Source organism: Epinephelus lanceolatus, chromosome 19 (genome assembly GCF_041903045.1).
Source record: "Epinephelus lanceolatus isolate andai-2023 chromosome 19, ASM4190304v1, whole genome shotgun sequence".
Lineage (NCBI taxonomy): Eukaryota > Metazoa > Chordata > Actinopteri > Perciformes > Serranidae > Epinephelus > Epinephelus lanceolatus.
In genome coordinates this window covers 32,909,357-33,031,252 of record NC_135752.1, presented here as the reverse complement: position 1 = coordinate 33,031,252, position 121,896 = coordinate 32,909,357, and the positions used below count along the sequence as shown (strand labels likewise).

At 41.9% G+C, this 121,896-nt stretch overlaps 5 protein-coding genes across 6 annotated transcripts; 4 read left to right on the top strand and 1 right to left on the bottom strand.

Moving 5' to 3' along the window:
* Positions 1–13,206: 13,206 nt before the first annotated feature.
* On the top strand, positions 13,207–61,680 carry phf24 (PHD finger protein 24). 2 transcript variants are annotated; one of them, XM_033646954.2, is made up of 9 exons: positions 13,210–13,585; positions 29,811–30,238; positions 33,575–33,760; positions 40,535–40,613; positions 42,788–42,990; positions 45,665–45,831; positions 54,102–54,134; positions 57,135–57,212; positions 60,137–61,680. In XM_033646954.2, exons 2-9 carry the CDS (start codon positions 29,813–29,815, stop codon positions 60,231–60,233), a joined length of 1,269 nt encoding a protein of 422 aa, XP_033502845.1. In that variant the 5' UTR covers positions 13,210–13,585; positions 29,811–29,812; the 3' UTR covers positions 60,234–61,680. The 2 variants fall into 2 exon arrangements, with proteins under 2 accessions (XP_033502846.1, XP_033502845.1); XM_033646955.2 differs by lacking the exon at positions 54,102–54,134 and having other exon boundaries at positions 13,207–13,585.
* An 18,040-nt stretch (positions 61,681–79,720) lies between these two features.
* On the top strand, positions 79,721–88,157 carry prkab1a (protein kinase, AMP-activated, beta 1 non-catalytic subunit, a). The gene is made up of 8 exons (XM_033647749.2): positions 79,721–79,831; positions 81,550–81,735; positions 81,825–81,994; positions 82,233–82,326; positions 82,505–82,619; positions 82,795–82,928; positions 83,029–83,097; positions 85,896–88,157. Exons 2-8 carry the CDS (start codon positions 81,586–81,588, stop codon positions 85,971–85,973), a joined length of 810 nt encoding a protein of 269 aa, XP_033503640.1. The 5' UTR covers positions 79,721–79,831; positions 81,550–81,585; the 3' UTR covers positions 85,974–88,157.
* Positions 88,158–92,815: 4,658 nt separating this feature from the next.
* LOC117270055 (phospholipase A2-like) lies at positions 92,816–93,954 on the top strand. The gene is made up of 4 exons (XM_033647480.2): positions 92,816–92,920; positions 93,010–93,157; positions 93,244–93,377; positions 93,650–93,954. The coding sequence occupies exons 1-4, from the start codon at positions 92,872–92,874 to the stop codon at positions 93,763–93,765; spliced, it is 447 nt and encodes a 148-aa protein (XP_033503371.1). The 5' UTR covers positions 92,816–92,871; the 3' UTR covers positions 93,766–93,954.
* A 2,032-nt stretch (positions 93,955–95,986) lies between these two features.
* On the top strand, positions 95,987–97,048 carry LOC117270150 (phospholipase A2-like). The gene is made up of 4 exons (XM_033647640.2): positions 95,987–96,084; positions 96,194–96,341; positions 96,431–96,564; positions 96,683–97,048. The coding sequence occupies exons 1-4, from the start codon at positions 96,012–96,014 to the stop codon at positions 96,799–96,801; spliced, it is 474 nt and encodes a 157-aa protein (XP_033503531.2). The 5' UTR covers positions 95,987–96,011; the 3' UTR covers positions 96,802–97,048.
* A 7,558-nt stretch (positions 97,049–104,606) lies between these two features.
* Positions 104,607–106,367, bottom strand: ppp1r3c2a (protein phosphatase 1 regulatory subunit 3C2, duplicate a). Its single transcript, XM_033647425.2, has 3 exons — positions 106,221–106,367; positions 106,025–106,110; positions 104,607–105,876 (listed from the first exon to the last, which is right to left on the bottom strand). Exons 2-3 carry the CDS (start codon positions 106,036–106,038, stop codon positions 104,805–104,807), a joined length of 1,086 nt encoding a protein of 361 aa, XP_033503316.1. The 5' UTR covers positions 106,039–106,110; positions 106,221–106,367; the 3' UTR covers positions 104,607–104,804.
* Positions 106,368–121,896: the final 15,529 nt, after the last annotated feature.

Sequence of the window (121,896 nt, the reverse complement as noted above, 5' to 3'; positions counted from 1 at the left end):
GTGAGGACTCTAAAACTTCACCTGAGCCTCCCTCGGCATATGGGTGAGTAGATAATGGCTTTCATTTTTGGGTGCACTATCCTTTTAAGGTGGCGAAAGTCCGAGTGCCACTCGGGGGCTAAGGAAATCAGGCCTTAAAATCAACGCCAACATATTCTTGCCTTCAAGTTGATATGATGAACTCGTTGGCAAACAGTTGCCTATTTACACGTCCAGCACATTGACTGAATATAAAGATGGAAGGCATGACAGCCAAAACACCTGCATCGCTCCCTGGTGGCTAACTGCTAGTGGATGGGACATGGGTGAAACTCAAAACTGGGACAGGTGGGAGTGGTGTGGATGGGCTCAACAAACCCCAACCTTCACCCGTGACAGAGGTGCTTACGTCCTTAACACATCATTCCAGAATGTCAACAACCAACGCACCCAGTCGTATCTGGACACGGAAAGTCCATGACCAAATGTCGATATGTGACAAGGTCGGAGTGAGAATGTGTTGATTTCACCAGTGCAAGATGGCAGCAACTGTGGCTTTGATATTTTGGCTTCATTTTTGTACAGAGGGAGGAACTGAAGACGCTTCATCCATACTTATACACAGTCTATCGTCCAGCAGATTGGAGCAACATTATCATTCATTTGGAGTTGGTATTTTGCTCACCTGATGAGTCCAAGTTCAGTCTTCACTCTCCTTTCAGCTGTTTTGGTCTCCACCAACTCTAAAGGGAAATATCTGACTCTTCAGCGGCTAAATGCTCCTCTATGTTCACCAACTATTTATTAAGTCTGTCTTTTGGTGTTGGACAGGTAGTGTACAGTATAGTCGGTTAATTCAAAGAGTTTTATTTATTTATTTTCTAGACATCCAGAGTGAATCATCTGTTTAGTTGCTGACTGTAAAAGCAAAACAACAAACAAGCAATATTAAAATATTGATTATTGCCTCTTTAAGGCTTGAGACTACAGTGCAGGAAGACATAGAACATTTTCTAGTGGCAGAAAACTACCATAAATTAAGTAGAACAAAACTAAATGGGCCAGAGAGCAAAGCCCAGTTGCCAAATCCAGCTCAACATCCTTATTGCTTCTATTTATTCCAGACTCTCTGGCTCCGCTATGTGCTTCTTCAACACATCTCGAGGCACAATGCATGCAGCTATTTCAGATTTGCAGTTAGATGCCATATATTGTTCATGATGTGGTGTCTTGACCTGACCTGGCATGACTCAGAAAGTCCCAGCTGGAAGGTTTTAATAACATCCTCAGTGCAGAAACATGACAGCTGCCCAAAGAAATGGATCTTTGGCCAGCTGCACCCCCTTCGTACCACAGATAATATTAATTTCGCCAATTTATGGTAATGCCTGTTTAGCTGGTGGGCACAAATCACCAAGGGTACGTGCCACACTGCATTTTCAGTTTGACTTGTAGCTGTCATTCAATTCCCAGCTTTTGCAGATATCTTTAAAGCATTAGAAAATGCTTCAAAACTTAGCAGGTAGCTAAAACTAAGTCTGCAAAAACTGATAAAACCTGTATCCTTGATCTTGAGGATATGAGCTATAAAGTATGCAAATTTTCCTTGTTGAAGCAGAAGGTGTATAACATTCACGACTCCCTCCCCCTCAGATATTCGAGTACCTGCGCCAACGCTTATTGCTCATGATGACGAGCTGTCTACCTTGAAATGGCTTAGGGTTTGTTTTTTTAAACACGTCTGTGGCACCGCAGCTGGTTCTTATCTTTCTGCTTCCCGCCATTGTCAGCGTGGTGAGAGTTTGATGATGTGCAATTTTCTATTGTGCAAAAAGTTGGTGGTTTGAGGTCAGAATCAGAAGCTGGTAATGTGTGTTTTTTTCCCCACACAAAAAATGGCTTCTACATGTGGAACATTGCCATGGTAACAGAGAATTAAAAAACAAAATTGAGATGTTCGAATTAGCATATCTGGAGTCTTGACAGTTGGAATATGAGATTATCTCTGCTTGCAAATGCATACATTTTCAAAGGGATTTCAGCGTGTAATTGCCCAAGTTCTTTGGTGATAATTTATGATAATTAACAATATATATGAAACTACAGGGAAGTCAGCACACACCAGGCGAAGTTTTCCATGACGAAGTGTGAGGGCAGGCTCGGCTGCGGTGACTCAGTGTTGTTTTCCTGGGACACAAAGCTGTGTAAGACCGGTTGGTATCCGAGGGACTGATTGTGCACCTCCTGCAAAACCTTAAACTCACACTTTAAACTTTGGAAACAGAAAACAGAAAATTGGCTGAATTGTAGTGAATCTAAATCAGTTGCGAGACTGATCAGTTGCTTGGCAACAGTGTTGGTATTGGCATCATCAGGTTTTTCCCAGCCTACAGTCTTTAAAGACATGCTTTGCTCAGGGAGGCTACATGAAGCAACAGTATGTATACAGCTGGAATTTCTGAATGAAAAATAAATATTTCTTTGTGCTGCGAGGTTATTATACACCTGATAATAAAAGTTAGAATGCAGGCTGAAAGTTACAAGACATTCTACAAACGCTGAGCAAAAATAAAGTGTTTAAATTTAGATTTGTATTTACCGTGAAGTCCCAAAACATCCGTCCATCTTCCCTTCCTAATCCACACTGTGTTGAGACACACGGCTGAGTCATCTTCCAGTTAATCTGATCATGCTGGAACATCAAACAAAGCTTCAAGCACAGCCTTCACTCAGGCTGATCCTAAACCCCTGCAGTCGAGATATTTCTGTAAAATGTTGAATAAATGTTTAGATAATGTGACACAAATGATTCCAAAACAAAGAAACTTCACCTTCATTATTTTTGCACTCACAGCTGTTACTGCCTTTGGGCAACGAACATGCTTGACCTCTGTATCTTTGACTTTCCGTCTCTGTTGCCTTTTGTGTGGTTACGTGGGCTGAATAACAAAGAACGCGGTCCAGAATGTCAACTCTCTTGAACCAAAGAGATAAGGACTTCTCGAAATGAGATTCAGTCAAAAACATCACAGGCTGACAATAAATAATTATTTAAAGAGGAGAAAAAGACACATTAGTCATTCAGCTTGTCAAGCTTTCCATTCTCATATAGCACGGAAGCATCTGATAACTAATAATTCTTAAAACAGTGAGTCCTTGTTTTCAGACGGAGGTAGACAAAAGCAGACTTGGCTGAAATGACAACTGTTGCAACCAGGTTTTGTAAGCTGTCACTAGCAAGCTAATTAAGCTAATGGCTTGGTGAGTTGGTTAGAAATGCTGTCTGCACTGTCACTGGTTACATTTTTAATACATCCAGCTGACTCCTTTTAAAAAGGAGAACCATGTAAAGGTGCACTTAAGCACTTGGTGGCTACATACATGATACTGGGCTAAAAAAAAAAGACATGTCTGGGCCTATTTACTAAATATATCACGGTACTGGAGAAAACATTGAGGACTAATTGATGCGTTTGATGAACTATCTCAAGCACCAAGTTTGGGATATACATGCAAACTTCCCAAAATCCAATAGCTTGTTTGCAATCACAAGACTATTATGATGCGCAAAATTCAGATGGAGGGCAGTAAGTGATAAATCCATGTAGTGTAGAACTGGAAATAGAGGAATGTGACTACAGAAGAGTTAGATGAACCTGCAGGCAGCAGATAATGCCAGAAAATAGAAACTAATGTTGGATGTGATCCATACAAAAAGAAAAGTGATATCTCCTATAACTTGATTTGCCCAGTGTGGAAATGATCATCATTACAAAATACCACGTACTCCTGACCTCTTAATGTTACTAATGTTGCACATTTAGCCAATGAAAGTGTACAAGAGTCTTGTGGACTGTAACTTTTTTTGTGTGCAGTTTCAACATTGACTGAAATGATCTTGTTTTTGGCCAGGTAAATGAATGTGCTTCAGTATATCTGTCTTTTATATTTTAACTGTGTAACTTCACAGGGATTTACTACTGTCAGGCCAACGTTAGCAGGTAACGTTAGCTAACTTTAGTTAAAGTTTTCTACCTACTAGGTTAACCATTCCCAGAGGTCTAGTGTAACACTGTAAAAAATGTGTGTGCCATTTGTAAATGCAACTTTCTCTTTTTCTTTTTGGCTGGTAAAATGTACGGAAGCGTATTGCTGCCACATCAGTATTACGTTATAACGTGAAAACTTTATTGTTTTTCATGTTACAATAAAATATTTTCACGTTATTACAATATAGTTTCACGTTAAAATGTGATAACTTATATTGTAAGAACGTGAAACGTTTCATGTTATAACGTGATAATTTATATTGTAAAAACGTGAAAAGTTTCACGTTATAACGCAATAACTTCTATTGTAAGAACGTGAAAAGTTTCATGTTATAACAGGATAGCTTATATTGTAAGAACGTGAAATGTTTCACATTATAACACGATAACTTATATTGTAAGAACGTGAAAAGTTTCACATTATACCACGATAACTTCTATTGTAAAAAACGTGAAAAGTTTCACATTATAACACGATAACTTCTATTGTAAAAATGTGAAAAGTTTCACGTTATAATGCGATAACTTATATTGTAAAAACGTGAAAAGTTTCACGTTATAACGCGATAACTTATATTGTAAAAACATGAAAAGTTTGACGTTATAATGCGATTACTTATATTGTAAAAACGTGAAAAGTTTCACGTTAAAATGCGATAACATATTGTAAAAACGTGAAAAGTTTCACGTTATAATGTGATAACTTATATTGTAAGAACGTGAAAAGTTTCATGTTGTAATGTGATAACTTATATTGTAAAAACGTGAAAAGTTTCACGTTATAACGTTTTTACAATCTAAGTTATCACGTTTTAACATGAAACTATATTGTTATAACGATGTAGCAGCTTTATGAATAGCTGGACATATCTTTTAAGTTATATTTTAGGCTTTATTTGATAGGACAGATGAATGAAAAAAAAATCACATCCTAGCTGCTCCTAGCTCCTTGTTGTCTTAAACTGTATAAATTAATATTAATATGCCTAATGATCCCTGGATATTTATGCAAACACATGCAATGTCTATGCAATGTCTTGTTTGTGTTTTCCACAGAGAACGTGTGAAGAACCACATGAAAAAGACTGGAGTACCTGCCTTATTCTCTTTAAGTGTCCAACCAAAGGAAATAAAACAATGTGTGTCCCTTCAGCGTTCAGTAACATATTCAGGCTCTTTCATGTGCAACTGCATGAACGTGAGCGTGCGAGCGCCAAGCAACACATTACTATCATCAAGAACAATGACTGAGATAATCGGGTCAGCGGTAAGTGAAGGTTTTCCATGAGTTTAAAAGACAAAGACAGCTTCCTGAATGGAACAAGAGAGCGGCAACACTGTGAATAAATAAAACTACAATAAAGGAAGTACATGCTGTATGTACATAAATCCATAGTATTTCATAAATAATTCATAAGGAGAGAGAAACAGTGTTTGGAATGAAATATGAGCGTACAAAAAATCTATATTGGATGAAAACTTTAGCAGACAAAAAGAAACTTGAGGTTAGAGGATGAAACACGACCGGGGAGGAATGAAATATGATAATAAATAGTCTGCAACGCTGAGAGAAAAACTGCAATCGCATCTTGACTCTTGAGTATATTAAAAGAAAAGTATTTTGGTCTTATTATGTGACTTTACAGTGGCGTTGCCTGTGTTTGAAATTTATTACTATTTATATATTCATTAAGATGTTGCTTTGGATTCACAAGTGTCTCCCATGATATGATTTAATCCAAAATAAAGCAAAACTGGATCACAGCGCAGCTCCGTCCCCAGGGGGCTCGCCACCTCCTTGGTTTACTCTTGTAGCGACATTTAGGATTTTAAGTTAATTATTAAACCATGTGCAATTGGAACAATGTTTCTAGAAAGAGGGCAGGGGCAAGCTGGCACCAAAAAGCAGCCCATGAATTTGCATTCATTCAAACTGCCACAACATGTTTATCAATCAGGGAATTATTCATTAAAAAATGTTAATTTGTATTGTTTGTTTAAAGCTAGTATGTAAAACAGCACTAATTTCCCAAGCTATTCCTCCTCATGTTTGTGTGGACGAAACACAAACATTCACAGCTGAATTAATGTAATGACTAATTTGACTTAATAGCCTGCTTTTCTTATTATTTAAGATATCGCACAGTCAATGTTTAAACACAGATCTAAATTAGATCCTCTTTCCACAGGAGCGCAGAATATATTCACACCACATAATCACACAAAGCACACTAAATTTACACTAAGTAATTAACAATTCATTTTTATTGCTGGGCTGGCTATCAAATATCATTTGCCTTATCAGGTTTGGCCATAGTCGCCCACAGGGAGCCAATTAGTCACCCTCAGGGCATGTTGTTTGAATAACTGCGGGACAAAGGACAAACTCACAGCCGCTGGCAAGGATGAATAAAATAAAGAGTTTGTTTTAAAATAATAAAAAGTGGTGAAGGTGTCTGGGTTAGAGTGGTGGGAGAGTGGCACAGAATCTGACTGACAGAAGGGTTGAAATGACTGGATCTTGAGAGGAACAAGAAAACACAAGGGTTGGGTGATGATCACACGACTTGGAAGCAAAGACAAGAGGCTGACAAGAGGCTGTTTGTGGTACCATGAGGAGAACTGAACAACCTGGAAAAGACTGGAGTGTAGTAGATATACTGGAGGGTTGATTGGTGGATGAGATCCAGGTGTGCAGGATGATTACTTGCAGGTGGAGTGAGGCAGCCAGCAGGAACAGGAGGCCTGACGAAGATCACATGTAGCTCAGCAGCATTGGCCTCTAGTGCGACATAAAACATATGCGTCCGCAAAGCCTTCTAAACAATAACAATGGCATGAACATGGCAAAAACAATCATTTACTGTCTCTGTTACATGGTGGCTAGTCTCGTCCTCTGCTCAGAGGGTACGGCAACCCGGTGTCACTCCAAAGTTGTTGAAATCCGATGCTTGGTCTTGCTTGCTTCTGGCTTCAGACGAAAAAAGGCGTCCTTTCATGTTAGCATGATACATAGCCAGTCACTATATTGTTAACCGGTAACCGGCTGCATCATGGGGAAAAGGCTGCGGATGTCCAAGTGGGGTGGGTGAGAGGGGTGGTGGATGGGTCCAACTACTTTGACCTTAACCCTGGAGGCTGTTGGTCGCTACCCATAAAAGTGTAAAGCCAAACCCTGTTCTTTTTTCCCCAGCCATGTGCTTTTGTTGTTTAAACCCAGCCACTTGCATGTGAAATCTCATTTTTTTTCCTAGTATGTGGACATTTGTGGCTGTTCCTTGTTTTTTTTTTTTGAGTTAGCTGCTAACTGCTAACAGCTACTTTGTAAATCCCCCACGGTAGTTTGCATGCATAACACGATGTCAAAGCATCACACCTGTGCAGCTGTCATGCCCAGCTGTCCTGTGTATCCAGACAGGGTTTCGATGCTATTACCACCTCCTGTAAAGTCAATGTAAAGACGCGATTAGACGCAACTTCCCGCCGGGCAGTGCGATGAACGCAATGCGAAATGACCCGATGATGCAAAATATACAAATTAAGTGGTGCGAATGAAACGAGTAGCGCGATTTCGCATTATATGCTTGTTTGCAAGAGTTTAAAAATCCAAACTTGATTGACCAATTTGCATTGCGATAGCCAATTGGATGTATGATGCTGAGGACGTACCAGCTGAAGTTCATTCATCAATTCAGTGATTTCACACGGGTATGACGCAGTTATTTGTGAATATGAAGCAAGACAACACAAAATATTCTAGTGTTCAAACTTGTGTGAGTTACATGACAGCCATTCTCATGACAAGAAGTGGAAATTATGAAATTACTAATATGAATTGTTGTCACCATGTGGCTTGTTTATTGTTTTTAAACTGGGTGATCACATTCTGAACGCCGCGACTTCGTGGTGCTAATTCTGACTTCTGATTTGCTTTTTTGCCAAGATTGACTTGAGAAGATTGATAGCACACAGCCAACATGTGGTTAGGTTAGCTTAGCGCAAAGAATGGAAACAGGGGGAAACAGCTAACCTGTCCAGTGATAACAAGATTTCACCTACTAGCAACTCTAAAACTGACTTATTAACACATTATCTCTCTGTGCAAAAACTACAGGAGTAAAACAACATGCTCTGGGGGTTAGATGTGACAGCCACCTCTTGGCCGGCTGCAGTGACTTCCTAAACCCTTTGCTGAAAGCGACACAATGCCTTAATTAGTGAGCTTTAGATCTGTTGGTGTCTGCAAATTTTTTTTTTAACCCTTGGACTGAGGCAGACTTGTTGTTTTCCCATGCTTCCAGTCTTAATGCTGAGCTAAGCCAATTGTCTCCTGGTTCTTGAGTCTGATAATGTATGAAGCTCTTGTCAATGACCACCTCAACGTAGCATACGGCATTGCTTTCAGGGGCGGCGTCACTGAAGCTACATCAGTGTTTGTCTACATTCCATGTTTGCAATAGACTCTCAAATGGAGCATGTACAAGCAAGTATCATCTACAAAACACCATCCCAATTTGGCGGTCTATTTAAGAAAGTTCCCAGATCTCTCGTGGCATTATCAACGCTGCTGCACTCTAGCATCCTCCTACTCTTTTTAAGGCCCCACTTTAATGTAAACATCTATGGGGAGTGATGTGAGTCTTCGCGATGTTCTGCCATTGTAATAAACACTTCAAACCTGAGTTGTCTGACTGAACTAATGCTTTCTATTGAGGGCCTAATAATAGGGAATGGAAAATGGAAATCACCCCCCCCCCCCCCCCCCCCCCCCCCGCCCCCAAATGTTTTTAATGCCATCAGATATCTCCAAATGCTAATTGAACATGAATTTTCACCCCAGAACATTATAGTTAAACTGACGCACTGATTCTGATAGATGTTGTACCTTCAACTTAAAGGACTGTAAAAAATTAAACCATGGCGGGGGAGACTAATAACGTGACAGTCCCTGAACAAGGAGTTGTTTCTCTAATTGGTGCTCTTGCAGTGAAGCTCCTTCATCACAGGAACAAGTGACAGAATATAAAAAGAAAGGTGCAATTACTGTTCACTTGAACCGACCAATCAGGTACCATCACGTCCATTGTTCTCTGTCCGCAGGGAAAGCCATTCAGCGCTGAAAAGGCGGTGATTGCAGTGTTCCAAAATCCAACTCCAAATCCATGGGAATGCTATTATGGTGAGAATGCAACCGGACTGTGAATGGACTGCTAATAGTGACGCACTGTCCCACTGAGACCATTACAACTATGCTGAAAAGGGGAACTGAGGCCATTGCTATTTGCTTTCCCAGCCTAATTCTTCTTTTAAATACGTTCCAAGCTTGGCTTTGCCTCCGCCACTTGTCTTCATTTAGATCCCATTGCTGTAAAAAGTAGAGTTTAAGATTGAATCATGAGCTTTAACGCTTTTTCTCTCCTCTTAAAGACTTTGCTTTATTTATGTTCACGTCAAAGTTCACAATGGCGTATTCAAAATGTAGAAATAAAATAATTTAGTTGAACTATTTAATGCATTTCTCTATGGTAAATGTTTTTTTTAATTCTTCACTCTCATTAAACAAGAGGTCCACAGCAGCCTAACACAATCTAGCCGGTGTAGAAAGAAAATCTATATCCTATTTGTTTTGTAAAGCGCAGAGGTGACTGCAGGGGAAAAGTGTCACTGTCAGGGAGGTGAGGGGTCAGGTGTCCCTCGTGACATGCCATAGCTGGCCATTCCTTCCTCTTCCCCTCAAGACCAATGGGTCAGTGTGCACTTACGTCTTCATCAATAATGCATGGACTTCCATTTGAACCAGCAGGCTGTGGAACAACGCACTGGGACACGGTGCACACCAGTTGTTCATACATTAACCATATACCCGGCTGTAGACAAGCACTGGGGAACCTGCTTTAATGATACTGACTCAGCTCTTTATGTTTGTGAGCTGTCGCACCACATACACACCTATTTTATCTATGCTTGGGTTTTTATTTATTATGTGCAAGGAGTAACACATTTATATTTTGATATACTGTATGTATAGATGCCATGATTGTAATAAAAAATGCTTACGTGCAGGTGAATTTCAAGTTTTACTAGTCTCCCCATAGATTATTTATTATTCATTATTTTTGCACAAACATGTCACTGTATGTAAATCAATTTCATGTGAAACTGATGCCGGAGGGAACCAAGTGTGTTGCAAAGCACACAGCACCAAGCAGAGGTTATTATAGTACAACTTGCACTGTTCGTGCTCCAGCTATTAAGAGTTTTTAATAATGAAAAAGAGAAGAAAATCTAATTATTGAACATGTTAAGATGAAAAGTTATACTGTCTGCAAAATTAATCCCCCTGTATGTTAATATGACTGAGATAATATATCATTTTGGGGTAAAGTTTTCACTTGGAAGCACAAATGTAGACATTTTTCATATTATAATTTAGCAGCATTTGAGACATACTGAGGGGATTCATATTTAATCATACAGTAGATTGATGGGAAATTTGCTGTTTAAGGCATTAATAAAGCAGAAATGCCAATCATTTACTGATTCCAGCTTCTTCAGTATAAGGATTGGCTGTTTTTGTCTGTTTGGCATGTCTTTGGTTACTGAAACAAACAATTTGAAGACGTCACAATGGCCTTCGGGAAATTGTGTCGGCCATTTTTACTATTTTCTGCCTTTTTTTGACACATATTTTTGTTTTCAAAGAGAAATTATGTTATATTTTGGCCACTGTCCATTAGAAAAGTTCATATTTTACCTTTTAACTACATGGCACTCGATCAAAGCGCCAAAAACTCCCAAAGAACAAACAAACAAAAAAAAACTAAACAGAACTATTTTCTTTCCACTACTACCGAACTACACCTGCAAACCGTATCAAGAAGGAAGAGTGCATCTACTAATGATTGAGAGTGTTGTGCTCATGACAGCCCAAGATGTAAACATGATTGCCGCCCTACTCAATTGAGCTGTAACGTTAGCTAGCTCAGTGGTGCTAGGGGAGCTAGCAGTAGATGCACGCTTCCTTCTGTGTAGTGATACGGTTGGTGGGTGTAGTTATGTAGAGAGAAAATAGTTCCTACATGAAACTGCTCACAACAAGGTCTGTGGATTATCTTGAGTAACCAGGTCTTAATTTCTGGAAAGAGACATTGCTGTTGAGTTTTTCAAATGAGTCAGCTTCCACTGGATGCGTGTCCGTTGTGGAACGGCAGCGCTGGATATCAGCTGCGTGCTCCGCCGTCCGTCAATACCCACCGGCTGCATTTGCCGCGTGGAGCGGTGCAGCTCCGCCGAAAGACATCTCGGTGCACTGCAATGATTAATATCTCCTCGTCCATGGTGTCACCATTTTCAGATGTGTCAATGAAGTCTGAAAACCTCTGACCTGTTGACTTCAGGCCTGCCTCTGCCCATTATGTAGTTTTCAAGGTGTAGTGCAGGGAAATATGATCCGCTGTGAACACTGTGTATTTTATTTTGAAAATTAACCGGATGTTTTATTTTGTTTCTGTGCACGACTTCCTGCCCCGCACGATCTGCTGTGTGCTGAATTGCTGTGTTGTACTCCGGCGTCCGGCAAAAATAGAAGTCCTGCATATCTGTTGCGGAGGGCTCTGGAGCTGAGACGGAGCCGGAATGCAGCACAGCCGCAGCCGCAGCCACAGCCGCAGCCACAGCCGCAGCCACAGCCGCAGCCGGTGGAAACACACACATTGACTAAAATTGAATGCTATCGGCTCTGCTGCCGTGCCGGAGTGGAGGCACAACCAACACGCGTCTGGTGGAAATAGGCCGTCACTCCGATGTCTTCGAATGTCAGTGCCTGGGCAGCGACTTCTGGCGTCAGACACCGACAAAAAGCCGTCCTTTCATGTTGGTACGATGCATCATCCAGCGACATCAGGGGAAAATGCAGCAGGACGACAGCGTGAGTTAAAGGGGGCTTAAAGTCTGTGAGGGGTGGTGGATGGGTCAAACAACCATAGGATTTTCAACCGGGAGGCAAGTGCTCACTTCCTGTAAGATTGTAAAGCCAAATCCTGTTCTTTTTACCCAAACCCAACTACGTGTGTTTGTTGTTGAAGGAAATAAATGACAATTTGCAGTGTTGTACCAAAGTAGTGTGTTTATTTCGAACGAGAATGGATGCAAACTGTACGTTTCCTGTGAAAACTGAAGAGAATTTTGAGAACAGACAATGCATGTAACAGGCAGAACTTGATGCGGTGTCCCAGAACATCAACAACCAAGGCATCTTGGGTACCTTGCACGTCATATGTTGACGTCCACGACCAAGGTTGGAGTGAGAATGTGTTGGCTGAGTGCCATCTAGTTTTATTACATTCTAGGGAAGGCAGACATCTCTACAGTCGATATCTTCAACTCACACTAAAATAATTTGTCTGATGAATAGCTCTACAGATTTTTTGAATTTGGGATGAACTGTCCCTTTAAGATTATATTTTCTGGGACTGTTGCAGTTACCAAATACAAGATTTACACACTAATTATGTGGAAACATTTTAGAGCAACATAAATAGTTGTTTAATCTCCAAATTAAAGTGCTTTAAAATCTGAATTTTAAATCTGTAAAGCAGATTTTTAAAAATCTGTCCCAGGCTCTCCTCTCAGCATCACAGCAGTGTATTTAATCTGTACTGTGCAGATGCAGCCCAGCGTGCATAAAATGCCTGCCTGTCACACTTATGCTAAATTCTGACTCCAGGCTCCCTTTACTGTGAAACATACCCCTTCCTCTCTCTCTCTCTTATGCCAAAAAATGTGACTCAAATGGGGCTTCAACAATCGAAGCAGCACACCCATTCTCCTAATGATCCCCTCTGCTATTACGCTTTAAATGTCTGTGAGAAATAATTGGCTGCTGAGGAAGCATCTTTCCAAACGTCATTATTTTTGGGGTCCTGGTGGTCCCGGCCAATCAACACGCTCCCAGGTCCAAGCTCGGAGGAGCACCACAAGTTGTTAACCTCAAATGATCACGACTGGCTCACAGGGGGGGGGCTCTCGGGTGAGGGAGGGAGGAGGGAGAGGGAGGGGGGGCTGCAAATATGACGGTTATAAATCCGTGATTGAACTTCAGTGGCCGCCCGTGAGTCTGCACCAAGGTCTTCTCTTCCTCTCCTGCCTCTAACTGCCTGCGAGCTGCGTGCGTCTCCTCAGATGCTGAGGGAGTAGCTCAGGAAGGAGGGTGGAGGAAGAGAGAGACTGAGACCAAACAAAAAAAGAAAAAGGAGAAAGATTTCAGCACCGGAGCTGTCCTCAGCTCTTGGAGAAGTCTCTATTCCTGCGAAAAGGGAGGAAGCTGCTTCCGACTGTAAATTTTCTCTGTGGGACTGTGAGGAGAGAGAGGGGGGTGGGAGAGAGGAATAATAAACTGCCGTGCCATCATCTCTCTGCGGGGCTTCGGACAGCCGCGTAACGGCGCACATACTTCATTCGAGCAAAGTCTTGCCATGCTGGACGCCCGGGCGTGAGACAGAAAGGATAAAGTCTCCACATAAAGTCGAGGTGAAAAACAAGCCTTTTTACTCTTCACGGTGAGTCCACACTTCTCATGCGCTCTGCACTGCTTTTTTAAAGGGTTACATAACAAAGTAAAAACTGCCATGCGGGACGCTGTGCAGAGCTAGATTCCTTTTTATTTTCATTGTTGCAACCACAGGCTGTGACGGGACTCGTGTAGGTGCTTGCTGGGAAGCCTCATTACAGATGCTTGCATGGGATGAATATTTAGGTCAGCATCCACATGGGTGTGGATGCGCGTCGCGGTTGTTATCAAACTACAGGAGTTGACACTGCTGCTACCCACAGTGCTCCCTTTGGTGTCACAGCAGTGCAATGCAGGGGAAGTAACAATAATCTGGAGTGATAGGACGCAAATGGAGGAGTTCTTGGAGTCTTGGTGCATGTACGTCATTGGGAGACTCAGTGTTAAAGCACCAGGCTGCTGATGACCTTACACAGGAAGTTGTATCAGTGAGATTCTGCAACTAATGGCATGGCTGGGTAATTCTCTGCAGCAGACATACTGTACTTTGCTCCGTCCCCAGACGCTCTGTCCACTTTTCCACAGCGCTGTCCCACAGGGGAGTGCTGCTGTCCATTAAGCCCTCCATCAGTCTTTGCTTACAAGCCTATTGTTGTTATCTCCCAGCCCACATAGGTCCACAAACAAGCCAATTTCGGTGTTAACCTTGGAGTGAGTCCTGCTCCTCAGTCTGTGACAGATCCCTTCAGTCCGAGCTGCTTCACTGCCGCCTGCTCTGTGGTTATTGTCAGACTCCTCTCAGAGCGTTTTTGGTTGGCACAGCCTCTCCGCCTGGCAGTGCCTGAATGCCAACATGATGTCTCCAGTCTAATGATGCATTGAGATTTAAATTCCTCCTCCATTCAGGCACTTTTTTTTGTCCGAATTTCAACCTCCCCTATGCATTCGTTGAGCTGTGAGTGTGTGATTTTTTGGGGGGAGAAGGTTGTTGTTGTGCTCAGGTACAAGGATGGGAGAGGAGGCAATGACATGCCAGAGGGAGAGTTGTTGTTTCATGCACACAGAAGAGATGAGGACTCTGCGCTGACCAGCTGACCAGCGAGCAGCGAGAGAACCACACTTAAGCTCTTGTATTTGATTTATTTGGCTTTGTGTGTCCAAGTGCACGTCCATCTGCGTGTTTTAAATGGCTGTTAATGATTCCACTCACTCGCTATTACAGGGATCAGGGTGAACTCGTTAGTGTAATTAGTTCCAGGTCTTTGCTTCCCTGGTCTGTGGGTGAGATCCTTGGCTAAAGGGGGGGATTCATTCCCATGAAAAGGCATGCTTTGTGGTGCTTCCATTCAAAAAATCCCCCCCCTCCCATCCTCCCCTGAAACAAGGAATGAAAAGGAGGGCTGGTTGGGATTCTAATCAGCACATAACAGTGACATTCAACAGCTTTGGGAAGGGAATCATACAGTCTGAGGAACACTAACTCACATAACATGGGAGTGATGCCAGATACAGATTAGGATCCTTTACAAGCTTTTTATGATGTAAAACGCATGTTAACGTAACAGTGTGTCAGACAAATGTGGCTTCAGTATGAAGTCTTTTATGATTGTTGTCTGGTGGTGTAATAAAATCTGAAATCTGCAGATTTAAATGATTGTATTTGCTGTATTGTTTGTCACGCAACGCAACCTGTCCACTCAAGGGATCCCAGAGGTAAAATCAATACAGTCAAGGGTGTGAAGTATATTAGGGGGATTTATTGGCAGAAATAGAATATAAGTATGTTTTCTGACGTGTATAATCACCTGAAAATAAGAATTGTCGTTTTTTTTATGTTACCTTATATTGAGCCATTTATATTTAAATAGGGAGGAGGTCCTCATCTGCAGAGTCCGCCATGTTGCACCATCATGTTTCTACAGTAGTCCAGACCATACAAAACGAACACTGACTCTGGATAGGGCCATTTGCATTTTTGCGTTGGCCACTGTAGGTGGCAGCACCTCCAAGACAAGCCAAACACCATTGGAAAAACACAGATTTTTAACATGAAACTTCTTTATTCTGTGTTTTCACGAGGTTAAATCACAGGGTCCTTTTATTCTGAAGGGGAGGAGACCTCTGCTGATAATTCGGCTCCTGGTTAAAACCTCCTGAATGCCTGGATCTTAAGTTATAAGAGACAAAAGGTGAGCACATAAGCAGCAGCTGGGCTTGCAGCCTGTCTGGGAGCAGCTGAACAGCCTTGGGGAAACACTAATTTGTAACATGAAGCTGCTTTATTCAGTGTTTTTACTGGTTTCAATCACAACGTCCATTTGTTTTGGAGAAGAGGAGACCTCTGCTGATAATTTGTCTCCCGGTTAAAACCTCCTGAACGCCTGTTTTTTAAGTTATCAGAGAAAAAAGGCGAGCACACATTAGCAGCTTCTGGGCTAGCAGCCTGTCTGGGAGCAGCCAAACAGCCTTGGGAAAACACTTATTTTTAGCGTTAAACTGCTTTATTCAGTGTTTTTACCAGTTTTAATTGCGTGGTCTGTTGGTTTTGGAGAAGAGGAGACCTCTGGTGATAATTTGGCTCCTGGTAAAAATCTCCTGAACACCTGGATCTTAAGTTATCAGAGAAAAAAGCTGAGCAAACATTAGCAGCTTCTGGGCTAGCAGCCTGTCTGGGAGCAGCCTAACAGCCTTGGAGAAACACTAATTTGTAACATGAAACTGCTTTATTCAGTGTATTTAGCAGTCTAAATCACAAGGTCAATTTGTTTTGGAGAAAAGGAGACCTCTGCTGATAATTCGGCTACCGGTAAAAACCTACTGAAAGCCTGGTTTTTAGGTTATCAGAGAAAAAAAGGCGAGCAAGCGTTAGCAGCTGCTGGGCTAGATGGGCCCGTTTGTAAAGTGAAGCTGCTTTTTGTCAGTTTTAGGCACCTGGTCTGTTTGTTTGGGAGTGAGAGAGACTTCTGTTGATTAATTGGCTCACTGAACTCTGAAGGAATCAGAACCAGGAGTTCACGCTTGGCACATGGGCGAAGTTTCCACTGGTTACAATCTGCAATCCTCACTGCTAGATGCCATGAAATCCTACAAACTGCTCCTTTAAGATCAAAAAGAAAAAAAATTCAATTACAGATTTCTTTTTTGACTTTTCTTCAAGTGCAGCACTGGATACATTTACCTCTCCATGACCCTGAAAATACAACCTGAGAGGGAAAAAACACTCTCTGCTTGAACCGCTAACAACACAAATCCACACTTAACCTGTGATGAATGATTGCAAAATTGCTTGGTTTAAAGGGTTCACAAGTGAAAACGCTGGAAGCCACTGGTGTTACTGAGATGCTGTGTTGATACAGATGATTCAAAAATATATTTTTAGGCTGTTTTGCCAAAAACGTTACAGAGATAACCTCCAGTGCCAGTGTGTGGATATGAGTCTATTGACAACACAATCAGTTTTCTTCATGGAGCATGTACCATTATAAGATCCAATTTCAAAGGTGAAATGACAAAAACTAAATTGTCGAACGTGGCTTTCAGTCACGAAGTCATGGTGAACTTGTGCCACGTCTTACAGCCGTATCCTCTGTGGCAGCCGGCCAGCCAAATGCAACTATGACAACAGGTCTGGTTATATAAACAAGTCTAACTGAGAGAACGATCTATTTCAGCAAAAGAAATGACTGAGTGAGCGAGTGGTGACAGTGACATGTGGTAGTAGTGGTGGACTGTTTTCCGTAGACTAATGAATGGCTGTTATATGAGCTCCTGCAGATCTCAATAACATCCCCATGGTGACACCTGGGCAGCAGAGGACTGAATACTAATATAGACCTTAAGGTGTCCCCATTGGCCTCTAATGCACTGCCTAGAGGAAAAAAGCATTCCAGTTCAAACTAAAGATGAATTTCCTGTTTAAGAATAATATACTCTGACAAAAACAGATCCACTGACATATTTTTTTCTGTCTAAGATGCAAAACATTCACAAAATGACTTCAGGTGAAACGTCACATATGCAGCGACGATGGAGCGTCAGTCCAGTGTGTTGGATGCTGCTGTTGTTGTGAACCGATACAGTCAGAGGAAGTGTGTTTTGCCCGACATGGTCTGGTAGTGTTAAATTAATGAGTGAAGTGTGGATGGGCTACAAAAGGATTACTCAGAGGAGCAGAAAAAAATCACAAGGATTTGAAGAGCACTTTGGTGCCACCTCCCTCTGAAATCATCAATATTTAATTAAACCAAGATGCTCCAGAGAGCTTCATCATCTGAGGGCTCGTCACACTCAATTGCTGACATAAATCAAGAACCTGAACATTAAACCTAAAATGCTTCTTAGAGTCACGTAAATAAAGTGTCAGAGAAAATGAGGAGACAAAATGAAGGATTCACTTTTCTGTGTTTGGAATTTGGATGAATGTTTGGAGATTTTTGAGATCACGTCGCATGAGACATAAAATAAAACAAGTGAATTGCTGCTATACTTCACCATGTCGAGAATATTCCGTCGCAGTGCAGCTTGACAGAATAACATTTCCTCTGCCATATATGTCAGGTTCTGCCCCAAGGAGTGGCCCTGTTTTCCTTCCCTTCGTCCAGATCTTTTTTTATCCAGGGGCATTTAAATCATTCAGAGGGGTCCGGGAAGGAGAGCAGAGCAGCCGAGGCAGCTGCTCCTGCAGGAGTCGACTGAACGTCAAGCCTGAGGGAGTTTTATCCCATCCTCCTCCTCCTCAGCTTGTATTGCCCTCAAATGCAATATGGGGGGTGAATTTGGGTGACTGCTGAGTCTTGGTGGCATCACTTTTTTTGATCTGTGTTTCACTTGAATGAAAATTTTCCATTTATCACAACAGCGATCTAGGAATGTGGCAAGGGGGCAAACAAAATGAAAACACGAGTAGACAGATGATGAAACAGGTTGTAAACAGACTAGAGTTTAGCTACAACATCAAGAGCTTGTGAGAGCACACCAAATGTCTGTAATGATCCCCTATTGCACAGGAAACATGTTTAGGAAGACGGCAATGTTGAGCAGTTTAATTAAAAATTTTATCACTCAGTCCCACTCATTACAAATTATGACCTGAAAAATGAATAGCCTTCTTAAATTACCCATTAGTTTAGTCACTCAGCCTTGTATCCACATGTCACACATTTTGTAGTTAACATTTGCTGGGAAAGAAAAAGATTTGGTCAAACATGCAAGCCAGCCTATGGTGTGGCAGTATAGCCTGTTAAAGGAACCAAGGACAGGCTCTGAAGCTGATTTGACATAGTGGCCAAATGTTGGAATTACAACTTCCAGGTCCGTCATGTGATTTTCGCATAGGCTTGAAAGAGGACTTGGAAAGAGGCGTGAATCAGGGGGTAAGCAAAATGACTCGTTTCACTTTGTGGATTTGATCCATTTGGTCTGATAACATTTCAAAATTTGAGTGGAAAAGTTAGTGGAGGGATGAACCAGTAGTGAGCAGCACAGCTGGTGGAAGTCTTTAGTCCACTTGCTCTATTGGCCCAATAGTATAGAGGATCTTATTGCCTTTATCCCCTCCAGGCAGTTGGTGAGTGTGGACAGAGGTGAAGATGAAGATGGTAGAGCAATTGAAGGGGTTGGGTCAGTCCTGAGATACAGCTGAGTGTCATCGGCGTAGGAGCGGAAAGAAATCCCGCACTGTCTGATGACACGGCCAAGGGGGAGCATGTATATAATGAATAGAAGTGGGCCAAGGACAGATCCTTGAAGGACACCACATGTAACAGGGAGGAGTTAGCACAATGTTAGCTAGGCAGCACTCCAAAGTCCCACCCTAAAGGCCTTTGCACACTGAGTTGGATGCATCATTTGAATCTGTCACCTGGAAAAGGTTGTTATGCACGGAGACCTTGCACACTGATTCTGATGCGTTTTATTGTTCTATTCATGACAAAATGAAAAGACAAATTCCCTCCTTTGCCGCTCTTCTCTGGAGTGACCTATCTGGCTGCCATCACTCCCTCCATGTGTTTTGTGGTCCACATCCTCCTCTTGGTCATCGTCCACCTGAATATTACTATCTGACCTGTTCAAAGTAAGCTATCTGAGTTATGAATTGATTCTGTGCACCCCAGTCCTCTGTCTTGTCATGGCTGTGTCCTGAAGCCACATTTTCTTCAAAGAAAAAAGTGAGAAGAACAAAGTTTAAAAATTTGCCAGACCATGGGTTGAGTAACTGGTATACAAGTCAGAAGGGGGGGTGCTGCCACATTTTCTTCACTAATTCTTGGTCAGACATCTACAAAGGCTTCTGACAGATGCAAAAAAAAAGCAGAAAATTGAACCTGTTTATGAAAGTTTCGGACTCAGTGTGCTAATGTGATTGACACAACGTGAGGTTGTATTTATTTTTAAACGTGCAACAATTGTGGACGAAAGAAAGTGTGCAAAGGTCTTAACAATTTTGAACAAAGAGGAACGGTTATTGTGATACTGTAGGCTTAGCGGGGGCTAACATTAGCAAGCTAGCATGGACTATACAACATTTACAGTTAGCAAGAGAGCTTAGCTTCCTTTGCCAAGCTGACATATGTACCAGCTCTACATTTTCTTTGCTAGGATGGCGAAGGCATGACCTGTCCTACTCCCTTTGATTGGCTAGAACTCATTGCTGTTGCTGGTTGGATTGGTTAGGTTCAGGTGTGAGGAGTGAAATTGGTTAGGGTTTGGGTAAGAACATCATGGTTAGCCACTTAGAAGCAGAGAAAGGCAGAGTAGTGCGGGTCCTATCTTTACTGGATCAGTCTGTCAGCTGAGTCCAAAGCAGACCAGTAGAAACCATCAAACGTCCCATAAAGCAGTGAGCAAACCGAGCCCCAAATTGTCAACATAATGCAGCATTACTGGGACTTGTGACTGTAATTCAACTTAATTACAAACCATAAATGCTACAACTTATTCCTGAAATAGATATTATAAAACATTACAAAGTGTGGCTGTGAATCTGTATATTGTAATGGGTGTTTACAATGGAGAATTAGGATAATAATTTTAGGCTACAGTTTGCAAATTTTCTTTCAAATAACTTTGGGCATGTTTTTAAACCTGAGTGATTGTCTGACTGCTCGTGTTTCCAATCATCTCATACATATTTTTTAAGGTGTTTTCAGATTTAAGCAGTTGACTTGGGGAGTACAATGTTATTAGGCTATTACAGATAAGAAAAAATAGCCCAAATTAAAAAAAATAAGATTGTAATAAACAGCTTGATTGACACAGATATATGTGTCTTTGCTGTGAATACTCACTAGAGTGCAGCCATGCATGGCAAGCAAACACATCGGCAGCTATCTCTCCTGTGAGTATAAAGTGCACACGGGTGTTAAGCTTCACAAATGTTGCTGTCAGTCTGGCAGGAAGAAGGGTTGAGCAGTTTGACAGGATTGTGGTCAAAGGCTTGAGCATCTCAGACACGCCAAAAGAAACCAAGTGTCAGGTTACTCAGCGCTATCTAATAAACTCAGGTATCAAAGCCAAGGACTGACCCATTTGTGTCAGAATCGACTTGTACTCGGAGGGAGGAGGAAAAAAAAAAACACAAGGCCCTTATTTAAAATTCATAAGTTAACCTGAAAATGACAAGGTCTTCAGCGTGCTAAGATATTTCCTCATCACCAGTGGCTTTACTTCCAGCTTTGTTTGAAGAATGCAAATTGTGAGAGGTGCGTGATTCTCTAGCATCCTGTTTTCATCCCCCCTCTGGCATAATATAATACAACTGTGTGTACATGAGTGTAAATTTCCATCAAAACCTGTTTTTGAATTGTCGTAAAATTATGTTTTATGTATATATTTTTGTTCAGAGAATAATGGTCATATATTTGTGCTATTTACTGCTGGTATTGATTTGATGGAGTGTACAAAGACCTTGGGGCTTGTAATATCACTTACTTTATTGTTATTGTTTCGCATTTTCCTCCTAGTGTTTATGAAGCCTTTTCTGGCTATTAAAGAACAATTTGTTTATTGTTGATTATCTCATTTAAAATGGCACGGTCCATTATCTGCACTGCACAGTAATTGTTGATCCAGCTGTGGTGGTAGCATGTAACCAATACATCAACCATACCATTATTTCAAGCCTTGCCCCCGAGCATGCAAAAGCTTTCAAACTTGTTTTATTTTTTTCCTTTCCTCGGGTTTATGTGAGAGAGGTGGCAGTTTACTAGTTGGCATCTCTGGCATCTAAAGGCTGTTACTGTCTCATGTCTGTGCCAGCGCTGCTCCGAGCCAGAGTGGGAAGGTCACTTCAGTGGATAATTAAGTCCCTATAATAATCAGTCTGCCATCCTGTATTGCCGTCACCATGTAGCCTGTGTTTATACAGTGCATCTGTTTGGAAGCTCCTGCTAAGAGATTTTTATATGTTCATTTGGTTTGAACAAACACTTGAATATTAATGGATTGCCATGAAATGTTATACAGACGTTCATGGCTCGTGTAGAGGATGTGATATCCTGACTTTGCCTCTAGCACCGCAGTGAGTTTGACACATGCGGGTTTGAGTGAAATTTTTCTCACAAATATTCATCGGACTTGATGATGCCTCCTAGTTTTCATCGCAGGCTTTCAGCCTTTTAGTCTTTCTCGTGATGCTTCTGTGATCAATGCCCACTTGTGACCCCAGGTTGCATATTCTACTACCTATGACCAGTTCAACCACTGAATGATCCGATAGTCCTATCATTGTGAGGTGAAAGGTAAAAATGCAAAGTGATCTTGCTCGATTAACCATTATTGTGTAAAGGGCCACGTATGGTATATTTTGAAAGTCAGGCCGAGGGCCAATTAACATTGGTCTTCGGGTCACAATTGGCCCCCGGGCCAGACTTTGGACATGCATGACCTAAGCAAAGATTTGCCTGGCCTCACTCCCAGGATATTAAAAAAACACTGCTTAGGCAGTGGCCCTTGGCGTCAGATACTGACACACAATGTACCCTTTAGCATCTGTATGAGATGAACCAAGCTTTCAGCTAAGTCCAATGTAAATGTGGTTTGGTTTACATTGTACTGAGCTGAAAGCAATCCACGTTAGACGTTGAACAAATGAAGTATAAGAGCACAAAACTTCACTGAGGTCGGGTGGGAGGGGAGCACCAACAAGCACAGGACTTTGACCCAGGAGACCGATAGTCATGCCCTGTGTTAATCTAAAAGTCATGTTGAGTTATCTTATAACATCACTCATTAGTCACGAGTTGGCTGATGTGACTAAGGTCAGTCACATTCTTTTCCTAATCCAAACCAAGTACTGTTGTAGTCTAAACCTTACCGGCAACACCCTACATCAAGATACAGCACAAAAGGCTGCCACTGGGGGCTTCTGCCCAAGCATCAAAATATGACTAGTAGGCAGGCTGTGGCATTTAAACGATGCTCAGTTGGGGCCCCAAAGTGTGCCAAGAAAATCTCCCCCACACCATTACACCACCAGCAGCAGCCTGAACCATTGATACAAGGCAGGATGGATCCATGATGCCAAATTCTGACCCTACCATCTGAATGTTGCAGCAGAAATCCACACTCATCAGACCAGGCAACGTTTTTCCAATCTTCTGTTGTCCAGTTTTGGTGAGCCTGTGTGAATTGTAGCCTCAGTTTCCTGTTGTTAGCTGACAGGAGTGGCACCTGGTGTGGTCTTCTGCTGCTGTAGCCCATCTGCTTCAAGGTTGGACAAGGTGTTGTTGCTTCAGAGATGGTCTTCTGCAGACCTTGGTTGTAACGAGTTCTGTTGCCTTTCTATCAATCTTGAACTAGTCTGGCCATTCTCCTCTGACCTCTGGTATCAACAAGGCGTTGTCGTCAAGAGATATTTTCTCTTTTTGGGACCATCCTCTGTAAACCCTAGAGATGGTTGTGTGTGAAAATCCCAGTAGATCAGCAGTTTCTGAATCACTCAATCCAGCCCATCTGGCCCCAACAACAATGCCACGTTCAAAGTCACTTAAATCACCTTTCTTCCCCATTCTGATGCTCAGTTTGAACTTCAGCAGGTTGTCTTGACCATGTCTACATGCCTAAATGCATTGGGTTGCTGCAACGTGATTGGTTGATTACCCATTTGCGTTAACAAGCAGTTGAACAGGTGTACCTAATAAAGTGGCTGGTGTAGCAGCAGTTGATTGGGGTGGCTGAAAGGTTAAGATACAGTACGTACCCTATATTATCATTGTTTCCAGTTTCAGCCTGGGGCCATGTTACACGTCATCCTCTCATCCATGCTCAGACTTCATTGCCAGAAAGGACCTTAAAAATTTGCTGTTCAGTGTGCACCATGTATCATGTTTGAACAGATATACTTTCCAGTAAGAGGTACTGCTGGAGATAGATACATTTGGATTGTGTTACTGAAAATTCTCGATTGTAAATACACATTATGTCCTTATTTCCTCTTTTCCCCATTATCCCAGAACTAATCCAAACTACACCTGCATTAAAATAATGAAACTGAACATTTCAGCCTGAGCTTATCTGTGCTAAACCCACTGAGCTGATTGTCATTCCTGCAGTTAGGATAACAGCCTATCTGGTATTCCACAGGCCTGCATATGTGTATTCTTAATCATTGTATATTCAAAGCATGCTGCTGTCATTTATTAGACAGCAGGAGGGCTTTGTAACTAGGAAGACTGACCTTTTAAATGAAGTGGTTGTCCTTGAGGAAGGCAGTCAGCCCGCAGAGCAGAGCAAAGCCGAGCAGTTAGTATGAACATTGTAAAGCTGTTTTTTTCATTGTCATTATTTATTGTTTTCTGGCCTGCAACTGAAGGTTTTTCACCATCATCTGCTAATTTTTCACTTTTTTTGTCCAACTCTGAGCACCTCTTGCATTCCTAATTCGCACTGTGGCACAGTCTATCAACAACACACTTGACTGATTTTAGTAGGCACGCTGGCATTTGGGAGTATACTTTATTTAGTCGTTTTTCCAGTGTGGAAATATGTCACACTTGAAACAAAGTTAAAATGAGTGATTGGACATAGTACATAAATCCCTACATGCTGCAGGCAGGCTGTTCTCATGCAGTATTTGTACGTATATATATTTCAGAAAAGTAAGCCATGTCATCATGAGCCAGTAATTTGTGTATGTAGTCATGTAACCAATGCGCTGACGGGACTAAAGAAAGAAGTAGTATAAAGACTGAAAGTTTCTGAAATGATGAAGGTGGGGTTTTGAATGAGTCAAATAACACAGGACTTTCCCCTAAAAGGCCGGTGTTCAGAACCATGTGACACCAAGTGAACTGAGTTATCCTAAGTAGGGCTACCTCCGACCAAGAATTTTCCTAGTCGACCAATAGTCGTCATTTAGGGCCATTAGTCAACTAGTCGCCTGCATGTTTATGATATTAATTTGATCATGAAAGGATATATTTTGGGCGGGGCAACACAATGGTTTGAGTTGAAGGTGTGAGAAAGAATAGTATCAGTAACATTGTTAACACTGTGCTACATTACAGAGAAATACAAAACCGTACTAATGAACCTTCATTAATATAGACCTATATTTTATCTACAAGTGCACGTCACACACTGAGCGAGCCGCCTGTTAATGACGCTGTGGGCTAATGGGCATGTAGCTACTTCCATGTTTCAGATGATACGTCATGTTTGTAGTCGACCAATGAAGATGAGTTTACATATCACCTTGGGTTCGTCCTTCACCTTCTCAAAATGATCCCACGCTTTGGATTTCCTGCCCGACATGTTATTAACTAGCCTGTGGAATAACCGCAGGCACCAGCCCTGGAAATAAGGGGCCGTACACATGCCAAGTCTTTTACCACTTAGAAAATGTGAGGTCAAGGAGCCTTTCTGATTGACGAATTTTAAGGTACCTTGTCACCACATTTCTTTTCCTAATCTACATAACTTTATTTGCCTAAACTGAACCTACAGATCTTCTTAAAGTCATCTGTAGGGCACTAATTCTTTAGATAACAAATATACAAATGGCTGTATGAGGATATGTTGCTGCAGGAGTGCTATGCTTCAGCTGATTTGACCTTTGACCTGAAATATTCAGTGCTGCAATCAATAAAGTATCAACTTTGCCTCTGTTTTGACTGCATGAAAGCAAACCAAGCCAGAACAAAGAAACCGAGAAGCTTTTGATTTGTTTGAACTGTGACAACATGCCACCTCACTGTTTGCATCCCCCTGACAAATATATATATATTCTTTGGATCGTTTAAATGCATGAAACCAGAGACAGTGCAGCCTGTGTTGAAGTCTGTGCGATACAAATGAGTGTTGTACCTTCCACAGTCTATGAAGCGCCTGGAGTCCACCAGCAGCCTGAGAACATAAGGCCTGGGAGGCTATTAGAGCGTTAGCCTGGGAGGAAGAGAGACGGAATGACTCCCATTTCACCTCAGATAAATGCGATTGAATTTCACTCAAGCACTTATGTGGAGCGTGGATGGATGGGATTACATTTGAGAGCAAAGACACATGTCCCATAAGTACCATGTAATCAACCTGAATCCACAACAGGCGCCTTTTTTCAATAATGGAATTCACGGTTGTGTCTCACTTAAGTGAAAGTGAGAACTAAGTCAGCTTCTACAATTTTTTTTACTTTACTGCACAGTATACAGCATCTTGATATGTTGAGTAAATATGCAGTCACTTGAAAGTATTTGGGACAGAGTTCCACAAAAGCAGGGGTCTGCAGTTTTTGCAGATTCCAGCATGACAAAAGAAAAGAGTCATGCCATCATTAAGTATCATAATAAATAGCTTATTGCATTTTAATGCTGTGAATTCATAGACCTTACTCTTTCATTGACGAAATCAAACCAGAGCAATAACTCTGTGAAAACCAAATAGTCTTTGGGTTTCAGCCAAATCCTTAGCAGTCTAAAGGCGTTCGCTGTAATAACCAGCAGAAACTCATTGAGAACCTGCAGAGAGGGTGAAGTTAATTCTGTCCTCGGGGATCATTAAAGTCGATCTTATCTTATCCTATCTTATCTCGACTCATTTCATTTGGTGAGCAGTAGGAATTGAGGAGAAGCGATGTCAGATATCGATGGCTGGCTGAACTCAGCAAGTTGTGGAGATTGATGCTGTGTATGAGCGCTGTATTCCACTGAGGGACCATTAAAAAAGGTGCACATATTTCATATGCACTTGCACCAAAGGTTAACTTTATTGGGAATCCCTGAACAGAAAGCAAAATGTGGCCTTCTGACATAATTATGGAAGCTAATTAACCAATCAGACAGCAGGTGATGTTTCTTGCTGGCCCACAGGTTGATGAGGATGACTTTTGATTGGAAGGTCACATGTGCATGAATCCCTGATGAATTTAGGCAATTAGGTTGGAGGAAAACTGGATGGAAAACAAATTGCTCAGCATAAAATCAAAGATCCCTTGTACATTCATAAATGCGAAACATTGCTGGGGAAAGAAAGCATGTGTATAAGCACTGACTGAAAATCTGTTGATGCTCATCAGTTTTCAACATCTCTTCACAGTGAGCTCTTCCAAAAAGTATTTAGGACATTGTTTCTGGAAGACACAGCTGATCAGCTTTGTACGATTTAAACTAGGGGTGGGGGAAAAAATCGATACAGCAAAATATCGCTATATTTTTGTTTGGCAATACCATATCGTCACATATTGACATTTTGGTCATGGACTTTCCACGTCGACATGCAATGTGCAAGGTACCCTGGGTGTGTTGGTTGTGGACGTTCTGGGAACACCATGTCAAGATCTCTTCTTTCAAAATACACTTCCATTTTCGCATGAAATTTAACGTTTACATACAGTGTCATTCACAATAAATGCACTACGTCAGTACAACACCACGACTTGACATTTTTTTCCTTTAGCAACAAACACAGTTGGGTTTAGGCAACAAAAAACACATGGTTTTGGTTTTTGCAACAAAAACACGGTTAGGTTCAGGCAATAAAAGGAAGTGATTAGGTTTAGGCAATAAAACAATGGTGAGGTTAAGGAAAAAAGACCAGGGTTTGGCTTTAGAATCTTACGGGGCGCCAACACCGCTCTCTCAGGTAAAGGTCGTTGGTGGTGTTTGTTGGACCCTTCCACCACTCGGACTTTCGCTGCCTTAACTTTCATCCTTTTGCCGCTGGGTGTCCCGCCACCAAGCGCTGTTAAACTATACCGGCAATTGCCCATGTATCATGCTGACATTAAAGGATGGCTTTTTTCGTTGGTTTCTGACACCCCAAGTCACTGCCCAAGCACCGAATTTCGACAACTTCGGAGTGAGACTATGCTCGCTAGATACACTTTGTTGATGCAAAAAATAGCTGAAGTGAGATGGACAAATTGAAATATAGATGAAACTAATAATGACAAAGTTTTCCTCTGGGGACTTAATTTACAGTTGAAAAAAAAAGGTAATAAATTGTGATATATCGCACATTATATATATTATATATTGTATCATGACTTAAGTATTGTGATAATATTGTATCATGGATCCTCTGGTGATTCCCACCCCTAATATAAACTGATCACCAGTAGCTATGTTATTTATATGCTCTGTGTGTGTGATTTTTGTTTGGCAGTGTTTCGCAGAACTTTGATGAGCAGGTATTTATTGGCGTTAAGATGCATGTCATCCTACACATGAGTTGTGGGGAGCCACAGACACATTAGGCCAAACTATAGATCTCTGCATCAATATGTACAGTATCCCTTACTCTTAATGGTATGTTTAAAGGCAACACAGCCACGCTTGCTAATGTTTTCACAAACATCCACTGCCATTGCAGGGACCCTGTTTGGGAATTGAAATCTCAAACCGGCTGCATATAAAGATATGCAATGTAGTGTTGTTTCAGTGCACTGTGAGATGAGGGACCTACTTTCTTGTTTTACACCTTTCTATTTGTCACTTGAATCATGCAGGCAAAAAACTAATCTCAGTCAATATCCACATTTTCATGTGTACTGAAGAGTGAAATACTAGCAGTGAGTCACAGAAATGTGGGAGCGGGAGCAGATGGGCAGGGTTTATTAGTAATAAGGAGAGGAGTTCAGGGACATTGTTGCTGATGGAAAGAGATTTGGGAGATTTGAAAGGGAGCGAGCTGTTCGGCGAGTACAGACAGAGAAAAGACACTGTCACTCGAAAATGTGACGTGCAAAGCGAGTAAATATTTTCATTGGTTGATAATCTCATCTGTACGACTGCAGCAAGTTCTTACTTTGTCCTTATTGCATTCTTTTACAACAAAAACATGAGTGCACCAGAGAGTTCTTCAGCTGATTTATCATCCATGCTTTGTACGTCTAACAGCTCTTCCTTTCAGGGTATTCATTCTTGAAATGGTTTATCTGGTCTAGTACAATTGTTTCTGATGGGAGGTACCACTAGTACATTGCTGTATATTCACTGACATGTACTGTAGCTATGGCAATGTGTACTGGTCTTGAGAACAAGGTTAGTTTAAGGCCCTGAAAACCTTTTCACTAAGAGAGACAATGTATGTATTTGTGTCCTTTCTTTCACTCTGCTCCTCTTACTTTTAAGTGGGTGGAGCTCAGTCAGGAAAAGGTCACATACTTCCATGCACCAATCACGATCTAGCAATATTTGAATCACCATCTGATGACAATTGTGGGCTTGTATTCTTATGTTGCACAGCTCTGGCAATCAATTCTAAACAAACAACACCCGCAGAGTCCTGATGACGCAGACTTGCTGACTTTTTGAGAGTTTATCTCTCAATGAATGATACTCAGGGATGTTTGATGTTTACTTTGAAGACCCAGTGTGTGGGAGTAAGGGTGGATTCACTGGCAGAAATGGAATATAATCACCTTAACAAATAAGAATCGTGCTAAGAATGAGCTGTTTATATCGACATATAGACGGGGTCCTCTTCTATGGAGTCCGGCATGTTGTTTCTACAGTAGCCCAGAATGGATAAACCAAACACTGGCTCTAGATAGGGCCATTTGTATTTTCACGTTTTCACATTGGCCCCCATTGTTCTCCATCACACTTGGCACACGGGAGAAGTTTCTACTGGTTGCATTCTGCAGCCTCACTGCTGGATGCCCCTAAACATTCAACTTTAATTGTTGCCCATTTGGTCATGAATATTTAACAATAAACTGAAATGCTTCATTTGAAATGAAGTTTTTAGGGGCTTTAATCTCAGATAATAACTGTACTGCTGTGAATGAGGCATAAATGTGTAACTATTCTTTGTTTCTTTCTCTCTCCATCTGTCTGCAGCCATGGGAGTGCTCATGTCAAAGAAGCAACAGGTGGAGAAAGTGCAGAAATGCAACGCTGTCGTCTCGGCCTTCCAGGCGGGCATTAAGGACCGTCCTGCCCCACCCAAACAGGCAGAGGGAGAAACGGAGGAAGGCCAAGGCTCGGCCAAACCTTCAACCAACAATGACGAGAAGAACGCAGAGGAGACAGAGCAAGATGAAACAGACAACAGCGCCGGTCCGTCGACCTCCCAGCAGGCCTCGGCGTCGGCGAGGGATGAGTGTAAGGTCAATCAGGAGGCTTGGTCGAGGTTACGGGATGGGAAAGGAGTGGAGCCTGAGGATCTTGACAAGAGCCATCAGCTGACGCCGCCTGCTTTTGTGCGGCCCAAAAGGGAAGCCGATGATGACCAGCCTATAGATGTGGAGCTGAAAAAGAAAGAGCAGGTATTAACTGTTGGCCTGAATATGGAGCGGCAGCTATTGATCTTAAGTCATGGCCAGGGTGTGATGTAAAGCTATCTGTCTATCTATATCCATCCATCCATCCATACATCCATACATATACATACACCTTTTACTCTGACAAAACACACATTATAAATCCCCAAGTCCTGGGATTAAACAGATGTCTGCAAGATGTCAAAGGATCTCCATGGCAACAGCAGCATATTATCTCTTTTCCTCCCTAACGTTAGGCATTATGATAAAGCAGTTCAGTCAGGCTGTAAGGGGACTTTTAAACTTTATCTAAACACCCTTGTTGAAGGTGAGAAAGTATTAGCTTGATTTTTTTTTTTTCCCTTTCTGCAAGGCCTTTTATTTGCACACTAGTTGCGAGATGTGTTGTTGTTGTGCGTGAGGGCTCTTCACAGCAAGCATCTTGTGGGCGGGCTGGCTGGCTCAGAGAGGTGACCATATCCAGGGCGACGCTGACTAACAGGGGATGGAGTTCACAGGGGCGCTGACACCATCAGGTTTTCTATTTTGCAAAGAGTAAACATTGCCTGGCAACTTACTGTACTGCTGCACTTTAACAAGAGGTACAGAAATAAAAGCGTCTACCTTGCAATAATAATAGATATGTACTTGGGATTTTTTAAAGGCTGAAACTGAACACAAATGGTATCTCGAACACAAAGCAGTATTATGGGATGGTTTTGGCAGGTTAATGCTGCTGATGGGTGGGTTTATTTAACGTATCCTCATACAACAGTTCATATGACATCTTACAAAAATGCAACAATACAATTCGTACGATATCTAACAAATTAGGAACCCTACTGGTTAGTTTGGGTTTAGGAAAATAATCATGGTTGGGCATTGTCATGTTACGTACTTAATGTAAAGTTACATATTAACGTTAACTTGCGTCGGTTAAGTTTAGGAAAATGAAGTTATGTAGGTTAGGTTTAGGAACATCCAGTAACATAGGTTAGGTATAGGAAAGGAATCATGGTTGGGCATTGTCAGGTTACGTACTTAACATTAGTAAATAACTTTATTCAAAGATAAATACGTTAGGTTTAGGAAGGTAATGTTACGTACCAGCAGGTTGGGTTTAAGGAAATAATCATGGTTGGGTTTCATCACGTTACGCACTAACGCACAGTTAAAAAGGTAAGGTGTGGGAAAGGAATCATGTTTGGGCATCGTCAGGTTACATACTTTACACACAGTTACGTACTAATGTAAAGTAAAGGTACGTAGGTTAGGTTTAGTAAAATAAAATTACGTGGGGGAGTTTAGGAAAGTAAAGTAACATAGGTTAGATTTAAGAACGTACACTTATGTTGGTTACATTAAGGAAAGAATCGTAGGTGGGCATTGTCACGTTAAGTACTTAATGTAAAGTTACATAATTAACGTAGTGTAAGTAGGTTAAGTTTAGCAAAATAAAGTTATGTAGGTTAGGTTTAGGAACGTCCAGTTATGTAGGTTAGGTACAGGAAAGGAATCATGGTTGGACATTGTCAGGTTACGTACTTTACATTAGTACATAACTTTATTTAGGTTAGATTTAGGACCATACACTTCCATTGGTTAGTTAAAGGAAAAGAAAAATGGTTGGGTGTTGTCATGTTATGAACCAAACTGACTTGACAATGTACCTTAAAATAACTCAAAGTTCATTTGGTTATCCATGGGACATGACCCAACCACCACCCCAATCGTGTCCTGACACGCACATTCATCATGTAATCTCAGCCTTCACGACTACATGGGTTATGTACACGTTTTCTGGCTTATAATCACATGGGTTATATATGAATTCTGGTGCATTACCTGTCATAGGTGTACATATGAATGTTGCATTAGAATAGCCTGGTTTATCTGGTATGGCAGTAAATCGTTTTACCTTGTATCTGTCACATTTAAAGATCTGTATCTCCATTAGCAACTTTTTCTTTTGTCAAGTGTGGTGTACCTCAGGGTTTAATTCTGGGACCAGTTTCATTCTCTTTGTATGTGCGTCTGTCCCCACAACATCCACAGACATGGTGTCACTTTTCAGTGTTATGCCGATGACACTCAGTTGTACTTAAGATGATGTTGAAATTGTCAAAAATAAAATTCCCCACCCTAACATTAAAATCAGCAATAGCAAAAGCAAACAAAACCCAAAATCCTTACATTATTCTGTGTTGAGGTGTCTTATTTTATTATAGTGAGTTATGTTATTTATATGTAGCCCATGTCTTCTTTTTACCAGTGAATCCATTGGTGTCTCTTTTTTGTTTGGTCTTTAATTTGTTGTTGTTCGAACTTTAAAGTCCCCTGTCTATGTGCCAGACATCAAAATCAAAGGAAGCTATAACTGTTCTGAGTGCACTGATGCGTCTGAGTCTGAATCCTTTCTACTTTTGACATGCAGCCGGCTATACTCTGTCACTACCCTCAGGCCAAAATGTCAACTGTGCATATAAGATGCCTCACATTTCAACAGACAGGGAGGGAACAGGAAGGGAAGTTGCTTAGAGCAATCATGCACCCAAGGGGATGAACCCTCTGGATGTTTTTGACCCCATGACCTTTCTGTCAGTACAGCTCAAGACAGTATGATGTTTATTACACCCAATGCAGATGTGTGGCATAATGAAAACTGAAGCCCGTAGGGCCACTTTAATTGTTTTTAGATGAATGACTGCATCTTAGAAGTTGATGAATGACCTTCTCCATCAGTTATAGTCCCTCATGACACCTTAGATCCTCATTTTGACTGGGTCTATGACACTGGAAGCTTGTTGATGTAAATGGAGTCATCAGGTCACAAGAAGTAGGCCATAACTTTGAGATAAGCTGTGATGTGTCTCCAGCCCTGAAGCCGGTGCCAAGACACTGAAATAGAGATAAAAAAGAGCAAGTATGGATACTGACAATATCTTTGTGTGGTTAACCAGTCAAGCATTCAGCAGTCATTTTCCCTGGCTTGACAGCCGAGTGTATCCTGGCTGTAAATGGAGTCTACGTCTATGGAGAAGTTGGAGAGAAATGAATACATGTTTAATAAGGGCACAGATATCATTTTCATATCAAAGGCAGTGCTGTCTACTGCAAGCAAATAACACAACACATACGACTGATGCATTATACACTACCCGTTCCACCATCAGACAACACTCCTACTGTAGATGGACTGGTGCCTCATCTTTCCTCCTGACCTGTTATACAGAGCTTTGATGGACAGGAGACAAAGCAGTATGCTTGTGTGTGTTTGTAAGATGACTGAATTTGCAGCAAAAAAATCCTTATGTAAGTGACACACTCTGACTCTGTTTCCAGCCAACGAGCGACGAGATGTGCGACGTGTGTGAGGTGTGGACAGCCGACGACCTGTACCCCTGCAGGATCTGCACTCGGGTGTTCCACGACGGCTGCCTGAGGGAGCTGGGCTACCTGCGTGCTGAGGCCTTGCAGGAGATGAGAGATACGGCCCACACTGTTACTGGCTGGAGCTGCTACTATTGTGTAAGTATGCACAGCTCACTGCTAACGTCACTTGCTGGACAGCAAACACGCAGTTCTTATAAGTGCAGATGCATGAGCGTGTACTAAAAAATACACGTTGCTTTCAGCATTTAAATTTGTTCCACTGGAATGTGAGTTATAAAGGAAATTCTGGAGGATTATTTCAGCAAACCTCAGCCTGTCATGAACCAGAGAGGACTCGAATGCAGAACCAGAGGCAGGAGTACGACAAAAACTGAGGGTTTACTTACTTACATGGGGGGTGCCAATGGGTGTGGACGGTGTACTGGCGGGAAAAGCTGGCACCAGCAGAGCCTGTGTTTTTCTCAGTTTCTTAATTTTGCTCAAGACAGTGAGGCAGCTACCTTTCTGGGAGCAATCATGGCCATGTGTACTGAAGATCAGCAGCAAACCCTTTTACTTAACCGTGTTACTTTGTATAAATACATCTATGAGTGATTCCATTTAGCATCATGAACAGCACATGCTACACGCTATATTCTTAAATGCCCTAAATGTAGCATTTGGATTTTTCTTGACCAATATTGCAACTAAAACTGTGATTATTTTCTATAAATGAAACTAAAAGGCGATATTTGTGATACCAGATACACTCAGCATAATCACAAGCTTATCTTGTTTCTACAGGAGCACAATCAGATAAGATAAACTGCAACTTTGCATGTTCCTGAAGTCCTTACGGGGCTCTTATCTTAAACCATTGAACTCGAGGAAAGTCAAGGAAAGTAAATATACCATTATACGACTTTGATCATGACATTTAAACATGGCTTTACACTCACTCATAAAGGCAGTCGTCACAGCCTGCAATCCTGGACATCCTGATTCAGAGCTTTAAAGGGTGTTAAGTGTGTAAATGTACAGACCCTGACATGCAGAGAGTATATTACTCATGCAACAGCCATTTTGTCTCAGCAGACATAGCAGGAAATGCACATGTGGAGCTAATGTCGTTAACGATGGCTCTGTTTCCTTTAAGCCTCAGTGACAGTGAGTTAGCAACATTAACTGGCTACAGCTGAGTACATTTAGCGCGGCAGTTGTCTTGGCAGCAAGCGAAATCAACACTTGTGGCCTTACATTTTCTTTTGCTACATCTTGTTAATACACTTTTAGTGTCAGTGAGTTTGTTAGGACCATTTGACGGCTCAATAAGTGTGTTTCCATTAACCCTAGAAATGCGCAAAACCTAAATATCACAATAAAAAACTGGTAATGGAAACACCTACGTTTCGAAAAAACTCTCAATATCGAGAAAAAGCTTTTACGCTCTCATGAGGTGGTTTTTCAGACGTGTCAATATAGAAGTATATCACAAAAGTGTAACAGAAACACTTTTTTCGCAAATATACGTAACCGGACATGACATTGGTGAATTCCTCGTTCACGATCCTCTCCCAGAAATCCTTTATCCGTAGTCGCTGCCACACATAAGGACTTTGCCTTTGTCCATCTTACTTCCGCAAACAAAGTGGAGTCTCGCGGGACAAGGTTTTATGAGAATTACGGCTCATACGCAAAACACCCCTTAATGGAAACACCTGCAAGTCGCAATTGTACTTTGTCGAAACTTTAGAAATATCGCATTTATTTTGCGCAAAACTGTAATGGAAATGCGACTAGTGTCAGATGTTAGCCACTGCTGCTATCTTAGCTCAAGCTAAGAACTGTGTCTAACCTTCACAGAAACACAGAATCTTATAAGTACAAATCTCAAAACTTAAACTTCTTGGAGCTAGTATGCTGTTTCTGAACTTCTGCATGGAATATTCACAGTTGATTACTACCAAATCTCTGCAGCCCAAAAAATTTTATGCAGAACAGCCCTAGAAATGAACTCAACGAGAGGTCAAATACAATGAGGCAACATTCTGGGAGAGTTTTCACTGTTTTTTGCAGCAATAAAACAAATGCCCAATTTCTCATCAGGAATTCAAGGCCTATGCCAAAACTGATGACTCTCTGGTGATCGTCGAGAGGCATGATGCAATCTGTACTAATTCAAGCATAAACAGCTGAAGAGCGCTTTTGCTAGAGGACCCTTCAGAGTGGAGAGGGGGGCTTCGCTGTCTTTTGCCAGCCCTGAGAAGCAAAATCACTTGCCAAAGTTGCACTTTAAGGGGGGGGTGTTTTCACACAATCAGAGAAAGGACACTGAAAGGTCCCCTTTCTTTGGCTGGCTCCTCCGGTGTGCGTGGAATGGGGGCAGAAGTAGACAATTCAATGAGGGACGGAGAGAAATGTTTTATTCAAATTGCGAATTCTAGTCCTCTTAGCTAAGGAAACCAGCTTTTTTTGTTAGCACATGTCAGTCAGCTGTTACAAATCCCCCCTCCCCCCTCCTTCCATTGCATCTGACATTTAATTTCACACATACACTGGTAGACTGCTGCTGGCAGATGGACTGGGTTTCCTTGAAAGTGAATTTACAGTCAGCCTTCAAAGCATGCTGCTGCATGTATGGCTCAATAGAAGCCAATCAGACAGAGAAAGAGTTCATGAACATGAGTGACCCCTCTCTATAGCGCTGACTTCTTTTTGATGCTTGCTGCTAGCTGCTGAGGTAAAATCCTGGGGTCATGCTTCAGTCAAAGCGTTCATAATTTAGCAGACATGCTGGATCTGTAAATGACATGCAGCAAAATGAGCGCTCATTATGAGCCCTGGTGTCAATAATAATGAATATAAGTCCAGTATTCACTCTCTTTTCAGCTCCTGTTTGTCTCCAGCAACACCTGAGACACATATGACTCTTTAGCTTCAATATATTTCTAAGAAGCTTCACTTTTTCACAAGAATATGTTGAAAATAAGGTTAATAAGAGCAAAGTTTGCAAAACAGAAAGCAAAAAGTTACTCACAGGCTCCATAGACACGAGGAGAGCTGCACGATTGGATGATAATTCTCTTATTTTATGACATATTCTGGGTTATATGTGACTACGAGCGGCATATGTCACATCACACAGTCACCTGATTCATTGTTCATGCAGAAATACTGATTCCTGCAGCTTTTAGATCAGTAAGGAGATTTTTTTTTATAACTTCCTGCTCCAGCACTGAGCCTAAATGTGGGTTATTTAAAGCTCTTTGAAGACACAATCAAAGCTGTCATTTTTCTGAACAGGACAGCCTTAAATAACTATTTATGCAAGCTGCCAGAGTAAGATTAGAATATGTTGTTATTATTATACTCTCTCCCCCCCCAGGGGCCTTTTGTGTCCATTTTCCAGATGCTGTCAGTGAGTGTTGCATAAACCCTTAAATCTCTCTTAAGGTTACTCGTTTTGGAATATGACGTTAATATAAGTTTGGATGAAAATGTCATCAGACAGACATAACAATATAATTATAACATCCATAGCGGATGGAAAGTTTCCTTGTTTTGCAGACAGTCGGTGTTACCAGGGGTAACGCTTGATGAACGTAATGATGTTGCAGATTAGAGATCCACAGAAACAGCGTCTGGCACAGGACAAACAGAGGAAGCAGTTTCCTGATGACGGCATAATCAATCTGTTTTGTTCCTTATTGATTCTCACCTCACTTTTTAGAATGACAGACACATGCAGATAAATGGGTGCTTTATGAATTCCTGGGGTAAATAAAAAAGTAGACAGATAAGAAATAAAAGAGATAAGATGGATATAGCACAATGTTTGGAGTATGATGCAATATTTAACACCTCCCACATGACTAAGGAAAATCATACCTATATGGTTGGACAGATCAAATTATCACCTGAAGTGCGTAAAAGACAAACATGACGTTTAATTTCACGCAGGCACTGGAAGCTAAACTGGAACTGAAGGTAGAATCAACCAGTGGCTCAAAGTGATCTGCAGCAGCTTCAATGTAACATGCTGTGCATGAGTGATGGGAAACACACACTTGTTTTAATAGTATTATAAATAGGATACATTGCCCACAATAATGACAGCTATGAACATTTAATTGGATGATACACTGTGGTGCTACATCTTTGCTTCTCATGCTGTATTTCAACCCAATCTCCAGAATAAATCTTGGTGCTGTACATTTCTGCAAACATATGTAAATTATTATGTATCCGAAATGTTGAATTTGATGTTACTTCATGTTTCAACAATGCTGTGGTTTATGCTTGGTCATGTTTAGCCACAAAAAACAACTTAATTACTGTCAGGAAAAGATCTTTTTTTTTTTGTCGTAAAATACCCACTTTTGTTGGCACAATCGCCGCTGGAAATGCTGCTGATGCCTTGCAAAAACAATTGCTCCTGGAAATGGTGCAAATGTTTCACTAGAAATCACCTGCTTTTAGTGGCACAGTTGCTGCTGGAGATGCCACAGATGTCTTGCTAAAACACACCTGCTTTTAGTAGCACAATTGCTGCTAGAAATGCTGCAGATATCTCACTAAAAACTCCCTCTTTTAGTGGCACAATCACTGCTGGAAATGTGACCAATGCCTTGCTAAAAAACATTCACTTCAGGTGGCTCAATTGCTGCTGGAAATACTGCCAATATCTCCCCAAAAAAATCAGGGCTAGAAATGCCGCTGATGTTTTGCTAAAAAACATCCACTTTTGGACGCACAGTCACTGCTGGAATATCACTGATGTCTTGCTACAAAACACCTTCTCTTGGTGGCACAATCACCACTGGAAATACTCTCGCTAAAATACTACCAGATTTGTTGTTTTGTTGGTCTTAAACAGTCGTCTGCAGCTTGGCAGCCATCTTGCCTCAGTGTCACGGCATTCATCATGCCTTCCACTCCCTGATGAAAAAACAGCATGTAATCAGAATTATGTCGCTTTAGAAATGTTGATATATGATGTATAAAATGTACAAATGTGATGTATCCGAGGTTTGCAGAACCGTACAATGCCAACATTTTCCTCTGGCAACTGAACTGCATCCGTGTTGGGCTTTTGAATGGCTTTGGTGACTGTTGAAAAACTGCAGAGAGCAGCCACTAAAGAATGTGGAAGACAGCATGAAGGGTTTTTCGATGTGACAACAACGGTCCTCTGTCAGCTGCTCTGTGGTCATAGCTCTCGGTCAGCTTAGGCACTTTATAGTAATAGTTCCACTCTGCTGAAATGATATATATCAAACCTTTAACAAGGACACCATGCCCCAGACTGCGCCCCTACACTTTTTTTTGCAGACAGGACGTGAGTCTATTAATCTGGTTCAGTGTTTCATGACTTTGGAATGGCCATTAGGGGCAGATATGTGTAGGTTAAGCCTGAATAATCAACTTCAGAAAGTAATAAATGCATGGCGGAAGCACAGGGACATTAAGTAAGTGAGTTTCTTTATATGATTTAGATTCCTGCATGTATTGAAATATTACCACCCACTTGCAGCACCCAGATAACAACAGAAAGCACTGGACAGCGTTCAGGGCAAATAAATATATGGATAATTAGATGCACACGGTCTCTGATGTGTAAATGGCGCAGACAATGGGGCAGCAAGGTGACGGCAGTTACTGTGATCCCAATGACAGGTTGAAGAAATACAGGAAGACGTTACGCAGCTTGTTGGCACGCTTGTTTTGCACCCAGTGGCTCATATAATGAGGCAATGTTTGTGGGGAAATCAAACTTGTCGGCATAGAAAAGGCTGGGGATGGATGAGGGAGTTCAGCAAGGGGCAGCGTGTGGGTGAGGCAAGATATATCTGAACTTCCTGTCTAATTTATTTCATACTCAGAGGGAAATTCCAGTGTTTTTTGTCATTTCTAATAACTGTTGGTTGACACTGACATATCTGCTTTTTATCCACTCCCCTGTTATTACATATCCCTTTTTATTTTGCATTTATTTGCTGATCTTGAGGGTGTTTGTTCGTTTATTTTTTAAGGGGTGGGCGGTTGTGCTTTTTTCATTTAGATTTCATTATGTGGATTTTATGAAGCCCTGACAGATTGTAATGGTGATTAAGGCCCATGTAAACAAATTGGAATTGACTAACCTCAGTAATCGCGGAGGGACCATTAAAGCTTCATCATGCCACTTATGCGATACATAATGTACAATTAATGTACAAATATACATATTCAAATGAGTGATTTTTCTTGCCTGTGGATTTGCTGCTGTGTGGGAAGAAATTTAGCCCATATATATCACGGACATCTTTCATCATGTTTATCTTCCATTACACTGATTAAATGCCCTATTTGTTATTTTTTAAGCTACGAATTTTGATATGCAGCAATTAAAATCTTCATTTTGTGTATTTTAAGTAAGGGGACGGTCACATTAAATTAATTAAAGTCTGCCCTTTGCCATTAAATAAGGATGAAAAACACATAATACTCTGTATTAGCAAAGCTTATAACATGTTTTTGCAATTTGAAGTTTCCTTTCACCTTATGAAAGTTTGCGAACCATCAAACCTCATGACACTCCGCACTTACAGTAAATGTCTCAATTGAAATGAACCGCAAATCCCTCTTTTCTTTCTGTCCGTCTTTCACTAATGATACAATTATGAAAGGAGATATAACAGCACATCATCGTTAATCACATGGGAAATGGAGAAGTTGCTGAAATGGATTCACAATCCAATACTTAGTATGCTTGTGGCTAATTGCAGGAGACCCATCGGGAGCTAAGTCCATGTAATTAGACCACGCTCGCTTATTAAACGTCAAGTAATATAGGCTACCACTTCACTATGAAAGAAATTATGTGACCACCCCCCTCCCCTTTTTTTATGAAGTGTAATTCTCTGCCCTCGTCTCAACCCTGTGCTGCAGGATAATCTGAATCTGCTCCTAACAGAGGAAGAGATGTACAGCCTCATGGAGACCTTCAAGCAGTGCAAGATCATCCCAGGTGAGTCGCTGTATCATGGTTAGAAAATTGGTAAAGTATGGCAGGAGGTGGTGATGTTTGCTGTTTCATTACATATTTAGCAGTTGGGGAGTGTTTATTATATTGTTAGGGATGGCAGTGGGACTCTGCCAGGGGACTCCATGAGAGTTAGAAATTACACTCCACATCTGTGTTTCATGCACTGCTGAATGAAAGTCTGCACTCAAATTTGCTGACTATGTGATATGATGAGCACAGTGATTTGAAACTCCACTACCCAACACAGCAACACGAGCCATGATGTGTAATGCTGACCTCCTTTTTAAAAAAAAAAAAAAAAAAAAAACGTGGGTCAAACAAACAGAACTGATTCTGCCACACATTGTCACACGTCATCCATCTCATCATCTTTGGAGATTTCGCTCCTCTGATGGATTTGAGCTTGCTCTTTCTGCAAATGGGTCTCCATGCTGTGTAGTGAGATAAGCCTCCAGCGCCCGAAATGCTGTCAAAACTTTCATTTGTGGTTGCCAACGCAGACTCCATAATTCCCAAACTGGGCAAGAGGCAGAAAAGAGGCGCAAGGAAAACAAAAAAACCTAATAAGACCCTAAATCTCCAAGATGCTGATTCGCATGGGACTAAAATCATCACGTCTTCAGTGTTGGGTAACATGGTGAAACAGTGGTGGTTTTTACTTGACAAATTAGAGACATAGCAGATTTGTGCGGGATTCAAACACAGACCTGCTCAACTATCACAAATTACTTAGTCTTGTTTTTATACACTCAACGGCCACTTTATTAGGTAAACCTGTTCAACTGCTTATTAATGCAAATAGCTAATCAGCCAAACATGTGGCAGCAGCTCAATCCATTTAGGGATGTAGATGTGGTCAAGACGACCTGCTGAAGTTTAGCATCAGAATGTGACATGGTTATTGGTGCCAGATGGGCTGATCTGAGTGTTTCAGAAACTGCTGATCTACTGGGATTTTCACACACAGCCATCTCTAGGGTTTACAGAGGATGGTCCTAAAAAGAGAAAATATCCAGTGAGCAGCATTTCTCTGGGTGAAAATGCCTTGTTGATGCCAGAGGTCAGAGGAGAATGGCCAGACTGGTTCAAGATTGATAGAAAGGCAACAGGAACTCAACCAAGGTCTGCAGAAGACCATCTCTGAAGCAACAACACCTTGTCCAACCTTGAAGCAGATGGGCTACAGCAGCAGAAGACCACACCAGGTGCCACTCCTGTCAGCTAACAACAGGAAACTGAGGCTACAATTCACACAGGCTCACCAAAACTGGACGATAGAAGATTGGAAAAACGTTGCCTGGTCTGGTCTGTTGCCGAGTCTGGATTTCTGCTGCCACATTCAGATGGTAGGGTCAAAGTTTGGCTTCATGGATCCATCCTGCCTTGTATCAACAGTTCAGGCTGCTGCTGGTGGTGTAATGGTGTGGGGGAGATTTTCTTAGTACCAGCTGAGCATGGTTTAAACACCACAGCCTCTATCTAATCCATGCCACTAAGAATTAAGGCAGCTCCAAAGGCAAAATGGGGTCCAACCAGGTACTAGCAAGGTGTACCTAATAAAGTGGCTGGTGTGTATTTCCAAAGGCCTAATTAGCCTAAGTTTCCTTAGAAAAAAAAAGGTTAGTGTCCAACAGTAACTCCATTGTGTCAGTGTCAGTCTCAACCTGCTGTAATCTGAAGACAGATCCCAGTATTGTCTCTTTCTAGTGCCTGATAGTGTTGCACACAAATGACAGGAGCATTAAACACACCAAAAAAAAACCACACGAATAAAATACAAGATGAAAGCGTCAGAGCCTGGTTACCCTCTTCAAGAAGAGTGCTCTCCTTGTTCTCTGTATAATCTAGACCACACAGTACTGCATGTCTTTAAAAAAACAGGTTTGTGAAAGAATTATTTTCATACTGCACACTCTGTTTTGTTCACTTTATTTCTTTATTTATTGTATTGCTCAGTCAGAGTTATTATGTTATTTGCCCTCACTACTGTCTACTAGCAAATGTGTGGTATTATTCCGCAGCTTGGAATGGAGGGCAAACAGTAGGAGGTTGGTCTTGCCTTTGTAGCGAATGAGTCACAATAAGATAATTACATCTGGAAGACTGCTCTGTGACTAATTAGGTCTGATGTGATGAATTGTTTCTTGCCTCTGTAGAGTCATGCCTGGTGTCAGACGAGCTGCTGCAGTACCGCCACTTTGCATCCAAGCAACAGTTTGATAAGGACCTGACTGATGAGCAAGAGGAGGAAGTCCTGGCCCAATTTGCGGCGCTGGATCCTGAGAAGAAGGGTCACATTGAATGGTCCGACTTCCTTTACTTTGAGTCTCTGGCAGTGTTGAGGAAGTTTCGCACAGAGGTGAAGTATTAGAATGAGGACATGGGTCAAATATACTCAAGACATTTTTGTAAAGGAGCCTATGCGCTCTCTGAAAATGCTACAGCACCCAATAGCACTCTAAAAATCCTAGAAAGGACGGCAGAGGAGATACATGCACACCAATGCAACTGGGCTGGACGGCCACAAAAAAGGTTCACAGGTTGAGATCAATGCAGAAAAAATTATTTAGAACATCTGTGCACAAAAAGAAGGGTGCTCAAAGTGCAAAGAATACTAATAAAAATAGTGAAGAGAAACAGCAAACATTTCAGTCCTTGACTATCTTCAGTGCTTCACAGAACAGATATAGATACAGACAGATTCCTACCAGGTGTGATGAATCAGTCAGCTGGTGCCACTAATTAGATGAGATCAACTCTGAGGAGCAGAAGCCTGACTACCAAATCACAATGACCTGTCCTATGCATGTCTTTGATGCACCCAAGATAAATCTTTGTGTTGCCCTAAGTAGGCGTAGTTTCACAGCAGCCCTAATACTCTGACAATCCTCAAAGTTCTACGAAGGGTCTAGATTTGGTGCTCCAGGCTCGGGCTCACCTCCTCTGTTGGACCCTGCTGCTTGGAGGGGGAAGTCTCAGAGGTAATAATCAGGATACAATAGCATGCATTTATCAGTTTGAAAAAGCCACACCCCCTCCACCAATAACACCAAGGTAAACTACACAACCTAATATTCTGATATAACTGTAACTAGTTAAGTTAGGTAATGTAATGCTAAGCCGCAAGTAACTTGAGGTTGGTTACATTAGCTAGCTGTGCTAATGTCATTAGCAAACTACCTTAAATGATGTTATTGTAAACTCTTTGGTACAAGATATTTGCTGCTTAACATTGTGCTACCTAACTTTATAAGGTTAAAAAGAAATATTAGGTTGTATTGTTTACCTTTGGGCGGCACTGTGGTGCAGTGGTTAGCATTGTCACTTCACAGCAAGAGAGTTCCTGGTTTAAACCCAAGGGTGAGGGAGCCCTTCTGTGCTTGTGCATGTTCTCCCTGTGTCAGCGTGGTGGGTTTTTTTCTGGGGTACTCCAGCTTCCTCCCACAATCCAAAGACATGCAGGTTAACTGGTGACTCTAAATTGCCCATAGGTGTAAATGTGAGTGTGAATGGTTGTCTGTCTCTATGTGTCAGCCCTGTGATAGTCTGGTGACCTGTCCAGGGTGTACCCCGCCTCTCGCGCAATATCAGCTGGGATAGGCTCCAGCCCCCCAGGACCCCTTACAGAAAATGAATGAATGAATTATACAGTGGCATTGCGTTGATACAATTTATTAAGTATACATTCAGTAGGTTACTTTACTCATTAATAAGCATGCTCTGTGGCGTGTAATCTTTTTTATTGGAAAGTAAGTGTGGTAAACATATGTGATTTTCCAACTTCACACATGATAATGTGATTTTCCACCATGGGTCCTAATGATGGGGATGGGTCCCAGTATCTGAGGTGGACCCATGCCTGGTGCTCTGGACCATATTGACATTTCCTCCTCACTGGTGTTGTACAGCAATACTGAAGTAAACTAGGAAGAAATTTGGGGACCTGGAGTTTCTATTAGGCACTATAGAGGAGGTTAAGAACCATCTGGCGCCAAGCATCACCAATTACAAACATCTAACATACAAACTTGGAGGATATTATCCTGCTTATATCACTCTCTAACAGATGCCATATGTAATCAAATAAATAATTTATTTGTTTGCTTATACAGCCAGACTGAATCTGGCTTTTCTGTTTTAAACATGATGAAACACAGTTCCTGAGCCCCAGGATATCTAACGTTCGTGTTGCTAGGCAGCATCAAGCTAAACAGGAAGGGGTTCACAAGGCTGAACAAGGAGTTTAGTAAACAAAGACGCTCTCAAGTCGTGACCATACTCAACCTCTAACAAAGGAGAATAGCCCTCCATCTGGCCAAACATTAACATTAACATCAGCATCTTTCCAGCGGAGATAACATTATGTAGCACTTACTCTTTCTTTCTTTCTCTCTCTCTCTCACACACACAGGCTGTCCCTTCTGTTGCACTTTCTCTCAAAGTGAAAATGATCCCTCCAAGAATTCAGAGTCTAGAATTTTCTGTGGCCATGGCATAACCCGATGTAATTGTGCCTACATTCTTTCCTTTACTGCGGGGCAGATCAGCAATTGTAATCTTCAAGCATAGTCGGCGTGTCTGGCAAAGACATACCTTTCTCCGGTCAGCCTAAATACTATCTAATCAGACTTGTAGTAAATGAAGAACCACAGGTCAAACACCACTTTATGTTGAGGTTAGTTTGATAGCAGGGCGCAGGGGCAATTTCTACTAAAGTGTTGGCTTGCCTTCACCCTCCTGAATTACTCATTTTTATTGTCCCTTCACAACAGCTTCAATATTATGCTTTGTTTTGCCTTGGGAGATTAAATTTGTGGACTGTGTGTGACTCTGGGGTAAAACAGCCCTAGCAGATTATGTCAGAGAGTGCTAATGTGATTGAGAATGATTAAGGCCAAAGAAATCGGCCCTAGAATACATTTTTTCCAGACCCCTAAATTACAGCAGTCAAAAGCAAAAAAGAGGAAGGAAATTAATGAGTAGATCTAGGCCACCTAATCTCAAACACTGTTCGGATTTTATTTTTTTCCTAGAACTCTATGGTGCGTCTCTTGACTGCCAAGGAGAGAAACAAAGCACGATCAGTGTTCCTGGGTCTGGACCTGGATGAAGACGGCGTGATCACGAGAGCAGAGTGCCGCCAGGCCCAGCAGTCCTGGTTCCACAAGCTCAACAAAGACTCGCAGTCGTGCAATGTGAGGTGAGCATGCCAAAAAGAGGGTCAGTGAATCCCAACAGTAGTTAGAGAAATCAAACCTGGAAAATTTGTTTGAATATATTGTGAAAATGAAAGAATTCCATGTCTAGACTGAGATAAAAAGCACACATCTATATACAACTCTGGCAGGAGTTTGGGGAGTCAGGATCTCATCTGTATGCAAACTGCAGCTGGCAGAGGGAAAAAGGGTTTGGCTGCTTAGGGAGTAGAGACAGTCAGAAAGAAGACTGGAAGCAGGATAACAAGCTGTGTTCTTTCCTCATTACAGATTCCTCCCCTGGTTGACATAATCCGCAGTAACAGTGTCCATTTTGATTGCTTTGCAGATGACACACATCTTTATTTACCAAATATATCGTACAGTAAAATCAGTTGAGACTTAAGTGCTGGACAACAGAAAACTTCAGTGTTTTAATCTGGGCTGCCAATGTAACAGAACTCAGAACTTTGAATATATACTGATATTTTTTTGCCACCATATCTCATACAACTTGGGATCACATTAACCAAGATTCGGCTTACTAGCATCAAATCACATCGTATATTATTCTTTCTTAAAAATACAACTTCTGCTCTGAGACGCTGGGGGCATGTATGCTGAATGCGCCGAAGCCACAGCCACTCATGGGAAAGCTGTACCTTCTTTTGATTGTAGCACTACAATGGATGTTCCATCTAGCAGCTTAAACAACCATAGAAGTTTGAAACACCAGAGCCAGAATCAAAATCAATGCCAGACGACACTGACCCTGCCTGGAAATTAACCTAGTTCTTCTTAAGTCCAGTTCAGACCAAAGATTGGCGACGAGTTGAAACAAACTTGCAATGCGCCATTCTGCAACAAGATGAGATGGTGTATCATCTCTATGCAACAACTCTCTGTACTTCTGTTCTGACTTCTAGCTTTTCAGACTTATTTTGTGGCTGAATATAATTTGTAGCTTCTTAAAATATGAAACACAGAAACAAAACAAGCATCACATTATTCATAATAAATATGCCACAATCATATAACAGCTCCAATTAATCAGCCAATGAGAATGTGTGGGTGAGGGGGGGGCAAGCACATACAATGAGCAGCAGCAGCAGCAGCAGCAGCAGCAGCGACCCACCATTCGACACTGGCACACTGTGAGGACGGAAACAGAGGGCTCGGCGGGGACGGAGCACCTGCTGCAGCAAGCGCACATGCCGTCTACGGTCATTTTGACTTGACCAGCGGACTTCACTACAAGCTGATTGGCTGTTGAGGTAGGTGATGAGTTTTACGCACTAACATTGCTGGCAATTTGACCAGCTGAGTTGTAGGTGACACCATCAGCCAGCTTGAGTCGAACTCACACCGACCAGTTCACACCGCTGCAACTTTTCTCTGCGATATCCTTAAATGGTTTCATCTCCTCACGAATCATTGGTCTGAACTGGACTTTAGTCTGCCAAAGAATGGAAAGTTTTTTTATTCAAACAACAACAAAACTCAAAGACTATCTGGCTTATGCTAAGGGTTGCTCCACTGGGTCAATGAGCAGGCTTTTGGACACAGAAATTCAGTATTATTTTGTTCATGTATAATGTGTTTAGATGCAGATCTCAGATTTTACTTTACCCTGATTTCTGAACCCACAGAGGATTATCACTGCAGCAGCTCCCCTTGGCTTTACTGAGTTTCAGCAAATAGGAGTACGTACACACATACAAACCCATGAGGGCAGGTGCTGAGGCAAAAGTAAGCAGATTTTTTTTTTTTTTTTTTTAAAAAAAAGTCCACTTATTTATTACACCAAGGCTGTGAAGTCTCCACAGCTGCTCTTCATCAGACTGAAAAAAAAACAAACAAAAAGTCTGATGAAGAGCAGGAATGCTTGAAACGCCGCCACCTTGGTGTAATAAATAAGGAGACACTGAAGCCCTGCACAGTGCAAGCAATTTATTTTATTTTAATATTTATAGAGTTTTCCGCTGCAACATCACTGTTTTGTTTCACTCTCACAGACACAGTTAGGGAGTAGCTGGTGAATATAGTGGAGCATCTAGCAGCTAAAGAGACAGGACAAACCAAAAACAGGTCTTAAAGAGACTAAATTTTGGGCTTAAATTCTTCAGGTGGACACAAACACGACTCGAAATGAATGGTAATGTTTCTTTGCAACTGCAGGATGGATAATAAAGCAAGTATTAGCTAAAAATTTGTCGGTGAAGATTCTCAGTCATCCAGGTCATGGTAATCGTAAGTGCTATATCATGGACGCAACGCAAGCACAATATAGCACTTTCACACCAACTTACTTCGCTAAAAAGTTCACCATAGCAACTCAAGAGGTGACGATATGTCAGTGCTGTGATCACAATATGTTTCTGCTGCCCCCAGGTGGCCAAAAAAAAAAAAATCTGTCACTCCAGCTCATTATCGTATTGCTAAGATGGACTGTTAATACATCAGCAAGCCATTTATTTCGTTCATCTACAGTAACAAATTCCCTTTAAGGAGACAGGCCTTAAATCACACCCTGAACTAATCAACTAAGTGTATTTCACTTAAGTGCTCTGAACGCCAATAAAGGGGGTAACGCTTCATGTCAGTCACTGAGGCATCCGTACAGTAGCCTTTGGTAATTTCACTACAGTAGAGTAAATCTCATCTCCATCTACATAAATCAGTTGTTAAAAAACCTCACAAGGTCGCAGGGCTTAACTGCTGCAGCTGTTGAAGCTGCTGTCTGGTAAATGTTTGGTTTTTTTTGTATGCAAAACAGCAGAGCTTATGTTAGCTTTAGAAATGAAAGAGGAATTAAAGTTAATACAGGCAATCTTGCACCACTGCACCATTTGTTGATCACATCATTTGCATACCATCCTTCTTTGCACCCAATATGCTGAAAGGGAAAATAATGTTCTTGAATCAGACAAGTAAACAAAAATAAATACTCAAAAAGCTCCCATATCATGCTTACATATGCAGCATAAATTATACACAACATAAACTCATAGAAATGTTATATTTTAACAGCTATGTCCTCCAGTTTTCCCACTGGTTGTGTTTATTATTTAACACGTCCTCTGGTTAGTGTTCCAAATCAAACACCATAGCTACGACCCTTCAGGTTGCTGCTTTGACAACAACTTCCCCAAGGTCATGCAGCACAAACTGGACTTTTTGTTTACCTCCAAGTCTTCTATTCACTGCAACAAGACAAAGGGCAAAGCAGTGTTGTTTTTCTGTTGCTCTGCAGAGACGCTTTCAGCTGCACCAGATAACTGAGGAACAGAAAGAATTGTTTTCTTCTGAAACATTGTCCAGTGCAGAATGCAATGAATGCTCACACCGGTGCAACACTGATAAAGAAATTGCAAAGGGACTGAATGTAGCCGGTCTGTGCAGGCACTCAGTTCCCCGCCAGTTTGATGCGGAGTATGACAGAATTCCTGCTATTAATAAATTGTCACATATTAGATTGATAAAGCTGGTTGCTTTTGCTTGGAACTCACTCAAACCGTGGTCTTTTAACAGCAACCTCTTCATCACTAGGCCTATTTTTTCTGCCTCCAGTCCGAAATGACTTACCCAAAATAAATATAGTATACCGTCACAACTACAAGGGTTGTATGAATACTCTTGGTCTCAAAAGAAAGCTAAGGCCCATGAGATTACTACAGAAGTGTCAGAATCAAGATATGTGTTATTGTGTCAGAGTAAATTCATCTGGAACACAGTAGAAAATTTCAAATTTCTATCCTCGCCTAAAAAAACCCCACATTATTTAGAGTAAATACCACCTTTGAATCATGGGATAGTAGCCCAGTTCATCTAGGAATTAGTAAAGTAACATCTGATGAGTAATTGTGGAAAAGCTGATGCTAAAAAAGTGAACCTGAACAGTTTTACAGATGTTTTAACACAAGTATGTCCAGGCGGAACCACCAAATGTGCCATTTGGACACATTTTGGCACCGTATGAAATATTTTTCAATTCACTTCAATGCAGAGTGGATTTCAGGCTTCAAAATATTTTTTGTTTGAAACAAATTGGTCCAGTAGACACCAAGATAGATTATTCAAAAACTGAGCAAGCAAACAGGCAGCACCACACGGAGGTGAAACACAGTGAAGTCAAGGCTTGTAATGTTTACATACCTCTTTTGGGTAAATTCGGAGGTCCTGCACCCACCCAAAGTTTGTCTGACCATGAACCCTTGGTATTCCTAAATTCGTCGCCGGTACAGTAGCTTATTCTGTTGACAAGATGGAGGACTAGCTCGCTTCAGACAATGGCGGCAGGTCATTTAAATTCTGAGTCCAGTTTCGGTGCTCATATAACCTGGAAATCCAGATGCCACGCCCCTAGCAAATTCTAATTTGCACTGCACAGGGATCTGGCCCTAATGAGCAGAGCCCACTGGATCGCCTATCGGACCAATCAGATCAGTCCATCTGACAGAGGCGGGCTCTGGGTGGGCGTAACATGATGAAGACAGCGCTGCCCCGTAGGAGTCGAAAAGTAACCAGCCAAGATGGAAGCTGCTGAAAGACCGCATCCATTCAATTTAGCTTTGGAAGAAACGCTAAGCCAACTACTCTTATCTTTTTCCTTGAGAGAGGAACAGAAGACTGCCCTAGAAGCCTTTGCTTCCAGGAAGGACGTTTTTGCCGGTTTGCCGACGTGATATGACAAAAGTATAATATATCAGTTAGCCCCACTGTTCAGCAAACAAATGGGGCTTAGTGCAATGAATACGTCACCTTGTTTTTTGCTCTGATTGGCCATCGTGCTATCCAATTGCGTGCGGCGGCATTTGAAATGCCTCAGTTAGTGCCACCCCTTGGGTAGGAAGAGTGTATCGGTGAGGGCCAGACTCAAAATCTTTCAAGATTTGAGTCTGGATTTCCAGGCTTGTGCTCATAAGGATCCACTCTACCTATTTTATTTATTTTTTCGAGGTACCGAGCCTTTGGAACAGGGTCCAGCTTGTCTCGGTACTGTCTGACAGCATTCTCCTTAGCCTGGTCCATTTTTTATTGTGATGTTTCTCGCTTCTCGCTTCACTTCTTCTCTCTCTTACCAACGTAACAAAACAACAATGACTGCAAAAATGGTGCTTCCGACCCACAATGCATTGCACAACCACGTGCCCTTTCGAGTCCTATAAGTTTGAACCAGTCCAATCACAATAAGTTTGAACCAGTTCAATTCATTGCAGGGTAATGTGTGATATGTAATTCAACACAAATTCAATAAGTAATTCATAACAAAACAGAGATTACGTACTTCTCCAATGGAATATAATACGATTCGGATCAGGCATTATGCAGTATCTCAGCAACCCACTGGTCAATCCTGGTGATTGACCCCTCTATCGACCAGAGAATCAGAGAGCCTTGAGAATCGAGTGGCACCACCCAAATAGACCCCAGAAACACCAATGACGACCCAGAAGCAAGTAAACCCAAAGATAGTATAATCGCATAAAGAGTGATCACTCCACACTAGAAACCTCTTGTCTTTATGTAAACAACCAGGACCTTCACAATTTATTTCAAACTAACACAGAGTCATAGGAGTCGACACTAGCAGTGTTATTTCGAGCTGAAATATAAATTTTGACCAGAAAACAGCAAAGGTAAGACATACTTGAGGATTCTGCCAAGTTTATTTTTGCCGGTTTTTGTCTGCTAGCTCATTGAGTTTTGCAGAGTACATGCGTGGATATGCTCTGTTTTCCTTTTTTTTTTACATGCCCATATCATTTGTTGGGGTTTGAATTGGGAGTTGGAGAGATGGTGTATGGCATCATATAGGTGAAACGACTGCCAAGCTATAGACCACCAGGGACCACTGTTAGAAACATTGGCGGCTACTAAAGTAGGTAGGTAAGGTCCAGTATGTAAGATTAAGGTAGATGCTCATTGTTCAAGAGATTTTTATAGCAAGCTAAATCATCTGCAAAGGTCTCTTCCTCTCCCAAATAAACTGGGGTCCATGTCATTGGTTCGACAGCCCATTGGTTCGACATCCCATTAGTCCGACTGTCCGCGGTGCTGAACGGCTCGCGGCGGGTGTATGGTGTGCCGCGACCGGCTTGAGGCGGAGCAGGCTCACGACTTATGAGTTTGTCACTTTCTTTTTCATTTTAACCCACACCATGATCTTTTCCTGACCCTAACCAAGTGGTTTTTGTGCCTAAACCTAACCAGACCTTAACAACAGGGCATCACGATGATTTCGGAATGGACTTTGGAACAATGAGTTTAATATGGTCGGAACAATGGGATGTCGAACCAATGGGCACTTCCCATAAACTGACTTGTTGAATTAAGCCGGTACAAGCACTGCATAAAGCAGTGTCATGTTTCAGTAATCAGTGTTTTTGTGCTCGTTGTGGAGAGACTGCTAGTGGCTGATGCAAAAATGAGAATGGCCCTATCTAGAGCCAGTGTTTGGTTGTCCGTTCTGAGCTACTGTAGAAGATGGCAGTGCAACATGGTGGGCTCATTCTTAGGTAATGAAAACTCTTATTTTAAGGTGATTATACACTTAAGAAACACTTATTATTTTCCATTTCTGCCAAAACGTTCAGCACATTCTCACTCTGATCTCATCACATATCGACGTTTGGTCATGGACTTTCCATATGGACATGATGTGCAAGGCACCCTGGGTGCGTTGGTTGTTGACGTTCTGGGACTTTTTTTTTTTTTTTCTTTCAACAACAAACACACATGGTTCTGTTTTGTCACCATGTGCACATGGTTGTGTTGAGGAAGAAATGTGGTTTGGCTTTACAGTCTTACGGGAAGCAATTACCGGGCTTCTGGGTGAAAGTAGGTGGTTGTTGGACCCATCCACCACCCCTCCCTTGGGCCCTACTTGGACTTTTGCTGGCTTAACTTTCGCTCTTATCCCAGCGCATTTCCCCGTGATGCCAACGGATGTTGTTAAACAATAACGTGACTGGCTGTGTATCATCCCAACGTGAAAGGATGGCTTTTTATGTCAGTGTTTGATGCCAGAAGCAATGACAAAGCAACTGGATTTCAATGACTTTGGAGTGAGACTGGGTTGAAATATCGCCCTAAATCCTGCACTTATGGACTTTTAAGGCAAAACATGATCTTTTCTAACTATAACCAAGTGTTTTCTGCCTTGATATAAACCACATGTAAACCACTGCATTGTTAAAACATAAAGAAATGTAAAGTTTCAACAGTATCAGCATAGCATATCCATAATACCGAAAAAGATTACATATCTGTGGTTTGCAGAAACGTACAATCAGCCAAAACATTTATTCTGGCGATTGGTTTTGAAAACTCTTGAAGGAGACTCAAAACAGAGCTGTCTGCGCTTTGCTTGGCTGAGATCAATGAAGACCTGCTGAAATGGCTAAAGGGTATGGACACAATAACCTGAACACTGTGTACAGTATAGGGCAATCCAATACAACAACCCTGCAACAAATACCACCTTTGTGAAGCTTTCATACTGGATCAAAGGAGAGGCAAAATGTTAGACACGTTTTACAATATCATGCAATCCTGCGCAACTCTAGCACAAAGTACAGCATCAAAAATGACCAGAGAGTTGAATCAACACCCCTCGGACAAAGTCTGAACGAAAATCCAACATCATAACCTTCAAAAAAAGCTCTCTGTGGTGGATGGTTATTGCGTTGTACAGCTCTTGTGCTTATGGTGTCCATTCTCTGTAGTCTCTACTTGATGATTAATATTATTTATGGCAGAAAATGCAATAACGAATCACACTCAGTATTTTGCAATACATGGGATATTTAAAGAAAATATCTCTGCTCCTTTCAGTGTTATACTCACAAACAGACCTCATTAGAGTGGTGATGAAAGGAAAGGAAGCTCTGATTGACTCTGATGAGGTCACGGTTGTTTGTGCTCACTGTGTGTTTGTGACATTGTGCTTGGGTGTATGTCAGTTTTCAACAGTAGAAGTAGAAGTATGCCAGTATCAAAATTAAAAGTACTATTGTTACTGTTTATCACTCATGCATTTATAAAGTAAATGATAAAACATTTCCTTTTGGAACACAGCATTAACAGAGAGTACAGGTACCTTAGAGTTGTACCGGAACAAATGTACTTCCCACCATTGTTGTGTGAGGTCTGGATATGTATGTATACGTGTGCATGTGCTCAGTACTGCTTATAACCTTCTTGTGCTGTCAAATCTCCAATGCTGTACCATTTCCATCCCTCTCGCCTGTTCAACATGCGGCATTCCCCACAGACTCATGGGACTCTGCTCTCCTATGAATTGTGGGTGAGTGTGACTCAGCACTGCATGGCTTGTCTCCTTTTCCTCACTTGAACACCCTCGAGATCTCTGCAATCCTCAAGTATTCTCAGACAACCCCTCGATTTAGGTTTCATTCGTAATTTAACCCTCGTTCCAAAAAAAGGGGGTAGAGAGGCCTCTTAACAGCAAACTGGAACTCTTTCCGAACATACAGCAATCAGAGACGCATGCACCCTTGAATGAAGTTTAATGAGCAGAATGTGAGCCCTTCATATGATTAGGACTTGTTATACCAAGGCACGGGTAAGATTCAGGCTGGCCTCTAATTATAGGGATCAAAAGAAAGCCTTTTGTTCTCTTTAGGGAAGCTGTGCTTTAAAAGCCTCACTTATCAAAGTAAGAGGACACTGCAAACCAAAGGGGTCTGAGTGTGCGCTATGCACATCAGGTCCACACGTAACACTAAAAATGCAACCTCATTGGTGCTCATTAAAGAGCAAATAAAAATCAAATGAGTCAGACAGCTCTGCGGGGTTACAGACCTTCACAAGCTACAGCATGAGAGTGAAAAGGAGCCATCAGTCAGAAGGTTTATCAGCAGAGATTCTATCTAAATCTAGAAGATCAAAAACTCTTGACTCATGTAGGCGGGGAAGACAGTTAATTTGGTTTCTAGTGAAATGTTAAGTGACAATGTCTTGACAATGGATTTGGCATTAAAAAAAAATCCACCCTGAAAAATAAATCACATTGGGTGTGGAAGTCTTTTGTAAGAATTTGGAAACAGTAGTTGTATGGCCCAGTTTAGACCACAGATTCGCAATAAGACGAAATTGTTTTGGAGAGAAAGGTTGCAGAGGTGTGAACTGGCCGATCTGAGATCGACTCAAACCGGCTGATGGTGTCACCTGTAACTCAGCTGGTCAAATTGCAGGCGGTTGCTTTTGGAACGTCAAGCACGTCACCTGTTTCTACAGCCAATTGGCAAAGTGAAGTCCTGGCTGGTCAAGTCAAAATGAAAGCGGATGGCTCGTTCACACTCCATCTTTGCCGAGACCTCTGTTTCCGTCCTCATGGTGTGCCGGTGTTGCACTGTGGGTCGCTGCTGCTGCTCGCTGTATGTGCTTATGTCCCCCCAACACACACATTCTAATTGACTAACTAATTGGCGCTCCTTACTAGTATCATTATTCACCGTTTCATTACAACTACAGATGCAACTGTAGCCAGTATCTCACTATCACTATCCTCATTCATATTTTAAGAAGCTACAAATTATATTCAGCCACAAAATATACCTGAAAAACTGGAAATCAGAAGTACAGAGAGTTGTTGCATAGAGATGATACACCATCTCATCTAGTTGCATTGGTGTGAACCAGCAGGTTTTTAGTAGTTGCAGAATGGCGCATTGCAAGTGGTTGCCTGTTTCAACTTGTCTTTAAGCAAATCTTTGGTCTGAACTTGGTTTAACAGAAAAAAAATATATTAGTCAAGATTCTTTTGGTGTGAGCTGCTGAGACGTCTGCCTTCTTTTGAATATAATGGAGCCAGATGGGCTTGTGGTGCTCAAAGCTGCCAGAAAAATACATTTGAGAAACTCATCAGCAATGTCTCTTTCCAGAGCTCATGACCCAATTACTTGAGATAACCCACAGACCTTGTTGTGAGCAGTTCCATTTATCACATCTACTCATGGAAGAGAGGCTTGTGCTCATGGCAGCGTGAGATGTAAACAGTAATTGTGTCTTCCTCAGCTGAGCTGTAACATCAGCTAGCTCAGTGGTGCTAGGTGAGTGACTCTGAAATACACAGAGCATGGTCACACGTGAGCGAAATTAGCATTGGAAGAAGTATTTGTGGAGGGGACAATCATGATTGGCCAGTGAGGTTCTGCATAGGCTCCGTAGGCCTGTTCGCAGTGCTGTAAGTCTATGGGTGATAAAGAATCGCACAAGGTTTTTCCAACCAACCTCCCTCAGGGACCTTGAGTTTGCAGTAGTAGTAGCACTATAGTATAGCTGACAGGAAAACTACAAACAGCCCTGCTTGAGAGATGCTGCCTGAGTAGGGAGACAGGCATGGAAGGTAAGAAAAGGGAACATGTACAAATAAGCTACGTTTCCATGTCTGTCACATCAGGCACTCCCCTCACTCAGCACAAATAGTCACTTGCCAGCATTCACTCAGGTGTAACCATGCCCGCGAGTGGAATTTTGGCCAGGAAATGTAAAAGAGCACCAAGTTACAAGAGATCAGCGTGGTAGCGGCTCACCATTGGCCCCGTGTAGGCATATCACTCTGTCTCTACACCGTCTGGCTCCTGGTCCATCCCTTGTCAGCATGCTGCTCAGACTGCGATCCAAAGATGAAGATTTAATGGAGATTTATGGGAGTGAAATGAATTTTAATGGCGCAGAGGCTTGTGACTTTCACTTCCCAGTTTTCACAATGTCGAAGTTTCCTGTCGGAGCAGCTGATTGTGGCGCAGGCCAGAAAGACTTCTCGCTGTCTGTTCAAATTGGACCACATTTGGTTGATTTTCATGCCATCTGATGACTTAATTTCCAACACGCAACCAGTTCTGCAGCATCTCTCGGACTAATTCCTTTGCAAAAGTGTTTGTAAAGTAAAATCCTTGCACATATATGATAGCGCGTGGGGTTTAGATTATTGTTAGTAGTAATGGTGGCTTGCTTGCCTCTGCCTACAGCTCTAATTTGTTTAAGTACCAATAAATATTGACCGACTCTGAGCTCAGCAATATACCATCCAAATGAGTTTTATTTTAAATGTCAGACTTGCTGATGTGGATCAGTAAATGTCCTTATATTCCAATTAATTCACCATGCGTGATGCCCTTGTTCTAAAAGTTGGAATGACAGGATGCATTTTCTTTTTTCTTTCTAAAATTAATCCCCTTGTTCTTCTCTTTTTATCCCAGCACACAGAAATGTCTTGTCCTTTCATTGACTGTTGTTGTAGCCTGCTATCTAACTAATTCGTTTCTATCCTTTGACACAGTATAAGTCACGTTGGCCCCATATGTGAGAGCAGTCCGGCCAGCTCTGGCAGTGAAAGGAGCAAGACTGATGACAGCAGGTTTGTCCTCTTATATTATCAGTGGGTGTGTGAGTGTGTGAGGAGGTGGACAAAAATTGTAAGAAACACCTTACAATATTACAGCCTTGCATCAAATACCAAAGTGGTGAAGCTGTCGTCTCACAGACTCTTACTTCTAACAGGCTTTACAGGCCTGCAGACTTCCTTTAGCAGAGAAATTTACATAAACTTGTTAACCCTATTAGAATAAGCTTAGACTTCTCCCACTGGACCAGCCTGGATATGGCTGTCATGTCCCCGAAGTAGTCCCCGCTGCACAAAGACAGCAAGACTTTCGTGGGCGGTAAAAGTGGGATTAATTTTGAATGAAACAACCAAGAAGATTCTGGCGTGGATGGCGACAACCTTCCTGCTTCGTGCTTGGCTGCTGCTGCAAATGACCTGAAACTCACTTTCTAACTGTCACCCGATAATGAAGACAAATCCTGTTTGGCATATCATGACATTTGAGACTTTTCTTCATGCCACATTATGACATTTTGCAGTAATTGCAGCTAATGCACCAGCACTTCAGGCAGCGACTACAGGGAGCCGCAATTAAAAAAGAGAGGTACACAAGAGAGCCATATTAAGTTGAATACTAATTAGCAGAACATGCAGACAGAGGTCTGACAAACTCTGTTTTTATAAATGAATTTTCAAAGCAGCGGGAGGCAAATTACAGCTGAGGCCAGGTACTTAATGATATTACTGAATCATTTTTTACTGCGTGGTTACTGTATTATATTGGAAAGTGTATGTGACCTGTGTGGGATAACACCTGCACATGTTCATATATAGTGTGGTTATAAGGGGTGGGGAAAATATAGATCAGAATTACATCTTCAGTGTGGTCAAGAGAAAGCTGGTGGTATTCTATATTTATTTGATAAAAAAAATTCCATGAAAAATGTTCAGTGGTGATCCTAAGTGGGTCCATGACCCTCATGATACACTATCATGATACATACGCTAACACCCTCCCTACCACCACCACTGGCTCTAAGTGGCAAGGAGGTCAGCATTTCTGTTTTTAAAGGCTGCGGTGTGCTCATTTTTTAAGCTAGTGGAAAGGTAGAAGTATCCTTTGAAATCAGACAACCCAAGGCATCCATTAGTATCTACCATGTCAACATAGCTTGTCGGGAAGGGGGCTAAATATTGTTCCTCATTTAGGCTGAATTTTGGTAAAGCAACACCTGGCATGGACATTTTCAAAGACGTCCCTTGAACCCTCATGTCAAGATATCTCAGTGAAAAGGGGCTCAATGGGTACCCAAGAGTCTCCCCTAAACTTGAGGTTTGTTCCCAGTAAGGGCGGCATGGTGGTGTAGTGGTTAGCACTGTTGCCTCACAGCAAGAGGGTTCCTGGTTCAATCCCGGGTGGCAGAGTTTGCATGTCCCAAAGATTGGGAGGGATTGGGATTGCAGATTGGGGATAGGACTTGGCCGTAGGTGTGAATGGAAGTGTGAATGGTTGTCTGTCTCTATGTGTCAGCCCTGTGATAGTCTGGTGACCTGTCCAGGGTGTACCCTGCCTCTCGCCCAATGTCAGCTGGGATAGGCTCCAGCCCCCCCGCAACCCTCAAGAGGATAAGCGGTTAGAAAATGGATGGATGTTCCCAGTAAATGTGTTGTTCCTAACAATCAATGTACAAAAGCGGGCGACTCAGTGGTTAGTGTGTTGCCTCGCAGCAAGAGGGTAGTAAGGAGGGTTCAAATCCCTTCTGTGCTCCCGTCATGCTCCCCCCGTGTCAGCGTGGGTTTTCTCTGGGTACTCCGGCTTCCTCCCACAGTCAAGAGTGACTCTAAATTGGCCATAGGTGTGAATGTGAGCATGAATGTTTGTCTGTCTCTATGTGTCAGCCCTGTGATAGTCTGGCGACCTGTCCAGGGTGAACCCCGCCTCCTACCAAACGAGAGCTGGGATGGGCTCCAGCCCTTTCGTGTCCCCCAACAGGATAAGCAGTTATGGAAAATGGATGAATAAATGAATGAATTAATATTAGCAAAAAGGGCAACCAGCCTATTTGAAGAACAATGGATTGCCCAACACATGTATAGATACACAACACATTAAAACAAGATTGTTGTTGGAACTCAAAATGTTAACTGTACCGGTATAAGTCTGTGCACATCAGATAATGAGTAACATAGTTTTCAATAGCCTGTGTGTATACTACAACAGCATAATATAACTCCAGAAATTCAGTCATGCTTTTGGTTTTGGTGTGCCACCCCAAGATTTTCAGTGGGCCCATCTGGCCACCCCAGTAAAGAACTTCTGGGGGCACCACTGGGATGATGTATGTCGGACTGACTCAAACTAAACTAGAAAAGCACTCGGAGAGAGCAGACCTCTGCCAAGCAGCTGGGATTTCCCGCCATTTTATTATTTTATCCACTTCGCTTCAACCGATCACCACCAAATATGTTCCTTGTCCCATTATCAACCTTTCCTGAAAATTTCATTAAAATCCGTTCAGAACTTTTTGAGTTATTTTGCAGACAAACAGACAAACAGACAAACAGACCAACGCCGGCGAAAACATAACCTCCTTGGCGGAGGTAACTACAGTGTTCATGCTTATTGTAATGAAGGAATATGTCCCAGACTGCAACAGTGTGGCTCACTGTTGGGTTTTTAATAGTTTTTTGGCAAAAATGGAGCCGTATGGCACAGAGGAATAAGACCAGCTTTGGCAACACAGGCCATACTTGTTAGTAGATTCAATTTATTGCTGGCTTTGGTCTTTTTGTTGACAGGAAGAAAACTAACAAAACTCAGACAAAAGCCTTTTCACTGTTGTCCTCCATTTCTTTTATTCAGTATTTGACCTTAACATTATCCATACCACTAATTTTAGTCGTACAAAGTGATGTTTGACTAATTGAAATAAAACAAAAATTCTCTTCTCCAACAGGCCAGTGACCTGGGCAGACTTTTTAAGGGAGAGTGCCATCTATGTTTTGGCTGCGCGGCCCAATAGTTCTGCCATGCACATCCGTCTGCCTCTATAGTCCAGGATCCTCCACTGCACCTCAGCAGAGAGAGAGGGAGAAAGAGAGAAGGTGTATCCTATAGTCTACAGATGAGCGGAGGAAGATAAACGTGGTGACACAATGACACGCGGAAGGCGACTGAGCCAACTGGATAAAGCACTGAGAGACAGCGGATCAAGCCATCGACAGGATCTCTCCTCCTCTGTGTCACCTCAACCCCACAACACTTGACAACACACACACGCTGATTGACACACCGACGACGCAAGCGACAGCAGCTGTCACAGGTCCCAACTCCCATTGACTTGACGGCCTACAACAAATGCGAGAGATAGGACGAGGAAGACAACCACCCACCCACAACTCGTCAGCCAGTCAGTGATAATTCTGAAAACTTCGGGTCTAGCCATCATGCACACTATCAGATAAGCTCCTAGGATGCTCTCACTTTATTAAATGACAAATACCACACACTCTATGGCCCTCCAGCTGCATAACACACCTCTCCATGCGGGTACATTAGTGTGACAGGCTGTTACTCTTTCACACATTCATTCCTTCGGGTCTCATCGTGTCCTAATAATAGTTCCATGCTCCTGTAATGGGATTGTGTTATTCACCATCAAAATTGTTAATCACACTACACAGAGGCACATGCAAATTCATTATTGGTAATGTTTGACAAGTGGATAGACTTCTGGGAGGAGATTTAACCCTGCAGCTGCCATTATCAGAACGTATACCAAACGGGAATGAAAGCTATCCGCGTACATGATATTATATGGGAACTGCTATTCATGCCAGTATAAATTATTATTATGCATTAAAAAAGCTGTATTTATTCCTGTATCCTCTGATGTATCATCTGTTTTCCCCAGTCTCATCCAAGAGTCTATGTTCTTCTGAAGTACTAACCGTGAAAAAGGATGTTAATGAAAGCTAGCCCAGTAAATGACATGCATATACTGCCATATAGTACATTTGGTTCCTGTTGTGCTCAGAGCTGCACTTTGACAAGGTGGAAACATCTGCCCTCCTGTTCTAGTGCCATTATTTGCACTTTGGGAATGAGATGCGGATGGACTACTGTGTGACATAATCACTGTAATTGAAATACTGAAAGACAATGGGAGATCTGGTGCAAACATTTGTCCTTTGTTAATATGCAGAAGCACTGTTTAAAAGAAAAAGAAAAAAAAAACACATTGTTATGGAAAATGTGGTGGGAATTTCTATAATGTTACAGGTTATACAACAATTTAAATGCATATGGAACTGCCCATAGAGTCACTGGAAACATACTGTAACAAGTAGAACTTCATGTAGTATTTATGCCATGTAATGAAGGGGCCTATGCCGGGTCCTTAAAGTGAATAAAGTATGGTTATGACATGAATCTTGATTGTCTGAGGGATATGTCGCAGTGCTGAAATAAATGCATGGCATATAGTCTCCTTCTTGGGAATCTTGGATTTGTGTCTTTTCTACCAGCAACAAACATTTACCACAGGGATACCACAGTACAAATACAAGTATCTTTCCAATAACTATATGACAAAATATTGCAAATGTATTCAAAATTACACACAAAATAATCACTGAATACAAATTAATGGCAAATTACAACGTGTATGGATTCATTGATTTGGACAATAAGCTTTAATTGAATTGATTAAAGCCCCGTTTCCACCGAGCAGTATGTTACAGTATAGTTCAGTACTTTTCCACTGTGAAAAGTTGTAGATGGTACCAATGGAACCGTTCCGTACTGTCCCCATTTTTGGTCCCCCCTCTGTTGGGGTACCTAGCACACAGATCTGGTACTAAAAGGTGGAGCTGTGAACACTGCAGTCTGATTGGTCAATAGAGGATGGTCACTCTGCTCAGGGCTGAGTTGTGGCTGGTTTTGCTGCCTCTTGCAGCAGCTGGAGTCTGAGAAAAAAACTTGACTGCCGGTGACTTTTAAGGTGGAATGTTACCTTGTAATATTACTCAATGCATGAGTTGATGAGCCAATTCAATCAACATACCTTAACAACACACCTTGTGTGGCACTGTCACCTCACAGCAAGAGGGTTCCTCTCCCACCCTGGGTTCGAGCCCAGGGTTTGAATGTTCTCCCCGTGTCAGCGTGGGTTTTCTCCGGGTATCAAAGTTACTTTATTAGTGACTCTAAATTGACCGTAGGTGTAAATGAGAGTTTGAATGGTTGTCTGTCTCTATGTGTCAGCCCTGTGATAGTCTGGTGACCTGCCTCTTACCCAACGTTAGCTGGGATAGGCTCCAGCGCCCCCGCGACCCTCAAGAGGATAAGCGGTTATGGAAAATGAATGAATGAACTTGACCACTCCGTTAGTTTTTATATGACATATACTTTAAGTAATGAGTGGATCTTCAAGCAACTAGACATACTAATTTCGACCGGGTTATGTGAACAGCATATATCCTAATCCTCACTCGGAAAAAAGAAAAACGTGTGGGCTCCGGCAACACTAAACCCCTGAGCTTGCCTGAGAAGGACTAAATGCACAAACCCACTAATTTTAAATATCCCATGGAGAGAGACTCTCACTGCAGCCTGTTTTATTTTGTTGTGTAAATGTCGGCGTGCAGCCTCGTTCTGTGGACGATAAACGCGGCGCAGACTTCCATCTGTGTCACTAGTTATGAGGATATACAGTGAGTGCTGGACAGAGCAGTGAGTGACAACAACCCTGCCCACATTTAAGAGTACTGCTTGTGGTGGAGACGCTAGGGTCTAGGTACCATGTCTGGAGGGCTACTGTTGGTTCCAAAGGTACCATACTGAAAGTGTTTGGTGGAAATGGGGCCTAATTGCCCAGTATTTTCATCCAATAAAATTTGCAATAAGATGGTGTATTTAGACGATTACCTTTCACTTTTTGTCACCTGTTTCTTAAAGGGATAGTGCACCCAAAAATGAAAATTCAGCCATTATCTACTCAACCTCATGCCGAGGGAGGTTCAGGTGAAGTTTTAGAGTCCTCACATCACTTGCGGAGATGGGGCTAGCAACACAACTCCACCTAATGGAGGCTGGGCGCCCCAGATTAAAACATCCAAAAAACACATAATTGAAACCACAAAATATCTCCATACTGCTCATCCGTAGTGATCCAAGTGTCCTGAATCCCCGACATAAAAAGTTGTTTGGAAAAACGTCATTTAAACTCATTTAAGTCTCATTGTAGCCTGTAGCTCTAACTGCTTCTGTGTACACCAAGCTCACGTGTGTGCGCTTGCGCGAGACCGTGAGACATTGGCGAGGACTCTAAAACTTCACCTGAGCCTCCCTCGGCATATGGGTGAGTAGATAATGTCTGAATTTTCATTTTTGGGTGCACTATCCCTTTAAGACAAACAGGTCTTCTTCTTACTTGTTGGCTTTCATGCAGAAGCAGAACTTGCTGTCCACTACTGCTACTGTAGCAATGTAACTAAAGGGGAAACAAAGTTATTTTCTGTATCTCATAAATAACTTGCCATGAGGCCCTCTATAGTAATTAAAAGAGGTTGTTCTTTTTCAGTATTTTATATTCTTTTGCAAAGGGTACAGACAGAACAAATACAACCTGGCAAACAGGCAGAAATATGGAGAGAAATGGCAAAAAAAAAAGGAAAGGAAAAACATACAACTGACCATCCCTTGAGCACCAATTGTTCATCGTTTCCATGGTTTCCACTGCTGTTGCATGGTCTCATAGCAGCGGGTACAAAGGACAGCCTGGAGCGCTCTGTTTTGCACCTGGGTGGGATGACTCAGTGGCTGAATGAGCCACCTGCCTTGAATGATATCGCTCCATTGAATGGCTGTTATCAGCAGTTACAAGCCTCATGGGTGAGCAGGGACCTGCTACGCCTACTTGCAGGTCCTGAAGCCCATTATCAGCCCATTTAATGGCCGTTAGCAGTTACTTAGGTTTCCATTTCTCTATCCCATGTGCCAAAACGATGATGAATTAAAAAAGATCAGGGTTGGGCATAAATACTGGTTTCACATGGGACATGAACCCATATCTATGATGCTTATTGCCACTGATAATGGCCATTTAATGGAGTTAAAACATTAGAATCTGCTGAATGAGCTGTCCATCTGCTACAACATGTCATAGAGAGGATGAGAGGGGTTATACAGATGGTCTTGATGTTGTCCATGCTCCGTGCTGTCCAGCTCATTTTAGTATTATATCATGTATGTAGCCATCATATGCACATTTTAGACTCTTTTACATGCATTTTGTTCTAAAACAAAACAACTAGAGACATAGTTTTCAACCAATTCACAGAATTAGATGCTTAACACTATCCACCAGCTAGCTACAGCGAATAAAATCTGCTAGCACCAGGCTTCATTTCAGTTGACAAAAACCTCATGAGTAATGAGAAACCTGCTTTGTTAGCCTCTGTGGGTTTTTTTCTGGATATGACAAAGAATTTCAAGGACAGTTTTAGATTCCTGGGAACCAGCATCACAAAGGGCCTGTCATGACCATCACACATACCCACTGCGATTAAGAAAAAAAGGGCTCAACAACGGCTTAACTTCTTAAGCAAACTTAAGAAGGCGAAATCCCTGCACCAAGTTCGTGTTAACTTTTGTAGCAGAGCAACCTGACTGGAAGCATAAACTGGCATTAGATGTGCACGACCCAGGGCTGGAAAAGCTCTGGAGCTGGTGGTTAAAACTACCCAGAACATCACTGGTACCCATCTATTGAGCACCAGCGGTTAGATGAGCCCAAAGGATACTTAAAGCCAGTCTGTACCCCATCCACAGCCTGTTCTCCCTGCTGCTGCCTGGCAAGTGATAAAGTATTTGCTACCATACCACCAGAATACAGAGCAGCTTTATTCTTAAGGCTGTGAGACTCCTTAACTCCACCACATCCTCTGCACACAATATGAATAAATGACTCTTCTCATGATCCTCAGCCCAGAATCTTGTGTTATAGATTACACTCTGTTCTAAACACTGTACTGTATTGGACTACTTTGTTATCATTGGTCTTCTCTTCGCACATATATCATCTTTGCAAACAATTTAGTTTTCCTTTTTATATCCGCCTTCAGTGCTACTTCTATATACTCTATGGCCAATGTTAATGTTTAATTCTATTTTCATTTGAGTCTTTGAACAGAAAATCCTGCACAGAACTGTGACCCTTTACCTCATGCTTCAACATGTAAGTATTCTTTTTAAAATGAAACACTCCTAAGCAACCAATTTTTAGTAACGCTAACATTTTGGTTGTCCTGGACCTTCGTCAAGAGTGTTCAACACCATTATGTCCAACATTGAGTTTAAATAGAAACTGCCCCACCCATTTCGCACAGGTATGCACAGGTGTGAGGGAATTAATCAGCTGGGGGTGTGTTTCTCAATAATTGACAACAGCCTGCGCACCATATGTCACATACACCACATATGAAAGAGCAAGGAAAAAAAAACATAGGAAAAAACCTAGAAACCTCAAGCTCCTTACACAATAAATGCTATTTACAAGATTATTCACAAAAAATGTTGATCTCATGAATGAACACAGCGGTGCAGCTTTCATAAATCTGTCACAATTTTCAACATTGTATAGTCTTATGCCAAATGAACCATAGACCATAAATTGACAAACTTTTTCAATGCCCTGAAACCTACAGGATGAGATACATTTGTTTTAAGTCATTGAAACGTACCGCTACTGGGTGATCTCTGTGGAGCAGCTGACCAGGCCATGTCTTTGCGGACAAACGTGGCAATGCCGCAATGTTTATTAGCAATGTGACCGACCAAGGTAAACCCCAGGACCTTCAAGATGTTTTCATTTTCTGTGTGGGTCTCCTGTGATAGGATCATTGTCACGTTGTTTTTGCTGGCTATTTGCTGGAGGATGTTGGTAATCTCTTTCATTTCTCCTTATGGAGCTCTTGTGTTCACTTGTTCTCTGCTTCAGTGCACGTGACGTTTTACCAACATAGCGTAACCCACAAGGACGTTTGATCGTATAAATTACACGCGTGGTTGAACATGTGATGACATTGTTGATGAAACATTTTTTCCAGTGTGTGGATGAGTAAAATACTTTCCTGTGACCATACTGTTCCATTGAGCACATCCTCTACACCCATTTGGAAGAGGTTTTAACAAAGACTGTGTGCTTGCATCAGCAAAAGATTACATCCTCTTTGGTGGTTATTTTAAATCCATGGATACTGTTGGGTCTGATGATAATATGTGCCAGTGTTTTTTAATAACAGAGCCCAGTCTGTGGCAAATGGGGTTATATGTTGTACTGAACATGATAGAGTGTTTCTTCTTTTTCTGTTGGAAATTCTTTTTTAACAGTTCATTTCTTTGTCCCTGAAAGGCTCCCTGATAGACTTCCTCCACACAGTCACTTGGATAACCCCGTTCCAAAAAATCTTTGTTTCATATCTACTGATTTATTGACGAAATCCTCTGTGGTTTGACAAATAGGTCTGAGTCTGAGGAACCGACTCCTTGGTAGACCACGTTTAAGGGGTGTGGGGTGACAGATCGAAATACTTTACTCCTTGCAAATGGCTGTTTCTTTTCTGTAGAGAGTAGTGCTCAGTGTACTGGAAGATTTTTTCAACCCACATGTCCAAGAAATGGAGTCTGACTGTAGAAAACAAGTGCCTTTGGGCCTTTGAGATCAAGAAGCATATTGAGACCCACACACACTGATCTGTTATATGGACCACACCTTTGTCACACACCTGATAATGATTAGATCATGATGATTTGATCATGCTGCACCATTAAGGCCCTGAGACGCCAAGCCGACAGTCAGTCGTCGACCAAAGTTGGGCCGTCGGTGAGCGTCTGTCGGCCTAGTTTTTGTGGTGTGTCTCGCACCTTCGGCGTTGGCAGCTTTTCAGCCGATTGAGCATGTTGAATCGGCGGCGGAGCTTGTCGGTCAAAGAGATCACTCTGATTGGCTGTTCAGGTTTTATTTCCTCGCTCCTGTATCAAGTGAATCTGCGTGTAGTGAAACCGGGGCTAACTGGTGCTTCCTCATCAGGCTCCACTTCACTCAGCTGCCTGACTGATCCGGTGCTTCCTCTCACTTTAACCTGAATAACAAACCAGGGCTAGCTGGAAGCATTAGCCGCAGCATGACCGGAGGGAAGCACAGCCAGTTAGCCTCCGCTAGTCTCTGAGCTAGCCCAGGCTCTCCGTTTGGATCCAACCGGAGCACCGAGCCCTGATTTGTTATTCAGGTTAAAGTGGGAAGAAGCAGCGGGTTTATCGGGTAGCTGAGTGAAGTGGGGCCTGCAGAGGAAACACTGGGACCGTCTGGATGTAACAGTCCGTGGAGGTGCTGTGGTGCTCGGTTGCACAGATAGAAACCCCTTGACTGTCATGATGTACCACTCTCTCCCTCCGCTCTCTCTCACGCTGACGCAGAACGTACGTGCCACTTGGCCGTCAGATGTAGTCCGTGTAGTGTGTTCAAATGCAACTGACACAGGGCGACGTGCGGCGACGTAGATGACGCAACAGTTTCATTTCATCTCCGCTAGTCCTTTGATGTCGGTTTGGTTTTCCAATGCATTTGCATCTGAGACAGTTGGTTGTGCGAATACCTTTCAAATATTCTATCTTCTTCATACATTTTCTGTGTCTGCATTACATTGTACAATCCTGTTTTGTTTAATGTCAATAAAGCCGAACCCTGGACCTTAATTCTGCCACCATTTAAAGTGTAAACTGCACACCATGCTAGACTGGAAAGCTCGACAGGCATAGGATCTGTAACTCTGGGGGGTGGAGATTAGCAAACAGTCAATTACAGCAGCAATAAAGTAGGAATTTAAACTTAAAATTCAGCTGGTTACCCAGTTCCTCAGTGTGTCTGCCTTCTGCTCACTATTCCAAGTGGATGGAGCAGAAAACGTCATCTTCATCGAGTACGATTGCACAGATTATATATTCCACAAAGGGCAAAGGGCCCTCCCTGAAAACCTTACCCATACAATCTCAAACATACAGCACGAATGTCAAGAGGGTCGGAGCACAGGGACGGTCACAAGTGGCAATTGCAGCACAGATAGAGTGTCTGCTCAAGCTCACATCAAGAGGACAGAACGTGGCTCTTAGAGCATCATGGCCACTGGACCTTTCACCTGCCAACAATTAAAATGAAGAAGTATCTCATACCACCAAGAGGTCACTTTCTCACCAAGAGCTTCGCCAGGGAGAGACAGAAACTATGTTTTGAACGGCGCTTTGCAGCTTTGAAGGCTCGTCAAGCTTTAAAATGGTATCAGACAGTGTGGCTATAAAGCCTCTGCTGCCCTGAAGTGTGTCTTACTTTTTTATCTGTCAGTAAAACACAGAATAGAAGATGCTACTGCTGAATGGAGTCCAGCGGTAGCATCTCCCCAAATGCTAAACTGAAGGTCAAACACAGAGAGAGAGAGAGGGAGAAAAACACACACAGTAGAGACACAGAGAAAGTCACACAGAGACAAAACAGGAAATGGAGATAAAAGGACACAAAGGATGAGAGAGCGTGTGTGTGTGTGTGTGTGTGTGTGTGTGTGTGTGTGTGTGTGTGTGTGTGGGAGAGAAATCGTTTAGATGAGGATGTTATGTAATTGTTTCATAACAGATTGGATGATGGCGTTCTTGACCGGGCTAATTGCGACATTAAATGCTGAGTCAAATGTGGATCTTGAGCTACTGAATTAGTCCAAGGTTGTCCCACCCAAATAGCCTCACAAATGACGGGGCTAATGAGAAAGATTGTTTTTAAAGCCCTGTGATGCAGCCTTCATGTCATTTAGGATACTTAGCTGATGACTCAAGACTTCGTGTCTCCAAACAAAGGCTCAGTACACTGTGCATGACTGAAACAAAATGTTGGAAAGGGTTGAAAGTCGAAAGACTGTCTGGGTTGATTAAAGGCAGAATCTGTCTTTTAGGGATGAAAACATCTTTCTAACATCTTTATAAAAATACACTTTCATTGACTGTACAAATCTTAAAATACACTGCAAATTTCTACAGTCTGTAACAAATGAACAAATCTGCGAGTGTGGGGCAATTATAACATTTTACCAGTTCAACTGACCTTCCTTCAAGTTTCATTTTTGTATATTTTGTTACGCCTTTAAACCCAGTTGCTCTTATTTAACAGTCTGTTCCTAATGTTTTGCTCATCCATGATTTAGAGGTTGTCTGTGCATGGCTCTAAACATAGAGCATTGAGTTGGCTGAGCCAGTGGCAAGCAACTAACGGTGCTTACAGTAGCCCCTTTTACACTGCCAGATTATCCGTGAATGTTGGGCCGATTTGCTGGCCAGCTGTGAGCGTTTTACACACAGAGGTGGAAAGGCGAGTTGATCCGAGGTGCCCAATTTTCCACCTCGTAGGGTAGTCATATTGGCATAACCCTTAAAGTTTAAACAGACCGAGGCGGCCTTCCGCAAGGGGTGGGGCTGTTGATGTCCCCTCAGATTATGTGTGGTCATATGCCTACAAAGTTGCGTGGTGATGGGTGAAACCCTTGAGATGTTATACACCTTTATGTGATGAGTCACGCCCTCCGCAATATTCATTGCCTTATAGAAGCTCAGTTTGAGTAAGTTTTCCAACTTTTGCCAAGAGGGAACTTTAGATATTGGTCCCTAGATTATGTTCACTGAGTTTCATGCAGATCGCTCAAACTTCCTAGGAAGAGATCGATTTGAAGTGTTTTTCAAAAAATTCAAAATGGCAGAAAATCTATATAACCGCAAGTTATGGGTTCTTGAGGCAAATTTGTTCCTCATGAGGAGAGGCATCTCTGTGCAAAGTTTCATGTCTCTACGACATACGGGCATGAGATATGCCCATTCAAAGTTTACAATTTCAATCGGTTGCTATAGCGCCCCCCTTTGGCCAATTGATGTAATATTGCTTCATTCACATCCTCCCATGACCCTCTACCACTGTGCCAAATTTCACATGGATTGACCAAGTCAGTGAGGAGAAAAACGTGGAACAGACACACAGGCCAAGTTTTCGTCATTATATAGTAAGATAAGATCCAGTGCTGCAGGTCTGACCCATTCATGCATTTATATACAGTGGTTACCACTTTGTCTTAAAATCCCTTCCTTATATTAATAATAGCATGATGATATAGAACAATTAAACAGCCTAGACCTTTTGGAATATATGAATAGCCACAGGGACAGGCAGGCAGAGGATCAAATCTTATAATATATGTACAGTACAGGCCAAAAGTTTGGACACACCTTCTCATTCAATGTGTTTTCTTTATTTTCATGACTATTTACATTGTAGATTCTCACTGAAGGCATCAAAACTATGAATGAACACATGTGGAGTTATGTACTTAACAAAAAAAGGTGAAATAACTGAAAACATGTTTTATATTCTAGTTTCTTCAAAATAGCCACCCTTTGCTCTGATTACTGCTTTGCACACTCTTGGCATTCTCTCCATGAGCTTCAAGAGGTAGTCACCTGAAATGGTTTTCCAACAGTCTTGAAGGAGTTCCCAGAGGTGTTTAGCACTTGTTGGCCCCTTTGCCTTCACTCTGCGGTCCAGCTCACCCCAAACCATCTCGATTGGGTTCAGGTCCGGTGACTGTGGAGGCCAGGTCATCTGCCGCAGCACTCCATCACTCTCCTTCTTGGTCAAATAGCCTTACACAGCCTGGAGGTGTGTTTGGGGTCATTGTCCTGTTGAAAAATAAATGATCGTCCAACTAAACGCAAACTGGATGGGATGGCATGTCGCTGCAGGATGCTGTGGTAGCCATGCTGGTTCAGTGTGCCTTCAATTTTGAATAAATCCCCAACAGTGTCACCAGCAAAACACCCCCACACCATCACACCTCCTCCTCCATGCTTCACAGTGGGAACCAGGCATGTGGAATCCATCCGTTCACCTTTTCTGCGTCTCACAAAGACACGGCGGTTGGAACCAAAGATCTCAAATTTGGACTCATCAGACCAAAGCACAGATTTCCACTGGTCTAATGTCCATTCCTTGTGTTTCTTGGCCCAAACAAATCTCTTCTGCTTGTTGCCTCTCCTTAGCAGCGGTTTCCTAGCAGCTATTTCACCATGAAGACCTGATTGGCGCAGTCTCCTCTTAACAGTTGTTCTAGAGATGGGTCTGCTGCTAGAACTCTGTGTGGCATTCATCTGGTCTCTGATCTGAGCTGCTGTTAACTTGCGATTTCTGAGGCTGGTGACTCGGATGAACTTATCCTCAGAAGCAGAGGTGACTCTTGGTCTTCCTTTCCTGGGTCGGTCCTCATGTGTGCCAGTTTCGTTGTAGCGCTTGATGGTTTTTGCGACTCCACTTGGGGACACATTTAAAGTTTTTGCAATTTTCCGGACTGACTGACCTTCATTTCTTAAAGTAATGATGGCCACTCATTTTTCTTTAGTTAGCTGATTGGTTCTTGCCATAATATGAATTTTAACAGTTGTCCAATAGGGCTGTCGGCTGTGTATTAACCTGACTTCTGCACAACACAACTGATGGTCCCAACCCCATCGATAAAGCAAGGAATTCCACTAATTAACCCTGATAAGGCACACCTGTGAAGTGGAAACCATTTCAGGTGACTACCTCTTGAAGCTCATGGAGAGAATGCCAAGAGTGTGCAAAGCAGTAATCAGAGCAAAGGGTGGCTATTTTGAAGAAACTAGAATATAAAACATGTTTTCAGTTATTTCACCTTTTTTTGTTAAGTACATAACTCCACATGTGTTCATTCGTAGTTTTGATGCCTTCAGTGAGAATCTACAATGTAAATAGTCATGAAAATAAAGAAAACGCATTGAATGAGAAGGTGTGTCCAAACTTTTGGCCTGTACTGTATATACATGGATAAATATTTGTGGGACTATGGAATGAAACACAATAAACAATTATAGAGGTGGAAGATGAATCCGCCAGTTCCCGGTGTGCCGGTCAGCTACAGCAGCACCGGTGAGAGAGCTATGCATAGGAACAGGACAGTGTGCCAGCATTGCTCTGCAGTTGTCGGGCCTGGGAATGGAAACACAACCAAAAATATATTTTAATCACCCATGTGTGATTGCCGGGAAAAAACAAACCAGAGGCCAGCTCCTTATTCCTGCTACTTCCAAGCAGCCTTAGGATGCAGACGCAGAACAGGAGAAGTTGTAGGTGTGTAAATGCCATATGAGTCCAGTCCAGAGCAGCAGCGCTTAGCCAGCCAGTGGGATTCACGCGTTGAGCTCACATGAACTAATATGCACACTCAGCCGGGCTGTCCACCACAACAAAGAACAAAGAAGCTCAGATTACAACACGCACCGAAGTATCATGACTTAATTCTCTGCTCAGGACGACATTACTCCACTACATCTTTACATAGCAAGTACTTGTTTGCTGCTACATAATGATCTGAATGTTGCATAGAGCTCCTTTAATTTAAATATGACTCTCTTTGATAAAAGAGTGACAGTTAACCTTCGACGCTTTAACCTGTATTTATTGAGGACATTGATTCCATCAAAACAGCTGACAGTTCAGATATTCTGCACAACAGAGTTTTACACTGACATGTAATTCAGCAGCAGTGGTGCGTATGACTTAGTTTGATGGAAGTGTCAGTGGAACCATCCATTCAGCAAAGTTGTTCCACTTCATTTAAACTTCTAGTAGACCATAGCAAATCTTGACAAGATGGAAGGCCCATTGACTAATCAAGCTTTTGAGCAAGCAGTGTGAAACTCGCAAAATAAATTGACAAGTTGTGAAAATCCTGCTGTGCAGAATTTTTTAATGGTTTATCTAAAGGCCACACCGTTGGGATAATACAGTATTGCACTGGCTGACATGTTCCATCATTAACATGCCTCCATTTTTCATCAAAAGATCCAAGAGTTTTTCTATGCACACAAAAGGCTTATCCCTGTCAAATTTTGTTCTTGTGTCTGTTAAAATATGTTTCAGTTAGCACTTCTACCAAGATAACCCATCCACCTGACAGGTGTGGCATATCAAGGTGCTGATTACACAGCTTCATTACCACACACAGGTGTGTGTTGGTGCTTTGCAAAGTTGCTGGACATTGGTAGGAACTGGAACCCTGTCAATCCATAGTATCCCAAACATGCTCAGTGTGTGACGCCATGCAAGTACTGGGATGTTTCCAGCTTCCAGGATTAAGTACAGATCCTTGCCACATTGGGCTGTGCATTATCATGCTGCAACACGAGGTGCTGACGGTGGATGAATGGCACAACAGTGGGTCTCAGGATCTCATCACAGTATCTCTGTCAGATCGTGTTTGTTTGACAGCAATGCTGACAACAATGACAACTGTGTTTGTTGTCCGTAGCTTATGCCGAACCATACCATAACCCCGATGCCATCAATGGGTACTCTGTTACTGGTACTTGTACTGGTACTCTCACAATTTTAGCATTAGCAAACTGCTTGCCCATACAACGCCATACACGCCCTCTGGCATATGGCACAGTGAAAACCAGTATATGTCCATGAAGAAAACACTTCTCCAAAGTGCCAGACAGAAAGGTGAAGACCCCGGTGAGCATGACAAGCTTGCAGATGAGCTTCTCTGAACTAGTTTCTGACAGTTTGTGCAGAAATTCTTTGGTGAGCAAACCAATTGTTGCATAAACTGTCCAGGTGCCGGTCTCAGATGATCTTGCAGATGTGAGGCTGGTTGGATGTACCGCCAAATTTTTGGAGGTGACACTGCAGACAGCTTCTGGTAACAAATTGAAGATTCATTTCACAGGCAACAGCCCTGATGGATGTTCCTGCAGCCAGCATGCCAACTGCACACTCTCTCAAAATGTGCAACGTCTGTGGCATCAACCTGCACATTTTAGAGTGACCAGGCCAAGGCACACCTGTGTAATAATCAGTGTTTAATCATCTCCTGATGTGTTACACCTGTCAGGTGGATGGATTATCTTGGCAAATCTGTCTTGGTGCAAGTTCTCACTTACAGTAAACAGATTTTAACAAATCTGTGAACAAAATTTGAGAGGTATAAACCTTTTGTGCACAGAAAAAGTCTTAGATATTTTATTTTGACTCGTGAGAAATGGGAGCAGAAGCAAAAGTTTTGCATTTATATTTTTGTTCGGTGTTTTTATCCTGTTTTTAGAATTATTTCAGAATAAGACTGACAATACAAAAAAATACATTATAACACCAAATGTTTCCTTCAAGCTGAGGCAGGCAGATATGGGGTGCCGTTTGTAAAGTGGCTCACGCTGAAAATAACATCAACATTTTGCCACATTTAGCTTCAAACAGTGTTTAAAAAAGTGTTGTGAATTTTTTAACGTCACCTTTTACCACATTTACAGCAATATTTGTTAACTTAGAAATATATTACATAGTTAAATCTAAATATTAAATGTGGCACCTAAATGTTAAATCTAAATATTAAATCTAAATCTAAATCTAAATTTTAAATCTAAATATTAAATCTAAATATAAATGTTAAATCTAAATGCTAAATATAAATCTAAATGTTAAATCTAAATATTAAATATAAATATAAATGTTAAATCTAAATGCTAAATATAAATCTAAATGTTAAATGTTAAATCTATATGTTCTGGGTGAAACTAAATATTTAGCTAATATGCAAATTCACACTGCCGGTCACCGGAAGTACCAAAATAAAAGCTCGAGATAGTCAGACTGTGTTTATAGAATCAAATAACGAATTAAAACCAACTTATCGGGGGAAATGGACACTTGAACATACATTAGCGTGATAATAACTACCTAAAATAACAAGAAACGTGTTTGGAGAAATTTTATTTGATGTGTACTTTGAGTTGTTAGTGTCCCTTCGGAGGGAATCACCTTGTTGTTTACAAATACTTCTGGGTAGAAAACCAGCGGAGTTTAGCTACATATATGAATATCTCACATTTTTCACATCACTATATCACCATTTAGACTAATCTGGTGTTTGTAAAGTCTACAAACATAATGATTGAACAAACATTACTATCACGTTCTGAAATTAATAACATGGTTATCGTAGATTAGCGGGGCTAACAGCTAACGGTTAGCGGTGTCTGTAATGACTCATTAACTCTAAACGGTCCGTGAAAAAAAATATTTTTTTTCCAGCGGATATCTTAGTTACAACATGATTGAGCTAACTGGAGCAGTTTCATGTCGTATCCGACAACGGGAGGCTTTTAACAGATGACGTCCTGATGCTAGCTTTGCTGCTGCTGCAGCCACTGATGCTTTCTAGACATCGTGATTTCCCAAAACTGAATAAATACCACACATCGCAACACAAAACGGCTTTGCTAGCTCAACCATGTTGTAACTAAGACATCCGCTGGAAAAAAATATTTTTTTCACGGACCGTTTAAGAGTTTATGAGTCATTACAGACTGCTAACGGGGCTAACAGCTAACAATTGTTAGCTTAGCTTAGGTTGTTAGTCCCTCTGAAGGGACACTAACAACTCAAAGTACACGTCAAATAAAATTTCTCCAAACATGTTTCTTGTTATTTTAGGTAGTTATTATCACGCTAATGTATGTTCAAGTGTTCATTTCCCCTGATAAGTTGGTTTTAATTCGTTATTTGATTCTATAAACACAGTCTGACCATCTTGAGCTTTTATTTTGGTACTTCCGGTGACCCGCAGTGTGAATTTGCATATTAGCTAAATATTTAGTTTCACCCAGAATTTATATTTAATATTTAGATTTAACATTTATATTTATATTTATATTTATATTTAGCATTTAGATTTAACATTTAGATTTAACATTTAGGTGCCACATTTAATATTTAGATTTAACATTTAACATTTAGGTGCCACATTTAATATTTAGATTTAACTATTTAATATATTTCTAAGTTAACAAATATTGCTGTAAATGTGGTAAAAGGTGACGTTAAAAAATTCACAATACTTTTTTAAACATTGTTTGAAGCTAAATGTGGCAAAATGTTGATGTTATTTTCAGCGTGAGCCACTTTACAAACGGCACCCCATAGGCAGATGATTCTATTCTGTCATGTTAAAAATTCAGCATTGTAATTACACACTTTTAATTCAGTGTTCCACAAAGGAACAATTGCATGAATACAAGCGTGTCAAGTGTGTTGCCTGCACAGCTGTGAGCCGGCAAGAGTGCCAAGGCAACAAGTGTGAGTATGTGAGTCATCGCCCCCCCCCATGTGTACTGCAGAAGAACTCAGGATAAAGGTTATCTGGCCTGTCCTACACACAGTGTATCAGGGCCAGCTGCTGGCTGAGGCGCTGCGGTGCGCCTGGCTGCTGCTGTGTGATGGCTTCACTCGGCAGGGATGAGTAATAGTAAACAACAGTTGCAGTGTGGTCATGGCTCTGAGGAAGCGGGGCTGGGATGGAAGCACGGTAAAATGTCAGCACATCAGTCACATCACGGAGTTCATCAGCAGGTCTGTTGGCCGATACAGGATGTCTAATGAGGCTGTGGGAGCTCTCACAGTTTGGGCTTCAGCTGTTGTCATTTTGGCTTTAGAGTAAAATGATCAAAGACGAAAATGTCTAATACTAATAATAAAGTATGACATAGGTTTGACAGTCTGACAATCAGATATGGAGAAAGAAAACAGAGGCTCTAACCACACTGGATTAAACACAAGAAAAGACAGCATTTGAAGTCCAAACACGATCCAGTATCAGGGTTAACGCACTCCCGCCTCAGTCCTTCTTCTACCATCGCCAACTGATTTTCAACACATCAAAACTAACAACACACCATACCATCTCTGCAGTCCATTTATAGATCCACCTCCGCATGCAAGCAAAAACATCACATCCCACCTCCACCAGCCAGGCCAACTCCTTCCTTGGAGCCCACTCAGTCGCCTCAGCTGTCGTGAGCCAATTAGAGCCGTCTGGTTCCAGGACGTTTGTCTAACATGCCTGGCTCTTAGATTTTTGAAACCCATTCAATGAAATAAGTGCTGCATGGCATATATCTCCTATCCGCACCGAAACATGCACATATAAATTGTTTCATTAGACGATAACAATCTTCATCTTTTTACACGTATCAATAATATTTTCTCCTGGATAAAAAGCCATCTGAAAAGAAACCAACAATATAAGCTGGTTATTACAAGGCATAAAGGCTGTGAAGGGAAAAATTAAATCTCTGTAACTGAACACCCGGCGTGGACTGACATCTGTGTACTGCAATCAGCTGTGACCATGCCCATAATTCGGGGCTGCATCTGCTGTGTCATTGCAGATAATAGGGCCTTGTGAAATGTAGATTCTTCTGCTTTTAAACGGTCCAGTGAAATCTAACCTCCCTTCAGTTCACGCATCTCTGCTGGACACTTTTTTTATTTAGCTCCTCATTATGTGCCAGAAGCCTCCAGCGTTGGTTGCCCCCGTGTGTCTGGAGGATGTTGGAGTGCTGTCTGGGGGGTGAACGTCATTAGTTCTATTAAGTCTGTGTCGAAGTTTAAGGGAAAGAGAATTGGTGCAGTTAGGTAATGGTGTCGAGGAGGAGACAAAGATGAAAAGTCACTTCTGCTGCTGCTCAACATGACTCTGTAAACAGCAAAAAAACTAATAAAGGCAAATGCTGATGGCAAAAAATACACCAGATTTAAAAGTTCGGCTAAGAAAATTGATTGTGGCTACGCTCCATTAGGCATGCCACTTGGTAGCTGGCTCACTGGTGCACCTGAAGTGGAACATCGTTAACATCATTAATCACACCTGCACTTTCCCTGCTACAGCAAGTCAAAATATCTGCCTCATCTTCTGACACGAGCACTGGCACAACAGCCCTGTTCAGGGCGATTGTGACCACAGCAGCTGTGTGGCGTTTGGCACTGATTTCGGATGAGATTGAGCTGCCTGACATAGGAATTAGTGATGTGCTACATCATCTCATCTCCGCAGACTGCGATATTTTAGGCATGCAGGAGACAAAGAATGGCCTTGAAGTTTTGAGAAGTAACCTTATAAGGCATTATTACAGCTGGACCTTCATAGTTCACAGGCCATTTAAAGACCTTTTGTGTGAATGGCAAGTTGCACGCACTCACTGCACATGATGTAGTGCTGGGCAAACTCGCAGTAAATGTCAAGAGTGGCACAAAGCTGTTGTGTTTTCTTTTTCTATCTGTGGCCTAAATTTAGCCGAAGGTACGTCACCAGCTGAAAGAACTGAAAGAAATCATTAATCAGCGGCATGACATTAAGAGCAGATCCAAATATGAAGGAAAATGTCTTCATTAGTAACGATCCATGGTGCAGTAGACCTTTGCAGAATGCCCTGCACAATACACAATGGACCTGATATGATATGTATGTGTGTGTATGTACAGCTCAATATATCTTCATCTTAATATGCCCACATATTCTGTTGCCCCGTGCCACAAGAATGTTTAGCAGCATTGACCATCTTCCTGACTCAGCCTGTTCAAGCCCTATAAAAATCTGACTAGTTCGAACTTCCTGGACAGCTTGGGCCCTTCTGTGTGGAGTTTGTATGTTCTCCCCCTGTCAGTGTGGGTGTTCTCTCGGTTCTTCAGCTTCCTCCCATGACTGAAAGACATCAGGTGCTTGTGATGGATAAGGGATTGACTATTTGTAGTTGAATTTTATACATATACCAGTGATTCTAAAGCGTTTCCTGTCAAGGACCCTGTTGGAGGTGTTCGGAGGCCCGGGGCAGACCTTGAACACGCTGGAGGGATTACATATCTCATCCGGCCTAGGAACGCCTTGGGGTCACCGAGGAGGAGCTGGAAAGTGTTGCTGGGGAGAGGGAAGTCTGAGGTGCCTTGCTTGGCCTGCTGCCCCTGCGACCCAGCCCCGGGTCAGTGGATGAAAATAGATGGATGGATAGATGAACAGGCCCCTAAATGTATGAACACAAGGTCATGGAATCCACTCAATAAGATTTTACCTCGGGGATCTCTTGCATGTCAGATACAATTAAGACCAGTGTTCTGGATGTCAACTACAGTTGAGGAGATAACCATGGAGGAAGTGAAACCTGTGAACAGAATAGTTACTCTTATGACTCTTGTAACATTGGGTTTACCTCTATAGGCCACTGGAAATAAACTATTTCCCATTTTCCTTGAGGTCCTTAGACACCTGATGGTAAAAATATACATTTTTTGGCAAACTAGAAATAAGGCTCACCCTTTTATTGACTCTTCATATGCAAACAGAGGTGTATTTTCATACTGTACATTATCACTGTACTTGACTCACGCCTCCATCTAGTGGTGAGTAGGTGAAATTACACTACAAAGAGCTGTAGTGTTTAAAATATAATCATGATTATAAATAACCATAAGGCAGCCACTTTTATAAATTATTTACATGACAATACATGACGTGCATGTGGGAAATATGTATCCAATATGTGATTATTCAGGTTTTTCACCATATACCCGCTTGTCATAATTGATCTACTGCGCATGCGCAAACAAGGGGGCAGGTTTGTTTAGCGTTACCAAGTGTTTTGCTTCCAGCCCACGGCCGGAGAAATGGGTCAGACGAGCTAACAGGACACCTACAACCTTACACACGCTTCTCAGGTAAAAGTTAAATAAATGTCAGGCTTTATAGTGAGTGCATTTATTCGTTAAATTGGCATCACTTCCGTGTCGCGGCCAGTAGCGCTGTTTGGGTTAGCAGGATGTCCAACCGGCTACACAGCACACTGAAGCTAGCTGCTAACTAACGTTAGCATGTACCAAGCCGTGTAACGGGACCTCCTACTTGCTACTCGGGTACTTGTTGCTAAAACTAAACTGCCTGCCGTCTTATCAGTGTATGTTAGTCAAGCTATAATTACAGAAGGGTTAATAATAGAGGTAATTCTCTCGCACATCTGGTTTTAAGACGAGCTAACGTGACGTTAGCTTAGCCTGGGGTCACTACCTTTGGTGGCTAATGTCAACATCATACCGTTATGCTAGGTAAATACAGTAACGTACATGCTGTGAAGCATAACATCCGGTTTATATGATCGTTTCACTAACTAATAGTGTCGGAAAACTATGATTAGTAGTGGAAGCAGCGTCCCTTAAATCTTAATACTGTAATGTTATTGTCATATAGTGGAAAAGTAACGTTACTCCAACTCCATCATTAACAGTAATGTAGTAAAAGCAAAAACCTGGAAATCCAATGTGTAATCTTAACCATGCAAATGATCATAATATAAGATCTTGCAATTAAAGGTGCATTATTTTTGTATTATGACACAGTGAATGGGAATTTGGGTTGTATTGAGTTTCTCTAGAAAATCCTACAGTACTTGAGCTATTGAACGCAACCCTTCACTTAAACCTTGACTCATTCACTTATTGCTTATAAACTTTGTTCATCACCCTTTTGCATCATCTTAAACTGAGTTCATGTATTAATGACACACACAGTAATCACATGATTACAACAGAAGTACCGAGACATGTCACAGTAGCACTCGTAACACAAAATAAATAGCAGATTTTCCAGTTTGAATCAACTTTTGCTGAAGTTTTCAATGTCACTTCTGATGCTTGGTTTAATTTCATTACACCATGGTGTGTAAATGAACTTGCGCTTACTTGAAACATCCAGGAAATAGGTAATCCATTACTGGAAATGCCATATCTGTCTTTATTTTGTCAAGGTTATGTTGCTGTTGCTTACTTAGGCAGCTGGGTGTGCAGATTAATTTTCTACACAGCATTGCCACCATCTTGCAGGAGTGACATAAGTAAGAAAATAAATATGCAATAAATATGTGATATGCAGTAAACAGGGTATCCCACAAAGCATTGGTCCTTTATACAGAGAAGGTATCACACTGAAAGAACTATTAGGGTCATTTTGAGCCCAACACCGTCAGGCGCTTAAATTATAAATTGTCGGCCCCTCGGGCAGTGTGCTGAAAAATACACTGCTGCTCTGTTCCCAGTTGCAGGGCTTGTTTCATGAGCATTCAGCGTGTTTTGTTGACAAAGCCATATTTTACAAACAACTGGTACATGCAGTTGTCAGGTGATATGGTGCAGTAAGAAGTGCAGTGTTTCCCTCTGAAGTAGAGCAACATCTTGTTCTACATAGCTCTGACCTACTGCTGCTTGTAATATCTGCACGAGTTAACTTATTCTGCTGCTGTTGCACTTTGTAAAATCATTTTTAGTGCCCAGTTTTTCTCATTTGATTGATGAGGTCTGAAAAAGCACCATTTGTTGCCAATATTCCAGTAGCAGCTATTAATGATTAATTACTGTATTCAAAAGAAATGTCAAATCTTTTGCAGTCTTGACCTTGAACCAGCCCACAAGACGATAAAGCCATGGGGAATACAAGCAGTGAGAGGGCTGCCATGGGCCAAGGGGAGAAAGCTCAGCGGAGGGACAGCCGAGGCGCCAAGGAGGGAGGGGGGCCAAAGATCCTGATGGACAGCCCCGAGGATGCAGATATGTATCACGGTGAAGACATGAAAGTAAGTTGTGTTGCTGTCTCAGAGACAGTTATAGACATACTTTGTGACATTTGCACAAATTAACGGCGACTGTTTGATGGGTGTTTCAGGCTCCTTTAGAGAAAGAGGAGTTCCTTGCATGGCAGCAGGACTTAGAGGCTGATGACAAAGGGCCGACTCTGGACCGACCGACGGTGTTTCGCTGGACTGGAGACGGCAGGGAGGTCTACCTCTCTGGATCCTTCAACAACTGGGCCAACAAGATTCCTCTTATTAGGAGGTGAGTGGGCGTCTTAAACTCTACAACTGTTACGATTGTTTGTCATGAAACATCTGGTTGTTTTATGAATGAAACAAGTGATTTGATGCCCAAAATCTCAGGTTCCTGTGAGTAAGAGTGGTTTTCTAGATGCTGTTTAATGACTTTTTCATTGTATGCCTTCAGTAAATAGAGGGCATTCGTATTATTTAAGGAGACGTACTGTGTTTACTCACCTCTGTCCTGTCATCTGTCAAAGTCAGAACACCTTTGTTGCCATTGTTGATCTACCCGAAGGGGAGCATCAGTACAAGTTCTATGTGGACGGCCAGTGGACTCACGACCCAGCTGAGGTCAGCACTTATACTCACATTTGAATGTGAACTTTTTGTCAAACGTGCTGTTTAATCAGCTCCCGATGCAACTAGGACAGATTATGTGCGTTGTCTGTTTTGGAAGTTCGATTGTATCTGGCTAGTTTAGAACTCTGAGCTTAAGTTGTAGATGTGATCGTCTTGTGTTTCCTCACAGCCAGTCGTAACCAGTCAGCTCGGCACGGTCAACAATATCATCCAGGTGAAGAAAACAGACTTTGAGGTGTTCGATGCTCTGATGGTGGACTCGCAGAAATGCTCCGACATGTCAGGTGAGTGCTGGAAAACCTGTCTAAAAGCTTGTTAGATTCTGTGATGTGTAGTGTCACATTTATTTTGTAATTAGTAGTAGAACTTTACACACCTAAAACCTGCTTTTAAACAGGTCTATCAGATGTTCTGTGAGTCATACTATTCCACCCTTGCTCTGCCTTTTTGTCTCTTCAGACCTCTCCAGCTCTCCTCCTGGGCCGTACCATCAAGACGCCTATGTTCCCAAACAGGAAGAGAAGTTCAAGTCTCCACCCATACTCCCACCTCACTTGCTGCAGGTCATCCTCAACAAAGACACTGGAATTTCTGTAAGTAGCTGTGATGCAATCAAACGAGGCTCATTCCAATTTTCTCCTCCTCTGTTTTGTGCTGTAACCGTCAATGTTTTCTGTTTCTGCTCTTATCCAGTGTGACCCTGCGTTACTCCCAGAGCCCAACCACGTCATGCTCAACCACCTTTACGCTCTCTCCATTAAGGTAAGCTCTCGAGTTGACCGAATCACCCCGAAAAACAATTTAGTGTTTGTTATTTCTCCGCACCATATGGTTGCTGAGATGTGGCAAAACTTTGTGTGGTGACACTCGAGACATGACCAGCTTTGTTAGCATTTTGAACAGAAACTGTGAGTGGCTGCAGCTGTTAGCGAGCTTGCACGTAGCTCGCTGAGCCAATTGCATATGGAATACCAGCAATGATAACAGGCTGCTAACAAGGGAGCTGAAGGACAGATAATTGCCCTTTTTTTCCCACATTGTGACAGGAAAAACAAACTAAATGTGCACGTCAAGATATAAATACTAACAGCAGTCTAAGATTAAATGTGGGGGGGGTGAGGAAAACAAATAACACAACCAGAGCTCACACTTGTACTCTGCTGTTGGATTACCTTTGAAACCACCCACAGTATTTTCCATATGAGTTGGCAGCAGGTCAGATAGTCAGTTATTGACTTTTTTCCCAGTGGCTTCATCTGTAATGGTAATTTTTGTTAGTACGTGTCTGCCTCTCAAAATCGACTTGGGTGTTAGGAGCTTTGCAAGTGTGAACAAACTGAAACAGAGGGGAGATAAACTAGTTAATAAATGAGACCGTACCTTCATCATTTTTCATATCAGCACTGCAAGTTTGGGATCTACAGATCTAGCCCTGCTGGATCCCTGTTAGTTGTCCCATGCTGCTCTGAATATTCAGAAATCAATGTGCTGACTGTCACATTGCTCTTTATGGCTGACAAATGCCATTAAATGGTACGCTTACTGGATGATTTCATCGCTACTAGGCTAAAACAAGCCAATAAAAAGCCATGCATTTTGAAAACAATACATAAACAAGCATTACAAACAGAGCAGTTGTGTGTGTTTTGCATTAAAAGGTTCAAATATTGGACGCCAGAACATGCAAGTGGAGCGTGCATGAGCATTCTATCACACTCCAATATTGCCCTGGTGCCATCCACACCATGAGTTTGAAGCATGCTCGACCCAGAATACACATGTATTTTGCAAACGCATTTTTTTTTCGGTCATAAAACAGCTGGTGCAAGTGCGACGATGGACTTTACAGAGTACTTTCAAAGTCAGCTGTGTTAGTGGTGAGCATATTGAGCAGGGTAGTGAAGAGAACAAATAGCTCAGTGAGCGAGAAGCGGAAATAACAAGCTCTGTGGTCGGAAACTTTAAGGAAGCATTTCCTTTGCGGGGCAATTTAGCTTGAATTTTCATACCATTGGATACCTGAGCCAAACTGTTTCCAGTTGTAATTAGAGCTAGCTTTTTTTTTTTTTTCCCAAGACAAGGTGCACTTTACCTTAATGATATATCGCAAGGTTTAAGGTTCACCTCACCGCCTGTAGCTCTCAGCCTAATCAGTTGTGGCAATTACAGTAGTTACAAGTGTTCCACTAACAAGAATACACAGAAAAATGTCCATATTTTACAGTAGAGTGGTAATTTTCTCTCACAAAGATTTGCTAATCTCCACCACTGAGGCAGCACTATGTACGATATATCAATATATTTTCAAGCAAGACATAGATTTAAACATTGTTTATATCGATAAAGGGTCAAGTTGCGTTACATAAGGCACACCAGTGTCCATCTTTCTCTCTCACACTCTCACAAGTTCTCCAGCAACACTCAGAGAGATACAGCGCCGCTACTCTGTTTAATCTGTTGATTAGTCTACAGTGCGACTCTGCCTTTATGTTACACATGCTACGCTAATTAGTCTGTGAGATGAATGAAATTACAGCAGTAGCACACGTACAATACTGTGGGCCTTTTCCACTCTCACTTTTGGCTGCGCTGAGTCAAGCCTTGTCGCGCCACTTGCGTTTCCACGGACCAAACTAGAATGGACCCTCTCTAGAGTAGATCCAAAAGCCAGGCCACCCGACTTCAAGCGAGTAGCGGTGATGTTTCCAGCCAGCCAACCCCTGACGACTCTGCTTCTTTCTCTCAAACAAGTGTGTGTTGCGAGACTCTACTCACCTCTGTCTGCAGGACACCAGAGAGAAAGGCATTTGTAAAAGTCTCTGCGTGTTTAGCTCTCAGTACTTTTGTAGCTTCTGACTGAATCTCTGTGGTTTGGAGTTTAGTTTCTCTCCTGCGTCCTGTTTTTACTTATTATTTACGTATCAGAAGTTGTGTGAAGTTGCTGCTCGAAAACCCAACATTTCCTTATATTGTCGTTCACAATTAAAGTTTGTACGTTACAGTTTAAGGGGGGAATTTTATTGTGAAGTATCTGTAGGAAATGAAATGTGTTTATCACTGAATTAGTGGAACTTTGTTAGTGACTTTTCTTCAATAAAGGCAAGTCTAATAATACAGCAGGGAGGAAGAGTGAAAGCAGATATGTACACTTAAACAGTTTTTGCTCTCTGTAAACTTAAAGTCGTGACCTTTTCCTTTAATGCACAGCAGTGTTCTGTTTCCCTTAATAGTTGCTAAACAGCAGCAGACTGTATTGCAGCTTTCCACAATAGAAGAGTCTCTCTAAGTCTCTCTATGGAAATAAGAACAGGAATACAGTAGTGCTAAACATTATATTGCCTCATTGTTGACAGGGATTAGCGAGCAGAGTGGGTTGTCGAGATTAGTGGGTGTCCCTCCCACTAATCTCTGTGGTTTACAGTACGGTGACTTTGCACATGGTGCGACTGATACCGTTGTTCCCATTGGCCCACATGTGTCTGAAATGTAAGCATTCTTTTACTTCTTTATGAAGTCAGTTTTTCCTCCATGGTGATCTGTGATGTTTTTGTCTTTCGCAGGATGGAGTGATGGTGCTCAGCGCGACACACCGCTACAAGAAGAAGTACGTCACCACCTTACTATATAAGCCCATCTGACTGAAAGCTCTTTCAATCCTGTCCGAGTGTGTTAACTGTACACTGAGTGTACAAAATATTAGCTCCACCTGTCCTTTCCCCTCACGTAGAGAGAGCAAGTGAATCCAGGACATATCAGCTGGATGAGCGTCTTAGATTAAGATAAAGAGCTCTGAGATTCTATCTTGTACACTCACTGTATATGCAGCTATCGCACACATCTGTTTAGGATGCTAAATGTCACTCAGTCACTCCAATCCTACATAATCTGCCTTTATTTGTTCACCGATTGCCCTCTGTAGTTTTCAACACTATCTTTGCTTAGTAGACGTAGAGAGGCAGTAATAATGAGGTCGGACACCGTGGCACGTCTGTGTTCAAAACAGACGCAGAGGATTGGCAATGCTGGGAAAATGTGGAAGTGCTCAGGTACGTTTCCCACGATTAGCGGCACAATCAAGAATGTGAATGTTGAGGTCGAAGAAGGAATACATGCACTGCTGTAGTTATCCACTGTTTTTACCTGTTTATCTTGAGAAATTAAGTTTTATTTAGTGATAATGACAAAGCACACATTTATGAAGTATTTAGTAATGTTTTTTTCTACTTTGGTTGATGACATGGTTTGCTCTATTGTCCAGAACTCATGTTTCATATAGTTGCAGTGATGAAAAGACCAAAATCATAACTATAATTACTATTTTTCGAGAATTTATTTGGTCTTAACTTTATAACTTTATAAATTATTAGTTTTGCACTACGAGAATTTCTTTTTTTAACGTTACACAAACTGTGAATACAGTGTACGTCCACTTACAGCATGACAATGTCTTAGAAGAGTAATGCTCGTCCTTTTTTGAACATCTAAGCTGGTTTTGTAGTCTTCATCATTTTCCTTTTCTTCATACAACGCGCTCCAAATAGTATAAGAGTCACACTAGATATTTGTTTCCCATCCATCATTGATTTGTGCCATAGAACATTGCCAGTCTTTAGTAGCTGAGCCAGTTTCAGATGACATACAGTGGAAACCATTTACAGTGATCACAGTCAACGTGATCAAATGGTCAATGTTTGGCTCTTTCATACATTACAACATATGACAATTTTTTTAAAACTATAATAAATCTCTTGTTTTTTAAACTTTAATCCCACTGTGATACTTCGCCTCATGGTATCCCGTCTGCCTCCAGCTGCCGGAGGCCGGCGCTGCGAGCACGTCACAAGCAAAGGAAAAAGAAAGTAATTTTCTCTCAATGAAAAATCTAGTATCCTCGAAGCTGCCTGAGACGGAGACAGAAAATAAATGTGAACGGAGAAAACACCTGTGGTTGAAGCTGCCCTCATCAAGTAGATTGATAGTGCCCGCTAACGTATATTCCTCCCCCTGAGAGGGCCTCTAGTGAAGTTAAAAGGCAGAGGAATTGGCGGTGAGCCTGCGAGCGGATAATTTCAAAAGTTTCCACAGGCTGGTTTGGGCGATTTAGAAAGAGAGTGAAACGTTGTGTTTGTGAAACTGCACAGGGAGGCTGCTGAAGCTGTCCATTCCATAACTTTATATGTGTAGAATAAAATCATGAATGTCAATGAGATGATAATCTGGACATCCTGGACAGATGCGATCACTATAAATGGTTTCCACTGTGATAGGAAACAAAGTATTGAAGATATGTCACAATGGAAAACAACGGGTCAAACACGGTCATGTGACCAAAACTAGCTTGAAGAAACACAACACTGATGAAGGGACCAGCGTAGGATCATGTGACAAAGTCGTACTGTTCTTAAATGTGTTTTTTTTTTTTTTTTTTTTTTTTTTTTTTAAACGTTTGACATGTTTGTTGATTGTCTGTGTGTGTTTCATGAAGTCTGAAGGACTTGGGCGTGTTTTAAGTTAAGTTAAAGCTATGACATTAATGTTTCAAATAAGCTTTCTAGGTATAATTTTAAATGAGACCATGATATTTATTACCTTTGTTTGCTGTAGACCAGTCGAGGCTGACGAGCTCCTCAGTGAAGGTCTCATTTTGTTCATCTTAATTCTGCTGTTTGTTTTAGAACTAATGTAATAATTTATTGGTACAGAAATGCAAGACTTTCACATGAATTGCAGTGTCATAAAAATGTTGTTGACCCTTTGAACCATGCAGGTGTGCACATATTTTCCATTTTGAGACACATTTCTATTAAAGATTAAGTTACACATGGATTGTAGTTTGTTGTATTTTCTGTCATACTGCAGATATGTAGGTGAACAATAATTGACCGACTTTATAAAGGTCATAATGTAAGAGTGTGTATATTCTCAGCCTCATTTAGACAGTTTGCAAAATACTTTGAACGTTTTTTGACTTGCCAACATGTTCATGAGCATTTCCACCTTGGGACTGCAGCATACCAATGACAATCTCAAAAACGCGGGCTCTGACTCTCAAGGCACGAATTCCAAAACACTATGGCCAAACCCGGGGTCTTAATTTGTAAGCAAAATTTCACTTACATCTAACTGTGTCAGAGCTGGAGATTGGAAACAAGGTTCATCTGACAATAGCAATACATTATTAACTGGTTTATTACGTAGTCAAGTTCAAGGCTTGTTTTTTCTATTACCATTTACCAGCAGAGGGTTGTGTGTTTGATGAGCAGAGTCAAAGGTGAGCAGAGGCCTGTGCTACGAGGCAGGATTTGGAGTTAGCAAGGTAACTTCAGGGTTAACTCTGGGTTTCCAATACCACGATGCTGGTTCTCTTTTTGTCAGGATAAATCACCGTGGCAACTTATGCTGAACAGTTCAGGGTATCAGATCACAGGCTGTCAACACCCTGACCTCTGACCAATCAGATCACTGAAGAAAAAAGTATCCATGAGCAAAAGTCCAGAGTCTCAGGTACAAAAAATACGTTGTTATTTGTCAGTAGAATTTTCTTATTGTTCCAGGGCTCTGTTTCCACTGGTTCTTCTAACACAGAGATCGTTTACACACTAAACACACGATTTTAGCAGGATTTTAACTTACGCAAAGCTTGATAGTAATGTCACATATAGCCTGGTGATACCACACGTAATGTAAGTCTCGGCCGACGTTGAAATTTTGGGTAGTATTTTCAACATTTCCACATTTTCTGTTATTATGGCAAGCCATTTTAACATTTAATAGCTAGACTGGATATTCATTACTGATATTTGCAACATAATTTTGACTGTCGAAACTCTTATTCAAGATATCTGTAATTAGATTTTGACTAGTCAAAACTCAATTACAGATATCTGTAACTGAGTTTTGACTAGTAAGATTCAAACTACTTTTGCCATTCATGTGTATGGGGTTTTGTCATTGTAGATATCTCCAATGTAGTTGCGGATATCTGCAACTGAATTGTAGATATCTGTAATTCCAGTTTGAGATATCTACAATGTCATTTTGACTAGTCAAAATGATGTTGTTGATCTATAATGGTAATTCCGGATAGTCAAACTTAGCGAGTAAATGTTAAAACGGCTTGCCATACCGTTATAGGATTACAGAGCATCGTTTACGTCCTGCACCGCTGACATTTCACTGTCTCGCAGTCGCAGACACTTTAGGTACTGTTTCATCTCATATCATATAAAATAGCATACTTTATTCATGGTTCTGATGATGTCACTCATAATTAACACCCCGCCTCTTTCACATGAACACACTCGTGGCTTGATAGTTACTTAGAGTTGACTGAACTAGTTGATAACCAGCTTTGTAGTACTGGTTATCAGGTGTCCTCAAGCTGCAGGTGAAGGGCAGGATTGATGTACATATTAACAGATCAGCACATACTAAATGAGGCAAAGGTGTAGAGTTACATCTCAGCCATTTGAAGGTGTGAAAGTATTTTTATTCATGGAAAAAAGTGTCTAAATATGTGCTTTTGATGAACAGAGAACTGTTTTTTGGGCTTTTGTCAATACCTGGATAAGGACTTTAAATAGAAATGTACATTTTTTTTAATCATTCCTTGAAGGGATTGAGCAAATACTTTCTTTTAACATCTCATTCATATAATATTTTACCTATATTATTAGTAGATTCAATAATCTACAACATACAATCCCAAACTTTAAGTCATCCTCTTAGAACCAAAACAAAAACAAATATGACAGTTATGTATTAACAGATGTGTTGGAAACATTCTCCTCCACAGCTGCTGTATAGTATCTGTGACTATGAACACTTTGTTCCCAACCTGAGTCTCCCATCATGACGTCACCATTCATATCACCATTGCGCTTTAGGTGTGGGATTTTCCGTGCCTCTGTACATGTGGCAGGAAGCTGTTAACTGGCAGGCTGCATTTGGTGGCACATCTCAAATATTGGATATGAAGTATGACACATTGCTGTTCCCCTGATGATCATTTACTCCTCTATAAGACATCCACAGACATGATGATGTGTCATGCACAGTCACACAGAACAAACAAATGTCTGAGCTGGGTTTGTGAACCTTTTCTGACCTTGTGTTTGAGCAGCACCTATTAGTGCTGTCAGGTTTGTATGTGAAGCAAACACAGTACATTACAGTGGTGGAGGAAGTATTTAGATCATTTCTCCAAGTAAAAGTATTGCACTGAAAGTGATACTTGATAATTAGATTGATAGTTTGGTATTTTAAAAATTTAGAAAAATCACCCAGAGCCCAAAGGGACACCTTGACAATGCCTTCATTGTTCAACCAATTTTACAAAACTAAAGTTTTAAAAATAAATTCAAAATATCAAAATTATTAAAAGGACATTTGATTGTTATGCTTTTATTTGGCCTAAAGAAAAACTGGTTTCCAGCATAATCACAAAGGCATCACAACAACACAGTCACCATAGACATACACATACCACTATCATAAAGGCCACCAGTCAACATACAAAAATCACCAATGGGTGACAGACATGACAGACAGACAGACTCATTCATATGCCCATACACATACTAGGCCCAGCTGGACATCTTTTGGGACCAGGCACATGGGATACAGTGCTTGTGCTTTACTTGTTCAAAAACTAAATGGCCTGTGGAGCAAATGAAAAATTATCCCATTTTTAGTGAACAGAGGGGTGAAATATCGTCACCCAGATGGCAATAGAGTAGCTGGAACCATAGGCCTGCATTTTTTGGGGGAATTATCAAAATAGTTTTTAAATTAATTTCATATTTATCGATCGGTTCTTTGAAGTGAACGAGTGAACCGGGTCTTTAGAGTGAACAAGCCAGTTCCTAATTTCTTTGTTTTTTGCTTTAATTTACTCTGTATCCATTAATTTCAGATTATTTGATCCGGAACAGGTTGAGAGAGACTAGTTTGTGAGGGAGAGAGACAGTGCAGCCGCTCACTCATTCACTTCAAAGAGCCGGTTCAAAGACTCGGCTTGTTCGCAAACGTCACATCACTACTTGTTGTTTATAAAGGCTGTTGCTATGGCTACACCAACCATTATATCTGCGGAGTCTATTCTGGGTCCACGTTACAGTATCCGTGATGCAATAAATCACCAATGCGATTTGTCGTTGAACCCACTAACACCCCACCACCACACACACACAGAAAAAAAAACAACAACAAAACGAACGAACGAACGAACGAATGAACCGCATCTTTGAACCGACTCTTCAAAGTGAACGAGAGCCAAAGAACCGGCTCTCACAAGTGAACGAGAAATCCCATCACTAGTTGCTGGAGGTTGAAATGATCGACATTGAACAACAAATGCTCTTATTACAAATGTTACCGCGGCGACAACAAAGAGAGAGGCGACTGCGCCGATGGTCTGTACGCCTGATGAATGGCTCCAGGAAGTGAAACCTTGCAAATGACCAATCATAGCTCTTGCGGTCTGCATTGCCTCAACGCGTGGTTACAATTTTTTGGAGGTGCACGTCGTGTCTCTGCTTCGGTCGCAGAGGGACGCAACACCTCGGCAAAGCCCTCTGCGTTATAGCTGCGCCAGAAGCATAAACCTTGCTTTACTTGTAACTAAAAAGCTGTCAAATAAATGTAGTGGAGTGAAGTGTACAATGTTTACCTCTGAAGAGTCTGTGTATTTCAGTGTGTGGGGTGGACTTGAAACAAAGCACAAATATAAATCAATTTAAAAAACTAGACAAAAAATATTTTTGGCATATATATAGACGAGGAAAGGTTGTGTTAGGGGGGTGTTATTTATTTAATTGGGTGGTAAATAGACTGGGGATAGCTGTATATTAGTTTGTTGAAATAATATATGAGAAATGTAAGAAACGGGTTGGGACATACACGTTTTACTTCTACCTACTCCTTTTATTTTTGTCTTGTTTTTTTATTATGATATTTTATTTTTGGTTCACAATAAAATTATTCATCGTAGTGAAGTAAAAGTAGAAGGTGGCATGATAAGAAAATATTCATTAAAGTACATGTACCTCAAATTTGAACTTAAGTCCAGTACTTGAGTAACTGTACTTAGTTACATTTCACCACTGATACATAATAAGATACTTGAAAATCACATACAGAAACCAAAGCTGATGATGTATTTCAAATCTATTAAATGAATGAGTCTTGAACATAACTTGTAACCATATCATTGAGAGCCCCCCAACACAGATCTCTAACCCAACACTGAGCACCTTTCGACAGAACTTCCAACACATTTAACGACATCACTCAGAGTTGAGTGAGTGTGAGAACTTTACCTGCTTTTACATATGCTGCTTTATGTTTGAATTTGAGTCCATACATTGTGAGGCATGCGTACTACGTATGTACATACTCACTACTCCCCTACATACTGTATAAACATACAGTTTAGCTGACAGTGCAGCTCCCAAGGTCCCACACTATATGCAGTATATAAGGAGGGTGCGATGTTGGAGCGAGCACCACTCTGGGACTCACCCTCTGACATACAGGATGAACACCCTCCACGCTCTCATTCTCGTGGCTGCTGGCCTCTCTGTTGGTGAGTACAACTCAGCATTAGCTGCTCATCTGTACACATGGTAGTATAAATGAGTATACATATAATTCAGTGTGTTTATTGTGTTTCAGCGCACTCCTTGGACTACAAGGCGCTCACCCAGTTTCGGAGGATGATCCTGTGTGTGATGCCTGATAGCTGGCCTGTTTTTGACTACGCCGACTACGGCTGCTACTGTGGGAAAGGAGGCTCCGGCACACCTGTGGATGATCTGGATAGGTCATGGTTTACTCCACTTCATACTCAGAACACTTTAAAAGAATAAAACTTGCGCAGTCTGTTTAAAATTGCTTGACTTTTTTTAGGTGCTGCCAGGTGCACGATCAGTGTTACAGCGATGCCATGCAGCATCCTGAGTGCTGGCCCATCTTTGACAATCCTTACACCGAGTATTATGACTACAGCTGTGATGAGAAGAACAAGAAGGTCACCTGTGGCAGTGAGTACAGTAGAACAAGGAGCTTCCTGTTCATTTGCTCATGAACGTCTGCAGGGATTACATATCTCAGGAGGAGCTGGAAAGTTTTGCCGGGGAGAGGGACGTCTGGGGTGCTTTGCTTGGCCTGCTGCCCCCACAAACCGACCTCGGATAAGCGGATAAAAATGTTGCTGTTATAATCAAATCAATGCTTTGCTCAGTTTCTTTAACTCAGTGGAATATTTGTTGGCCTTTTGGTAATGACAGTGCGCTCTCTGCTTTATCTTCCTCAGACAAAAACAACGAATGCGAGATGTTCATCTGTGAGTGTGACAGGAAGGCCGCCGAGTGTTTCGCCAGGTCACCTTGGAACCCCGAGCACGAGCACCTGCCCAGCGACCACTGTTAATAAACACCAAGCAACTCTATCAAATAAGGAATTTATGCTTTACCATGATATGTCTTTTTTTTTCTTTTTTTTACTTTCCACAAGTGACATTTGAGGAGCCTTTGCTCATTAGAAAAAGAGTATCATGATATCTGTATCTTATCCTATTCTAATAAACTCAATTTGATCTTCGTCTCTCATTTTACCCCATATGCTGTTTACAGATGGTCAGTTATTTAAGGGTATAATCTTACCCTATTATGAATCCACACATGTGCTGGAAAATCTGACATATTCGCCGTCACAGCTACTGTACAGTACATGTGCATTTGAACACTCTGCACCTGACTTCTGGGCGCTCATAGTGACGTCACCATTCATATCACCGTCACTCTTTAAGTGTGGGATTTTCCACGTCTCTGCACATATGGCAGAACGTGTCATGTTGCACGCCTTATTCCGTCTCATGCTTATCTCTATCTTTGATGTGAGGGTTTTACATAATTACGCCAAAGGGTCTCGAGCAGGGGTGTCAAACATACGGCCCGGGGGCCAGAACCGGCCCGCCAAAGGGTCCAATGTTGATGCATGTGTGAAGGCTGAGTGGAGCAGTTTAAACAGTGAGCAGATGCTTCATGTAGAATGCTGTCGAAAATAACAATGAATACTTTCTGTGGTCATATTTAAAGATATTGAATATTGTGAAACATATTGTCAACCGGCAGCTTCAGTACAAAAGAATCTGTACCAGGCTTCTATCTTAAAATACTATCGGTGGACCCCTGCTGCTGAGACACTGACAAAACAGACTGTAAATAGTTAATAAGACAAGGGATGACATAACCTGCTTTTTTCAATAGCTTCTACTTTAGTGTAGACTTTCAAATGGACTTCTTACACTAAACAAAAAGAGAAAAAAATTGAAGGGGTTGTTATTTATAGGTTTTTATGCAATGCTTTAATTGGTTCGGCCCTTTCGAGATCACACTGGGCTGTATGTGGCCCCTGAACTTAACAGTTTGACACCCCTGGTCTGGAGAAAGTTGAACCTAGCTGACTAACTTTGACTGAATTTCCCAAGTGTGGCAATATTGCTATGGACACAGACATTATGATGTGTCATGCACAGTCACACACAGAATTAACAAATATCTGACCTCGGTTTCTGAACCTTTCCTGACCTGTGAGCCCATGTTTGAGCCACAGCAATTACAGCTGGTGAGTATTTGAATTTAAGCATTGCATATATTTATATTTTAAAAAAAGGTTTAAAGCAAATACATTACATAGAGCAGGCTTATTCAATGGGCGGCCCATGGGCCACATTCGGTACCACAAGCAACCTCAGAGTGGCCCGGCTAGGAATAAGTACCGAGACCCTGTAAGAATCGGGCCAGGGCAAAATCAATCAAGACCGTAGTATTAATAAGCTCCAATATTGTTTCTATTGAGATATTATTAAGTATATATCGTGTCTATGTATTTTACGAAATGCTTGACCTCAAAGGAAAACATCAGGAGGTGAGGTGTGTGCATGTGTGTGTGTGTGTGTGTGGGAGAAAGAAGGGAGAGGGAGATGCTGGTAGAGAAAGAGTGTGTTATTAGTCACCGTTAATGCCACTTCTTACGCCTCTGTGCATTGATGGCTCTTTTTGATTCTGTTTCGGCATTATGCGATGTTCCTCGGGCAGATATGTGACAAGATATTTCCAATTATTTCAAATGTGAAACGATAAACATTGCTGCTTTTGCTACATTCATTTGCATTTGTTTATAAAAGCTAAACAAATAGTTTTCCATACTGTAGATGTCCCTGCTGAAATCTTCTGGCCCATTTAAATTTTCTGGTTCTAAAATCCAATTGAATTTGTAATTGAATAGCTCTGACAAAGAGACGAGAAAAGAGGTTAGGGTAAAGGTTTCACCTCTTCTAAGTATCTTTGATGTTCCCTTTCAAGACCATGCACGTACATGTACTAAAAATAGAACAACAACAGCTTTCAATTTACCCAAGATAGGCGTTTTAGGCCTTAGCCCGGTCAGCTCTAGTTTTGACAAAACATCAAACACAAAACTCAGAGTTCAGAAACTTTCAGGGTGAGAATTTCATCTGCTTTTACATGCTGCTTTGTGTTTGATGTCAGTGTGTCAGTGGTCAGAATCCAGAGCTGTGTGACTCTGTGTGGTATAAACAGCTGACACACTACCTCCCAAGGTCTGATACTTGATATAAAAACAGGACCTGATATTAGAGTGACAGCTACTCTATGACTTGCCCTCGAACTTACAGGATGAATAGCCTCAAGGCTCTGACTCTCTTGGCTGCGGGCCTCTCTGTTGGTGAGTACAGCTTGACAAAATCTGGCATCTGTATGCAGGGTGTTGAATAAATGCATCTTTTAATAGAGGATAGATATAGATCTGATTGTGTCTGCTTATTGTGCTTCAGCCCAGTCATTGGAGTACAAGGCACTAAACCAGTTCAGAGCTATGATCCTGTGTGTGATGCCTGATAGCTGGCCTGTTTTTGACTACGCCGACTACGGCTGCTACTGCGGAAAAGGAGGCTCCGGCAAACCTGTGGATGATCTGGACAGGTCGTAGTTTACTCACTGTTTTATACGCAGACGACATAAAAAGTCCAGTTTGTTTATAAGGCCTCATTTGGCTTTTTTTTGACCTGCAGGTGCTGCCAGGTGCACGACCAGTGTTACAGTGATGCAACACAGCACCCTGACTGCTGGCCCATCATTGACAATCCCTACATCGAGCTCTATCACTACAGCTGTGATGAGAAAAACAAGAAGGTCACCTGTGGCGGTGAGTACACCGAAACAAAAGGATTTTCCTTGCGTTACTGTTACGAATCCGAGTTTCTTTACCTCAAAGGAATAGTCTTTGGGTAGTGACAGTGTGCTCTCTGCTTTATCCTCCTCAGAGAAAAACAACGAATGTGAGATGTTCATCTGTGAGTGTGACAGGAAGGCCGCTGAGTGTTTCGCCAGGTCACCTTGGAACCCTGAACACGAGCACCTGCCCAGCGACCAGTGTCAGTGAAGACAGCTAAAATGAAGTGGGAGATTGATTTGTTAATTTCTTAACGATCCTTAAATTTTCAGGTAGACCTTATACATTCACACATGCACACATCATGATTTCTGTATGGGAGTAAACAATGATTTTGGTGACCTTTAACCATCAACTATCCCCTGCACTTACTGATTTACTGCTGCTGGTTTTCTAATTGTGAAGATATCCTAATAATAAATAGCCTGGGAACCACAAATCTGCACGCTCATGTTTTCTTTTATGGGATGGCTACCAATCGGAAGGTTGGTTGTTTGATCCCTGGCTCTTGCAGTCTACATGTCGGAGTGTCCTTGGGCAAGACACTGAATCCTAAATTGTATAGGATGTTGCCCCACTGTGCCCATGGTGTGTGAGTGTGCATGAATGGTTTTCTGATGATGAGCTTCGGCCACCAGTGTATGAATGTGAGTGTGACTGGGGTGAATGTAAAGCACTTTGAGAGGTTGCACAGACTAAAATAGCACGATATAAATGCAGTCCATTTACCATTTACTTGCTCTGGTAGTAGTGGTGCCGCCAAGGGAGGGGCAGGGGTGGCTACATCCACTGCCCTTCACTCACAATTTGCCTATGGGAGGCCTTTTACGCAAAAGGATGACAAGCCTATTTGAAGAACAGTGAATCACCTAACGTGTATATACAGATGTGTAACACACAGAAAAAGGATAGTTGTAGTAGACATAGTTTTCAACTAACCCATAGATTTCAACGATGTGTCATCCCAATATTTTCAGTGTTCCCGTCTGGCCACCCTTACGAAAAGTTTCTGGGGACACCACTGACTGGCAGATGCATCTGGTGCCCGTCTAATGGCAAAAATGGCAGTGTGGTTTACAGACATATTGATGCTACACCATCACAACTCATCTCTACACACTGTAGTCTGTTTTACCTTAGTACATTGCTTGCTCAGTGCTACGATTGGTTATAGGGCCATCAAAGTGCCTTCAGAGACATTTCGGTCTATGGCCATTGATAATGCCCCTTGGAAATCAAAGATGAACTGAGAACTTTAGAGATTAATACCTCATCCTAGTTTGCCTATGGCAGAAATCTAATAATTTGAACCCAAACCATGATTTTTCTCCTAACCTTAACCAAGAAAGCTCTCTGGCAGGAAGCCATCAAGGCAAACATCTCCCAACAGCGTGCAGTGAGAGTTTTTCTGGCAATTTTTGGACACCTGGACAATTTTTTGTGCTCAATCCACCTTCACTCGATTGCTGTTTGTTAGGGAGAGGTGTAAACATATTTGCTATTTGGTCTGCATCTCTCATTTGAACTCACATGCTGTTTTAACCATTGAGGACGGTACAGTCTACCTGTTCCTCTATTAGTGTGCAGGATGAATTCGGCAGCACAGTGCAGCACACACTCACAGCATTTAATGTTTTGTTTTGTCAGTGTCAGCTGCCCTGGTATAGCCTACTATATGTAAAAGTCCCATGCATGTAATATTTGTATTCAATTGAATAATGTTTGCTAAGAAATAAAAAGCAGCATTTTTTGATTGTTGTTCCATTTTATTGGTAGTGCATCTAAATGAGGATTTTATAGTTTAGTTTATAGTAGTTTTCAATAGCCTAAATCAGTCAGTAAGTAGATGACAAGCCCCTCTTCACTCTGCATGGTCACCTAATACGATGTAATCTCAGAAAAGTCTATGTCCATAGATTGTAAATGAATCGAATGGCAATGCAGTCTTTTTTATTTCTTTTCCATAGCATATTTTGAAACTTTGACACCTTGTTCATATTGAGTGTCTATATTATGACACAACATACATTTGAACATTGCATATAGTTTGTACCTCATGTATGTAGACTACATATAACATGAAAATGTAAAGATCCATATCTTAAAAGGGAAATTTCAGTTTATTTCAAACTGTCTCCTACCGTCCTAAATTTGTTTCAAGTGACTAGTGACATAAAAATAATAGTTAGCATGTTAGCCCTTAGCCTAGATACAGCCGGGGCGCATAGTAGCGTCAGACCTGTTAAAACGTAAGTGAACGGGCAACCTTCAAGTGCAAAGTTAGTCTTTGTGGAAAAAAAGCTTGTTTAGTGGACTGCCTCATATTGTTAGGATAAATGTCAGAGAACATATAGAAAACGACATGTATACGTGTTGTCTTACCTTACCGGTGTGCTGCCGTGTTTGTTTACCATTTAGCTCTGCTTTCCAAAGCGCGGCCGAAATATATCTTGCGAGCTCTAGATAAAGCCCAGCTGGATACTACTCCAGGTGGAGGTGTCTCGTCCTCGGTCACATCCAGACCTTGAAAATAAGGCTGCAACCGGTCCCATTCCTTGCAACAGAGGCATTCCTCTTCTGTGGGCACTGGGGCACAGCATTCACAGGTACACCACCAATCTCCAGAGCTATGCAGCCTTGCAGCAGCCATTCCTCCTCTCTCGTCCTCTACCTGTTGCGCCTCTCTCTCTCTCTCCTCCTCCGTTCTTCAATTTCACAAAGCTCTTCACCAGTGTATTCTGGCTCAAATAAATAATAATAATAATAATAATAAATAAACTCTGCAAAATCAAATTCCTCCTCCACAAAGTCAAAGTCTGGCAAAAAGACAGCCATTATTCTATAAATCTTTCGTAAAATAAATGAATAAACTTTTCAGGCTACTGTCTGGTTCTGCCTTCCAGCTGTTGCTGCTTGTTCTTCCGATATTTCGGCCGTGCTTTGGAAAGCAGAGCTAAATGGTAAACAAACATGGCAGCACACCGGTAAGGTAAGACAACATGTTTACATTTCGTTTTCTATATGTTCTGACATTTATCCTAACAATATGAGGCGGTCTTTGTGGAAAAAAAGCTTGTTCAGAGGACTAACTTTGCACTTGAAGTATGCCCGTTCACTTGCGTTTTAACAGGTCTGACACTACGGCTGTATCTAGGCTAACAGCTAACATGCTAACTATTATTTCTATGTCACTAGTGACTTGAAACAAATTTAGGATGATGGGAGACAAGTTGAAATAAACCAAAATTTCCCTTTAAAATGCATTTTAGGGAACAAAATCGTACTCTCTTGATATTTATTAACCTCACTTCCTGAGGTCTTATTGTAAATAGTAAGTGTAATACTGCATATAGGTACACAGTGTGCAAAACAACCACTCAATGGCTACTTCTGTGACACTAGGAAGGGTCACTCTCACCATGTATTAATTCTTCCATCAGCTACCATAAGCCACTTTTGGCAAAGACAATACAGACACAGCATTGGGGTAACAACCAATCCATTTCCAGCTGCTTCTGTATTGCTGGGAACGCTGGTTGGTTGCAGGTGAAATGCTGGTTGCTTCTGAGATACTGGGCACCAGAATCAAACAAATCCAGTCACTGCAGCCGAGTGTCTTGGTTTCAGCTAGCCACCACTGTTTGCTCCCAGCAGCCCGCTCATTGTGATCACAGCTGTGGCTGCAGCTCCACTGGATCAGTCTTCAGGCTATTGTTCAGACAGCACTAAGCATCAGCACTGTAAGCACCAGCAGCGAGTAGCTGGCTGCTGGCCATCAGCCAGCTGTGGCTGCTGCTGGCTTAGAGATAAAATGAGAGAAATGACAAATGCAAGGAACAGAAATAGACGCTGACCCCTGGACAGCCTTGCTCTGACCTAATACCTTGTGTAAATGTGTGCAGATCTTTGTCCTCCAACCCACATGAACACATAGGTCGTATGTTCCTACCCTTTAATGCAAATCACTCATATGTAATGTAACATAACATATCTCATGTGACATACACCAAATGCCAACACTGCTTCGTTTTACCTGATAAAAGCCTGATTTGATTTGATATGTCAGGTAACATACTCAATAGCCCCTTTTCCACTGCAGGAACTTTTATCATTTACCTGAAAATGATAAGGGAAAAACCTTTCCCTCAACCCCAAACTTTCCCTGAAAAAAGTACCTAGTGGGGGGGTAGGACTTTTCAGATTTCAGGGAATTCTTGAGGGGCGGGGTTGTGTGCTCAGGAATGCAGTTTGGCGGAACACACACTTGCAGCGTTCCGCACTTCCTGGTATGGGCAGCTGCCGTTTTGATTAAGGATGGGCACCGAAACCTGTTACTAAATTAGCCCCGGGGCTACATTATCAATGACTGTAGTATATACTCGAGATGACGGCAGCTACACTCGTTACTGTAAGTGACATTAACCCTTAGCGAGTAAGAAGCCAATGCTTTATCAATACATGTGTTCATTAGCATGAACATGTAAACATGTAGACAGCGATAGTCAATATGCTCAGTCCACAGTCTCTCACTAACGTTATGTCTTACACAAGGACAGCACGCTAGCTCGGCTGATAGTGAATTGTTACTAATAAACTCAAATGACAGCTGTCTGTATGTAGACTAACTTAGTTTCACACCTTAAAACACTTTTAAACTTAGCTGCTGGCTGAGTCAAACAGCCCCAACTCTCTACACCGGCATGTAACCAGCCAACAAGCTGGTGGAGCTAAATACAGGGCACAAGCCGAATCATCTACGTCATCATGCTAACTTTAAGGTACGGTGGAAACGCAAACCACACAGATTACCAGGAATTCTTTTAGCCAGGTAAATAAAATGGGACACAAACACCAGGTCCTGTGTTTGTTTGACCAGTCCACCACCCCTCTCCCTGTCCTAAGCAGACTTTGTCACTCCTTATACCACAGCACTTGACTTCCCCCTTTGCCACTGTCACATTTTCTTCGGCCACTAGAGGTCGCCGCTCCATAATAAGCGTCAATATGGGTCTTAATTGCCACTTGTACAAATAACCTATGTGGTTGTATTTTGGAGGACAGTCTTTTGCCATTAATTTGCTGTTGTTATGGTTGGAAGAAGATCTGTTGTCAAATTGGTGAACATAACTTACACCTTGGTGCCAAAACAGTGTTTGCAGAGAAAGACGGTTAGCACGTCATAAGATGAAAAGTATCCTCCAGCTTTCCAGACAAAATAACAAAAAGTTAATTGGTGGTGCTTTGCCAAATGACCCATAGGCATTTGCCAGTCTGGCACCCCATTAGCAGGTTGACATCATGTGTCAGTGCCGTTTTAAATGACCATTCTAAAAAAGGTTCATGATCAGCTCCGGTTTTTACAGTAGTAGATGGATGTCATGCTACATCCAGCTTTGACAATAGATGATCTTGTACTTCTGAGGTTAATCTCAAAATCTGATGTTATGTTGAGTTTAACAAACATAAAAGCTGTTGTTTAGTGTTGTCCAGAATTTCTTGCACTTTAGACGTCTCTGTATGTTTTTGTGTTGTGATTGTTAAATGTAGTCCATGTCTGTTTTATGTGATAGAACTGTCATTGTGATGATGTGTCCCTGTGATGATGTTTTTATCTTGTCCTGTGAAGCAATGAAATCTAGCACTGTGCCCAAGATGAATTTCCCTTAGGGGAAAATAAAGTTTACCTTACCTTAATTCAAACTTTTCCTCTTTTTTTCTCCTCTCAAATGTCTTCTAGATAGATAAATAGATCTATCTTGACAAAATGCTGTCAATATCCCACAACTTAGATATGTTTCAGAGGGTCCTTAAAGGAAATGACCACTTTAGAATGAAAATACAGACAGTACTTACTGACCCTCATGCCGACAAGAAGTCCAGTGTAGTTTTTTAATCCACAAAACTCATTCGGGGTATCGGAGGATAACAGCTAGCCGGATTTTTCCATACACTTGAAGTGCATGGAAAGCCGTGGCATGCAACATTGACTTGAAAAGACATAATTTGCTCCACTTTTATAGCATCATTTCTCATCGTGGTCACTTAGCCTGCAGGCGTGCTGTGTTTACATGGCAACTCGCGAGACTCAAGAACGTTCAGAGACGTTCTCGTTCTCAAGTCTTGCGAGTTGCCATGTAAACATGGAACTTATGCTATAAAAGTGGAGTAAATTATGTCTTTTCAAGTCAAGGCTTCAGGGCACTTGGATTACGACGGACGAGCCGTTCTGACGTTTTTGAAATGCATTAGCGGAGTTTTATTACATTTTCAAAATGATTTTGGATGTGAGTTCCATGCACTTCAAGTGTATGGAAAAATCCAGCTAGCTGTTATCCTCCGATACCCCGAACAAGTTTTGTGGATTAAAAAACTACATTGGACTTCTTGTTGGCATGAGGGTCAGTAAGTACTGTCTGTATTTTCATTCTAAAGTGGTCATTTCCTTTAAACCCCTGTACTCTCTCGAAATAAAATATAATAAGAATCATTATGTCAAACATTTTTTAACCCCATTCCCACACGAGAATGTAGAGCAGAGCTGGTTCCTACCCTAATAATTCATCATGTAGATGTTATATAACACAGTAATATTCAATGTGATAGGAATCAAACCCACAGTGATGTAGGCTAATGGGAAATACAGGTGTTTGCAGGTTATTGCTCTACTGTAATTAACTGCCAAAATAACTGGGGCTTGACACACATATTCCCTCAAGGGATTTTAGTGATTACTCAAGTCATCTTCCTTATGAGAAAGGACGGTACAAAGAGTAGATGGGAAAGTCCTCGGCTAGAAAATATGTTGTGGTTAGCTGCTACGCGCCTTAATGAGGCTATCAGCACATTTCTATTTCAGCTTTTGTGCTTTGTGTGACTGAGCTGTTGTTGTACTGTATATATGTAATTATTAGCTCTCAGGTGTCTGCTGAGATGCCGATCTCAATGAGATGCCCAGAATAATTAAAGCTTTAGAATGACAGACTTAACATGTGAATGGTGCATGATTTCAATTCAGATAATGGGCTGCCGAAGTAAGTCATCTCTGTTGGTAAAGCATTGGTTACAGCTAGTTTATGAAAACCTGGCATAAAAACTTGAAAGCTTTTTATGTAGCTTATTGTTGTTGTTACTTCCTGGGTGCTAAGAGGGGAGAGCTCTAACACCTGACACCTGACCAACACCAGTTAGCCTCATAAATAATAAGTGCTTTAGGGTAGAAGGTGTGTAAACCTGCTCCATGTGCAAACTGCTCACATGCAGCATTCCAGCGGATGACAATTCAAAGGCGGTGGTCCTGGGAAGACATGAGTTTTGAGAGAAAGGAAAGTGAAGGACAAAGAAACAGGTCTAACAGAAAGGTGACTAAGAAGGAGGAACAAGAGAAGCAGACAGAGAGACTATCTCACTGCGGCTGCCACAGTATCTAATTTTGACTCCACCCTGTGCCTGTAAACACAGGCCCGGGTATTATCCAAAATGTACACTGGTTCTGGTGCTGCCATGGTTACCTGCTATTTGTCATACCAAATCATGAACAGAACAAGAAGGAACAATTCCCAGCGTGTTATTCCAGCTCTCACAGCACGTAGGGGAGTGTCTAGAACAGGCTGCCCCGTGCAAAATCCCCCTGTGCCAGGAAGATCCTTCAGTTTGTTGACTTAATATGGTACGTCATGCATACCAGACAAAGTAAAAGACACACTGGAAACCTGAACCCGAGCCAAGAGTAATAATGTCTGTGTGAAAGTACATCATATGACATTCATCTGGAGAAAATGGGTTGGTAGTTATAAGCCCAAAAGGTTCTTACAATAAAATAATCTCCTTGTGTACTTCCCTTGGACAAACACAGGTCTCATGTTTTCAATCCAGGGCCTCTTGTGTCTAATCAGGGTTTATGTGTCATGCTACAGTGCACAAAAACACACTATACACTTTAAGCTGCATTTCTAAAAGGACATGTGTTAAATGATTTGGATTTAACTTCTGCACAGGGAAGAAAGAGAAAGAATAGCTTCTTTTAAAAACATGGATTTAATGAGAACATTAATGCAGCATGTATTATTCACATTTCAGCAGGGTAGCTAAGCTCAGGTGGGTAAGCTGTTTTTGAACAGTGGGCTTTGGACCATCCAACACTGGAGATCTCAGAGAGTCCTTACATTCCTAAAAGCCTTTACTTTCTAATAAATATTACTTAATTTAGACATTATTTACATATGCACAGCTCGTTTGAGAGGGTGTGGGCCAATGTCACTGTTCTTCTTCGTCGAGCAGAGAGTTTTACACTCTGCTCTGACTCTGTTTGATAAACTCCTCTGAAGATGCTGCACATCAGCAGAGTTCTGCATACTGAGGGACACATGCGAAGGCCACGATGGCGGCCGATGTTGTGAGAGTGTGGGGTACCAACAGTAAGCATCGGCTTGGTAACCATTTGATCCATCTGTTTCCACACACACCCTGTAATTCTGCCCTCTGTTGTTGTCCCAGTGTGGCACTGCTCCAGGTCCAGGCCTGAAGGACACGCAAAACTCCACTCGCTCCTTTGGATCTATGTTCTTTGGTAAACTTAAGTCAAAGGTAAAAACATCCATGTCAGAACCCCCAAAGCGATGCTGCTGCAGGAACGTGCAGGGAATGTCATGTTGACTCCTCCAAGAATCAAAGGTCACCCGAACATGCACAGCCTTGTCAGTTCCTACGTGGGAGACACGCACTGTGCCGCTCAAGGAGTGCTCTGAAATGTTGCAGCTCTCCAGCTGCACATGCATCTCTCGCAGACGTGCGAGGAAGACTTTAACGTCCAGCGTTGGCTGAGGGAAAGCCAGCCGCAACTTGTAGCGCTGCAGTTTGTTTGAGGTTGGCTGTTGGCCTTGCAGTTTGGCCAAAGAGGGTTTCATCATCAGAGTAGAAGCAGGGGAAGAGGGCTCAGGAATAAATAGCCGCACGGCGGTGAGAGCCAATCCCTTGGCATCTGCAAAGACTACACGCTTCTTGTTCAGACCGGCGCTGTCCCTGCGGAAGCAGCTCCGAGGCTCCGATGGCAGGGGTGAGGAGGGCGGCAGTGTGGATGAAGAGAAGGGGGAAGAGGAGGAGGGATGCGGAGGGTGAAGGCTGGTCCTCGGCGGGCAGTTGGTTGGCTGATAACGACGCTGTGTGGGTTTCAGAGGAGACATGGACAGCAGTTCATAAAGAGGTTGACGCTGGCTGAGGCTCAGACACATGGCGATGTCAACTGGCATCACGGCTGGCTGGGAGTGACTTCCTAAGGCGTGCAGAACTCTGAGAAAGAAGATGATCAGAATAAGATCCAACATTACAAGGAGCGGTTTCACATATTTCTCTTTCAGCATATTTCTGCATGTAATGTAATATTTTTATTAAAAGCACAACTGCAGTAAAGGAGTTCAGTGAAAGCAAAGAAGCTTACCTTGCACAATTCATTTTCAGACTCTAAATGTTGCACTGAATCAGTCTGTTGTCTTTGCCAGAGGGCCGCAGCACATTCAGCATCATCTGTAAGCAGAAATCAGGTTTTATAAATAAGTAAAACTTCTCACTGAATTTGACAAAAATCAAATACAATACAAAAGGAAAGCGAACTTTTCAAAGCAAAATATACTCACAGACTGGAAACTTCCATATATTTCATCAAATCATCGACAGAAAAAGAACAAGAGGACTGCAGTTCTGGTCTGCCTCTGCTCTCTCTGGAGCTTATGTGCAGAGTTTAGAAATGAGGCTGAACCTTCTGGGACGTCATGTGGGTGGAGTTTAGCCAATGAAATGAAGCGCCTCAGTTTATGTCCTGCCCTCAAAGAACTGTTGCACTGAAGGAAGGGCCTCGAAGCTTTCCTTTCATGGAATTCCTCTGTCATGATCTAGTTTCTCAACTTTTGACCACACAGACCTTTTATCTGTTAAATAGATGTTGATAAAGACAATTGAAATTCCAAAGGTTTTACTCACTGCAGATCAGTTTAACAGCATGTACAGTTCATAGTAGAATCTGAGATACATAATGCATACATGACAAGGCATTTTTTTTTCCACATAGGCCAAAGACTATTGAACATAAACATAATTTGATAGCCTTTTCGAATCACAGGCTACTCCTTTACCTCGTTTCAGATAAGGGGAGGCTGACAGCACAGCATCCAATTAATCTTTAAATACAAAATTAGAATTAGCATTGTTCTTCCCATTGAATATGTGCAATGCTTTAGTAAAGGCATAGACCTAAAGAGAAAATTCTAATGCATTATTGAAACAAAGACTGGTAGCAATTTTCTTATCGAACTCAAACTATAAAACTTTAACCTATTGAAACCTATAGTGATATCACTTTTTTTGTGCGTCTTAAAGGAGCAATAAGCGAAATTCATAATTTCTAGATTGAGGGAATTAAAAAATTGCTATGTGAAGAACTAGAGGTGTAATTTCATCTGGAGTATAGCATGACTTCACACACCCTCTCTCTGTGTTGATCTCCAGCCCCTTGTTTACAAGCCGGTCCGGCTGCGCGTTCATGTACGTTCATGTGAATCCCCACCTCCCCCCTCCTCTCAGAGCCCTTGGCCCTCCCTCCCTATAAAAGGCTACAGCCAGTGAACAATGGCAGCGCGTATTTTCGAAGTGAAATGGCGGAGTCAAATGTCTGTTTTAATTAGTGTTACAGTAACATTAGGCACATGTCGCTATGTCGATTCAATTAAATTTAATGTTACAATCATAGCATGGGTTAATGTCTGGAGCTTGAGTTATTAGCGGCTCGTTCCCAGCAATGGGTCAGGCGTTACGGTTGTGTTAGGTGAGTAGCCTGGCAGCCCAGCTAACATTTGCAATTAGCATTGTAAAATGTAGCCCGGCGGGCAGCCTGGTGGGCTGTGTTTAGCTATTCCCCTGCCTACTTCAATGATGATGGTACCTGTAATAAATGTAATATATTTGCTGAGATAGAGGCGAGGCTCAGTGACTAGAAGAGCTGGTAGAAGCGCTCCATAGCTGTAAGTTACTCCAGTAGCCGTAGTAGCTCTGGTACTAACTCCAGGAGCTAACACTAACGTCCCTACTCTGCGTGAGCTCTCCACCCCCCACCCCACTCACGAGGTGAGTGGGGTGGGGGGTGGAGAGCAGAGGTAGAGGGAGAAGTGGCTCATGACATACTTTGTTTTGTTCTACAGGCAGTGCACAACAGCAAACCTAGCGGTGAAACGATTTCGCTTTTTGCCCCTTTAAAGACGCCTTACCCACGGATTTAAACCTTTGAATCCTGAGCAAATTGGGATGATTTCTTTCAGATACATGAGAAAAGACACAATGAGCAACTTGGTAAGAGATGTCCCACAAATAAAAAACAAAATTAAAAAAATTAAAATCATTTAAAAAAAAAAAAAAAAAAAAACTAGGGAAAAAAAACTTGAGAAAAACTATACTTATAAATTATTATTACATTTTAAAATTCTGTTATAGAATTACTATAGTTTTTAAGCACTCTTCCCAGGTCATTTCCTTGTTAGTTTTTTTCTCTGATTTTCCTGTTATTAATTTTCTCTTTTTTCTAATTTCTTGCTAATTTTTTGGGCCTCATTTCTTCTTTCATTGCTCATTGCCTTCTTCCCATGTTTTTAAAAGAAATCAAGCCAATTTGCTCAGGTCTCAAATGGTTTACTGTTATCATAGCCCACTCTCACTGAAAAAAGAAAAAAAAAAAAAAACGACAATCGGTTGACTGCGTGAGCCGCCTATTACCACCCATACTTAAATTTACGTTAATCCAGCAGCGTCTAGTGGCCATAGTAGTTATTACAGGAGCAAAGGAGAAAGTGATGTGTGTAGCATAAAAAGCAGCATGTTGTATCGAAGAAACCCCTATAAGGCATGGCTGTGTTGGAGTGTTGGAGACGGGCCCCCGTTCATTCCTATGAAAGTTGCTAAGTGGTGCATTCAGTCAAAATGGTTCAACTGCTGCCTATGAAACTACCCTGACGATGGGTGCTGCCTCCGCATAATTGGGCCCATAGCACTCTTGCAACCCTTCAAGACTTTCCAAATGTTATGGGACTGACTGGATCAAATCCTGATAGTAAAACGAATCATTTCGCAGGGGTTTTGATGCTCAAAAAATTTATCTACTGATTTACAGACATCTCTTTTAAATGTGAGTCTATGAGGAAAAGTTGTTTCGGGCCCATTATGTGACTGGCTCTGAAGTTGTAATTCCACTGTTTGGCTACTATGAAAACTGGCTTTGAAGCCAGTTTTTCAAAGCCAGTTTTCATAGTGCACTTCCTGGGGTCCTGTTATAGGGTGGGTGGGGTGTGTGGTGAATTGGTCGAACAAACACAGGACTTTCACCCAGGAGACTGGTGTTACATCCTGAGCGGCAGTAGCTCAGTCTATAGGGACTTGGGTTGGGAACCGGAGGGTCGCCTGTTCAAAATATGGAGTGTGAACTGGTGGCTGAAGAGGTGCCAGTTCACCTCCTGGGCACTGCCGAGGTGCCCTTGAGCAAGGCACCGAACCCCCCCACTGCTCAGAGCGCCTGTCATGGGCAGCCCCACTCTGACATCTCTCCACTTAGTACATGTATAGGTCCTGTTTGTGCATGTGTGTGTGTTCAGACCTGTGTGTGTGTGTGTGTGTGTGTGTGTGTGTGTGTGTGTGTGTGTGTGTGTGTGTGTGTGTGTGTGTGTGTGTTCGGACCTGTGTGTAATTGACAACAGAGTGAAAAAATTGAATTTCCTCTCGGGGATTAATAAAGTTTATAAAATAAATTAAAAAAAAAAAAAAAGTTTGCGTTGACTTTTAAGAACAACATAGCCTATTATGCTAGTATGTGTAGCATGCTACGTTAGTGACATGTGACGTGACGTATGTGAGTAATTATTAATGCCAAACCATGATGTTTTTCCAAAACCTATCCACATAGTTTTTGGCAAAACTGCAGCCATTTCATGATGTTAAGAACGGCAATACATTGTTTTGGGGTGGGTCATGTAAGTGGCAATCAGTGGAGTTATGTAAGAGCATTGGATGCTACTCTTGTGTTACCAGAGGAAATGTTTCATGGTTGCTTAAATTCCAAGACAAACATACTGGTTATTATTTTTTTTCATTATGTTACAGAGTAAAATATTGAAATGGCTGCAAACAGGCTCAGGCTGAGACCTGTCTGGGTGTTTTCATCATACCGCTCTCCTGGCAGCTAACACAACATTCCAGCATTTTAAGTTGGATAAAGTTCAGCAGGTAATAGGGAGAGACTTAAAAGTATTTTCAGGGTGCTAACCGGGGCTGTTTACAGAAACTGGTCAATTCAGGACGGCCTCAAACAATCAAACCCTGTGGCGTGACGAGATCAAGCCCTTGTAAAGAGATTTAAGAAATCCATCCAGAAAATGGAGCCCGTCCTGTTCTTGGCTGCCGGCTGTTTAAACTGGAAATGCTCCTTTTGATACATTTGTGCAAGATGTGGAGTTTTGTTTGAGCAGCACATGTGTGAACCAGTGACCTTGCTGTGTATTCTTCCTTCCATCACTTCATACTATTTTTATTATTTGTACAAATAAAACCAATACTGTAAAATTGTAAAATGACAAAATAAATTACAAATATTATATGTACAAGGCGAATCTGCTCCTTTCCTCACAAAGTAAAAGCACATTTTTCACCTCTGGTCAGGGACAGCAGAGATAAGAGTCACGCTGGCTGCACACTGTATACACACTGTGCCGACAGCCAGGTGTGCCCTTTGTGCACACTTTCACAGGTGAGGTGAGCTCACCCCGACAAAGCAGTGAGTAAGGCTTTACACATACCTTCCTCTGCAGTCAGCGGACTTATCTTCAGTCTGCATTTATTGATATGTCTCACTTTCAGCATCGCTGGTGGGAGAACATGTCAATCAGGTCCAATGATGTCAAGAGGAATAGAAATGGAATAACATAAGCATGTTGGTATGTGTGTCAGTTTGTGACAGTGATGGGATCTTCTTTTGGGGTGTTGTTTAGTCCCACCCGTACGCTGTACTGCAGTCACTGCCTATTTAGGATATATTCTGAAAAAAGGGCTGTATGCTCATGAGCTGTGCTCTATCTGTACATGTTTAAGGGATAAATCATGATGGGTGTTTGCTTGAGAATCCTGTGTCACACACCTTCTTGTGGATTATTACGTCAGTTTTTCACATTTTTCAGAGTCATTAATTAAAAGATCATCAAGAAAAAGTTAGTTGCTTGTTTGTTTTCTATAAGTTTGTGACTGTTCCATTGTGGTTAACACAGGCTGGCTTTGCAGAGGTGGAAAAACATGACAGACCTGAGGCCTGTGCTACGAAGCAGGATTTGGAGTTAGCGAGGTAACTTCAGGGTTAACTCTGGATTTTCAGCACTGTGAGGCTGGTTCTCTTTTTACTGGGTTAAATCACCGGGGTAACTTCAGAGTATCAGATCACAGGCTGTCAACACCCCGACCTCTGACCAATCAGATCACAAAGGAAAAAAGCATCCATGGACAAAAGTCCAGAGTCTCAGGTAAAAAAAAAAAAAAAAGGAGCCTATATATTGTTATAAATCAGTAGAATCATTTCATTATAGCGGGGCTCTATTTCCACTGGTTTTAAAACAGAGCTTCTGACAAATTGAGAGACCGTTTACACACTAAACACATGATCTTAGCTGTGTTTGAAATGATGCAAAGTTTATTTTAGTCCAAAGTGACAGTGCTGCTATTTCTACACTCTGATTACATCACTGCAGCTCAAAATCACATGAGACACCTGTGTCATGAGGACTGGAATAAAACAGATATTTTACTAGTGAAAGAATCCATACACTGTTAATTGGCTCCCATTATTATAAATGCACATTTTGGTCCAGTAGACCTCATCAGTGATTTACTAGGCTACCTTCCCACAATTGTTTTATGTGGCACATTCATCAACAACCAACTAAACAGCAAAAAATACTTGAATACTCGTAATTCAAGTCTCGGACGACAATGTTTAATGTTTCTACTTTTGCCATTATAAGATTACAGAATATCACTTCCACCCCACGCCACTGACATTTTACTGTCTCACAGTCCCAGACACTTTTAGTACGGCTTCATCTCATACCATATGAAGTAGCCGACTTCATTCACTCATTCACTTCGTTCATTCTTTTTCACGTGAACATGCTTAAGGCTGGATAGGAAAACCCAGAGCTGGCTGAACTGGTTGATAACCAGCTTTGTAGTACTGGTTATCCAGACAGCCAATGTTAGGGTTAGTCAGACCAGATAATAGAAAGATATCCTGGGTAAGTTGAACTGGCTTCATAGTACAGGCCTCAGATGAGTGTTTGTTTGGAAGCAGGGGGGAATTCAAATAAACACAAGAAGTTTGTGCTCTAATAATAATAAAAAAAAAAAAAAAAAAGGGATCAGCGCTCAGTGAATAATCCTCCTAAGCCCTACGATAAGCTATTATGGCAAGGCTTAACTATACAGACCCGTGAGCAGTGATAACTAGCATGTCTTTGGGGTCATCGGGTGGGAACCTCCTTTCACCGGTGTTTCGCCTAGTTAGTCCCACGACACCTCCAGGAGGCTAGACAGTGATCTCTGGCGTCCCAGAGACACTCCCCTAATGCCAGGTCTCACTGCTCCCCACACTAACCGAACAACCTCCTTTACCTTACCTATACTACCACAGAGGAGGTAGACCCAGGGAAGGAAGCCTTGTTAGGCTATCACACTCCCCCGCCGGGTTAGGCTGTACAGTCTACCTCCCCAGGACGAGCCCTCACAACAATGACACCTCCAGGAGGCTGGACAGTGATCTCAGCCCAAACAGCACTGCCAACTTCAACCAAGCCCAGGCTCCGTTTATGCGAGCTCCAGGCAGAAGCAATGCTGATACTACCTTTACTAGCACATTCACCATACTCTATTTCACATGCTACATAGCATAACTACAATGTAAGCTAAAGTTAAAGGAGATAAATGAACTCACAGGATCAGCAAACACACTCACTTTGCAGCATGGTCTCAAACAAAATGGATTCAAATAGGCCACTCCCACACTTAAATAACCTTCCTCTTCCTGGATTTCCTTCTTACTTACACATGGCTTTCTCAGCCCAAACAGCACTGCCATCTTCAACCAAACCCAGGCTCCATACATGCGAGCTCCAGGCAGAAGCAATGCTGATACTAGCTTTCCTGTCACATTCACCATACTCTATTTCACACACTACATAGCATAACTACAATATAAGCTAAAGTTAAAGGAGCTAACTGGACTTACAGGATCAGCAAGCACACTCACCTTGCCGCATGGCCTCAAACAAAATGGATTCCAATAGGCCACTCCCACACTTAAATACTTCCTCTTCCTGGATTTCTCCTGACAGGAAGTGGATCTCTCCACCTGATCTCAAGGAGTTATGTGCCCTGCTTAGTAGTTCCCCCTGCTGGCCCCCAGCTGACATTATTTCTTCTGTAATAGATAAACTGGCTGCATTTAATTGCTTCATCTGACATTTCCCTCACTGTCTTCCTCAAATTCTGTCCCCGCACTCCGAGTTCCCCCAGGAGTGAGACAGTTGATCTTGCTATGAATCCCCTACACCCCACTTCCACTGGACAAATCCTAGTCTTCCATCCTCGCTGCTCAGCTTCTGCTCCTAAGTCTGCATATCTAAGCTTTTTTCTTTCATAGGCTTCTTCCACTGAGTCTTCCCAAGGAACTGTCAGCTCAATGAAATAAACTATCTGTTGACTCACTGACCACAACACTAAGTCAGGCCTCTGCCTGGTACAGACTATTTCCTGAGGAACAACAAGCTTTCCCCCTAAATCTACTTGCATTTCCCAATCACAAGCACCTTCTAGGCGGCCACACCCTTGCCTCCTCACTAACTTATCCCTTCTGTATTTCTCTCCCTCACGGACAAACTGAATTACTAAGCCCCTATCCTTAACACCTTCTGAATTCACCTGTCTTCGTTTCCCTTCGATGCCTGCAGCTAAACATTTCAACACCTGATTATGTCGCCATGTATATCGGCCTTGTGACAAGCCAACTTTACAGCCTGACAAAATATGCTTTAAAGTTGCGGTACGTGAACACAATGGGCATGATGGGTCCTCATTTACCCACAGTTTTAGGTTCTGGGGGGTTGGTAACACATCGTATGTAGCCCCTACCAGGAATCTAATACGATTCTCCTCCATACTCCACAGGTCCCTCCAACTAAGCTTCCTCTTCTCTACACTTTCCCAATTCAACCACTGTCCCTGTTTAGCCTGGGCCACTACCTTTGCACCCCTTACTATCTCTTCCTGTCTGCGTATCTGTTCTACAACCAGCTTTCTTTTATCTTTGAGGCCTGCTGTATTCCATACCGGTTTACCTGAGCCATGCCCCAGGCCTCCCCGGCCAAACTGAACATTACCTACAATCTCTGCATGTCTAAGAGCTGCCTCTGCCTCCTGAACTGCCGATCTTGGGTTCCACTTCCTCCCCTTGGTTGGATTTGGAACCACACTCCTAACTACCACGTCCTTACTCCCAGATAACAAGAGCTCTGTCCTGACCTTGGTACATTTAAATTCCTCTGTTAAACTAGATACTGGCAGCTGAAGTATCCCTTTTCCATACAATGCAACACTACTTAGGCACCTAGGAGCGCCCAACCACTTCCTAATGTAGGAGCTAACCGACCTTTCCATTCTCTCCACAACAGATATTGGAATTTCATAAACTGACAATGGCCACATTAACCTAGGATATAGCCCAAATTGCAAACACCACAACTTCAACTTTCCTGGAAGTTCTGATTTATCTATTCTATCCAATCCTTCAGCCACATCTTTTCTAAATTTCACCACCTGTTCCTTATCATTCAACTCTACATTGTAGCACCTACCTAAGCTCTTTACTGACTTTTCCCTAATTGTTGGGATGTCCTCATCATCTATGACAAACTTCCTATCACTTAACTTCCCTCTACATATCGAGATGCTTCTAGATTTACTAGGCTTGATTTTCATGCTGGCCCACTTGAGGTTCTTATTTACCTTCTCTAGTAGCCTCTTTGTACATGGCATTGTTGTGGTCACCAGTGTCATGTCATCCATGTAAGCCCTAACTGGTGGAAGATGCAACCCATTCTGCCGTCTCTCCCCACCTACCACCCACTTAGAAGCCCTAATGATTACTTCCATTGCCATAGTAAATGCTAATGGAGAAATTGTACACCCTGCCATGATGCCTATTTCTAGCCTCTGCCAACCTGTTGTGAAACCTGCTGTACTTAGACACAACCTAATATCCTGAAAATATGCTTTCACTAAGTTAACAACTACCTGTGGCACTCTGAAGTAGTCAAATGCACTCCAAATGAGGCTGTGCGGTACTGAACCAAACGCATTTGCAAGATCTAAAAATATTACATGTAGGTCCCTTTTGTTAATCTTCGCTGCCTGAATCTGGTGCCAGATCATGCTAGTATGCTCTAAACACCCTGAAAAACCTGGTATTCCTGCCTTCTGCACCATGGTATCTATTAAGCTATTCCTTTCTAAGTAGCTAGCTAGTCTCTGCGCTACTACACTAAAGAAAATCTTCCCCTCCACATTCAAGAGAGAAATCATCCGGAACTGGCTAAGGTCCACAGACTCCTTCTCCTTAGGAATGAGGACACCCCCTGCCCTACGCCATGCTCTTGGTATAATTTGTTTTTCCCAAACTATTCTTAGCTGTTTCCACAAAAATTTAAGGGTATCAGGCGCACTTTTATAAACCCGGTAGGGGACTCCATTAGGCCCTGGGGCCGAAGAAGCCTTTGCACGCCTGACCACCTCCTGAACTTCCTTCCACCTAGGTGGCCTGACATCCATCTCATGCTCTATCCCTCCTAATGGAGGGATATCAGGTGGGAAACCTACTATCCTATTCTTCTCCAAATCTGAATACGTGTTTCTCAAATATTCTTCAACCTCTAACCTTTCTGCTTTAAGCTGCCCTCCCTTTTCCTGGCTGAACAATCCTTTAACAAACTTAAAAGGGTCCCTGAAAAAACCTGTCCTAGCATATTCCTTCTTCCTCCTCTTTTTCCTGAGATGCTCCGCCCTTCTAAGAACTGCTAGCCTGCTCCTCAACTCCTCTTGCAACACCTTAATTCCCTCCCTTTCTTCTTCTGTAGCCTTTTTCCACTGCTTTCTTAACTGTCTCCTTTCCTTGACTAACTTCTCTATTTCTCTCTGCCGCCTAGACTTACCTGACTGTACCCTCTCACTCCTCTTTCTCTCATGCACCCCAAACCTCTCTACACCATATGAATACATTATATCTCCCATCTTTTCTAACCTTTGTATTGCATTTCCTCTAAGCCTACTCAAGATTACTGACAAGTCTCTATTAACTATCTCCCATTCTTTACTGTCATTTGCTCTAGGCCATCTAACTCTAACCTTTTGCTCCATAGTTCTTTCTCTGGCTAGCATACTGGCCTCAGTGTCACCTGCATCCTCTCTTACTACCCCCTCCTCCTCAGTGGCAGCGTTACTGATATCCTGCGAACTGTGGTTTTCTACCTGCCGCTGGACTTCATCCGACTGACTCGACTGACTTCTTAGGAAGTACTGATCAATGCGGCTACTCTGCCCTTTCTTTGCCACACACTTCTTCTTTCCCTGATGAGTTCTGAGGCCTTTCACTGATGTTACTTTCTGCCAGCCGCAAGGACAGACCTGAAGCATCTTGTTCTCAACTATGCTACTTTTGCCCTCTACAGATGCGCTCACCTTGCCCTGAGTGCTGCTAATTCTAGCACTGGTGGATAGGTCCGTGCCCCTATCCTTCACTGAGTCACCGGTCCAAGTCATAGTCGTGTCCTTTCCAATGTCTGTTACCGTGTAATCCACCTGTGAGTCATCTTCCACCCCTGCTCTCGCTGACTCTTGGGGTATTTTCCCTATGTTGGCTGTAGCTAATTTTGGTTGTAATAAGGCTGCTAGGCCTCACCACTGCTACCATGGGTTGCTAACCCATGCCAGCACCGCTGGGGTCTTTTCCCTCCTGTCAGCTGTCTTTCCAAGCGGTCACATGGTCTTTCCCTTGTTGTCAGCTGCCCTATTCACAGCAGTCACTAGCTGGGCTAGTTCTGAATTCAAATAAACACAAGAAGTTTGTGCTCTAATAATAATAAAAAAAAAAAAAAAAAGGGATCAGCGCTCAGTGAATAATCCTCCTAAGCCCTACGATAAGCTATTATGGCAAGGCTTAACTATACAGACCCGTGAGCAGTGATAACTAGCATGTCTTTGGGGTCATCGGGTGGGAACCTCCTTTCACCGGTGTTTCGCCTAGTTAGTCCCACGACACCTCCAGGAGGCTAGACAGTGATCTCTGGCGTCCCAGAGACACTCCCCTAATGCCAGGTCTCACTGCTCCCCACACTAACCGAACAACCTCCTTTACCTTACCTATACTACCACAGAGGAGGTAGACCCAGGGAAGGAAGCCTTGTTAGGCTATCACACTCCCCCGCCGGGTTAGGCTGTACAGTCTACCTCCCCAGGACGAGCCCTCACAACAATGACACCTCCAGGAGGCTGGACAGTGATCTCAGCCCAAACAGCACTGCCAACTAGTAAAAGTAGAGTAAAGAGGCCAGGAAGAAGGTAGTATTCTTCACATTTGCTCTTAGTCTTTTACATTATTATAAAACAGATTTATGTAGACAGTGCCAGGTATCTTACTCTTCATATGTCTTTGACTTTGCATTGTTTCTGTATTTGCAGCATGTTTGCCTCTAACATATTTGTTTTGGCTCTCTGCAGCATGTTTTTGCACTGGCAGCAAGTTTCTGTTGTTGGATTTATTTTGGATTTTTGTGTGTGTTTTTGAATTGGCATTGTTTCTGAAGCTGCAGTGCTTTTCCCTTAATGGAAATGTTTTGGGCCATTGTAGTGCGTGTCATGTGGCGTGGAGCAGTTGGACCCAAATGCAGGAGACTGCAGGCAACAGGAGCTCAAATAGATCACTCTCTATTCAAGGTTGGAGCAGGGGAAAAGCAAACTAGAGGGGAAAAAAAAAGCACATAACAAAACCAAGCATCAAACAGAGACTGCGCTGAAAACCAGGACTTTAATACTAACTGGTCTGACGAGGGGATGAGGCGCAGGTGGGGAAACGGGTTGAGAAGCTCAGGTGAGGTGAATAAGGTGATTAGTCAGAGGGACAGGCAGGGAGCTGATTGGCTGGGATAAACTCTGAAGCAACTAACGAGGCTGATGCAGGGCAGGTGTGTGTATGAGCACATGAGGGACAGGCAGGACAAAAACTCAGGAGAGGAGGGATACAATGAAAAGAAACCCAGAACCCCGAAAACAGTTCTCTTTATGATAAACAGACTGAGAGGCCATTTACACATACACGGCGATTTTGATAAACGGAGACATCTTCCTTCGTTTGTGCCCTTTGTTTACACGCAAACGGAGATTTCTCCTCTGAAAACGAGTCTTTCTAAAAACTCCGGCCAGAGTGGAGATTTTGGAAAACTCCGGTTGCATGTTTGCATGTAAACTGAGATAAACGGAGATAAACTGAGTTATAGGCAGTCGACGTCACAGTATGCGCCAGAACTTGCGTCTGTGTCAAAAGTGCGACCTATGTTGCTATGGTGACAGTGGATACATGGAAGGCTTGAGCTTCTTGTTACACTGCCACCTACAGGTTTGGCATGCTCTTGTGTATATATACACGGGTAAGTGTAAACGAAGATCTTTTTGAAAACGGAGACGGTGAACTGTCCGTTTATGAAAATATGATATGAGTGAAATGAGTGAAATCAAAGACAGACTAACTAATACAGGGAGCTTTAATTTGTTTAACACACTTCGCCATAGCCTGACGTGCTCCTCCCCAGAAATGTACCTACACGTCACAGGGACGCAGACCTCCTGTCCATTTCTGTAAGCTGAAACCATTTCCCTCAGTGGAAACTTTTATTTACTTTAATTTCACAGATAAGAAACAGTAAATTGTGGAGACAGTAAAGCCTCCACAAAAATAGCATCTTATGTCTTGTGTGTGCCCTCTAATGATCGACCAAACATTAGTAGACCAGAAAGGTCAAGATTTAATTGGTTGCTTACAAAAAACAACAACAAAAAAATGTGAAACTCTATTAGGAGCTGTGCCTTCTCAAAATAAATCAACACCACTGGACCATGTGGGAATTTAATTTGAAAGGACAGACACAGGAAGTGTCCACACTCAGCAGTCAGACAGGAGTCACATTAATTTCCAGGGCTGGTACCTGCGGTTATTCCACAGGCTAGTTAATAACATGTCGGGCAGGAAATCCAAAGTGTGGGATCATTTTGAGAAGGTGAAGGACGAACCCAAGGTGATATGTAAACTCATCTTCACTGGTCGACTACAAACATGACGTATCATCTGAAACATGGAAGTAGCTACATGCCCATTAGCCCACAGCGTCATTAACAGGCGGCTCGCTCAGTGTGTGACGTGCACTTGTAGATAAAATATAGGCCTATATTAATGAAGGGTCATTAGTACGGTTTTGTATTTCTCTGTAATGTAGCACGGTGTTAACAATGTTACTGATACTATTCTTTCTCACACCTTCAACTCAAACCATTGTGTTGCCCTGCCTAAAATATATCATTAAATTAATACCGTTAACATGCAGGCGACTAGTCGACTAATTGCCCTAAATGATGACTGTTGGTCGATAGGAAAATTCTTAGTCGGGGGCAGCCCTACTAGAGGAGAAAATGTATTATTTTATATCTTTTTTAAAGGAGGTAGATCATGTTTTGAATTATGCTTAAAAAGTCACATGGTTAATTTACCCCCAGATGGCTTAACTTACCCACTGATTTGGCTCAATTTACCCCTAACCTGGGGCCCGTTGAGCCACATAAGCATGTCCTATTTTCATGGCCCGTTGTCACAGATGCATTCTTATAATTTCCATTGATAGGAGACAAAGTGAAATAAGGGTAGATGTACTCATTGTTTTTCTGTCTTAGATGTAAGTTAAAACTGGCTCATCTTACCCCACTCTCCCCTACTGTTTAAAAGGGTAGGAGAGGTTTAGTAAAAGTGGCCCTTCTCAGCCACTGTAAAACTCTGTGTGACCCTGTTGGGTCAAATGATAAGATTTCCATTTTTTGTTATAGTTGATTACAAACCAGTTTAATCATGGTTGTTTCTACTGTAGATAGCAAAACGAGTCCTTTCCTAAAATCCTCCCAGGCAGTAAATAACCCTATGGCTGCACTGGGAACAGCTTGACAAATTTTTATCAAATGCTTTTTCATTCACTAAACGTACAACAAATCAATTGTACATCGCTTCATAATACGTCTGTGAACTCCATTCTCTGCTTCCTCTATATTGAAATATTTCACACTGTAGCCCTCTATGATAATAACCTATAATTCCTCCACAGAGTCATATTACTTGCGGTATAAAAAGAAAGGCTGATACTGGAGTGTTGGATGAACACTTTCTTTTTCCACTTCAGCACACGACACTCTCGCCACTTGTCTTGACAAGTCTTATGAATTAAATTCTGTACAGTTTTGCCAATGAACGCTTCCATTATCATCCTCATTATGAAAAAGGCACCACCGTCTGCGCCGCCATATATGGGTAATTCACATATCTATTCTATACTCATCATTCAGACATGGTTCAGTGCTCATTCATCAACACTACACAGGTGGCTGTCTGCTGAGTCTGATTTTAGTTTATATTATGGTTTGCACTGCTCATGCATTTATTGGCGCATGATGAAATAAATTGATCTATAATGACTTCACCCAGCCCGACTTCCCTTCCGGTCATTTGGAAAGTCATGATGCATACCAATCTACTGGTGTCTGCTGCATGCAGATGTTCAATGAGCTCACATAGAGTCATACGGCATGCATCATTAATCTCAGTTTACTGCGTCTGTCTGTCTGTCTGTCTGCGCGGATCAGTGGTCTGGCTGTCTGTCAGGATTTAACCTGCGACATGTGTCTTTATTAAGGGCTTAAATGAATTTAAGGATGACATTTGTATTTGTGCTGCTTTTGGATCGTTAGTAGGCTTAAATACTATTCAGTAATTTCATAGCAGCACACGCTCAGCACACACACACACACACACACACACACACACACACACACATTCCCCATAAACACACCTCCCGTCTCTAATTGCCACTAATGTCTCTATAACACATCAGGAGTACATGTTAGCAAAGCTGAGCTGTTTGTTCTAATACAACAGGGAGCTGTCGGGGTTAGCTGTTTATTCTTGTGACAAAACAAATTAAGCGTCCATTTGCATGCTTTGGAAGCTTTAAAAAAATATGCTAAAATCTTTGCTAATGAAGACGACAATGATCGGAGTAAGGCCGTCCAGCTAAAGAAGGAGAGAAAGAAAGTTCACACAGTCAGCCTCTCGTACATCATAGACGAGAATCAACAGTATCAGACTTTTACTGATGAGCTCATTTCAATGTCTCCACCGACAGCTATGCATTTATGTCTCTGTTTTTGCTTCCCATTCTCACGTGTTTCCTCTTGACAGATCTGTGTCAAACTACGTGAGATGAGCTAATGCTTTGGGACATTACCATGCTGACCTTCAAGCCTTGACATGAGTTTGGAAAGTTGCTTTCGCAACAGCACAAGCACACGGCTCACACGTTCAAAACATCCACATTGATATGGGTGTTCCTCTATAAAACAAACACACCTGCAAGCATTGATAGAAAAAAGCACACAAAGGTTTCTTATGTAACTGTGGTTTGTTACTTGTTGGGCCTTTTATTTGTATGTTGCATTAAATGTTTTATGATACAGACAAAATCTGAATTCCACTTTATACAGTTTGTGCTTCATGGTTTTTACTGGCAGTTAAATATAAAGCACTGTAGAGGAAGCAGTCTGTAACTGCAAATATGTGCAGCATGCGTGCGTGTAACCACATGCAAGTAAGCAGCAATTATGATTTTGTCTTTTTCCCACTGCACTATGAGCACTACTTTTGATTTCAAAGAAAGACAGAGAGACATAAAAAGCAAAACAAAAAGAGGAAGAGAAAGTAGAGGTGTGTGTAAAACAGAAAGTGATCAGAAATATAAGACGGATTTTCCTCGAATCATGGCTCTTAAGAGTTTAGAGGTAAAAAATCATAAGTGAGTTAAAAAGTTTTAAAGTTTAAGTACGTTTTAAATGATAAAACGACATATATAATGCTGAGAAATGCTGAGCTCCCCGTGTCTT

Coding starts and splice junctions, on each gene's coding strand:
- LOC117270055 (XM_033647480.2), top strand. CDS start 92,872: ATGAACACCCTCCACGCTCTCATTCTCGTGGCTGCTGGCCTCTCTGTT. Junction 92,921..93,009: donor GGCTGCTGGCCTCTCTGTTG/GTGAGTACAACT, acceptor ATTGTGTTTCAG/CGCACTCCTTGGACTACAAG. Junction 93,378..93,649: donor CAAGAAGGTCACCTGTGGCA/GTGAGTACAGTA, acceptor TATCTTCCTCAG/ACAAAAACAACGAATGCGAG.
- prkab1a (XM_033647749.2), top strand. CDS start 81,586: ATGGGGAATACAAGCAGTGAGAGGGCTGCCATGGGCCAAGGGGAGAAA. Junction 82,620..82,794: donor GAAATGCTCCGACATGTCAG/GTGAGTGCTGGA, acceptor TTGTCTCTTCAG/ACCTCTCCAGCTCTCCTCCT. Junction 83,098..85,895: donor TTTACGCTCTCTCCATTAAG/GTAAGCTCTCGA, acceptor TGTCTTTCGCAG/GATGGAGTGATGGTGCTCAG.
- phf24 (XM_033646954.2), top strand. CDS start 29,813: ATGGGAGTGCTCATGTCAAAGAAGCAACAGGTGGAGAAAGTGCAGAAA. Junction 45,832..54,101: donor TCGCAGTCGTGCAATGTGAG/GTGAGCATGCCA, acceptor CATTCCCCACAG/ACTCATGGGACTCTGCTCTC. Junction 54,135..57,134: donor TGCTCTCCTATGAATTGTGG/GTGAGTGTGACT, acceptor CCTTTGACACAG/TATAAGTCACGTTGGCCCCA.
- LOC117270150 (XM_033647640.2), top strand. CDS start 96,012: ATGACTTGCCCTCGAACTTACAGGATGAATAGCCTCAAGGCTCTGACT. Junction 96,085..96,193: donor GGCTGCGGGCCTCTCTGTTG/GTGAGTACAGCT, acceptor ATTGTGCTTCAG/CCCAGTCATTGGAGTACAAG. Junction 96,565..96,682: donor CAAGAAGGTCACCTGTGGCG/GTGAGTACACCG, acceptor TATCCTCCTCAG/AGAAAAACAACGAATGTGAG.